The sequence below is a fragment of the Ambystoma mexicanum genome, chromosome 3q (assembly GCF_040938575.1).
Source record: "Ambystoma mexicanum isolate Mex_15411 chromosome 3q, UKY_AmexF1_1, whole genome shotgun sequence".
In the NCBI taxonomy this organism is placed as follows: domain Eukaryota; kingdom Metazoa; phylum Chordata; class Amphibia; order Caudata; family Ambystomatidae; genus Ambystoma; species Ambystoma mexicanum.
In genome coordinates this window covers 785,589,298-785,733,476 of record NC_090926.1, presented here as the reverse complement: position 1 = coordinate 785,733,476, position 144,179 = coordinate 785,589,298, and the positions used below count along the sequence as shown (strand labels likewise).

Here is a 144,179-nt window from a genome sequence, read left to right as displayed (position 1 = left end):
AAGCCGCAACTTCTTGGTGGGGAGATGTGGTCTAATAGGTAAGTTGGAGCCTGCGGTCTCTGGTGAACTGGATTTGAATCCAGACTCCCACACCTGTCCACATTATGTAATTTCCTGGACACATCTGTTTACGTTCCAGCACCTGAGTTCCCTTATCAGCCCCCAAAAAGTGCCAGTAACTGGCTAAATGTTGATATATGAGTATACAAAATATATTGACTAGAATGAATAAACAGCAGTTTCTTCATGTTGGGACCGAGGAGGTTTAATGGGCTATATTGTTGTGTACATTTGATACTTTATTTTGTGCTTTATTTAGCATTAATATTCAAGTGCATAGTTATTTGATCTGTTGCCAAATAAAACAAGTAATATGTGGTCTCAAATTGTGGTTCCGTCTTTTCTACTTCACCACAATGTTAGATTCTGTGTGAATGACTCACCTCTTTGTAGCACAGTTCACTTGCTATTCCAACATTCTAAAGCACTTGGGTGTGAGGTAAAGGCCAATAAAGCACTATTGAACAAAGTAGGCATTCAGGATGCAGTGCATTGCAGTTTGAGGGGCCAGTGGTTGCACAGGAAAAAAGTTGTCAAAATATAAGCCATCAAATTCCCATTTTCAGTAACTGCTGGACCCATATGCATGCAAGAACAATAAACCACCCCTACCCTCCCTGGATAGTAATGTGGACCACACAGGTTACAAGTGTTGGCAATAAAAGGCCATAGGATTTTATTGTTACAGATATGGTTATGGCAACAATAACAATAATCGCAAATCCTTGTGATATCCTACTTTTGGGCACCAGGTCCTGAGGTAAGCCCCTCTGGCCCGTGCCGCCTTCTTATCCCTTGACTTGTTGTGGTCACTGTAGGGTGTCCTGTTTTTCTCTTCCTTTGTTCTTCTCCCTTCTTTTCTAGGGTGGGAGGGTTTTGGGAAAAGAAGAAAGAGGTGGAAGACGCTGAGTTAGCAGTGAACTTCCTGACTGTTTGGGTCCCCGTTCAGGGTCGACAAACAGTTTGTATGTTGTGAGAGCTGTGCAGCTCTTTTTATAAGACCGAGGGGTAGCCCTGGGTCTTTGAAGTGTGGCTGTGGGGGCTGAAACCCAACCGCCAGGCTGGCAATAGCCAACTGTCTGGCCCCCGGGGGACAAGGACAGGCATTGTGTTCTCCCTGCCAGACTGCTGGTTTCCTATGGGTGCTTAGCACCCTGTTGCTTTGAGGAAGGGTGAGGTGATTATTCACACCTCACCCTTCCCTTGTTTTGTACTGAGAGAGACTGTGTGTCTCTGTGTGTGATGAGGAGAGGGGTCAGGCTTGGGGCAGGGAGCTGCCCCTCTCCTGGGCCTGCCGGATGGTACCAGCAGTTACCCTGCCTCGCTTTGGGACGCCCTGCAGCATTGCCCAGAAATTGGGGAACAGGGAGCCCTAAACTGATAAAAATAGAGTCAGGTGGCTCTCTGCATGCTAGTGCCTCATCATGGTGTTGTGATGTTGTTGGAGTAAATGATTGAAACTGATTAAATCCCTCTCGTACCCACTACATTGTACTTTGATGTTGCTGTAGTGAGCTTTTGACACTGGTACTGATTAAATCCCTCTCATACCCACAACATTGTTCTTTGATGTTGCTGTAGTGAGCTATTGACACTGGTACTGATTAAATCCCTCTCATATCCACTGCATTGTACTTTGATGTTGCTGTAGTGAGCTATTGACACTGGCATTGATTAAATCCCTTCTAAGGACAGGGGTGGGCACCACTATACAGTTAAGAAATGATTAATCAAATAATTAGAATCTGGTTATTTGCTGCAGACCATTTACACCAGACTCAGGGGGGTCCCCGGTAACAGTCACGCCCTAGTAGTGAAACACTACAGCAGTTTATGCATAGCATTGTAAAGATACATGTGGTATCCCATTGTTTTAACAAAGTATATTACTTCGAAGTACTCTACTTTGATGTAATTACTTCGGAATTACTTTGTGGGGAAATCATTGTGTAGAGGGAATGTAGGGTTATGAGATGTTAGGGGGTGAGAAGGGGTTGGGTGTAGGGGTGGAATTGAAAGGGGATGAGGAGGGAATGAGGGACCCCCTAAAAAGAGAATCGAAAACAATTTTGATGCAATTACAACAAAGTAATTTATTGTGTTGTAGTAACGTGGAACCGACAAATCCAGGTGCAAAACTCGTGGTTGAAGGCTTTTAATAAACATTCAGGCTCCTTCATTAGAGCGAAATCTGTCCGGAAGCCTAGTCAAGTGAACCACATGTGGCGGAATCAGTGTCTGAAAGGAATCTGGCATGAAGAACAGCCAAATAGGACATTGATAAAAAAGACTACTGTATATGCCATGGACTACTACATATGCCACGGACTACTCTATATGCTATGGATTGATAAACAATGGTAAATGCACACAATTGCTCAGGCAAACAAGACCAAGGTGAATGTTATGTTATGTTATGTTATGTTATTTTGATTTATACTGCACACCGATACCACCCAAGGGCAGTCTCGAAACACCTCAGAGGAACAACTTGTCCAAGAAACCTCCGTAACATGTGGTTGATGCGCCACCTTCACGGGTGGGGATTGCGGACCTCCCTCAGGCTCCCTATCCGTGAAAGAATTAAACTACGGGCGTTTGTCATTACTCACAAATGCCTATACCTGAAAGCCCCATGCTACCTCTTGCCAAATTCACTAGACAGAATACTATTCCTATTGGAACACTATTCCTCTGGACATCAAATCTACCCCTACATTTCAACCTTTCAGAACTAAGATCATCACCTGGTTACTCAACAAATAACTAACACTGCATGTATGCATGCATCCGCTATGATGTTACTAATTCCACTATAACTGCTCTCATAACTGCTTTTGTAACTATACTTATACTGCACAAATGTACAAATGTTCTTACCTATGCCTGTAACCTGATGCTTAAGCGCCCATATACCTCTGGGTCAGGAGCGCTATACAGATAAATAAACAAACAAACAAACAAACTACAAGACCAACCAGATTACCTTACCTTCAACAACTAAATATACCAAAGTTTAACCTGAAAACAGCTGGGGGAGCAAGTTTCCCTGTACTGGCAGCCAAATACTGGAATGCACTACCCATGAAAATAAGAGCCGACACCTCATTCTGGTCATTTAGAGCCAAAGTCAAGGAACTGCTCAGCACCCAACAATAGTCTGCCAAAGGCACTTAACTATACCCAACGGATCCACTACCCTACTTATGTCATTGTAATCTAATATATTATCTGCTTCTTCATTCAAATGTATGCTATACTTGCGGCGAACCAAACTGTAACCTGGTCCTTCCATAACCTACTATGCTTCTCTGCGGACCACTCTGTAACCAGGTTCTCGAACCACATTATAATGTATTATATTCACCTGCCTGTATGTGCAACAATCTGTAACCACTGTTGAACTTAAAGAATTAGCGCCTAGTTACCCTAGGGTTCGACAGCGCTTTACAAATAAACAAACTAAACTAAACTAAACTCAGTCTGATTGAATTCCTCTCATCCCCACACCATTGTGGTTTGATCATGCTGTAGTGACCCACTAGCCCTAGCATTGGTAAAATCCCGCTCTTTCTAGATGTCACTACAATTCTGCCACACTGTACTAAAACAGGCCAATTCTTCTCCAAGCACTGAACTTGCCAAGTTCTGATAAATTCCAGCCAGGGTGGCATAAATGAAAAGATAACCCTTAGCCATGCATCAAATATATTGCTTTTAGCCACCAGGCCAGTTGTTAATACACCAAATTGTTTTGTGCTCTAGTGCTTGGCAAGGTAAAGCAGTGGTAGTTAGTTGACGCCACCCCAAAAGAGAAGTATTAACACAACAGCCTTCCAATAGCATCAGTAGTGCCACTATATGCCCAAACTAGAAGCAGAGTCTCACAGAAAGGGTACAAGGAAACACATTTAAACTAATGCTGCACTTGACCTGCCCTTGTTTTCTTAAATTGCTTACAGTGGTAACCCGGGTCAAGAGCAGTTTAGCGCTTTAATATGAGAGCGTGCCAGCATTGAGCTGGGCATTTAATACACAAGCACAGCACTGGAGGGAAGGCAGTATTGTATTTGCCCCATAGACATAGCAGTACTGGCATCTCATCTACAGTATACTAATAGCCAGCAGAGCTATCGCCTACGATGATGCACTGCTATTGAAAGCATATGGCCATGCTGTACTTCATTCACTATAACATTTAGAGATATTAGGAGAGACGCTCCTGAAATATAAATACATTAAAAAGACAACGTAGCACAAACACATAGACAGGGACACAGACATCTGAAGAAGTGTGCTCATCTGCTATAAAACGTATGGATGATAAATGTTGCCATACAGAATAAAAGCGTGCATTATTTGCAAGTGGCATATTCTCGCAGGGCACAGTCAGTGAGAACTAGTAACATGCACTGAATTCCGCAGTATTTACTTGCAACTGTTTATAGTTCCACTACTTTGTAACGCCATTTTCACAGTTCAAGAACTGTTCTTTCTGCAGTTTGAGCATACCCCTTCCTTTGATTTGAAATGCTCTTTCAGGCTAATCTCTTCCCCAGTGCACTGGTAAGCAATGAAGTAATGGGCCTCATTCCAAGTATGGCGGTCCGGAAATAAGGGAGCTGCTTGCAACATATGGGCACCCTTTCCAGACGGCCATACTATGAGAATGCTGGTGGGGGCGTGGCTCCCCCGGATGGCCAGACCTGCCGCGAAATCTGACCCCTACCGGCATGTCTCTCACTGAGTACCGGCACTGTTGCCAACGGTGCCGGTGCGTCAGTGTCCCCATTCAGGTATAGTGGTGAGCACAGCTGCCTTCCAAGCAGTTGACCCAGGTTCGTTTCCCAACCAACGCACAAAATATGTTAGGGATTTTGTCAGCGGGCTATACCTAATTTTGTATTATTTTATTACCGTGGTAAAATGGTGGTATAGCGTTATTATGGTAATGCCCTTTATGGTGTGACACAACTCCCCTCCATTACCTGTATTCTATTTAGGATCAACTCTAAATACATATTATCAGGCCCATCACACTTGGAGTTTTGAAAGTGCTAACTGTCACTCCAGCCACTTATCTACGAGGCTGGACTAATGCCTTTGACAGATCTGTTCAACTGTAAGCATGCACAGCTGAACACCACACTCACACTCTGTCTATCTACAAGACTCACAGTAACTCAAATGACACAACCCGAGCACCATGAAGAATGTATCAAAACACATAGTGACTTTTAAAGTGTGTATTTATCTTGGCAAATAAACGTACCGATTATGATCAGCAACATTGAATAGCAATACAATTAATCATGTGAATGTGGGTAGCAAGACTAAGCAGCAAGAAAGACAATTTCAAAATGAACTCAGCTCAATAACAAAAACATATGTTTCACCCACTTCGACCTTGGTTGCGAAATTTGGCAGGAGCCACGCTTAGTACACAAAAGAAAAAACATGTAATTTCTCTGAATATCATTTGAAATGTGCTGAATTATTTTACATAAAAACGAAACCTCCCTAGCTGTCTGAGAATACATTCACATGCGTGTACGCCTCACGTATCACAAATATACTGACTTTCAGTATGGGCAAGATTTCTGCGCTGTTATCTCAGGCAGCCCCTCTTTGTTGTCATGAAAGCATGCAGCAGTATTGCGACTCCCACACACAGGCAATCCAGATAGAAGGACGCGTCCTCCCTGCCAGGGTGTCTGCTGAACTCCGGCTAAAGCCTGTCTTCTCAGTCTGCTGCCTGCCAGGAACCTTGCTAATCTGTCGGCAGAACTCCCCACACCACTTCTGTCTCCTCAATTTAAATGCTATACCTGTAAATCTCACTAAAAACCTGCCTCTTTCCTGACATGCATCATCACCCGATCTGCTTCCCCTGGAAGCATAGATTTGCAAATATTTTTGCAACAATCATTTCCTCAGCATACAATGGTGCTTTCTCAAAAGTGCATATTTTTGTGCAAGGAAATCACAGCCAGCAAACTGTGCCTGAAAGTTTTAATACCATTGCATATAGCATTTTACTTTTGAACTGTCATCTGAGTCTGCTTTATACTGCTTTGTTAAAGACAGGTTACTAATTAATAAGAAGGGGTGTTAATTGGTTAGTTTGGGTTAATATGTACATAGTGCCAACCGGACAGATGACCTGTTTACCCTGAAGTGGATCATTTTAACATGTGCTTTCTACAAAAATGTGCATTTCCATTTGCAATGTATGCCAGCTTTTTGATGCCTTTATTCTGTTTACTGCCTCCTCTGAATACAATTTCATGGCTCACTTATTGCCCCCATATGTAGTATACTCTACATATCCCAGTGGCACCGGGATATCAGGTGGCAGACTCAGTGTTACGGGGTTGGCAGCAACCCGCTGGCAGCACCGGTGGGTTACCACCAACCTCATAAGGAGGCCCATGATGTGTTGGCTGCACTTCATAGGCACATTCTGGGAAGCGCATATTCATCCCATTGCCCATCTGTGGTGCTCTTAAAAGCCAGGGCACGCCAGGACCTTGATCCAAGCAGCTGATTTCATGCATGCATATTTTTGGTATTCCAGGTTGGTTCCATTACTCCTTACACAGCACTGCATGCACTGTTATGGTTCATACGAACACACCTCTACAGCGTAAGGGAGAGATATCTACTGTAATGTAAAGTGGACATCGATTGGGCACCGCTGTCATTTAGGCAGACTCCTTGCTAGTGGCTCTGCAAGAAAAGAGGGTGCTTGTTGGGTGTTCAGGAGTAAGAGGTAGGAGTGCACCTGCGGTGTTGAAGAGTGCAGTCCAGACTTACCCACATTGTTCTCTGCTCTTTTGTGGGGACACTTTGGGATGTGTTTTATCAGCAGAGGAGTGCCCACAATCTAATGAATCACAGCTCTGCCAAGCCGAGTTAGCTGCTGGCTTGGTCGAGGTCACGGAGTTGTGATAGAGCCAAAGATGTGAACTTTGGCCAAGCTCAGTCAAGATTAATAGGGGCAATGGTAGATTTGGTGTTGCTGCATATGAGCTGCCCTGTGTGTGTACTGTGAGGTGATCTAGAGCTGAGTCGGTTATTTATTTATTGGATATTTGTATAAGATGCCTATACAACAAATTGTGTTTCAAGGAGCCACAAGAAAAAAAAGGGGGGAATAAGGGAGAAAGATAACAATAACGGTCCTACTAGGCCATGTGACATTCAGACCAGGCATGTGCAGTAACAATAAGTGCAAGGGGGGTTGGAGGGGGCCGGTTTGCATGAAATGCTAGGGTCAGAAGGGGAGAGCAGCGCAAAGAGGAGAGAGTGGGAGTGAAGGGGGATGGAGGAGGGGGGAGAGGGCCATAGGGGCTAGGCGAGTGCTAAGGGGAGGCCACGTGGGCAAGTGCCGGGAATTGCATGGGGTGCAGGGGATGAAGATCCACATGCTAAGTGCAAGGAAGGGGGTGGACTGGGTGGGGAAACCAGGCAGCCAGTCACTGCGGCAGATGGGGGCATTAGCAGGGGAGGGGGAGAGGGAAGGAAGAAGAGAAAAGAGGGTTTGGAGGAGCTTCTGGAACTTAAAGAGATCTGGCTCAAGCCTGTGAGGGGCAGGGAGAACATTTCAGAGGGAGGCTCCTGCGGAGGAGCGTGATCTATCCCCACTCTCTGCTTAGAGAAGCGTCTGATCTGCAGAGAGTTGGAGCTAGAAGACGGAAGGGCTCTTGCAGGGTGGTATTTAGGGAGAGAGAGTTTGATGTAGTAGGTTTTCAGGCCTTAGAAAGCCTTGTGGATGATGCAGAGGATCTTGAACTTGATCCTAGCAGCAACCTGGAGCCAGTGTGACATTTTAGGGCTGCATATATGCGGTCCCTGGGCTTGAGGCCAAAGATAAGTCTTGCAGTCCTATTCTGGATTAGTTGAAGAGGGCAAAGGGAGGATACAGGAAGACTGAGGAAGAGGCTGTTGCAATAGTCCAGCCTAGGGAGCACCAGAGCTCTGGGGACATTGAGTATCTGGGGAAGGTGAGGAAAGGGAGAATGCCTCTGAGGTGGTGCAGCTGATAGCGGACCTTCTTGGCAAAGTCTGTGATGTGAGGTGAGTAGGAGAGAGAGGAGTCACAGATGACACCAAGGTTTTTTTTGCTTCACAAGAGGGTGAGGGGAGGGGGCCCTTAGAGGGCAGCCAGAGGGTAGGAGGGAAGGAGGGAACTGTGGTCCCAATGACAAGGATCTCAGTCCTACTAGCATTAAGGCAGAGATCATTGGTTGCACACCATGCCTGAATAGCAGTCAGACAGTATGGGATGAGAAAGGAGGAAGAGGAGGCAGTGAAGGGAATCTTGAAGAAGAGTGTTGTCTGCATAACACTGGAAGTGAGGAGAGAAGGAGGAGATCAAGTGGGCCAGAGGGGCAATGTAGATGTTGAAGAGCCACAGCGAGAGGATAGAGCCTTGCAGGACTCTTCAGGTGGAGAGTGTGTTAGGGGAGATAAAAGGGCCCAATTGAACTTTGGAAGGTCAGTCGGAGAGGAATTAGGTCAACCAGTCCAGTGCCAGGCCCATGATGCCAAGGGTGTCATGGAGCTGATTTGTCAGGGTGGCATGATTAACTGTGTCGAAGGCAGAGGAAAGATCCAGAAGGATAAGAACGTATGGGGAGTTGGAATTGAGATTTGAGAGCAAGTTATCACGGGTGTTCAGGAAAGCAGTGTCCATGCCTCTGGCTGCTCTGATGCCAGACTGGTGGTCGTGGAGACAACCAACAGATTTAGTGTGTTGGACCAGTTGCGAGATGACCAGCCTCTCCAGGAGTTTGCCCAGGAAGGGGGTAATGGAGATAGGACAGTAATTAGCCGGGCAAGAGTGGTCGGCACTGGGCTTTTTGAGGAGAGGATGCACAAGGGAGTGCTTGAGTGGTAGCGGGAAGGAGCGAGTGGCAAAGGAGTGATTGCAGAAATTGGCCAAGGCTGGAGCAAGGGAGGCAATGTTGTGTTTGATAGTTCTGGAGGAGCAGGGGAGCACCTGTTTTGAGGAGACTTTCATAGAGAGGAATTGTCTAGAGACCTCATCCGGTGCTATGGGTGAGAAAGAGGAGAGTAGGACTGAGAGGGAGAGGGGGGCAAGGGAGGCCTAAGAGCTGGGGATGTAGGGGTGTAGAGGAGAGTGCGGACAGGATGTCCAGAGCTTTTCAGCACACTGGGTAATGAAACAGGGGTGAAAGAATCAAAAAACACAATGTTCAAAAAAGCATATGGCTTTTTACAATCAACAGGGATCAAACATGACCTCACCAGTTACTAGGGCCCAAAATTGGAGCAGGGACCAGTTGGAGACGATCCAACAGGGTAGAGACAGACTTCCTGGATAACAGACATTTGGAGGTGTATCTCTTTAGGGTGCAGCATTAATTATTTCCACTGGATCTGAATCCTGAAATTCCTGATGAGAATCAATGTTTGCAGGGTCTTCAAATTCTTCCTGTTCTGCGAACAGTTCAGACTGTGTTCACCCATGGGCATAACTTTGAGGGTGGTTCCCCAACTGATAAGAATCCATTTTATGTGCGATTCCTGCCTTTCAATGAAATCCGTAATTTTAGACAGTGTCCATGGAACACTCTTCTGTTTGCTTCTATGTTGTTGTCGGTGCAGAAATCTAGATCAGAGTCCTTCCGAAAATGGCAGCGTCAACACCTGCTCTATTTTCCCCTTCTCCCCACTCTTCCTCTCGTAGAGTGTTTTAACGTCTATACATGGGCCCAATCACACCCGGCATTGATTGGGCAGGTTCAACGGGTGCCTTCTGTTTTAATAAACTCTTGTGTACCAAACTCTTTTTGAAGCTGTTGGATTCCACCCTTTTCTTTAACAGTGTGTGTCGAATCCTTTGTTTCATTTGTCGATGTCAAAGACTGAATGCTTTTACTATACTTGTGTCTGGCTACACACCTTTGTGGTCTCTAGGTCATCAGGAGATTTCTCCGTAACTCTCTCTGAGGTCGAGCTGTCTTAGCTGGGGACATGCTATGATGCTTTCTTCGAAAGTGTTATATTTGGGTGTTGGGGGAGTTACAACTCCTGCATCTGAACACCCAACCTCTAGTTCAGTTGCATGATGGCTGGACTCTGCAGTGTCTGAAACAATGTGCATGGTGTCAAAAGCCCAGAAAATTGAACAGTGCTACCAAAGAGCTTTCAGTTTGAATGGTTGGCACGCCTGCAGCGGTCTGAGGCAAGGTCCCTTGGGAAACAGTTTTTACACACCATGTGTGTGTCTCCAGGGACATTTGGAACTACACCATGGGCAGAATTGAAATAGTGTGTTCTCCGTAAGAGCCTTGGGAAAGTATGCTGGCCTCTGTCGTGAGATTTAAGGGGGCTTCACCTTGTGTCACAATTGATGGTTCAAAGGAATCTCTCGTCGGTGGTCTCCACTGCAAATGTTGCTGCCAACAGATGGCTAAAAAAAATAAACAATTCGAGGAAGTCGACACGCAAGGGATCATGGGCATCTGTAATATTTCACAGGGATAGTGAGACAGCGGCTTTAGACACAGTTGGCCATTCTATTCTTTCCATGGCCGCTTCTGTCAGCTTATCTGGATCTGTTCAATGGTTTCACTCTTGATCTTTCAGACAGAACTTATTCTGTTTCCTGGTCCGGAAAAGTTTAGTCTTCCGCTTCAATTCGCTCCAATTCGCAGTTCCAAGATTGCCATAGACCCCCCTTTTCCTCCACTGCACTGTCCCACTTTACTCTTATCACCTCATTCAATCATTCAAATCATTTCTACGGAGATTATTCCCAGATCTTTTTCTCCTACTCTTCCTTTTCCTGCACAGATATTCCCAGGTTACTTGGGGAGTAAATATCATTTCAGTGAGGAGTAAATGCAGTGGGGCACAGTTTAGGAGCAAATAAATAGTGTGGGGCATAAACACCCCGGAGGACAGGCTTGCAGCAAAATCATAGCGGGGATCATACATGCACTGGGGCGCAAACTCAAGAGCAAACACACAGTGAGCAGTGGGGTGCACCCATAGGAGCTGAATCACACGGGGGAGCATGAGTGCAGCAGGACACAAACTCAGCGTGAAATCACAGTGGGGAGCATAAGGGCAGTGGGGCACAGACATAGGAGCACAATCACAGTGGGGAACAGAAAGGCAGCAGGACACAAAGATGAAACAAAATCACAACAGGGAGCACAAAGTCAACGAGGCACAGCCTCAGAGCAAAATCACAACAAGGTTCATAAATGCGGCCGGGCGCACACATAGGAGCAAAATAACAGTGCAGAGATCAAATCAGTGGGGAAAAGAGTAGTAGCAAAATCACAATGGGGCTCATACATGCAATGGCGCACCCCCATAGGAACAACATCACTGTGGGGAACATAAATGCAGCAGGACGCAACTATGGAACAAAATCACAATAGGGCGCACAAACTCAACGAGGCACAGCCTCAAAGCATAATCACAACAGGGCTCATAAATGCAGCCGGGCGCACACATAGGAGCAAAATAACAGTGCAGGGATCAAATCAGTGGGGAACAGAGTAGTAGCAAAATTACAATGCGGCTCATAAATGCAGTGGGGCACACATATAGGAACAGAATCACAGTGAGGAGCATAAGCGCAATGAGGAACAGCCTCAGAGCAAAATCACAGCGGGGAACATACGCGCAGTGGGGTGCAGCCTATGTGATAAAGATCACAATTACAATCCCTCAATGCCCCGGAGAAGACCAACAGGTGGGTAAAGCAAGGAGCAGGCATAGTATGGAGAAATAGCACCGGAGGGTACCAAGGCACAACATCACAGAGGCAATACCTTTAAGCACGATGACAGTGGCTGAAATGCACAGCAAGGCAAGTGGAGGGTGTATGTATTGTGCTGTATTAAAAGAGGCTGCTGTTCCCTCTTCCCACGTGGATTTTATTATTTTTAAAACATAAAAGTAACGGTAGCACTGTTATCACGATCATGGAAATGTTGCACAGTAGTACCCTATATCGTATCATGGTTGGCACCGAAAGAAAAATCTAAATGACCGCCTTCCCTGTGCTTTCCTAGAATGCATAGCTCCTCCAAAGCCCTTTCAGCAGTCATATCTAAACTGAAATATGTGTTAACCGAAATTAACAACATTGAAAGCAATCCAGGAGGACACCCTATCTTTGCCCTTCCCCCACCCTCTAGGCCATCAACCCTGCCCCTAACCCCATAAAATGTGTTGCCCAATTCTCACGCACTCCACCCACCCTGTAGGAGCCAAGGGCCACCCATTTTGTAGTGTTGGCTTTAAGGTGGTGCTGAAGTGTCCCCTACGAGAAAGCACTATTGAATTGGAGTACAGATAGGAGGGAGATGGGAGAAGGGAGACATCATGTGTGGGTGTTGTTTGGTTATTTGCCCACACATTGACTGCCCATGGCCATGCTAATCCCTACGGTCATTCCCAACCATTACCTGCCAGACTCACCCTCCTGGGTTCACTTTGAGCTACCTCCTTTAAGCAGTAATATCAAACTTTGTTCCGTTCAGGGCCTGTCAGTATTGTTTCAAAGCTGTCTTCTGAGTGGCAGAATTATTTCAAATCATCTTTCTGCGATCTGAGAATTCTGTAATAAAAATGTCTTAAGTAAATGCGTCTTCTGCCACTTTATAAGCAGTAAGTGTGTCATCTCGTCTGAGGTCATGTTAAAAACGTATTAGCATAATTGACCTAAAAACATTTGAACTAAAACATTTGATCACATTTTGTTTACCTTATTATCGGTAATTAAACATTATATATGGGGGTGAGTAAGGGTATAGATTAGGTTGAGGTGAAGTGGAGAGGTTGCAGGGGTCTCCCCTGCATTTTAGACCAAATAAAAGGTCAAATAAATTAGATCAAATGTGATTAGGTCAAATACTTTAGGTCAAATAGACCCAACCCGTTAGAAACAAGCAGTGGGGAAGCTTGGTATTGTGTATAGGTATTGCATAGGCATTTTTCAGGCACTGCTATCATATGCCCAGTTATTCACAAGATTTTTCAGCTGTTGCCATCTTATGGCCAGATGTTGCCATTAACCATCATGGGAGGGCCTGGCAAATCCCTATCCAAATACTACACAAAGGCCAAAACTGTTGGGTTTGCCAATGCTTGCTTGTGTTACACTTTTACCTATGAATGTTCTCATACATCTGTCACCATGAGCAGCTTGTTGACTACTGCCACCGCTCATTCGCGGGATCGCCTTGATGTGCTGTGACTGGGCTGGGTGCACCAAATACACCTCTGAACAAAATGTGAATACCATCTCCTCAGTAGCAACTTGTGGGCGAGCGAAAAGAGTCCAGCCCTTACAGGTGGAATTGGAAGGGGTGGTGGACACCAAAGAAGACATTTTCTAAGCTTGTATTTCTCATAGGACATAGGTTTCAGAAGCAATCCTTATAATATGTCATCATTATTCATCTGCAACAGCATATGCATGATATGATATGGCATTTATAACGCGCCTATACACAAGTGTTTCAAGGCGCGATATGTGCCTATCAGGTGTGGTGTTGAATAGGGGCGTTGCTAGGGTGGGGCTAAGGGGGCTATAGCCCCTGGTCTTTTGGTTGTAGCCCCAGATAGAATCTCAGGAGCTACAGCCAAAAGACTAGCTAGCCCCCAGTCCCAACAGTTCCGACATCAGCTTAGCCCCTGGTCTTTTCCAGACCTAGCAACTCCCCTGGCGTTGAAGACAGATAATATTTCACAATTCAAAAAGGTTTGTTATGAAATTCTGGTACAGGGTTTGCCAGATGTGAAAGCCTGGCACACAAGCTTGCAAATATTCCTGACGAGGGACTGGGCATAACGTACCTGGGGGGCGTGTGGGGCCGGGGTGGGGCAAACACTCATCTGAATCCCGGGCGGGGGAGGATGGCAGCCTCCAGCCCTGTGGAGGCTCGGAGCGTGGATTACCCTGTTCCGAGCCTCCTCATTGGCTAAGAGGCTGCCACACCACCCTGCCGGTGACGGGAACGAAGCTTCAGCTTCGAGGGATTCCGCATGGGGTATGGACCAGGCGAGGCCCAATCAGAATGCTTCTTACATTCTGATTGACCCTCGCCGGGTCCTCATGAACCTTACAGCTTTTTCCCACCATTGCTGTATATTGAAAACTCCAAACATTTTTTTATAGACAAATATCTGTAAATGTAATATTTATTGTTCGTCCAACACATACATATTTCTTTCTGTTTTAGTGCTTGCTATTGCAAGGCTCGAAAGGGAGTATGATATTTCAAAACTTGACTTTGAATAATTTCGTTGATATGAGGTGTAATTATTTATATCAATAGCTTGAGTTTCTGCAAGCCACTCGCTTTTTATAGTCATTTCCTATAACATCATATCTTTCGACTTCCCTTGAGATCACTCATTCCATCATATATATTTTTAAACATTTATAAACATTGATTGGATAAAAAGACAATGTCGACACTCATGGCGTTTCGGCCCTTCATGAAAGCACCTGTTCATTCACTACGGTTTTGTAGATAGATAAATGGGCTTTCGTCAGGACAACAGTTGATTCTATAAACATCATGAATGAATCATCAGCCCCTTGGCTACTTCATTTGGTCTCTAAAAAATATTGAAAAGTAAAAATCAGTAGGCGATTCACTATCGTGATATGACACAGTGCCAAATTGGTATTCACAAGTTTAACACTAACCTTGGTCTCTCATAAGGGGAGTATGGCTTGATCTTTGTTGCTGCAATGTATTCTTGAATCTCATTGCAGTCTCTATAAGAGAAAAACATGAATTTTCCTTTTTGCTTCTGATAAGCTACTAATTTTACATCAACTAAAAAACATTTTACGGAGCAATTTCCATTCCGTCTATAGGTATCTGTCTGCTCTCTATTCCTTCTGGAGCTTTTTCTGCAACATCTGATTATCACACTACTGCAGAAACTCACATGGAACCCATCTGTGTACTCCAACAGCTACATCAAATGAGTGCAACTCCGTTTTCAATGTCGAACTTTTCACTTCATTTTACTTTATTTCTTTTGTTTCACAACACGGTCTCAAACTATTTGGTGCCTACATACACCCATGTTATTGGCTCATTCCCTTTTAGTGCAGTGCGATAAGTTTAGTCTGGCTTCATACCTTGTCTGGTTCTTTAAATATTTGCATTTTAATAATGGTTTTAGCCACATGTTCACTCGAACTACAGACAGGGCACTGAGTCTGATGTGTGGTGTCCAGTTTCTACTATCCCGTTGGCTCCTCACATGAGACAGTGTCATCCTCATTGTCAAACTGACCACAAAAGTGATGGGTGGAAGGTTTCGAATTAATCTAAACCACTGGCAATTGCTCTGGGCAACCTTCCACACCACCGTTTTTTAGCCCGTCTGCGCCATTGCAAAAGGGGACCAGCCATGTGCAAATCAGTCAGCAGCTGCCGCCACCGAAGGTAGCAGCCCAGCCCGAACTGCTAGCCAGGTCCCCTCTGCACAGAAAACCAAGCAACCCCAGACATGTTTCAGCCTTGTTGGACCTCCTCAGTGAGGTGCAGCCTGGTTCCCTGTGGCTCAGCGAGCAAGGGATTCACGTCTGGGCATACCCTCTCTCACAAGGAGAAACAAACTGACCACAAAAGTGATGGGTGGAAGGTTTCGAATTAATCTAAACCACTGGCAATTGCTCTGGGCAACCTTCCACACCACCGTTTTTTAGCCCGTCTGCGCCATTGCAAAAGGGGACCAGCATTGTCAAATCAGTCAGCAGCTGCCGCCACCGAAGGTAGCAGCCCAGCCCGAACTGCTAGGCCAGGTCCCCTCTGCACAGAAAACCAAGCAACCCCAGACATGTTTCGCCCTTGTTGGACCTCCTCAGTGAGGTGCAGCCTGGTTCCCTGTGGCTCAGCGAGCAAGGGACTCACGTCTGGGCATACCCTCTCTCACAAGGAGAAACAAACTGACCACAAAAGTGATGGGTGGAAGGTTTCGAATTAATCTAAACCACTGGCAATTGCTCTGGGCAACCTTCCACACCACCGTTTTTTAGCCCGTCTGCGCCATTGCCAAAGGGGACCAGCCATGTGCAAATCAGCCTGCTTCTCTCGAGCCCTACACTCTGCGCTGTGCGAGGTGGACCATAGGATTGCAAACCTCATCAACCGCTTAGCAAAAACGCCAGTGCGCTTCGCCATTGTGTGTTCATTCTGATAAGCAGCACGTTAGTTGCCGGCCACATTCGTTAGCCCTACCTTTTGTGACAATGTGCGGAACACCAACGGGTTAGTTATACACGTGGCATGCGCTTATTCCAATCGCGCTGTTTGCTAATGTCGGTCGTTTCTCGGCTGGCATTTTATAGTGTGGCTGGAGCCTTCTTAGATTATATCTATAGGCAGCGCCTGTTTCATACGTGCTCATTTAATTGTATTGCAGTATGTCAAACGTACCAGGCACGGATGTCATTTGGGGGTCGCCAGCTGTCCCAACTGTGACCCCTTAGGTCTTCCATGCTACCCCTGGGGTCTCCCTTGCTACTCCTAAGCTCTGGGTCTGCGGCCAGTGCCATGTGGCTGTTTGTTTCTGAATTGGCTGGCTTCCTTGTTCAGGCCACTTAAAAAATATGAGGTTCAATAAGTGTAACACTTGAGCAGTGACCCTAAATAAGAAATAATAACAAATAATTTGTCTTTCTGGAACAATAATTGCTAACTTATTAAAAGTGTTCGTTAAATTGGTCCAATCTTGAACAATTTCTCCTTATTCGCAGAAACAAGCCATATGGAAGATTATTTTTAAGTTTTTTTTTTAATGAATGCTGTTGAAATGCATCAGGGAGTTCTTGTCAGTTGGCTTGCGGTTAAGTGTAGTACTTATACTTCCGTTCGCCTTTTTTATGATGGTTAGGTCAAGGAAAACTACTGATTCCCTGTCCCACGTCTTGTTGAACTTAATGTATGGCTCCCAGGCATTCAACCAGGTTTTAAACAGTTCAAGATCGGTTGCTGTGCCTTTCTATATTAGCAGGACATCATCTATGTACCTATGCTAGTTTTTGATGTTACTCAGATCCTGATTTTGATTACATTGAATGTGTTCTTGCTCAGAATTGTCGATGTATAAATTAGCAATGTCTGGTACAAAAGTTACACCAATGTTCGTTCCATGGACTTACTGGAATAACGTCTTTAAATAGAAAGACATTTTCCATTATTTCTATTTGAATTCACTCCAATATCAATACAGTGGGTATTCTGTTTTCCTCATCAGGTCTCTTATCTAGATATATCCTCATGACCTGAATGCTTTCCAGTTGAGGATTGCTTGTGTACAGTGCTTCCACATCAAGGCTGACCAGAATATGCCCTTTCTCTACATTGATACTGGTCAAGATATTGATTACCTCAGTGGTATCACGTATAACAACTCGACTGACATTTTCAAAATCTGCAAGGAGCTGGCCAATCCTGCTGCAGTCTCTACCTCTCCTATTCCCTCCCAGTCCCTCTGCATGGCCTTGGCCTCTCATTTCACCACCCACTAAAACTCAGGATATCCTGTCCACCCTCTCATCCTCTACCTCCACTTCTTCCTCCTCTACCACTCCTGGCATGTCTGAGGCTGCCTCTCCTCCTCCTTTCTCCTCCTTTCCCCTGTTGACCCCTCATGATGTTTCTTGACAAGTCCTATCTATGAAAGTCTCGTCAAAGCAGGTTCTCCCTGCTCATCGAGAACCATCAAGGATCACAATGACACCCTTGTTCTAACCTTGGCCGATTTCTGTAATCCCTCCTTTGCCACTGGAACATTACCTTCCCCCCTTGTGCACCGCCTTCTATAGAAACCCTGGGCCGATCCTTCCTCTCTGGCTAACTATCACCCGATCTCCATCACTCGTTTCCTGGGCAATCTCCCAGCTTAATCTGCATACTGAATCTGTTGGTTTTCTCCATGACCACCAGGCTGGCTTCCGAGCTGCCAGAAGCACATAAACTGCTCTCCTGAACACCCATGAAGACCTGCTTGCCAAACTTTACTCTAATCTCCCTTCAGTCCTCATTCTCCTCGATTTATCCTCTGCCTTTGATACATTCAACCATGACATCCTGCTTCTTGCCTCTATGACAACCTGGGTATCTCCGATCAGGCCCTGGCTTGGATGACCCCCTTTCTCACCAACCAACCCTCTCAGGTCCAACTGGGGTCTTTCCTCTCTTCTATCTCTCTCTCTACTTGTGGTGTTCCCCAAGGGTCTAACCTCTCTCCCTGGCTTTTCAACCACTACTTGGCACCTCCTGCCCACCACATCGCTACTTGCTGTTCCAATTTTCAGTGTTATGCAGATGACAACCAGCTCTCTTTCAGGCTCCCCTCAGCCACCTCTTCTTCTCTCATACCAAACTGTCTGGCCGCAATTCAAGAATGGTGTGCCGCCAACAATCTCTGCCTTAATGACAGTAAAACTGAGATCCTCCTCCTTGGGACACCTGCTCTCTCATTTCCTCTCTCTGTCTGGCCATCCACTCTGGTCCCTCTTCCTGCTCCTTCCTGTGACACTAAGAATCTTGGTGTCATCTTCGACTCCGCCCTCTCCTTCTCTTGTCACATCTGTGATGTCTCTAAGAAACTATCAGCTGCAACTCCTCAGAACTATTCTTCCTTTTCTCACTTTCCCCCAGAATCTCTGTCTCCAGAGATCTGGTCTTCTCTAGGCTAGACTACAGCAACAACCGCTTTCTAAATCTGCCTGCCTCTACTCTTCGACCTATACAGCTTATCCAGAACAGGACTGCAAGACTTTTGCTTGCCCTCAAGCCCACGGATCATATCTCTCCAGCCCTGAATTCTCTTCACTGGCTCACCGTTGCCAGAAGGATCAAGTTCAAGACCCTCTGCATCTTCCACAAGGCTTTCTGGGGCTTGCGACTGCTCTACCTCAAACTTTCTCTTCCTAAACATCTTCTTCGCTCATCCACCTCCAACTCTCTGAGGGTCAGACGCTTCTCCAAGCAGAGAGTTGGGGGCAGATCTCTCTCCTTGGCTGGGACCTCCCTCTGGAACAACCTCCCTGCCTCTCTCAAACTTGTGCAGAACCACCTACAGTTCCAGAAGCAACTCAACAACTTCCTTTTCACTTCTGCTTTCTCTCTTCCTCTCCCTGCTGGCATACCTGACTGCTCTGCGCACTAGTCACCTGGATACCCTCTGAACTCGGGCCCAGGCTCCTGCATGTCCAGCTGCCCTCACACTGCCTCTGGGCTCCCTCAGAACTTAAGGGTCTGTGCCTGCAACCCTACTGTCCCTTCTCCTTGCATTAATGAGCCATTAGCTGGCTGCACGTATTGCGTTACCTGCACTTCTCCCTTCCCCTGGCCCTTCTGCCCTTCTCTATTCCCTGCACTGTGTTAGGGATAATTCTCATTTATGGCTAATTTCACTCACCTAGTGAGTCCCCCAGCAGCTTTGCTGGCCTTCTGGAGTTTATTTTTTTCTACTTGGTAAGAGTGAGAGCTTTTCCCCCACTCTTACCTGTGTTTTGCTATGTGTTTCCATCTGTTTTTGTGAGTGTGGACTCTGAAGTACACCACTTCAGTAGCCCCTTCTTTGTGTGTCACACAGCACCTTCAGTGCCGTGGCACAGGGTTGTCTTTGAGACTTCCCTCGACTCCATTTCTGAGGCGGCTACTGTCCCCCAGAAAAGGGTAAAGTTACCATTAACTTTACTTAGTCAATCTACCACAGATCCAGTACACCCCATCTTCCATGGAGTACTGGAAAGGGTTAACTTGTATCCCTTTTTTATCTGTACCTCCTAGAGCATTGTTTCGCTCTTTTAACATTTAGACTTGGCTGGTGGCAGTGGTATCTACCCTAACTTTTCTACCGCAATTATATTAGATAAACGTGGTACTTTTCTTGGCTATTATATTAGCCTCGAACATAAACCCGCTTGACCAAATAGGATTTCTTTTGGCTCCGGTTGGTTTTATTCGCCATTTTTTTTTGTTAAAGTCCTTCTTGTGTTTTACTTTGCGCGGCAAACCAGGTTTGCCTTCTTTGTTCACTGTCTTTTGGCGGGTTTCTGCTCAGAAGCCCTCGTCAAGGCACCTGAGTGTCTAGGTGGGCTGAATGTGAGGGAGGGGTGTAGTCACCCCCTGCACAGGGTATCCTAGGAAACCCAAGTCGCACTTTGTCATGATTGGCCAGGGTAGTTGTCCGGGCTGGACAACCCCCCTGCTGGGTGATTGACAGCCAGGGTCCGTGAATGAGGGTTTTTCGCATGAAAGGCAAGTTTCTTGGGCTAGAAGTCAGAGAGTCGCCACTGGAACTACAAGGAATCAAAGAGAAGCATAGAGAACGACGGCTGCTGCAACTACCCCATCCCGGTGAAGCCCTGCTGCAGTCCTGAACTATCTGCCCTTCAACGACTCAGAGAAGATCCAGTCCGGAGTCTTCTTACCTTGAGCTTGGTGGGGATAACCAGCTTATCTTCTTCAGCCAGAGGATCCTCTTCCGTGGTCGAAATCGCTGCACACTGCTGTAGTGGTCCAGATAGCCACCTGAAGAGCCTCTCCTGTTTTTAAGGAGCGCACCTTTTATTCTGTGTCGCTGCTTCCGGCCTCATCCCTGTGTGGTGCAGACCCCCCTCAGATGTCCTTCCTTCTCGACGAAGCTCCAGGAATCGTGGGTCTGCGGGAAACCAACAGGAACAACTGCCAGGGCACCAGCTGCATCATTGGAACAAGGTACTGTGTTCTGTTGAGGAAACTGTTTGAATCCCTTTTCTTCATTTTCAAGGCTTCCCCTTGTCTTCCCTCCTTCTTATAACTTTTGCTTCCGAACATTGACAATATTGAAGTACTTTCGGCTGTGTTGAATCGTGAACTGTCTGACCGTGTGATCTTTGGCAACTGGCCCTGGTGTCTTTCGACCCTGGCTCTGGCCCTTTGACTTTTGAACTCCTGTCTCTGAGTGTTTCGTGATTCTACCTGCCTAACCAAAATATTGCCTGTGATTTTTGCCTCCAACTCCCTCTGGGTATCTCAGGTGCTAAGTGTGTTTTTGCCCCGGTAGCATTTCATGTCACGGATACGCGTTTGTTTAGTAGACCGAACTGTCAAAAAGTGATCGCAATCAAATTCGCGGTAACGTGTTTTGCGCCTAACACTGGTTCATTCAAACACAGTGTACTTACCTTGAGACTTATTGTACAAAGTGAATTGGTTAGGTGTAGTATATTTAATGTGTGGTTTTTATTGAAGTTTCATAGAAGTGTTGTGTTTATAACGAATGGTTTAAAAATAAATGTACTTATATTTTTCTACCTGAAACCTTGAGTCAGTGTTTGCTTGAGTCACAGTAATTGTGGTCCCTTTGTGTAATCTCTGCTACTGCTCATATACTCTTGAGATAAGCCTGACTGCTCCGCCACTGCTACCACTATGACATATTAGTACAGGCTTGTACCAAAGGTAAAACTTGTATCACCACCTGTAGTCTTAATTGTGTGTAGTGGTCCCTAAGGGCACTGCACAGGATTCTGCCTAACACTGGTGTACAGCGGTGAGGATTTGGAAGTAGAGTAATTACACTTAGAGTGCTGCTGTTGCTTGAGTTCAACTAACCACTAGGCTAACACCACTAATTCTATTTAACTAAGAAATCATTTCAAATATGGAAAACTACACTGAAGAGAGTCTTTTACTCTATACTGCTGAGGTTCTGAGAACCATGTGTAGGGATAAGAATATCTCTGGTAAAGGAAAGAAATCTGAACTTGTTGCAAGGTTAATGGGAAAAAGTCTGGAGAGTGGGTCAGAAGGACCTACCACTCCAGCAAATGTGGATTTTGATGTTTCTGATTCTGAGAGTGTTAATTGTGAAGAAGTAGATGAGTCCTTACTAGGAAACCCTGCAACTCCCTTGCCTGCTCAGAATGCACAACATCTGTCCACAGGGACCCCCACAGGTCCTACACGTACGCCTGAATTTATTGCACTTGAGAAAATTAGACTTGAATTAGAAGTGAAACGTATTGATGCACACACTGCCATGAAACATCACGAGTTAAGGCTCAGAGAAATGGAGCTGAACCATGAACTAGAAATGAAGAAACTGTCTCTAGAAAATGCTTCTCTCCCAGAGTCCTCTAGGTCTTCAAGTCCTAAGAGACCCCGTATTACAAAGGAAATGATTGGTATGTATGAGACTAAACTTGATATTTTGGATTGGTTAGCAATGTTTGAGTACAATCATGGGATTCAAGGTATCTCAGGGAATCAGTTGATTCCTTGGCTTTTCTCTAGGCTCCCCCCTGTTGCAAGTGATGCTGTAATGGAGTTGGGGGAGGAGGATAAACAGGATTATGAATGAGTGAAACTAGCATTAATAGCTAGGTTTGGGAAGACCCCTTCCCAGTATCTTAAGAGGTTTAGAACCCTCAAAAAGCATGATGGTACCCCTTGGGCTACCTGGGTGTGTGAATGTTTGAAAAACTTAGATGGTTGGGTTAAGGGTTACAAAGTGAACACTTATGAAGGTTTGAGGAATCTTGGAATGTTGGAGTCTATTTTTGATGTCTGCTCTCCTGAGCTTAGACAGCACTTGGCTGATTCAAAGGAGATAGATCCTAAGAAGCTAGCTAAGGCTGCTGACTTGTGGGTTGCCAACAGGGCTACTCACAAGGATTCTGGGGCTACTCAGAAGAAGGATGAGGGGAAGCAGCCAAAGAAAGACAACAAAGAGAATTCCAATAATTCCCATCCAGAAGAGGTCCCCAAACAAAACCAGGGTACGCCACAGGGGAAACCAAACAGGGCTAGTGTACCTCCTGGTGCCAAACCAGAGGTAAGTCAGGAAAGACCCCCATTCCAGAGAGCATTTGGTAAATGCTTTAGTTGTGGGTCAACTGACCATATGAGAGGAGATCCCAGATGCAAGGGTAACACTGCAGGGGTCAGCACTACCTCCTTAGCCTTCTTCCCAGAGGAAGAAGTACAGATGGCTAGTGCCTTCTTTCACTTGGTTGCTGAAGAACCGCTGGCTCTTCACGCAACTGTATCCTTACAGTCCAAGGGTCTGGGTAAGAAACCACATAGTGATGTGTATGACTCCATTCCTGAAAACTCTAGGGAGTATTATGTGGACAGTGTTCTTGTCAATGGTCAAGACACCCATGCCATGAGAGACACTAGGACCAGCAGAACAGTTGTGGACGAAAGATTTATCAAGCCTGAGGATGTTGCTAAGGCACCCACAGGCCCCACCAAACTTTCTGGGGGCCCTGTCCAAATGGTTCCTATTCTACCAGCTCTCATTCAGTATAACAACATGACAGTGAAGATCCCTGTCAGTATTCAGAGTGAGGTGCCTGGGAGAGTCCTGTTGGGGAATGATCTAAAAACTCTAGGAGTAGTATCCAGTACCCCCAGGACTCCCAGTGTCGAGAAGCAGAACCAAACCAAATTGGCTAGAGAGGCCACCTTAAGGGATCACTCGGAGCCTGTGGGAACCTCTACAGAGACCCCCACTAAAATCCCTGGTGTTAGTAAGTTGACCTCTAACCCAGGCAAATTTCAGGCTAGTATGTTAGGGAAATGGGAGCCCAAACCAAGCTCCATCATTGTTCCCCCAGTTTTTAAGTCTCTGACTCCCCCTGCTTCTGAGGAAGAGGTGGATAGACCAACTGGAGCCCTCTCTAGGCCTAAGAGAACTGGTAATTCTCAGTACTGGTGGAAAACCAGGAAAGAAAAGTCTAAGGCCAAAAACCTTCAGACTGTTGGGCCTTCTACAGAAAACCCCAACTCAAATCCTAATGTTAGGAGAGAAACTCCTAAAATAGGTAAGGTTAGATCTAAGAGGAAGGGGAAGCATGTACCTTGCCTGTCCCCAGCCCCTCCAACCAAGATGCCTGAGACCCAACCTGCTCCCCAAAGAAAGGTGGTGAGGAACCCTGGAGGCCACTCTAGATCTAAGGGAATCCTTTATAAGGACCCCTTGAAAAAGCCTATCACAGGTTCAGGAGTTGTACCAACTTCTGATGGACTGCTCCACGAGGTCCCCTATAGATTCAAAAAGAAAGATGTCTCTCCAAGGGTATGTAGGTCATATAGCTTACAAAGGAAAACCTTTGATTGTAACATTGAAAACAGAGTAGGAAGTCACCACCACAATGCTGATGGTCTCTCTAGGATGTTTGTAACCAACTAGAGGTTTGAGGTCCATCCAGGAGTGGATTAAATCCTCATGTCCCTTAGTCTGGGGGGGTGGGGGCGAGTGTTAGGGAGAATTCTTATTTATGGCTAATTTCCCTCACCTAGTGTGTCCCCCAGCAGCTTTGCTAGACTTCTGGAGTTCATTTTTTTCCACTTGGTTAGAGCAAGAGCTTTTCCCCCACTCTTACCTGTGTTTTGCTATGTGTTTCCATCTATTTTTGTGAGTGTGGACTCTGAAGTACACCACTTCAGTAGCCCCTTCTTTGTGTGTGTCACACAGCACCTTCAGTGCCGTGGCACAGGGTTGTCTTTGAGACTTCCCTCGACTCCATTTCTGAGGCGACTACTGTCCCCCAGAAAAGGGTAAAGTTACCATTAACTTTACTTAGTCAATGTACCACACATCCAGTACACCCCATCTTCCATGGAGTACTGGAAAGGGTTAACTCGTATCCCTTTTCTATCTGTACCTCCTAGAACATTGTTTCGCTCTTTTAACATTTAGACTTGGCTGGCGGCAGTGGTATCTACCCTAACTTTTCTACCGCAATTATATTAGATAAACGTGGAACTGTTTTTGGCTATTATATTAGCCTTGAACATAAACCCGCTTGACCAAATAGGATTTCTTTTGAATCCGGTTGGGTTTATTCGCCATTTCTTTTTTGTTAAAGTCCTTCTTGTGTTTTACTTTGCGCGGCAAACCAGGTTCGCCTTCTTTGTTCACTGTCTTTGGGCGGGCTTCTGTTCAGAAGCCCTGCTCCAGGCGCCTGGGTGTCTAGGTGGGCTGAATGTGAGGGAGGGGTATAGTCACCCCCTGCACAGGGTATCCTAGGAAACCCAAGTCGCACTTTGTCATGATTGGCCAGGGTAGTTGTCCGGGCTGGACAACCCCCCTGCTGGGTGATTGACAGCCAGGCTGCGTGAATGGGGTTTTTTCGCATAAAAGGCAAGTCTCTTGGGCTAGAAGTCAGAGAGTCACCACTGGAACTACAAGGAATCAAAGAGAAGCATAGAGATAGACGGCTGCTGCAACTACCCCGTCCCGGTGAAGCCCTGCTGCAGTCCTGAACTATCTGCCCTTCAACGACTCAGAAAAGATCCAGTCCGGAGTCTTCTTACCTTGAGCTTGGTGGGGATAACCAGCTTATCTTCTTCAGCCAGTGGATCCTCTTCCGTGGTCGAAATCGCTGCACACTGCTGTAGTGGTCCAGATAGCCACCTGAAGAGCCTCTCCTGTTTTTAAGGAGCGCACCTTTTATTCCGTGTCGCTGCTGCCGGCCTCATCCCTGTGTGGTGCAGACCCCCTTCAGACGTCCTTCCTTCTCAACGTACCTCCAGGAATCGTGGGTCTGCGGGAAACCAACAGGAACAACTGCCAGGGTACCAGCTGCACCATTGGAACAAGGTACTGTGCTCTGTTGAGGAAACTGGTTGAATCCATTTTCTTCATTTTCAAGGCTTGCCCTTGTCTTCCCTCCTTCTTATAACTTTTGCTTCCAAACATTGACAATATCGAAGTACTTTTGGCTGTGTTGAATCGTGAACTGTCTGACCGTGTGATCTTCGGCAACTGGCCCCGGTGTCTTTCGACCCTGGCTCCGGCCCTTTGACTTTTGAACTCCTGTCTCTGAGTGTTTCTTGATTCTGCCTGCCTAACCAAAATATTGCCTGTGATTTTTGCCTCCAACTCCCTCTAGGTATTTCAGGTGCTAAGTGTGTTTTTGCCCCGGTAGCATTTCATGTCACGGATACGCGTTTGTTTAGTAGACCGAACTGTCAAAAAGTGATCGCAATCGTATTCGCGGTAACGTGTTTTGTGCCTAACACCGGTTCATTCAAACACAGGGTACTTACCTTGAGACTTACTGTACAAAGTGAATTGGTTAGTTGTAGTATATTTAACGTGTGGTTTTTATTGAAGTTTCATAGAAGTGATGTGTTTTTAATGAATGGTTTAAAAATAAATGTACTTATATTTTTCTACCTGAAACCTTGAGTCAGTGTTTGCTTGAGTCACAGTAATTGTGGTCCCTTTGTGTAATCTCTGCTACTGCTCTTATGCTCTTGAGATAAGCCCGGCTGCTCCGCCACTGCTACCACTATGACATAGTAGTACAGGCTTCTACCAAAGGTAAAACTTGTATCACCACCTGTACTCTTAATTGTGTGTAGTGGTCCCTAAGGGCACTGCGCAGGAGTCTGCCTAACACACTGTGCTACTGAATGACACAGGGCCTAATAAGATTGTTGTTTTGTTCTCCCTTTATTTCCCCCTCCTTGTCTTGTCGCGCCTAGAAACACTTGTGAACAAGCGCGTTATAAATGTCATATCATTGTGACGAATCAACTTCCGGGGCATCAGTGGTCCAGGGATGAATATCGGATTCTAAACCATTAATCAACCCCACACCTCTAGTACACCAGAAAGGATCCGAACAGATTGCAAAACAAGTGAATTATAAAAACTCTTTGTCCAATTTTGGTAACGTGGACAGAACAGCAGGCTTATCTCTGCAAGGGTTACTTGCAACACAGCGAAAATACAATTATTACCCAGTGATAAAAGGAACTGTCCAGTCAAGTTTTTATAAAAATATCTACTTTATTATTACTACAACAAACAGTGCTAGCAGACTACAAAATACAACCCACCCTGTAAAGGAAAACAGAGGACAGACAGTTTCATGAAGGAAAGGGATGCAATCTGGATGCTGACAGGAGGTAGTCGGTAAAGTGATCAGTCTTACTGTTCAAGATTATTTGGTTTCTGCACCAAGGGAGAAAAGGGTCATAACTGCCTCTAGGGGCCTTCAGAGAAGGACCAGGTTGACAGAACCACAATGTATCTGGTGCTGAAGCTGTTCTTGCTGCTCGACCGCATTGAGGCGTTTCCAAGGCGCTTTGCAGCCCTTGAGACTGAGTTAGTGGTGGGAGACAGCTGTGGGTACCAGGCGGCAGGCAGTTCGACAAGTGAGGCTGGATGGACGTCTGCAGTCTGTCCGGCATGGCGGGTCGGGCCAAGAATCGTCGTCTCTGTGCTGGTTGGCGGATCTGGCTTGCTGGTTGAGGTGGCTCGGATGGCTCTTCTGACTGCGGCGTGATAACAGTGAGCAGTGCAGCTGGATGCAGTTTGAGGACTCGACTGTCTCGAAAATATCCTTAAAAGATGGACACTGGATGATGTTTATGTGGCACACCTCCTAGCTTCTTCGCAGGGTTCGTGTCCTTTCAAGGCAGATGGGCTAAAGCTCAGGAGAGTGTTTGCAGGCAACGGTCTTGTCCTTAGTTCAGATACTCTTTGGCACTTCTCACCTAGGAAGCTTGCTGGTAGAACCTAGCAGGGCATGCTGTGTACTGGCTGGGTACCGGTTCTGGAGGTACTGGACGGGTCCTCTGAGTCCAGTATCTCCCTCTGTTCCCTGGGAGATGTTTAGGCGAGCAATCCTGCTTTCCTCTTGGGCTTCCTCTTGACCTGGCCTTCCTTAACTGGCAGGAGATGTAAGGTAGACTGTACCTTCAGCTCGGTTCCAAATAATTCCTTATTCCTTTCAAAGTCTTCAGATGATCTGCTAGGTGAGGGGTTCAGCCAAATGGGCCCCAGTGATTGGTGCAGGCTAAGCCTACCTTAATGAACCAATCCTAGGTCCCCAACAACAATCTTCTGTTATGCATGAGGTCAGAACCAGAGTGCTCTGCAACAGGGCAGGCAAGGGGGTGACAACATATACCCAATTCCCACCCATCTCCCTGTCTGTTGTAGATCAAAGTGTCTCTCTGGTTAACTGAGCCCTCTGTGACTCTTGATTAAAGGGAGAGTTTGTGCTGAGAGCAGACTTCCTGTCTCCCCCAAACCACATACTTCTCCCCTCTGAAAGGGATCAGCTCTGCAGGGGTTTGCCTACGGTAAATAGAGGACCCAGACATGCATTTTACTGCCTTTCATACACATGGTTGGGAACAAGCTTCAAGTTGACACATTGCATACCAAAGGGGTGTTCGCCCCGCCTTTCCTATTGTCTATTCTGGCAACCAAGCCTCTTCAGGCTTGCTTCAATTATTTCTCATTAGTATGAACTGCCACCAGCCGGAGTACAAAGGAAAGCATTTCCATGGGGCCTTTGATATTTAAATTAGCCTGCCCATGCTGGAGGAAGATGTGCCTTCCCCCTCCTTGAGATGCTTTGATGTACCCGTTGCTGTCACATTCCAGCTGAATATGACAGGGGAAGACGGCGCCTGTAGGCAGTCTTACATGTGACTATGCAATCTGTACAGGAAGCAGATGGACTGTGTGTGGAATGGCCTCACACAGTGCCCGGAGCAGAGGCGTTACTAGGGGGGACTGAGGAGGGTATAGCCCCAGGTCTTTTGGTTGTAGCCCCGGATAGAAGCTCAGGGACTACAACCAAAATGCTATAGCTAGCCCCGAATCCCGCCAGTCCTGACATTAGCTTAGCCCCTGATCTTTTCCAGACCTAGCAACACCCCTGCCCCAGAGGTTGGTCTCCCATCATTCCATTTCATTATAAAAAAAATTAAAAAAGCCCAGGCGAATGCACTATCCCTGTGCGGATGGACGAATTCCTCTCAATCATGTCATATCATATATAGGAGTTCATTTTGGCCACAAATAGTCTTCAAAAGAAATCTGCATATTTTCAAAGGGGTTCCAGGACTGAACCAATTACCGAAATTATGGGTCTCCCTGGTGGTTTTTCTTTATTCTTATGCATTTTAGGCAAAATGTAAAAATCTGCCGTAATGGGATGTATTTTTATTAAGAAACCGTTTCTCATCTTCACTGATCCAACCTTCTCTACTGGCTTGTGTTGTCAAGCACGAAATCTTCCTTAACTCTCTGGTGTTCTCTGAGCACACGGTCATAATAGTGGTGCACTGTGTATGAAGAGGTGGGAGCAGATGTGTGCCATTGCTGCTGTGCACAATCAGGCACACAAGCAATTCCTGCCCAATTGACATGTATGAGGTCAACCTTGGGTACACCGTCATGACCAACCATTTTGCCCTGCACTGAATATACACTTTCAGTGCAGATGAATGAATTTGAATGGTTACAGTGTAGCCTGCACTGATGCAGTGCCACACTGGCACTAGAGCTTCTTGCCGACACCTGGTGCAACTGTACTGAAGGTTGATTGGCAATTCTATGTTCGCAAAAACATCTGTTGAAGCCTCAGAACCTTCTTGTTTATCTGCACTATTGTACCCCTATCAGACTCACTGACCCAAGAAAGTGAATGACATTATGTGTATTGCACACACTGAATCATAAAAGGACTTGAGAGAATTTAGAATGTGGATTTGGAGCGGATGTAAGGGGCCGGACTGTAAGCGATGGAATGCAAAGCCTTCCACAGCCTGCTTGTAGATATGTGTGTGTGTGTGTGTGTCTAAAATTCTATCGTAATTCATGTGCCTGTTGTTTGTACTTCAGGTGTGGGTCCCGAGTGACGAGGCAGCAGTAGGATCATGGCTGACGTGCTGACTGGTCAGAGCAGGCGTCTGAGTCTGAGCAGTGAGGTGTCTTCCCTGGCTGAGAAGATTCGCTATGAGAAGTCCTGGCTGCACCGACACTGTTCATCCCTGGCCATGAGAGACCGACAGGCGCAGAAGTCTGGGCAGCTCTTCTCGGGCCTACTGCTGATGAACGTGGCCTTCCTGGGCATTGCCCTGATCAGCAGCATGGTCTTCAACAAGGTGGCCATCACCAAGCGTGACGTCAAGATCTTCCTCTGCCTCCTGATGGTGCTGTCCAGCAGCTGGATGCTCTACTACATGCTGGCCACGGCCCGGAAGCCCCACGCGGTCCTCTACAAGGACCCCCATGCTGGAGCGTTCTGGCTGCGTGGTAAGTCTTCAGTTGTCATGCTGTTGTTTATTTGTTGTTTATTTATTTATTTCTATAGCACCTTCACCAAGGCGGTTTAAAAAAATGTATGAGTTGGTAGACTAAATGTGATATGATAGCCAAAAAACGAAAGGACAAAACGGGGAAAACAGAACGAGAAAGAATCACCGAACAAGGCAGAAACGGATTGTATAATCCATATTATCAGTGAAGTTGAGAGTCGAGCAACAAAATGAAGATTTGCAAGACAAAAAAGCCAACCATACCCCATCAAGAACCATAAAGGGGTGTTAGGGAGAATTCTCTTCTAAGGCTAATTTCCCTTACCTATAGAGTCCCCCAGCAGCTTTGCTGGATTTGAAGGCTTTATTTGTTTTCTCCTGCTAAGAGTGAGACCCTTTTTCTCCCACTCTTAGACTGATTGCAAGTGTGCGTTTTAGGCTATCTTGTGTGCATATGGTCTATGGGGTTTTTCTCACCCTCATAGGAATCATCTCTTCAACATGTGTGTTACACAGCACCCTCAGTGCAGTACCGCAGGGGTGTCGTAGCGACCCCCAAACATAGACTCCATACCCTGGGACTGACTACTGTCTCCCAGGGCATGTAAAGTCCCCATTGACTTTACTAGTCAATAATTATGAAATAAACCAGTACAACCCATCTTATTATGGAAGTACTGGAAATGGTTAATAGTTTTTCCCTAGTGTTCATTTTTGAGGGGGTACCGTACAGTCCTTCTCTCCAAAGTTTCTGGCTGGTGGCAGTGGTTACTACCGTAAATATTCGACCGCGAATATTTCCCTATGGGATTTTCCCATTGTTCGAGGCTACCACTTTTACTGACAGCCTCTAACATACCGCCGGTTTATTTTGATATTAACTTTACTCCGGTAGGTTTTTATTGCCAGAACTTTAATAATATTTCTTTCTTGTGTCTTTCTCTGAAATCCTAACCCAGGTCGGGGATCTTTTGTTCGTCCTTTTGGCGGGCTTCTGCACAGAAGCCCTCCTTTTGGTGCCACTGAGTCTGGGGTAGACAGGGTGTGTGGGAGGGGTGTTGAGTATTTTGTATAGATTTGGGGCCTAGCGGTATTTTCTTATCGCCAAAAATGAAAATAATTCAGTAATAATCACTCTTTGCATTCAGATTGGATTTGATATATAGTACTACAGTATACATACATTATTTCAGCACACAGATACATTTAGTGGTATACATTATGTTGGTATGCGTTATTGGTGGTATTTCTGGTGAGCATAATTCCTTTGTTTTATATGTGGCCACAATATCCAGAACCCCTTATTTTTGTTTAGTTTGTTCGTGTGATCACTAGAGAGGCCTCAGGCTTACATTTCAGGAAAACCACATTTTCATTTGGAGTGCACCATGGGCTGTTCTCACTGACTTATCTACGACAGCGAGCTAACATGTGGTATTCATCACCAACTTATCTACATCAGTGAACTATGTCCAGGGCCTCTCTTTCTGCTGACTCATGTACCTCCAACAGCAGGCTATTTCATTATGTTATTATTATGTTCCGTTCAAAAAACAAACACACTTATATACTGAATGGAATCGTGCACACAGCTACCGCCAAGTCTTATTTTTAGCTACCTTAAAAATGACAATTGCACTGTCTAAACATCTTCCCATATTATCAGTGCTATATTGGAAGATGCACAAAGAAAAGAGAAAAATAAAACACACTACCCGTCTGCTTTCAGATATTTGTGTGTATTATAAAAATTGCATTTCAACATGATCTTACTCTTTTTACAGAAATAAATGGAAATTGCACAGTAACAACATTATCTGTAACAAAATGAGAAGAGAGCGGCGAGAACATATTCAATTTGCAACATTAAACATGTTGATAAAACACTGGAATTCCCTCTTCAACTCTGACTGAATAGTTTCACACACATACACACTGCCCCCGCACTCTGCAATATAATTACCAATCCTGTCCAGCATGTGAAATTCTTCAGCTGGTTGCCTTCTGGAAGTGGCTCAATGCTCCCTCTTAATTCACCCCAGCAAGGACGAGCATCTGCCGTCACTCAAACCAGGGTTTATTGACTGGAATTCCCAGTCTCTGCAGCAGTGCACTGGGATCTGCTTTTTTTTTAAATCAGGAAACTCCCCAGCCACCAGCCAGGTCTTTCTCCGAGCTGTGTAAAATGTATTGTAACTCTTTTCTTCCCCGAGATTCTACAGGAAAACTCTTGTTACCTCCCTTAATGTGACGTGCATCCAATAAAACCCATCATGCCCTATACTCCTACTTTCAACAATGGCTTGGTTTATACAGTTGCAACTGTAACAAAACTGATTTCCTGCTTATTCAAGTCTTTGCTTCCTGCAAATACTGAGGACAGAGCACAGATAGAAGCAAAGAGAAAAAAAATCTGGATGCACGTTTAAAATGACTTTCAGAGCCTGTCTTTTCCATCTCATTTTGCACTGGAGAACACATTATATTATTAATGAGTTAGAATCATGTTAGTATTGTTAATGAGGTTAGTTCATTAATCCTCAAATGTGTCTCCTGCAACAGAGGAATTTCAGGTGAGAAAAAAAAATATATGCTTTTAACTGTGAAAAAAAAATATTTGCATTTTAAATGTAGAAATTGTTTTTGACTGAATAGCCTGTTTTCATTTACATGTCCATGTCACACTGGCAACACATGCCTTGCTGTACCGCATTATAGCAATGCACCAAACCCATGCAGTGGTGCTGCATGAAAAAAAATGCTAAATAATCTTACATATTCCTTCCTTTTTTTTAGAATTTGGCTACGATCCAAGCCAATTGGAAAAGAACAACTTGCCCCCGTTCTTCTTTTAAAATGTATGCGTATTCGGATATCTTTCTCTTCCTGACGTAGTTACTAAGATTAGCAACATTTTCATTTTTACTGATAGCACAATCAACCATCCACCCATGATTAGCACCAGGACAGCTAAACCCACTATTGAACGTTCCCCCCATGTTCCCCAATTAAATCTTTCCACCTCCATTATACCCAGGTTACTAACTGTAATATTGTTTTTTCTCAGATTCATTTTCATTACATGTTTGTCTTTATGATTCAATAAAAACTCCACATCCTGATCTATTGGAAATGTGTCCCTTTGAAAAAAATCGATATTTTCTACTTGGCTTTCCCAAAAATCATTTGTCACGTGAAACAATCTTAACCCTCCAATTGACACAATTGTATCCTTCGGAACCTGTAAGTAAAAAACATTATATTTCACCTGTTTAACCACATATGTTCCATGATTCAAATGTACTATTGTCATGTTCTTTAAATAGGTGCTGACCAACCATTTACCTCTGACCATCTTAGCCTGTGCCAGTTCTTCACTCCCCATATTGCTAATGATCACTTCACATCCTTCTGATATACTTGGGTCAGTTCAAACCACAAATAGCATATGTGGCATCAGGAACAAACGGTTTACCTGGAAACATATAATTTTGTTCTTTAAATTTGACACACGTTTACAAGTTTGGTATTAAGTAAACTTCAGGCTCCCATGACTGAAACGCCACCACTTCTGGAGTCTTAATCTTAATGAATTTGTCCTCTTGCCAAAACCCCACGTTGTGTACCCACCTGGTTTGATAAATAAGTTCAGGAGCTACATATGGGATGCATAGTAAAAACCCAATCTCCAACCTTTCCAGGTCCACATATAATGGCATTGCATTACCCATTTCAAATGCAATTTTTACCTGTACCACATCAATTTCCCTCCTGGTCAATCTTTCTATCATTTGATGAATAATATCCTGTGAAACAAAATACAAGGGAATATGTCCTTGAATCAATTGTGAAATTGCAGTTTGAACTTCTCTCATATAATTTGTTAATAGTCTATCAACAGGACTCATTATATTCAATATTTCATTTAAAGTTCTGTCATGCTTAATAATAAGCTTCGTTGCCCGTTGCATCACATCCGCATGTTCATTTAGAATGATTGCAGTTTCATTTATGAATCTTACTTGTTCATCCAATCCCCCTCTAATCCCATCTAATGTTTTTTGTATTATTTCTAGGTCAACATTCAGTTGTTGCGCTTTAGTACTCAGCGTTCCTACCGAAATGGCATTGGCTGTTGATATTGTGGTACCTATAATGGCTCCAACTATAGACATTACCAATGATATCGCGAGCATCACCGCTCCTCTTTTTCCTCTCCTCTTCTTAATGTTTGCTGAATTCACAAATGTTTTTTCCAATTGCATCAATATATCTCTTATTGACTGCTTAGAGTCCTCTTTTCTTGTTTCCAACCACTCTTTAGTCTGTTCAATCTTAATTCCGGTATGGTTCAAATGTTTTTCAATCAGAATCTCAGGATTCAATAGTATGAGATATTCTGGAAAATCATCCTTCTATCACTCATGATGAATCCTGGTGCCTCTTCTACCGCGATACCAGATGCTGGTCCAGGTTCAATGACAACCTGTGCTTCTGAATTTTTGAAGATCCCTCCGAATATCATCATCATTAACCATATTGTTGGTGTCATCTTCAATGCTGATCGCTTTGCAGCCTTGGTCTTCGCCCCCCTTCGGGGCTTTTCCGGAATCCGTCCACATGGGCTCCAGAACTCCATCGTCTCCCGTGACCTCCGGTACAAATATGTTAATATTTTAAATCAAATAGAAAAGAAACAGATTAAGTATATAGCACAATATTAACTTCACCCTTTTGCCAAAAATAAAACATGCTTTGTAAAACATTTCGCCCTTTTTCTTTCACCTTCTGAAATTAAGCACAGGTTATAGAGAACAAGCATACATAAAACAACATTCAATATTTAATGCATTTTCATTCTGCACACCAACTCCATAAACTTCAGCTTCTATTTTTTTTTATATTATATATATATATTTACATATATTACAGTGTTTGTGTGCCATTATAATCAACCATCTTTATTTAACTTCTCTGTCACTGCCTCCTGACTGTACCCATTTATTTTAACCTTTTTGTGATCAAGGGACTTTATCTGTTTCTACACGCTCCAGATTTTTTATCTCATGTCTTGGATGACATGGCTTGATTTGGTTTACATGGACAAACTGTTCTGCTGCTGCTTCACCTTCAGTCTTTAACATTTTATAAACTACAGGAGAGACGTTATCTATAATTCGGAATGGCCCCTGCCAGGCTGCTAGGAATTTGGAATTTTTCTGTTTACTTTTTCCAAAATGAAATTTATACACCTGATCCCCTACACAATATTCCTTTACTGTTGACTTTTTATCATAATATGTTTTAGCACCGTCAGCAGCCCTTTCCAGATTTCTCTGTACAAAAGCAAATGCATGTTGTAAATGCTTCCTCAGCTCATCAATGTATTCATGAACTGTAGATGCGCTTACAAGTGTTTGCTCATGTGTTCTGCATAGCAGGTGTTGCGGCAACGCCATTTTCCTACCTGTCAAGACCTCATGTGGGCTAATACCTCTTGCTTTGGCAGGAGTTGATCTGATTGCCATCAAAACCAACGGTAAACGTAAATCCCAGCTGGAACCTGCTTCAGCTACAAATTTCTTTAAAATGTCCACAACAGACCTATTACCCCGTTCAACTCCACCTGAAGAAGCCACCCGATATGCGATATGTAGTTTCCTTTTCACACCCAGTATTTGCCATACCTTGCTCATTAGAGCACTTGTGAAATGACTTCCTCTGTCTGACTCAATTCTTTGTGGCAACCCAAACCCTGAGAACACATGATTCACTAGCAATGTGGCTGCTGTTTGCGCACTACAATCTGGTGCAGGAATACATTCAATCCACTTCGACATCAAATATACCACACTCAAAATATAACGGTTTCCTCTGCCCGACCTTTTTAAAGGCCCTACATAGTCTATTTGCAAATCTGACCATGGAAGGGTTAGGCCTCTTTTCATTAGTGGTGCTCTGTGCATTGGTGAAGCAGGTTTAAATTGGGCACATACTAGACATCCTCTAGTATACAATTCCACATCGTGGGACATATGTGGCCAATAAGCATAATCTTTTAGTATTTCCAATGTTTTTTGTGAACCTCTGTGGCCTGCAGTTATGGCATCATGTGCATGGTGTAGCATTAGCCCTCTAAATGAAAGGGGTACCACCCATTGTATCTGTTCTATTATTGACTCTCTAACCATGAGTCCATCCTGTAGTCTAATTCGTTTTGTATTCTTTAATAGCACCCTCAATTCCTCTTTTCCCACACAATAATCTTCTGTTAAAGGGTTTTGTCCAGGATCTATCAAATGGTTATAATAGATTCCCAAAATTCGATCATTTTTTTGTGCCTCAATCAAATCTTGGTCTGGGGTGTTGTAACTCCATTGTACCACTGATTGTTCGGTCTCCTTTGGTGCTTTAGAACGTGTTACTGCATCAATCTGATTTTCACCCAGTAAATGTTCAATAGGTAGCAATTCTCCCATCGCAGCCCCAATTTTAGCCAGGTGGTCTGCCTTATCATTCCCCTCCTTATCCTCTCCTGGAGTTTTTAAATGCCCACACATTTTTCTCCAGTATATTGTCAAATTATTTTCTGACACCAATTTGTCTATGGCTTGTATCATTTATCCATGCTTAAGTAGCTTTTTGTTGTATGTAATCATGCCTCTCGCTTTCCAGCCAGGTAGATATTCCACAAAGCTATTTCGTGCATAGTCAGAATCAGTCACCAGGACAATTTCACTGAATTTATTATCAATTGCAGTAGCAATTGCTTTATAAATGGCTGCCAATTCCGCTACTTGACTGCTTATAGCTCCAATTCTCATCCCTATGCTGGGGATACCTTCACATTTCAACCAGACATTTCCTATTCCTGAAACTAATTGTTTATTACTGTCATTTTCAATGTGAAAAGCACAACCATCAACATATACAGTTGGCAAGTCCTTGCATGTCTTTTCATCAAAAGCTTTGTGTGGTGATTGTTCAAACTCCTGTAAATTAGGTTCTATTTCCATTTCGTTTGATGCGTGTTCAGCTGCACAGTCATGTAAATCTGCTAAACCTTGAGCAATTGGGCTCTTTTTATTTTGGCCATATCTCACTTCTACAGGAAAACTTTGTAATGCTAGCGTCCATGAAGGGATTCTGGACTGCGCTAGATTACCTGACCTAATTCTTTTACTCTCTAAGAATTGCAAAGGTTGATGATTTGTTTCAATAATCACCTTTTCTCCCTGAACAATGGGGCGGAAATGTTGTAGCACCCACACAGTGGTTAATAGGGCCTTTTCACATTCATTGAATTTAATTTCAACTTCGGAAAATGCTTACTTGCATCGGCAATGGTTTTGTGATTCACATCATGTTTTTGTGATAACACTGCTGACATACAATGTTCAGAGAAACCTATTTCTATAAAGAAATCCCTGTCCTTTATGGGATATGCTAAACATGGTGCCTTTACAAGACATTCTTTTAATTTAGCCACAGCTTCAGACTGCTCTTTTTCCCATTTCCAGGGTGTATTAATTTTTAGCAGTTTAGTTAATGGTTGAGTGATTTCAGCATAATTTTCAATGAACTTCCGTTATATCCTGTCATTCCTAATAAACATTTTACCCCTTTCACATTTTTAGGGTCTTTTAGTTTTTGTATCGCTTCTATTTTCTTCTTTTGTGGATTTAGCCCATATTCAGTTACTTCATGGCCTAGAAAATGCACTTTTTTCTTGCACCATTGTGCTTTTTGTAAAGACACTTTGGCGCCTGCTTTCTGCAATTGGACAAGCACATGTCTTATTTCATCAAAATGGTTTTTTAAACTTTCATTTTTTATCAGGACATCATCCACATAAACTATGGTTCCTATTTCTGTCACATCAGGCATGGCCTTCCTCAAAAATATTCCAAATTCACTCCCACTATTAACGTACCCGAACAGAGTTTTAACCCATGCGTATTGAGTTCTGTCAAATGTAAAGAAAAATAAATTCTGTCTCTCCTCTGCCAATGGGACGCACCAATATCCAGAGGTGAGATCTAATGTGGTAAACACGTTTGAACCATGTACCTGAGCTAAGCCCTGATCAATGAATGGCAGTGGCCATCTGGACACTGGTACTCTTTTATTTAACTCCCTCAAGTCTGCACATAGCCGCCATTGACCATTTGGCTTTAACACACCTAAAATGGGCGTGTTGGATGTGCTATGGATAGGCCTGATGATTCTCCGCGATTCTAAATTTTTAATAATCTCTGCCAATGATTTTAAACATTCCAGCGGTAGTCTATACTGGCGTACAAATACTGGACTTCTGCTGCACCCTTCCGGAAGTGTGGCCACATGTAAATTAGTTAGCCCGCAATCATAGGCATCTTTTGAAAATACATCTTTAAATTCCATAAATATCTTCCTCAATTCATTTCTATCCTCATCGTTGTCACACGCATCTGCTAATAAGATCTGCTCTTCTACCATTTTGGAAAATTCCAGAAAATGTTCCGGTAGTGGAATCTCTGTGCTTTCCTCTAGCTGTGTGGCTGTGTCTCTTTGTAAAGCTGCCACTTTTAAATGTTTTCGCATGTCAGCTTCCATTTCAGTGGGCTGATTTTCCATTTCATTTTCACTTAAATCAAATGTTATACAACTCTCTTGATAACAGCACACTGTCTCACATGAATCATAAGGGTACACCTTCCTTTGGGCTGAGAGTGCAGGTATTCTGGCAACTCACCCTTGGCATCTACATTCTTTTCAGGGATATTTCCAATCACCATGTTATTTAGATCTGCAGTATAATGTGATTTTTGTATGGCCATTCCTAATGGGGAGTTTTCCTCTAAATGAATATCTTGACAACCCTTATTATTTACCATAATTCTTACAGACCCTTCACCAATATCTACCAATGGAATGTATTCATAATCCAGGCCTTGCTGTTTTATGGATTCATTCAGGCACACAAATGCATCAGAGTCTTTCATCTGCTGTCCATTTTTGCATTTCAGTTTTATTGCAAACTGTTTTCTAAATGCAGGAATAATAGTATCTTTCCTCATTTGTAGTTCGATTGCACAAGGAACCAGTTGTGCACAATGATAAGCCCTTCTTTTGTCTTCAAATTCAGGTGCCGGCCCACCTAGGTGTGACCATATTTTTTGATTAAGGAAATCTAACACCATACATATTCTGTGCATGCTGTCATTGCCAATGTAAAAATCATTTTGTGCTCCACTCACTATCCATACATTATGGTAAATTGTTTTCTGCCCGATGCTAATTTTTAGCATGCATCTGCCTGCAATTCGGTTTTCAAAATCTGGACTGTCCAACCCAGAAACATATTGGTTTTTAATCCTAAACTTTGGGATTTCCTCCCTCCCCATTATTTTTTGCAACAATTTCTCATTAATGAAGCTCCTCTCCTGCTCAAGCGCTAAAGTGGCTTTTATTGTTTTAAAATAGTCATTTATACCAACATGAACCCATGGTTGCTCATCTTCCATGTGTATTTCAGCAAGAGTGGTAATGTGTTTTTCTGAATCTGCTTTAGAAGTCATATTTTGTTTGCATGTCTTTTCTTTTAAATAAAAACGTAATGTGTGCTCATCTATGGCGGTCTGCCAATTTTTCCTTGGGTCCAAGTATATTTGTACAGGTAGTTTTTCATTGTCGCTCTGCATTTTGTCTTGACACATTAATATAACAGTGACACTAGGTATGCAACTATTCTGGACATATACCTCCACAGCATCATTTGTTTTGGCAATGGTGTGACATTCATTTATGTTGCTGTTTTGTGATTTTAGTTTCTTAGGTCTCAATGGTTTTTTGGTTAAGGACCGCAGCACTCCATTCACCCCATCTATGAGAGGAGACAATCTTTTCAGGCAATCTGTCCCCATCAGAAATGGAATTTCACAAATAGATGTGATCAATACCTCTTGTTTCATTCTGTGTTTTCCTATTTTTATATCAACCTCAGTTATACCTATGATGGGCACCTCCTCCCCATTAAAGTTATGCACTGGACCTTGATTTTCCTTCACTGTGATTTGATTCTGTGGGGATCTCCCTTCATTGATACTCTTTACCAGCTCCTTGGACATAATTGTGGCCTGTGCACCAATGTCAATCATTGCAAATGTTTGGCCTTTTTCTTCTACAGTGATGGGAGCATAATACCTGTCCTCAACTTCCTCTAATACACATAAGAAGTGTGAATACTTAATGATTTCAGGACTCACCTTTCTCAGGCCTTTTTCACTTTTGGCTAAGCACATTGGTAAATGGAAAGACATTTTTCCCTCCTTTTTACCCATTTCTGCGCGAGAGACTTTATTCATTTCTCCATGTTCAAAGGTTTTTTGGAGTGTGGCGACTGTTCGCCTATCCATCCAGGTATCATCAGGGGCCACATTACAACCCTCCAACTGAACATGTGTAACAACATCATTCAGCAATCTGTCATTGTTTACTTCTGTGCATTTGTGACCATTTAGTGTGGTAGCCTCTTCAAAAATATGTGGCTCAAAGAATTCTTCAGGTGATTGGCATGTACCCTCCTTTGGAGTATTTCCTTTTTCTGCCTGTGTTTGGTCATTGTTTTGACTGCCCAGGGAAGGAATTATAGCATCCCCATGCATGAGTCATTTTTCTTAAATCTGTCTCTTTGTTCTTTTGGGTTTTCAGGTTTTCTTATTTCATTTGTACAAATCTCCAATGTTTGATTTTACTCTAGGTTAAACCGTACCTCTCTTTTAGAAGTATTTGCACTTTCTGTTACATGTTCATTTACTGGCATCTTTACTTTTAAATCATTAGACATCTCAGAGTCATTATGCGAAATTACATCAGAGCAATCTGTCTTTTTGGTACTGCAGGTATTATGAGCGGGGTGCACCCATCCTTTGGTTGTAGTCCCCTGGTGGGGAATCATTGTACTGACGTGGAGTATAATTCATGTTCTGTCTCATGTCCTGTCTCTCATGTTGTGGGTACTGGCCCCTATGTTGATTCCCATTATCAGCAAATCGATCCACATATCGGGGTCTATCGTGATTACCATATATCATGGTGTTGGGATCCAATTTGCTCTGTGTCCCCAATGTCTGGTAGGGACCATCATTTCTTTGATCTTAATTTTGTCTCTAATTATGGGTCATACCTGACATATCAGACCGATAGCCTGCCCGGGGCCTATCTCCTAAATACCTAGGACTGATGTAGCTCTCCCTATTACTAGGATCATGTGATTGAAACATTGGTGCAGAGTGTGATGACCTTTGTTGATTAACCCTTTGTTCAGGTGCCGAATTATTTTTACCTGGACTTTGAGCAGATTCAAGGGACATCTTGGCTGACCTGATTTCCATCAATGTTGCTGAGGGTTCTTTAGATTTAGGTCTAGTATCTTTCATTTTATCACTTTCTCTACCCTGACAATAGAGTACCTCATATAGTTTTGTGCTTTGATGCACAATCCACTCAAGAGACTTGTCACGATCAAATTCACGGACCAATTGGGATATGATGTCTTTCTTTAGCCCATAGAAGTAGGCGGTTTTAAATTCATTAGAATTGGGGTCAAAAGATACATCAAAGCGAGAAAATGCTCTTTTTAAGTCTTGTAAAAACTGGCGAGGGGATGTATTAGACCCAGAAGTAAGTGTGTAAGCAACTTTCTTTGCCTCCTGTAGTGACTGGAAAGGAGAAAAATGACGCCTAATTTCTTTTTCAAACTCCACCCAAGTCATATTGTGCTGTTCATTTAATCCTCTTATGATGCTGGCCGTCTGAGCATCTAAAGTTAAATGAAAATACTGCCTGTACTGTTCCTTAGGTATCTGGAGTGCTTTAAAAATGTCATGAACAGCTTCTAAGTGATCCTCAATGCAGCATTCCCCTCATTTTTTAAATGGTTTGATCAGAGCTTTAATAGATTTCATTATTTTTATGGGGCTACTTGTTGCAATGCATGGAATTGCACTATTTGGTGACTCAATCCTGGTTCCAGGTGTATGGGATTGGTGGCGGCCCCCAATGGGAGTATCAAATCCCCCAAGGGCGCTGCAACCAAGTTCAGTCACCGGCCCAGTCACTGGAGCACTAGCACTTTGGGTAGAAATAGAATTCACCTCCACTCCATTGAATGTAGTACCCTGCCGCCTCTCCTGGGACCTGGGAATGCACATTTTCTGTTCTAAGTCCTTGCACTTTTTAAGGAGCCTGTCTGCTTCATTTTGCAGATAGTTGTTTTCATCACTCATTTTATTTATTACCTCCTGCATGTCACACATTTGCATTTGGCATTCATTGAATTCTTTGTTTCTCTTGTCTCTTTCTTGAATCATTTTAACCATTTCTTGCTCTGCACCTTGGAGGTCACTTTCTTTTTCAAAATGTTCTTTTTGTAAAATCTGCATTTCTGAAACAATCTCATCTTTATCCTGTCAAATGTGGTCCACTAAGGCTTTTAAGTGTACCAATTCTTGCTCACTATCCTCAAATTGTTTCTTGCTTTTGGACAACTGAGCATCAAAATCTCTGCATTTTAATTGCATGTCTTTTTGGCATCTTTCTAATTCTGTTCTTAACATCTCCTCTTTTTTACTTGCCCCATCTAAGTCAGTCTTTAGCCTGTTAATTAGCTGGGTATCATTTTCTTGCATTCGCAGGGACATATTCAAAATAAACCATATTTTGGCACATAGCCGTATTAAACAGTCTTTCTCTGCACTTTTATCGACTGCATTCAATAACCTTGTAAGGCAGACCTGAATTATGCTGCCTTCTGTAAAAATATTGTCTAGTTTTTCTTTCTGCACCTCACCCTGAATGCGGTCATGCCATTCTGAGGTACTGTTTGATGACCACGTCCCATGTGCAAACAACTTTGCCTCTAAATATTGCACTAGGTCTGAGAATGTGGTTTCCCTTTGTGACATTCTGAAATTCGTTTTTGGTGACACACTGTTATTATGAAATGGGTTCCCTTTAATGTACAGATGGCAGTGTGAGACACACTTGCCACGCCCAGTAGGTGCTCTATGATCACTTTCCCAGCCAACGCACCATAAATATGTTGGGTATTTTCTATAGATTTGGGGCCTAGCGGTATATTCTTATCGCCAAAAATGAAAATAATTCAGTAATAATCACTCTTTGCATTCAGATTGGATTTGATATATAGTACTACAGTATACATACATTATTTCAGCACACAGATACATTTAGTGGTATACATTATGTTGGTATGCGTTATTGGTGGTATTTCTGGTGAGCATAATTCCTTTGTTTTATATGTGGCCACAATATCCAGAACCCCTTATTTTTGTTTAGTTTGTTCGTGTGATCACTAGAGAGGCCTCAGGCTTACATTTCAGGAAAACCACATTTTCATTTGGAGTGCACCATGGGCTGTTCTCACTGACTTATCTACGACAGCGAGCTAACATGTGGTATTCATCACCAACTTATCTACATCAGTGAACTATGTCCAGGGCCTCTCTTTCTGCTGACTCATGTACCTCCAGCAGCAGGCTATTTCATTATGTTATTATGATGTTCCGTTTAAAAAACACACGCACTTATATACTGAATCGTGCACACAGCTACCGCCAAGCCTTATTTATAGCTACCTTAAAAATGAAAATTGCACTGTCTAAACATCTTCCCATATTATCAATGCTATAATGGTAGATGCACAAAGAAAAGAGATAAATAAATCACACTACCCGTCTGCTTTCAGATATTTTTGTGTATTATAAAAATTGCATTCCAACACGATTGTACTCTTTTTACAGAAATAAATGGAAATTGCACAGTAACAACATTATCTGTAACAAAATGAGAAGAGAGCGGCGAGAACATATTCAATTTGCAACATTAAACATGTTGATAAAACACTGGAATTCCCTCTTCTACTCTGACTGAATAGTTTCGCACAAATACACACTGCCCCCGCACTCTGCAATATAATTACCAAGCCTGTCCAGCATGTGAAATTGTTCGGCTGGTCGCCTTCTGGAAGTGGCTCAATGCTCCCTCTTAATTCACCCCAGCAAGGACGAGCATCTGCCGTCACTCAAACCGGGTTTATTGACTGGAATTCCCTGTCTCTGCAGCAGTGCACTGGGATGTGCTTTTTTTAAATCAGGAAACTCCCCAGCCACCAGCCAGGTCTTTCTCCGAGCTGTGTAAAATGTCTTCTAACTCTTTTCTTCCCCGAGATTCTACAGGAAAACTCTTGTTACCTCCCTTAATGTGACGTGCATCCAATAAAATCCATCATATCCTATACTCCTACTTTTAACAATGGCTTGGCTTATACAGTTGCAACTGTAACAAAACTGATTTCCTGCTTATTCAAGTCTTTGCTTCCTGCAAATACTGTGGACAGAGCACAGATAGAAGCAAAGAGAAAAGAAATCTGGATGCACGTTTAAAATGACTTTCAGAGCCTGTCTTTTCCATCTCATTTTGCACTGGAGAACACATTATATTATTAATGAGTTAGAATCATGTTAGTATTGTTAATGAGGTTAGTTCATTAATCCTCAAATGTGTATCCTGCAACAGAGGAATTTCAGGTGAGAAAAAAAAATATATGCTTTTAACTGTGAAAAAAAATTATTTGCATTTTAAATGTAGAAATCGTTTTTGACTGAATAGCCTGTTTTCATTTACATGTCCATGTCACACTGGCAACACATGCCTTGCTGTACCGCATTATAGCAATGCACCAAACCCATGCAGTGGTGCTGCATGAAAAAAAATGCGAAATAATCTTACAGGGGGAATAGGCAACCCAAGTCGCACTCTGCCCTGATAGGTTGGGGGGTTATCCCGCCAAGATAGCCACCCCACTGTGTGAGTGACAGCTAGGCTGTATGAATGGGGGTCTTGCTGCATAAAAGCAGGGTCCTGAGGACTGGAGGACAAGATGTTGCAGCTGGAACTAAGAAGCCAAAGAGGAGAGAAGCCAAAGACATCTGCAACGACTGAACCACCGGTGAAGCCCTGCTGCAGATCCTCACCACTTTTCTCCAGCGACTCGAGAAGATCTTCGCCTGCAAGAGTCTTCTTCCCTTGAGCTGGTGGGGTCAACCAGTCAGCTGATGCGGATGTTCGGCGGCGGCTCCTAGGCGAGAAGTGAAGAGTCCGGGTCGTGCCACAATATAAAAAAGCATTAGGACATTGCGAATAAAATGTTTTGTGTGGAATCCTAACAGCATACTGCACCGTATCATAATAACTCCTGGCCAATCACCTTACAGGACCTGCCTTGGTCAAATCACCAGTGCCAAGCACTAGGAGACTGGAGAGCCAGGCACCCGTCCACCACGACCGCGATTTAAAGGAGCGTACCTTTTATTACACTTTGGCAGCACAGCGGCTGGTTTCATCCCTGGGCATTGCAGTAACTCGAACCTTCCTTCACGACGAGAGCCTCTCTTCCTCTGCTGGATCTCCCAAACTGCAGGAACTGCCAGAAACTACTGACACTGCAGGAGCCTCTTCCACTTTCAAGGTACATTGTTCCACCAGGCCTCCCGTATCGTGGGGTATTGCTAAAGGTGTTTTAAATCCTTTACTTACCTTCTGGGCTGGCTTCCTTTTCGTCTAACATTATCTTTCTACGTCCTGCAACCGCCTTTTCAATCATTTAACAAAGATTTAACTGCAGCTACTAGAACATTTTGAACCTAGGCACTTTGCCTTGTACCACTGACTCTGGCACAAGCCTCTTGACTCTGGCTAAATCTGTTACAACTGCCTTATCTAGATTGTTTCTCTTCAAGAAATGTGTTGGTGCACCTAAAACTCATATAACCACCTTTCCTTCCCCTTTATATATTGCTGGAGTGCCATTTTGCTCAGTTTTCACCAAAGTACTGTTGATGCTAAAGTGCTGCCTTGCTTAACTTGTTCACAATCCAATTGGGAAGTGTTGCTGGTGTATTTTCGGTGTCTAAACCTGTGTAACTTGTTCTTTTCGCCCCTCTGAAGAAATTGTTAGAGTGCCATTTCTTCTTAGTTAACACTGTGCAGTTTTGCTAAGTTTTCACTCTTGCTCAAACTTGTCTACAATTTAAATAGGGAGTTGTGTATACTTTTCCTGACTGTTTTAACTTACTTTAAACAATAGTGTTTTGTGTGTGAACATCAGAGTGTGTAAAATAAAAACAAAGCTTTGGTCAGTGTTTCCTTGTTCCATAGTATTGTAGCCCTATTGTGTAAACCCTGACTACTGCTCATCTCCCTCTTGAGATAAATCTGATTGCTTAGCCACAGCTACCAACTAAATCTTTGTGGTACAGACTGATACCAAAGGGGATTTTTTGCATATACCTGTAGTCTTAATCTTCTGTAGTGCTCCCTAAGGGAACTGCACAGGATCTGCCTAAAACTGGTGTACAGCGGTGAGGATAAAAGTATTGGATTTACATTTTAGAGTGCTACTAGTACCTTGGTTCAATTACCCACAAGGCTTAACAATCACTAAAAGTTCATTTTAAAAAGTAAATTATGGAAAGCTATAGCCAGGAGACCCTCCTTGTAAATACTGCTGATTATTTAACAGATCTGTGCAGACAGAAAAGTCTTCCTGTCAAAGGCAAGAAATCAGAAATTATTGAAAGATTGTTAGAACACCAGACTGGGGAGTGGGGCTGTAGTGCCCACTCCTCCAGCAGCTCACTGTCTCCCAAGCTCTGGTTCTCTCTAAGTTGGACTATTGCAACAGCCTCTTTCTTAATCTACCTGCCTCTACTATCCGCCCTTTACAACTTATCCAGAACAGGACTGCGAGACTTGTCCTTGGCCTCAAGCCCTGGGATCGTATCTCTCTAGCTCTGAAATCTCTCAATTGGCTTCCAGTGGATGCAAGGATTAAATTCAAAACCCTCTGCATTGTCCCCAAGGCTTTCTGGGGCCTGGGTCCAACATACCTTCAGCTATCCCTCCGCAAATACCTCCCATCTCGAGCTCTCCGCTCCTCTACCTCTAACTCCCTCAGGGTCAGTCGTTTCTCTAAGAAACGAGCTGGGGGTAGATCTCTGTCTTCGGCTGGGGCCTCCCTTTGGAACAGCCTCCCTGCCACTCTAAAACTAGAGGAGACCCATCTCCGGTTCCGGAAGCACCTCAAAACCTTCCTCTTTGCGTCTACCTTCTCCTCCCCTCTCCCCTGTTGATTCTACTCTCCCTCGGCACCATGCACCTGGCCACCCTCTGTCCTCCAGGCCCAGGTACCTGCTCATCTTGCCACCCTCACGCACTGCCTCTGGGCCACCCCCTGCACTGGGGTCTGTATCTGTACCCATACAGCCCTCCCCTTTTCTTCCTGCACTTTCAGACCTACATGGCCTGCTGCCATAAACCCAGCACTTGCCACTTGCTGGCTGTTAGGAAAGATTTCATAACGGTAGGTAATTTTCCTTCCATGTGGCAACCCCCAAACTTTTTGCTGTTGTTTTACACCCTGATCTAGACTTTGCCAGAGAAGCGCAGCCTTCCTCCGCACTCCTCTGGGCTTTCGCTCCATTCTCACGGGGGAACTGACATGCCCTTAAGACAGTCAGTACCGGGAGACTTGTTTCCCTAAGTCCTTTCCTCATGTTGCATCTTTTGAGCAACATGAAACAAGAGTGCACCGTAATTTACATACATTACCGCGCTCTTGGGTCTCTAGTCATTCCAATGGCCCTAGAAACTCTCGTTGGACTTATCATGAAATGTGCAAGTGTGTCAGGGACGGGACTGGTGGCAGCTATCGTTTCTTTGTGTTTTGAACCCCTTTTTGCCATGTTAACTGCGCTTCCCGCGTTTGGCCCAAATGGGTGGCCTGGCCTCCAAAATGTCCATGCCACAACGTTCTTTGTCCTGTCCGCTGACTGTCTTGCCCCTTCACCTTCCCCCAGGTCGAGCCGACCTGGGGCAGTCCTTATTTGGTCATGCACTTTCCCGCGAAACACAATGCTTTCACGGGCTTCTGCATGCCTTGTGTGTGCCTCCAGGATGTAGGCTGGGATGTCTGTTCCCAATACACATCCTGGGTGCCAGAGTGTCTTGAATGCCTGGGACCACCGTGGTCCATTATAGATCCACGTATGGTGTGAGTGTTTTGTGAGCGGATCTCCCATTGGGTCCTCTCCGTTTTTGGTGCGAAGGGAACTCTGGATAAGAGGAGGCTGGAAACACCACTACCATGTCGATCTCCTGAGTTCTCACGAACAAAGGATAAAGGAGCCAAGTATCCTGCAACTAAGAAGCTGAGTCGAGGAATCGCTGGTGACCCGCTGAAGGTTTGGCACCCTGCACTGCTGTCGTCCTGTGAGACCCCTCTGCCTCTGATCGAACGAGAAGGCCTGTACTGGCACTTTGACCCTTTAGAATAGTGGGAACAACTATTCTCGGCATCTTCACGAACTCCTGTACGTAAGCCTTCGGAAGCGTCCCTGGGCCATCCAGTGGACTGACCAGCCTACACAGGAACCTTGCTCTTTCACCGCCATCTGGCTACTGCTAAAATCTGAGCCCTCGACGCTCTCACACGATTCGTACACTTGGCGTTTCCAGGTCTGAAGTGAGACGTGTACATTGGGGCTGGAATACAAGCGGCTGCCGAGTTGCCCTGCTGAGGTAACCATCTGTGCGTGTTCGCTGCGTTTGGGACACCCTCGACCCTGACGTCTGCTGCCGCGGAATCTACATGGCGCTGAAACGAACCTCTGATCGCATCTGAACCTGCCAGTGAAGAAACTAACCCGGAGAAGCCTGGGTCTGCCTGCATCGGGGACCGGTGAGGAGTCAATACCCTGAACCAGTCACCCTCCTGCAGGAGCCTGTGGCTTTCCCCCGCTGTTGAAAACATCACCCCTTTCTCCGTACTCGCGCCCTGCTTCTGCCCACAAGTGGAGGCCGCGCATGAGTAGCGGAGGTCTGTTCGCCATCATTTGTTCACCTTTCTGAACTGCCTGATTTCCCCGAAGAGACACTCCTTGGCCCGTTGGCTCCCGTGTGTGTAGGTACTTTTGAGCACAAGGCTCCACTCTTCGTAGGGCTCGGACTTCCTTCTAGTTAGGTGGTCTCTGATGTCGAACTGGGCCTAACGATTACTTGCACTGCCTGCTTTCCTCCCCATATAGGTGGTCTGCATATTTCGTGCTTCTAACTCGTTAGACCCCTCGGTCTTGTATATATATTGTATTGATTGTGATGTATTGGTTTACTTGAGTTTTATCGTGATTCTTTACTATGGTTGATGTTACAAAGGCCTTGTAATAAATGTGTCTATATTTTTAATATAACACCTGCCTGGAGTAATTTGTAAGAGTCCTTGCTTTGTGTGCTCATTGTGGGCTTTCAGTCACCCTCACCCCTCTTGAGACCTAGTCTTGACCGCCGCCATTGCTACCCTGATTGGTCTGGCTTGTCCAGAGGTTACCCTGTTCTAAGAAACTAGGCTGGCCTTCTGAACCTCTGCCCCTCCAGGAGAGAGTTCAGAAATCCATCTTAACACTGGCTGCACTCCCATTGTTTGTTGCCTTTTTATTTATTATTTTATTATTATTTTTGTTTTTTCCTTTCTCGCTCCGCACACTCCTTTTGTTCCCCCTTCCATGCACTTCTCCCCCTTCTCCCTCTACCCTGCACTTGCACGTTCTCAATGTCACTGGGCCTAGTAAGATTGTTGTTTTTGTTCTCCCCTGTTCCCCTTCCCTTGCCTTGTCGCGCTCTGAAACACTTGGGTATGAGCGCGATAGAAATAAAATATCAATATCAATGTAGCAAACACTGAGGATGATAATATTGATGATGCTATTGTTGAAGTAGATGAGGAAGAAGGGGCTGTCAATGTAACTCCCTCTGGCCCTCTGCCTGCTCAAAGGCCTCAACCGGTGGCTACTGGATCATTGTCAGGTCCCACATTAGGTCCTGAATATATCACTCTAGAAAAAAATGAGGCTTGAACTTGAATTCAAAAGAATTAGTGCTCAAACTGAACAGAAATATCAAGGCTCAAAGATATGTAGCTCAACCATGAGCTAGAGATGAAGAAATTGTCAGTTGAAGAAATCAGTTGATCCCCTGGTTATTCTCTAGGCTCCCCCCTTTTGCATCTGATGTGGTAATGGAGTTGGGGGAGGTGGATAGGATGGATTGTACATGTGTGAAACTAGCTTTGATAGCTAGATTTGGGAAGACCCCTTACCAGTACCTTAAGAGGTTTAGGACCCTCAAAAAGCATGATAGTACCCCTTGGGCTACTTAGGTAAATGAATGTTTGAAAAATTTAGAGGGATGGATTAAGGGTTACAGAGTGAACACTTATGAAGGAATGTGAAATCTTGCCATGTTGGAGTCTATCTATGATGCCTGCTCTCCTGAGCTCAGCACTTGGCTCATTAAAAAAAACTAGATTGAAGAAGCTAGCTAAGGCTGCTGACATGTGGGTTGCCAACAGGGTCACTCACAAGGATTCAGGGGTCACTCAGAAAAAGGATGGGGTAAAGCAGCCTAAGAAAGACAACAAAGAGAATTCAAATAATTCCAATTCCAAAGAGGGCCACAAACCAAACTCTAAGGGTAAGCCACAAGGGAAACCAACTCAGGCTAGTGCACCTTCTGGTCCCACACCAGAAGGAGGTCAGAGCAAACCACCCTTCATAAAGACATTTGGAAAATGTTATGTTTGTGGTTCAACTGACCATGTGAAAGGGGATCACAGATGTAAGGGTAAACCTTCAGGGGTCTACGCTGTCTCCTTAGCCTTCTCTCCAGAGGACGAAGTACAAATGGTCAGCGGAAACTTTCAACTACTGGCTGAAGACCCCATCTGAGTCTCAGCTAGTGTATCTTTAGTATCCTTGGGGTTGTGGGAACAACAGAATTTAGATGTATATAATTCTATCCCAAATAATACTAAAGAATATTATAAGGACAGTGTCCTAGTGAATGGTCAGGAGACCCCTGCTATTAGAGACACTGGAGTCAGCATAACTGTGGTGGATGAATCTTTTTTCAAGGTGGAGGATGTTGCTAAGGCAGCCAAACGCCTCACCAAGTTAGCTGGAGGGCCTGTGCAGATGCTTCCCCAGTTACCAGCTCTCATCCAATGCAATGAAATGACTGTCAGAATACCTGTTAGTGTGCAATCTGAAGTACCTGGAAGGGTGTTGTTGGGCAATGATCTTAAAGATCTTGGCGTAGTGTCAAGTACTCAAGACCTCCTAGTAAGAGATTACAGGAGCTCACCAGACCTGCAACAGAGAGGACCTTGAAAGGCTCTCCTGAGGAGATGATAGAAAAATAAATCACTCCTACTCCACTGGAGTTACTAACTGCAATTTCGAAGCAACCAGAAGCAAAGGGGAAACCTAAGAATTCTAAGAAGAAACCAGCATAAAGCACTCCAGTGCTGCCAACCAGGAAATCTCCTAGGTTGTCAAAAATCACACCTGTGATTCCTCCTCCAGCTGAGGCTGTGAGATAGGTACAACCCTGTGTGGTTGAACTAGAGCCTGAGGATTCGGATCTAGTAGAAGACCAGGATCTTATTGGATATCTGGACCTTTTGGACCATCCTGAGCTGCAGTCTTTACTGGCAGAAGGTGGCCCCAACAGGGCAGACTTCAGTAAGGGGCAAAGGGAATGTCCAACCCTGGAAGGTCTTCGCCGCCAGGCAGCTTCTCAGCTTGAAGGGCAAGAGCCTGTGAAGTATAGGTTACACTGGGAAGATGGCCTCTTCTATAGTGAAACAACTGAGTCAATCCCTGGAGACTACAAAAGACTTGCATTGCCCCAAGAGAACAGACTCCAATTCTTGCAACTAGCCCATGAGATACCTTTGGCTGGTCACTTGAGTTTCAAGAAGACCAAGGAAAGGCTTGCTCTCTACTTTTATTGGCCTAAAATGGGGGCTGAGGTAGATAAGTATTGCAAGAGTTGCCACACCTGCCAAACCTCTGGTAAGAGTGGATCCAAGAACGTGGCACCTTTAGTGCCTCTCCCTGTGGTGGGAGTACCATTTCAGAGTGTGGGAATCGACATTGTCGGTCCTCTTGACCCCCCCAACCTCTTCAGGCAACAGGTTCATCCTTGTTGTAGTAGACCATGCTACTAGGTACCCTGAAACAATTCCTATGAGGACTGTTACAGCTCAGGCTGTGGCTAAGGCCCTCCTTGGTATTTTTACAAGGGTTGGGTTTGCTAAGGAGGTAATATCCGACAGGGGGTCAAATTCTATGTCCCACTACATGGAGGCCATGTGGAAAAACTGTGCCGTTACCTACAAGTTCTCAACAGCATACCACCCTCAGGCAAATGGATTGGTAGAAAGGTTCAATAGAACCATGAAGAGCATGATAGGAGCTTTAGAGGACCCCCTTAAGAAAAAGTGGGATTTTCTACTGCCATGCCTTCTCTTTGCATATAGAGAAGTCACTCAGGAGGGAGTGGGTTACAGTCCCTTTGAACTTCTCTATGGCCATCCGGTCAGAGGTCCATTGGCCCTGACCAAGGAGGGGTTGGAGAGTGCTCCTTCCCCAAGCCAGTCAGAGTGACTATGTGATAGGACTCTGGAGGAGAATGTCACACATGATGGCTGAGGCAAGTGATAACTTGAAAGCAGGTCAGGCTCTGGTTAAGCATTGGCATGACCAGAAGGCCAACATGGTTGAGTTTGCTCAAGACCAGCTAGTTCGTGTTATGGTGCCAACAAGGCAGAGGGCCTTGCAGGACAAGCGGATTGGAACCTTCAAGAATGTGGGAAAACTTGGAAAGGTGAACTATCTGGTGGACTTAGGCAATCCTAAGGAGGCTCCCAGAGTCTTTCACACCAACCATCTAAAAGCTTTTGTCTCAAGACCAGAACTGGGAGCTTTGCTTCTAGCTTCAGCTCAAGAGGAGGAGGAGAGTGAACCTCTGCCTCACATTCTCAGGGGCAAACCTTTAGATGAGCAAATAGAAGGAGTTAATCTCTCTTCTAATCTGACTTCTGAACAACAGGAGGAGTGCAAAGTTTTGTTAAATCAATTTGCCCCCTTGTTTTCACTTTCACCAGGCTTGACCCCTTGGGGCCAGCATGACATAAACACTGGTGACTGTTTGCCTGTCAAAAGCAGGGGTTACAGAATGTCAGAGAATGTAAGAACCCACATCAAAGGAGAGGTCAACAAGATGCTTGATCTCGGGGCAATAGAACCCTCTACTAATCCATGGTCTAGCCCAGTTGTGTTGGTACCGAAGGCAGGATCCAAGGAGTTGAGATTCTGTGTGGACTTAAGAGGCTAAATGCAGTCACTAAGACTGATGCCCATCCTTTGCCAAGGACAGATGAGCTGGTGGATAGACTTGGTTCAGCCAAGTTCCTCGGCACATTTGCACTCACGTCAGGCTATTGGCAAATAGCCCTGACAGACCATGCCAAGGGGAAAACTGCATTTTCCACCCCAGTTGGCTTATACCAGTTTAAGGTTATGCCTTTCGGCTTAAAGAATGCACCTGCTACATTCCAAAGGATGGTTAACCAGGTTCTTAATGGGATGGAGGACTTCTGCATGGCATACTTGGATGACATTGCAATGTTCAGCCCTACTTGGAAAGAACATGTTGACCACCTAGGATATGTTTTGCAGGCTCTTGAGCAGGCCCAACTGACCATAAAGGCAAGCAAATGTCAAATTGGTCAGATTAAAGTGGTCTACCTTGGTCATGAAGTAGGAGGTGGTGAAATAAGGCCTTTGCTCAGCAAGCTAGAAGCTGTGCAAAATTGGACAACACCTACTACTCAAACCCGGGTAAGAGCCTTCTTAGGTCTCACTGGGTATTACAGGAATTTAATTGAGAACTATGGGACCATAGCTTCTCCAATGAATGTGAACTCCTCTCCTAAGTTCCCTAAAAAGGTCAAATAGAATGAGGAGTGCAATCAGGCCTTTGAAAGCCTAAAAAGAGCCCTTTGTCAAGCTCCAGTTCTAGGAGCACCTGACAACCACCAACCCTTCATTGGGCAAACAGATTCTTCCAATACAGGTATAGGTCCTTAGTCAACTGGATGAGAAAGGTAGGGAACACCCCATTTGCTTCATCAGTAGGAGACTGAAGGAACCTGAGACAAGTGGGCAACTACCGAGAGAGAATATTTTGCCATTGTGTGGTCTCTGAAGACGTTTAGGCCACACTTGGATGGTTCTACTTTCAGAATTCAGACTGACCACCAACCCTTGAGATGGTTAATGCAAATGAAAGGGGAAAACCCCAAACTGTTAAGATGGTCAATCTGCCTCCAAGGGTTTGATTTTAAGAAACTGAAGGAACCTGAGACAAGGTTGGCAACTATTGAGAGAGAATGTTTCGCCATTGTGTGGTCTCTGAAGAAGTTTAGGCCATACTTGTATGGTTGTACTTTCACCATTCAGACTGACCACCAACCTTTGAGATGGTTAATGCAAATGTAAGGGGAAAACCCAAAACTGTTAAGATGGTCAATCTGCCTCCAAGGGTTTGATTTTACGATTCAGCAAAGGTCAGGATGTCACCACCAAAATGCTGATGGTCTCTCTAGGATGTTTTTAACCGACTAGAGGTAAGAGACTCATCCAGGAGTGGATTAGATGCTCCTGTCCCTTAGTCTGGGGGGGTAAGTGTTAGGGAGAATTCCCTTCTAAGGCTATTTTCCCGTACCAATAGAGTCCCCCAGCAGATGTGCTGGATTTGAAGGGTTTATTTTTTTTCTCCTGCTAAGAGTGAGACCCTTTTAATCCCACTCTTAGACAGATTGCTAGTGTGTTTTTTAGGCTATCTTGTGTGCTTATGGTCTACTCTGAACTCTCAATGTGGTTAACAACCACTGAACACGTTATCATGCCTTGTTCTTCCGAGAGAGGGGTGCTTGCTACCTTTGTTGAATTCTTTGAAGGAACTTGGGGTTGGTCATCCTAGGTAACCTGGGGGCAACCAGATGTGGACTCCCTGCTCACTGCGCTTAGAGAGGCTCAGCTTCACCTCCCTGATGATGCCCAACAAGGCTGAAACACGTGTATGGGGTTGCTGTAGGTACTCTTGTTCAGAGAGGAATTGCCATAGCATTTCGGTGTTGGACGGCCCATGTGGGCGGACAAAGACTGATATGCAAATGGATATTTCCCATCTGTGAAAGGTACAGTGAGCAAAAAGCAGATGGCTGCAAACTCTCAATGTGGTTAACAACCACTGAACAAGTTCCCATGCCTTGTTCTTCCGAGAGAGGGGCGCCTGCTACCTTTGTTGAATTCTTTGAAGGAACTTGGGGTTGGTCACCCTAGGTTACCTAGGGGCAACCAGACGTGGACTCCCTGCTCACTGTGCTTAGAGAGGCTCAGCTTCACCTCACTGATGATGCCCAACAAGGCTGAAACACGTGTATGGGGTTGCTGTAGGTACTCTTGTTCAGAGAGGAATTGCCATAGTATTTCGGTGCTGGACTGCCCATGTGGGCGGGACAAAGACTGATATGCAAATGGGTATTTACCATCTGTGAAAGGTACAGTGACAGTTATCATGCCTTGTTCTTCCGAGAGAGGGGCGCCTGCTACCTTTGTTGACATCTTTTAAACATGTGTGTTACACAGCACCCTCAGTGGCAGGGATGTCGTAGCGACCCCCAAACATAGACTCCATACCCTGGGACTGACTACTGTCTCCCAGGGCATGTAAAGTCTCCATTGACTTTACTAGTCAATAATTATGAACTAAACCAGTACAACCCATCTTACTATGGAAGTACTGGAAAGGGTTAATAGGTTTTCCCTAGCGTTCATTTTCGAGGGGGTACCGTACAGTCCCTCTCTCCAAAGTTTCTGGCTGGTGGCAGTAGTTACTACCATAAATATCCGACCGCGAATATTTCCCTATGGGAATTACCCATTGTTCGAGGCTACCACTTTTACTGATAGCCTCTAACATACTGCCGGTTTATTTTGATATTAACTTTACTCTGGTAGGTTTTTATTGCCAGAAGTTTAATAATATTTCTTTCTTGTGTCTTTCTCTGAAATCCTAACCCAGGTCAGGGATCTTTTGTTCGTCCTTTTGGCGGGCTTCTACACAGAGTCTGGAGTAGACAGGATGTGTTGTGTTGGAGGGGGAATAAGCACCCTGGACAGGGTTACGTAGGTAACCCAAGTCGCAATCTGCCCTGAATGGTTGGGGGGTTATCCCACCAGGGTAGCCACCCCACTGTGTGAGTAACAGCTAGGCTGTATGAATGGGGGTCTTGCTGCATAAAGGCAGGGTCCTGAGGACTGGAGGACTGGAGGACAAGATGTCGCCACTGGAACTAAGAAGCCGAAGAGGAGAAAAGCCAAAGACATCTGCAACGACTGAACCACCGGTGAAGCCCTGCTGCAGATCCTCACCACTTTTCTCCAATGACTCAAGAAGATCTTCGCCTGCAAGAGTCTTCTTCCCTTGAGCTGGTGGGGTCAACCAGTTCGCCAATCGCCTTCCAGGACCTGCCTTGGTCGAATCGCCAGTGCCAAGCACTAGGAGACCGGATAGCCAGGCACCCGTCCACCACAACCGCAATTTAAAGGAGTGTACCTTTTATTCTGTTTTGGTAGTCGCAGCTGGTTTCATCCCTGGGCAGTGCAGTAACTCAAACCTTTCTCCACGACGAGAGCCTCTCTTCCTCTGCTGGATTTCCTGAACTGCAGGAACTGCCAGGAACTACCACCACCGCAGGAGCCTCTTCCACTTTCAAGGTACATTGTTCCGCCAGGCCTCCCGTTTCGTGGGGTATTGCTAACGGTATTTTAAATCCTTTACTTACCTTCTGGGTTGGCCACCTTTTTGTCTAACATTATCTTTCTACGTCCTACAACTGCCTTTTCAATTGTTTAACAAAGACTTGACTGCAGCTACTAGAACATTTTGAACCTAGGCACTTTGCCTGTACCACTGACTCTGGCACAATCCTCTTGACTCTGGCTAAATCTGTTACAACTGCCTTCTCTAGATTGTTTCTCTTCAAGAAATGTGTTGGTGCACCTAAAACTCTTATAACCACCTTTCCTTCCCCGTTATATATTGCTGAAGTGTCATTTTGCTCGGTTTTAACCAAAGTACTGTTGATGCTAAAGTGCTGCCTTGCTTAACTTGTTCACAATCCAATTGGGAAGTGCTGCTGATGTGTTTTAGGAGTCTAAACCTGTATAACTTGTTCTTTCCCTCCCTCTGAAGAAATTGTTAGAGTGCCATTTCTGCGTAGTTGAAACTGTGCCGTTTTGCTCAGTTTTCACTCTTGCTCAAACTTGCCTACAATTTAAATAGGGAGATGTGTATACTTTTCCTGCCTGTTTCAACTTACTTTAAACAATAGTGATGTGTGTGTGTGAACATCAGAGTGTGTAAAATAAAAATATATATTCTTTTTGATACAAAGCTTTGGTCAGTGTTTCCTTGTTCCATCGTATTGTAGTCCTATTGTGTAAACCCTGAATTCTGCTCATCTCCCTCTTGAGATAAGTATGACTGCTTAGCCACAGCTACCAACTAAATCTTTGTGGTACAGACTGATACCAAAGGGGATTTATTGCATATACCTGTAGTCTTAATCTTCTGTAGTGCTCCCTAAGGGAACTGCACAGGATTCTGCCTAACAAGGGGGTAGGTCAAACTCTAAAAAATATGTTTAAAAAAAGTGGTCCAGTGCCAACCAAAGCATAAGGCGGCATACAACTCTGCGAAAAAAAACGTGGCAATCAATGAACGTCATAGCCCATAGATAACAATGTCCCAAAATAGACACAAATGGAGACGTAATAACAGACCACAAACTGAGTCCAAAGACCCCGTCCAAGACATTGAAGCCATGGGGTCCACCACACTCAGGACGAGTACTGGGAACGCTGAGTCCATCAATAATGGTCCCCATGAAGCCCACAAAGACCTACTCAAGAGTTCTGGAGCACCAGCCACCCCTCTGCACCTTCTCGGGGAGGCACCTCAGACAGCCATCACAGCCTGCGGCTCTAGCTCACTCCGTCTCGACCAGGCCCCTGGCCCATCCCTTCCTCCATACTGCTGTCATCCCATCCAGCGCCGCACACTGAGAAAACACGTCCTCGAAAACCTGCAACTAGAGCCTGGAGTGCAATGCTAGAATCTGGCAGCTCCACACACCACCACAACGACCTCCATGGCAGTAGCGCCGCCCTCTGGCACAGGAAACTGGGACAGCTGGTCCCACAAGGCACAATCAGGTCCTCTTGGCATCCCCTGTCCAAGATGTCATTTAAGTCGTCTTGCTCAAAGACTCGAGCTGGTCTCGACCAACCCATATACTCCATAACTCTTGACATCAATGGTCTGTATGTAACTTATCCATGGTCACTGGGGTCTGCCCGGCCGAACTCCACCTCTGGTGAGGTGTCGAACCCACTGGCATCATGCAGAAATTCTTGTAAGTTTTTAATTCTAGAATCCTCTGAAATGAATGCCCCAGGCACTGATGGTGTTCCATACTGTAGACCAAAAGGTCTAGATTCATCAGAAGATTCCTCTGCATCCTCATAAATAGAGGAGAGGGACATAAAATAGTCAGATCTGGATAAAGGAGCACATATCTTCTCCATTGTAGTAGATGTCATAATATTAGTGGTCAAAGGAGCCGAAATCGTTGAGACTGTCGACACTGATGTCAATGGTTTCGACGGCTTTGTAGATGGCTATGACACATGAGGCGTCGAGGAGCTCGACGCTCGAAGCGCAGATGGCTTTTCATAAGTTAGCAGCGCTGAGGGCATTGATGACGCACCTTTCGACGTTGATGTGTTGAGTCTTTCAGCATCGATGACATCGATGACTCAGTCCTCGAGGGGACTTTTCCTTGACTCGGGGGATCCATCAACCGCTCTCGATGAGTGTTACCCACTGGATCCAAAGACGCACAGCTTTTATGTTTGTGAGGTCTTTCGACCCGAGCATAGCTTTTGGGTGTAGTCGAGGGGGCTAAGGCCAAGTTCTCGAACACCAACACCTTTAACATTTTCAATCTAAACTCTTCCCACTGGGTCAGTGAGGCAGATTTAGTGGGACAAATGACCTATTCCAGTGAGGAACTGGAAGACGAGAAAGATAGTGATCTATGGTGCCGTTTCTTTCCATGTCTAGACGATGACGAGTGGTGTGAACCACTACCTGATCGGGATCGTTTGTTCTTCTTGCGGCGAGGAGAAACCGTTCTCGACTCCTCTGAAGTTTTTTGTTTTTTCAGCTCAGTAGAACAGGATTTTTGGGTCGTAACTGCTGCAAGCTTCCCTCTGCGCTCTCTCAGGGCTTTTGCTGTCATGACAGGCAGTCCTCACACTCCGATGATGGATGAGTCGATCCCAGACACCATAGACATATTGTCCCGGGAGGATAGCTCAGCGGCAACATGCTCGCCTTGGAAACAAGATGACACAAAGCATCACAGGTTCGATCCCAGGGTCCGCGCTTAGAAACCTATGGGTTTTAAGCACGTTATAAATACGCAACAAAGTAATTTTCCTGTAACAGCGCCTCGATGCCCCTGGGCCGTGCGCGCGCTTTAAAAATGCAAATAAATAAATAAATACATATCATATGTGGGTCTGTAATGGACATCTTTGCACCGCAGTCACAGCATTTCTTGAAACCCGATTTGGGAGTAGAAGACGCTGCTGACGAAGCCATTCTCTCAAATTCACTTGAGGATTTTGAGATTTTACTCAAAGAAATTATCGAAGATTTTCCTCTCAGGGAACGAAGTGTACCGTATCCGAAGCGTAAGCACGGAGAAACAGAACTGAAGCCAACAGGCACTGCACATGCTACATACACCTTCAGTGACATCGACATTGAGACGGAGGCCTACGAGGGACATCAAATCGACAGGCATCGACACACAGCACCTCCTGCTGAAAAAAGATTTCCAAAGCAGCAAAGCTGGATATCGGAAATATCAAAGATAAGGAATACGAGGCAGGACACAATCCATTCGAAATTACATTTATCAAAGTTGGATTGACTTACAGAAATTGTATGCATTTGTGTCCTCATTCTCAGCAACTAAGAGGTTAAAGTGAGAATGAAAACGGGCGCTTCTTGTATTTCATGAGATTGACTACAAGTGGCCCATAGGGTAAATTCGGCCTGTGTGCTCCATGGAGGAAAACGAGGGATCACCAACGGTAACCTCAACACAACACAACAATGTTACCTGTGTTGTGTGTGCCTCAGACTCAGGTTTAAAGGCTCCTCATGAAACCCTGCTAAACAAATAAATGATGGCATTTATTGTGCGCACTCAGAGTTATCGTGTAGACTGAGAAAAGAATGAGCAGCCAAGGAGTGATGTTAACGGTTTCTCTCACTTCATTTGCATTGTTATGTTCTGTTATGCAATGTTATCCATTTTGTACTGAGGTACAGCGCAACTAACACCAAAGGCAACCTGGCGTTACAAGGCACCTACGATGGCCCAGCAAGGGAAATCAGAAGAGCAGAGTTTTTAGAGCACGTCTAAATTGCATCTGAGCCACAGTGGACCGAAGTGCAATAGGCAGAGCATTCTACAGCTTGGCAGCCATCACAGAAAATGAACGGCCACCAATTCGGACGAACTGAAATCTAAGCACAGAAACAAGAAATCTGTCTCCACAACAGAGAGAGCGGTCGGGTACATAAGGCCGAAACATATGCTGCAGGTACTCAGATCACACAGCATGGAAGTCCATGTGTAGAAGACATAAAGGGGCTCATTACGGGTCTGGTGGTAACTGTGCCGGTGATACCTGCGGGTTGCAGCTGGACCCGTAAATATTTACCAGTGCCTGACTTCCCGGTACCACCGGGGGATTATGCCACCAGCAGCCCGGGAAGTCAGCCGCCGGTAAATTGTAAGTCCCCATTCTCGTAGAGTCTCATGGGACTCTATGGGAGTGGGGACCACGAAAGCACTGCCACCATTGCTAACGGTGCCAGTGCTTCCTTGACAGTCTGCATACTGTGGCCACTGTGCCTGGCAGGGTCAGACCTGTCAGGCACGGCGGCTCCGCCATTATGTATGTAGTATGCCGGTCCAGAAACAATGGTGCCGGTAAACTTACCGGCACCGTTGTTTCCAGATCGGCATACTTGTAATGAGCTCAAAAGACTTGAAATGCACACACTTGGCCACAGGGAGCCAGTGAAGATCACGAAAAATTGGGAGATATGATCCCTGAAAGGAGTGCAGGTGGCTAGCCGCGCAGTGGAATTCTAGATTTGCCAACGTTGTACCAGATAAGCAGGTTGGGCCAGGTCCAGGGAGTTGAAATAGTCTAAGAACTATGGCTGCAACCACCGGGGTTCAAAGATGTCGGTGAATAAACTGAAACACCTTTCTCAAAATCTTCAGTTGGAAATGGCCCGCCTGACACACTGAGCTGATCTGGGTGGACATGGAAAGGGAGGCAAAAAATGTAACACCAACCTAATGCTCCAGCATTATAAGAGCAAAGAGTACAGGATATAAACCAAATACCAGATTAAAAACCACAAATAGACGAAAATACTCCATCACTGCTAGCTCCCGCTTAAACCTGGGATCGGTTAGGTCCCTACTCCCTCATTGATTGCACCTTAAATGAAAGTCTAGAGATCAGACTGTCCCTGGGGTCATAAAACAAACAGTAGTGAAGATTAAGTCCAACTCTGCTTTAAAACATAATGTTCACACCTGCCAGCTGCAGACTACCCACAAACGACAGTTGAATGTTGAATGTTTCTATGTAGGTCTGGGAGAGGATAGGCCACCCATCTGAATCGCCCTGTGAGAAGTCAGAGGCCATCCAGGATGTGGAACCCTCGCCACCCTAAGATGTGCATCCGGCATTGCTGGATGCAGCGGTTTCATCAGGGCCATACCGTTTAGTTTGATGGCAAACCTCAACTCCCTCATAGTTGAAAGCAACACCTTTAGTGGGCAATGGGACCTTCAGGGAAAGGTAGGGCTACATTGCACAGTCACCTAGTGATAGAACCGGAAGGCCAGAAGCACTGCCCCATGCTGCCCACCCTTGGTCACAGCTCTGCATGGCTAAAGGACGTGCAGTAATCTCAGGAGGGTAAGAGCTGAGCCGCAGGACACTCTAATCCTTGTTTCTTCCATTGTCTGTAGTAGTGATGGGCCTGATGTTTGTGATTGTTGCCACTGCTGTGTGTTAAGTGCCTTGAGTCTTTTATGGACCTGCAGTGCCTCTGCCCTTGCTCACATATGCTGTGTCTCCCTGCTTGCCCCTCAGTATACTGATGCTCTCTGAGGCCTGTAGCTCTGGAATGTCCTTGCCTGTACCTGCTCTCTCTTATTGCTTTTTTCCAGGTTCCATGCACTTCACGGACAAGATATTTGCTGGCAATGCTTTCTTGTATCTTTCTCTGCTTGGATGTATATTCCCTTGTACCCTCTAAAGCCTTAGAACCTGCTGTCATTATGCTAATGCGTGCTCTCTCTCTATTTCTCTCTCCCTCTCTCTCTCTCTATCTCTCTCGTTGTCTCCAGTTTCCCTGTTTCTCTTCAAGATACCAGTCACTGCTTTCACTGCAGATGGGTGTGTGTGTGCGTCTCTCTCTCTCTCTCTCTCTCTCTCTCTCTCTCTCTCTCCCTCTCTCTTTCTCTCTCTGGCTCACTCTCCCTCCGTCCCAATGTCCCTCTTTCTTTCTCTCTCTGTCTCTCTCTTTCTCTCTCAGACTTCGTTCTAGCATATCTTAAAGGTCAAAATCAGTTGGTAATTCATAAGGTCATTTCTGTCCTCCATCTTAAATATCACAATTACCACCGATCACTTCCCAGAAAGGTGCGTATGTCTCTGTAACTTATTAGTGGTCATTGAAAAGGCTAAACATATAGGAAACTGTCTTCTTTTGAATTTGAAAGGCATATACATATCAGATGGAATGAGAGGTATGTGCGGTATTAGAGCAGTTTCTTAGTTTAATCCATTGATTACATGGGTCACTATGATGTGTCTTTGTAGATGCATAATTGTCAACATTGTTCCATTGCAGAGTCCCTGTGATGGCATAAGATTGTGTTGTGATATGATGTTGACCGGATTAGTATTGCCGGTCTGCTGGAAGGACCTATGTGGGAAACCCACTGCGTTATCTTCAAAAAGAATACCCGTGAGTTATCACAGTATGTTGAAAAAAGTTCTTGGATTCGATTAAGTAAAATATATATGCATTTATTGTTGCTACATCATCTTCGTAAGGCCGTTTGCAACTATTTTACTGTCCAATGCATTTCGGTCGATCCTAGACCTTCTTCAGGGACTTAATTTTGCTTAATGCGTGATTGAATATTGACCAATCTTTGTATACAATGGCACTGTGTGCTTCTAAGGTTCAAGGAACCAGCACAACGATCGCGCATGGGAGCGCTTGTTGGTCTAATAACTCTCAGTGCAGTCCATGCAATAATGCTTCAGCCGCAGCTACAGCTACGTGTGGACGCTGCTGGTGAACGTGCGCAGGTTGTGTTGTAGCATAAATTCAGCACCTACTTTCAGTTTTAGCTTGTGAGGAGGCATTCGCCTACAACAACTTTTTGCTCTTTAGAGACTGAAACATTGAGCTGGTAATTAACAGTTCATTGACACTAGAACTGCCTGGCCCTGTGTGAAGAGAAGTTGGGTTAGAAAGAAGTAACTTGAAATTATTCTAGATGTTGTGATAGGGGAAGGTGAAGGTGACCGGGCAAAACCGTGCTTATTCTTTTTGTTGAAATGATAGCTGTGGTTGAAGTGTAAGAACACACAGATGTACACTTTGCCATTTGGACAGCAGATGGCAACCTAACACTGATAAATTGAATCAGCTGAGCACCAAAGCATTCCTAAGCATTTTACATATATTGATTCTTTCTCTCTCTATTTCTTTCTCACTGCCACCATCATGGAAATCGAAAATGTGTTCCTCCTCCACGCACCGCACAGCAGTTACACCGCAATTTGGCACATTATGAAATTTCAAAATAAAATAAAATTGCTCTGATGCCTTGTCTAAGTCTTTTCTTCTCTCTAGGTTCTCAGATTGCCTTTGGCACCCATAGTCTGTGACATTCTCTGATGGCTTGCCTTTCTCTCTCTCTGTCTCTCTCACTAAACTCCCTGATTATCCTCAAGACCTGAGTTTCTTCCATTGTTCTGATGCCTTGTCTCTCTCAGTTTGTCTCCAGAGTTGCTAGTTCTCATGAAGTTCTCTGTCTCTGCTTTCATTGCTCTCATATCCCATCTTTTCTAGCCCCGCTCTCGGTTACATGGTCCTCTTCATGTCCTGCAGTCTCCCTCATTGATCTAAAGTATTGTCTCCCTCTCTGGCTTGTCTCCAGCTTTCCTTATTCTCGACGCCTGTGAACTCTCGCAGTGACCAGAAGTCTTGCCTCTCTCCCTTCTTCTTTTTGCCAAGTTCCCCAGTTGTCTTCAGGGCTTACATTCTCAGTCACTATCGACACTGCTTTGATATCCCATCTCTCCCATCTTCTCTAGGATCCCTGGTCCTCTTCGGGACCTGCAGTCTGCTGTTGGCCGTATTCAATATTGGTTTTGAAGTTGACCGCGCCGGATGTGAGTCATCAATAGAGATCATCTTCCCCTGTCTGGAAATCCTCACCATCAGCATTCAGGTAACAGAAGTAGAGGGTCTCAAGGCTGCTGCTCTACCAGTGAGTAACTGCACAGGGCAGTGTGGAGAGGGGCGTGTGAGGTTCCACTAAATAAGAGCTGTCACCTGTAAACAAGGCACCTCAAAATACTGTAATCATTACAACATTTCACTATTTAGGAACTTGTCTCATTAGCATGTGTCCGTTCTGAAGAGTTGATCCCTGTTATAACACCATTTAGCACAACAAAGGGAAAGCTAAAACATGGCAAAATGATTTCCCTTTCTTACAGAGAAATCTTTTAATTTGACATGACACCTAATGCATGCTCGTGTTAAATCTGCTCCAGTATAACCAAGTTGGCAATTTAAATGCTTCACTTATGAAGCCAATCTTAGTTAAATATTACAAAATAAAAACATATTTAATTTACTAATTCACTTTGTCCATTTACTGTACTTATTGTGTAAGAAAGTTTTTACTTCACCACAAAACTCCTAAGCTTCTTTTGCTGTTACCTCCATCGGGTAGTAGCCTTATAGACCTGGGGAGGGGGGTAATTATCGCTTGGAATAATTACCCTTCCCCAACTAATTGCCCTCAGATTCGCCTCCGGCCATAACTTGATAGCGGGTATTATCCTGAAATAATGAACTCGCCCTCGGTCTAAAAGGGTATATGAGAAACCCTCTCTGATAACATCCCCAGTGTGGGGTGCCTCCTCCCCATAAAGTAACTTCCAGTGGTAAGATAATTTCCTGATAGTCTCAACATGTGCATGCAGAGGTAGATGTGTGCAGAAACTAAAGGAAACTGAGGTTCACTACTTTCATTTTTTTTGTGCTAATCGTTCCACTACTTTTTACAACCCTGTTCGCAATACCAGAAATGCTCATTTTTGCAGTTAAAGCATGCCTCTTCATTTTAATTGATAGGCCCCTGGACGCTTAGATCTTCACTTCTGCTGAGCTGGTAAATGCAAAAGCCATATGCAATGTAGACGGTATCCAGTCAATATATCTAAAACATTGCAGAGTGGTACATTTCAGAGTGGAGCATAGTACCGAAATACACTGCAAACGTTTAGTGGGGTGAAGGGGTTAAAACGGGTCGGGATGGGGTTGGTGTGGCGCTACAAGTGTAACAAACAGGGTACTTGGAGGAGCGCTATGAAATGTACCACTCTGTAATTGTGGTTGGTGTTAGGGAGAATTCTCAAACAAGTGCTTAATCTCCTCTACCTTAGAGCCCTCCAGCTCTTTTGCTATATTTTGGGGCTTTGAACTTTTCAATTTGTGTGTGTTTTACTTTTGTGTTCTTTGGTTATGGAGTTTTAAAACAACTCCAGTGGCATCACCTTTTTCTGTGTGTCACACAGCACCTTCAGTGCAGTGGCACAGGGGTGTCTTTCAGACTCCCCAAGGTTTGAATACCTACTCTGGGAATGACTACCGTCTCCCAGAGCATGTACAGTCAAATTGGCTTTGCTGGTCTTTTTAAATATACTGATCCAGCACACAATATCTTCCAATAAAGTACTAGAGGGGTTGCCTAGCTTCCCCTGAGTCTAAACACTCATGTAACAGTAAAATGTTACCTTTTCCTATTTTAAATGGCTGGTGGCAGTGGTATAGATCAACCACCATGATTTTGCGTGACAGCTAACAACGGTAGCTCAAAATCAAGGGCAGCCAGGTTTTTCAATATGGCGCCCCAGACCTATCTGTAAAAACAGACTGCAGTCAACTTTTTTCACCATTTCTTTTAGGAAAAGTCCTTATTGTGTTTAACTCTGCACGCCAAACCAGGTTTGGTCCCTTTGTTCGTGCCCTTTGGCGGACGTCTGTGCTGAAGCCCTCCTCTGGTGCCAGAGTGTCTGGGGTGGACAGGATGTGAGGGAGGTGCCCGAAACTCCCTGTGCTTAGTCTCCTAGAAGACCTGAATGCACTCTGGTGTGATTGGCTGGCTGACTGTCCGGCAAGGACAGCCACCCTGCTGGGTGAGTGACAGCCAGGCCGAATAAATGGGAGAAAACTGTTTAAAAGCAGGTCTCTGGGACTTGGAAAGCAGAGTCGACCACTGGAACAAAAGAACCGAAGACGAGCTGAAGGAAGAGGACTGCTGCAACTCCTGGACGACCAGTGAAGCCTTGCTGCAGGTCCGAATGGCCTGAAACTCCAATAGACAGAGAAGCCCTTCAAGGTTAACTTCTTCCCTTGAGTTTGGTGGGAACAACCAACTCATAAACCACATGGACACCGTCCCTGACTGGTCGAATTTTCAGCAGAGTGCTGCTTGAAAACCGGATAGCCAGTGGGAAGGAAACCAGCTTGTGGTCTTTAAGGCACTCGGACCTTAAACCGACGTCTTGCTACAGCTTTTGGCCTCATCCCTGGGCAGTGCAGCAACCTCCCGACGTCCTCCTTCTTGTCCCTATGACTGAAGCTCAGGAACTGCGAGACCTGCTCGGTCCTGCCAGGAACAACTGCCTCAGCTACAGCTTTCTTCGTTAAAAAAGGTACTGTGCAAACGCAGTCCGGAGATATTTTCGGCCATCGAAAAAGTGCATGAAACTTTCCTCAACTTCGAAGCTTCGTCTTTCTCTAAATATTCGTCAAACTTTTCGCCTAGCCAAATCTGTGGCAAAGACTTAACCGTTACATACCAGAACTGTGCTATCCTATACAAAAGACTCTGAACCACTGACTTTGGCCCAGGCCTGTTGAGAGGAATTGCTGGTTGTATTTAACTGAAACCCTTTGCCCTGCCTATGAATGTACTTGGGCTGTCTATTCTTATAACCTTGTCTTTTCCTCTCTTTTCTAAGTATCTGAAGTGCCATTTTGCTCCCACTTCCTTTTGGAGCTAAACTTGTTCATTTACTTTCCGGTTGGATTTTTGTGGTTTATTAGTGTGTGATATTGAGCTAACTCCATGTGTAAATAAATGTATTTTCTTTTACCAAGAGACCTTGAGTAAGTGTATATTTGAATCACTGTATTATTGGTCCTTTGTGTAACTTGTTCTACTGCTCACTTAAACTCTTGAGATAAGTCTGGCTGCTCAGCCAACACTACCACTTTACTGTGTAGTACAGGCTAGTACCAAAGGTGAAATTGCGCTTACACGTGTAGTCCTAATTGCATGTAGTGGTCCCAAAGGGTACTGCATGTGATTCTGCCTAACAGTTGGTAAAATCACATAGACCTGGTTAGGGGTCGACTCTTACCTTCTGTGCGGATGTGGAGGGAGCTTGTGCTGCTAAAAGAGGTCCCTTTTGGGAAGCATGCTGCACAAGCGAAGAAACTCACATTCCTCTTTTTGCATGTTTTCTTCTTCTTAAAAGTCCCAGCAGCACTTGTATGGTTCAAACAACTGGCTTGTTTCTTGGCTTTGATATTCATGTCTTCCCCTTTTCCATTTTCTTGGTGACTCAACGGTGTCCACATTTATCTTTCCCATAAAGTCAACTGCTCCTCCACTACTTTGGGGTCATTACCAACATATGCAACGCATCTGCCAGAGCGCGAAAGAGGAAGAATGCAGAATTAACAAAATGATCCTCTTGCATCAAAATGTTAGGACTTCAGTTCCTCCCTACGAATTTGGGGTTTTGTATAAACCTTAGAGATCCCTGTACCAATAATGTCCTTAGGAGTTGAAATATTATGAATTGAAAGAGTGTGGAACTGATGCCCTACACTGTCACATTAGGGTTAACAACAAAAGATTAATCTAACGTTCCAGTTTGTCTGCACTTTTTCTAGAATTTCTACAATTTGCAGGTGGTAAACCTTTTGACCAAAGAGAACACAATGAAAACAATCCATGAGCAACCCCCTGCGCCCTTCAAACAAACACACGTGTCGCCTCATTCCTCCTTCTCCCTGTAGGTCTTATTTTCAGTACTAGGAGTCGCATATGCGCAACCTATAAACCAGAACTATGGCTAAAGCATGCCGGTCCCCAATTGGACAAAACTTGCATTAACACATTGGAGGGAGATGATGTATGAGGAGGGACACAGAGCTTGTGAGTGTCGTTTGGATATTTTCCCACACATTGATAGGCCGTGGCCATGCTAATCCCTCTGGTTATTCCCACGCTCTACCTGCCCCTCCCCGCACAAAACACATTTTCCTGGGACCTCATTCAGCTAAGTTTGTCAAGCAGTAAAATCAATCTTGGAAATGCCAGTGTTATTTATAAGCAGCCTTCTGAGAGTTAATGCCTTAATTACAGCGGTAAATGCGCTACTCTTGTAATAAAGATGCTTTAACCAAATGCCACTTCAGCCTCTTGATTTATATCTGTTCATTGCACAGAAGTCCTATTAAAAGAGCATGTTTTGACAAAGCCAACGTTTTTTTGACTTGTGTACAGGTTAGATACGCATTTGCCAGGCACTGCTAACATGTGCTCAGCTATCACACCATTTTTCAGCTGCCAATTTATGGCTAGGCAGTATTGTTATGGCATTGCCTGGCAAATGCCTACCCCATGCCTCCACAAACGACAAAACTGTCCGCTTTACCAATGCTTGTTTTGTATCTCTTCTACCTCTTTCCAGTTACCACCTGTAGCAGTGGAGTAGTTGGTAAGTGTTTGGCTTTGGTACTGGGTATGTATATGTTTATGTGCTTCCTGAAGACGGACTTGGTTTCTGAAATCCATTGGCCTTTTTTGGACACCTTTGGGTTTATACTGCCTTTTATGAAGGAATAAAGAGACTCTAGGTCACTTTACATGGACTTTTAATGTATGATTTAAGGATTACTCGGAAGAATAAGAAGCAATATCATTGAAATTTGTTTGTATGCACAGGGCCTCATTACAAGTCTGCCGGTCCGACTACAACTGTGCCTGCCGCGTGCCACTACACGCGGCATGTCTGACCTGCCGGGTGCAACGGCCTGGTTAGGCACAGTTGTCACGGACGCATTGGCACCGTTATTAACGGTGCCGGTGCTTCTGAGTTCCCATTGGGACTCCATGGGAATGGGGACTAATATTTTCCAGCGCCTGATATTCCAGCCCGCTGGGACATGTAATGTCCCGGTGGTACCAGGATATCAGGCACCGAAAACACTTTTACAGTCTGGCGGCCAATCGCCGGTAGCACCGACAGCCTACTGCCAGAGTTGTTATGAGGCCCATGATTGCAACTTGCCAATAGGGCAGAACGAGAGTGTATTGCAAGTTAAAGGGTGACCCTTAACTCTTTCTGTGTAGTGTACGTCCTTGTGCCTAAGGTTTTTGTTCCAATATGCTCCAATGAATTCAATAGACTATTTTATGGGATTATTAATACATGAATATAAAGAGCAAAGTAACATAGTGGTGCCAAGCCCCCACTCCATTTTGTATTTCCCACTAGTGGCACGCATAAGGGTGGAGGCACACAACAAATATTTCCCTCAAAGACATTAAAGCATTAACCAATAAAAGGGTTTATCTACAGAAGAGGCAGATGTGATTCTAGGCTTAATCAGTAACACAACACTTATCGCATCTAGATAGACGTTGGCCTGCGTCGCATCTGGATAGGATCGATTGAAAGAGAACATGCACGCGCCTAGAAAAAACGTGAATGCTAACAGGTGCCACACCTAGAGTTGTGAACACTGGCCTGCGTGGCACTCAGATGGTGTTGTGAATGTTAGCATGCCCACACCTGGACGGGTGTCTAGACACTAGCCTGTGCTGCATCTGGATGGGGGTGTGAATGTTGGCATGACCACACCTGGATGGAGTCCTAAACATTGGCCTACGCCGTGTCTAGATGGGAATGTGGGGGCCAGCAAGTGCCACACTCAGACAGAACTGTCAATGTTAGCATGGTAAAGGTCAGGTAACCCACTAACCAATATAAGCTCAAACTCTGCATACTTATCTCACTCAAAAAACTCACACAACCATCTCTCGCACAACAAGCCGCAGGCACTTCACAACACTGCAACAACACATAAGCCAGAACAACAGCACACGCGGACTGACTCTGATCCGATACCCGCCCCAAAGCTCAGCACCCCGTGTATATTGAGTTGAAGCTGCCAACAGAACACCACTCCTCTCACTATCCTACTGCCTTCTTCACCTTACTAACCCATCCCACCTTTATCGTTTACAGGTCCGCCTGTGCGCCTGGGGACCAATTCCGTTGGTGACGGTGCACGGTACAAATACCTTTAACATTTAACATTCAACATTTATCACCTCAGCAACAGCCACTGCAGATCTGTGCAGATGTATGAGTATTTAGGGATAAACAGAAAATCACATGCAATCCCACTGGGTAGATATTATAAGAATCCACATATACCCAGGGGACTAAGAATACAGCTCAGATCAACACTTTGTAAGGAAAGTGGGAGGCAAGACTTAAATGCTCAGTCAATTTGATTTTATTAACAATCCAAGAACTCTCAAAAAATCTAAGGATCATTACAGTTGAGATACAAGAACTAGAGAAAGAGTTTAAGGAGTTACAAGGTCAGGAAGAACTTGAACCCATCTTGTTAGATATCAATCAACAATTGTAAAACTACAAAGTGGAATTAGAGGCTAAAAAAGTCAGGAAATTCAGACACAACACTTACAATTATTTAAACTATGAGGTATATAACTGGATGGACAGGTTTGTACCACCACAGAGGAGACCACAACAGGGTAGTTCAGGGAACGTATCAAGATCTGAATCTGAACCACAAGTGAGCAAGTAATACTAACATGGGGAATTGGCAATTTAGTGGTGGCGGACGAAGGGAACGAAAGAGAGGCCACTGTAACTTTTTTAGGGCGCAGACAAGAAGAAAATAGACAAGGTGAGGAAAAGGAAATCAAAGAGGGAGAGGAAGGATAACAAGACAACAGAAGAAAACTTAGTAGTGAACCTATCTAGCAGATCCCTTAATGCTTCAGAAACTAACACCCTCCAAAACGGTCTCCATTTTGTAGCCACATATAGCACTAGATTTTTTGACACGAAGGTAGAACTTTTTCGAATTATCAGGGAGCTTAAACTTAAAGTGTTTTTTTAGGGAATGGATAATGCTAACCATAGAGAAACGAGGAGGAGTTACAAGAATTTAGAGGAAAGAGTGCATTCATGGCCCCCATTAATATACCCTCAGTTGAAATATTACATAAACAGGTCCTTAAAGACCGAGAATTCTGTAAAAGCACCACAATCACAATAACCTTAGACCACATGAAAACGACTTAAAAACCTATAATGGGATAAGGGTATCACAATCTGCCCTGCAGACTAAGGGTGACCCCTTGTCATAATGAATAGTGTGGACTATAATTATGAATGTGATAGTCAACTCAGCGTGGTTGGATGGTTGTCAGAATGGTTGTGCATGTGTGTGTGTGTTTTTTTTTTCTGGTCAAAGGTTCCATTTATGTCATTTGGGACCTTCAGTCTGGGTGATGGGACCAAGTGTTTCATTCCTCTAAAGCATAGCTTATGGAACTTGAATAAAGAAGTATCAAAGGATCCAGAAGGCGCAGATCTTTACTTCAATTTAGATACAACATTTCTATACACTTCCCATTAATCCACCAGGGAGAATAATTGTGACGGTGATGTACAGCCTACTCCAACCTCTTGGGAAATATTAAGACTTTTTTCTTCAACCTTTAGTCCAAAAGACTAGTACATACATTAGAGACACTAACCATTTCTTACAACAACTGAGCCAAACACAATATGTTCAGGGATCCGTCATGTTCACTATCGATGTAAAAAGTCTCTACACATCCAGCCCGCATGACTTATGTAAGAAGCCTTTGAATGGTTTCTACTTAATGAAGGAGGCATAAAGTATCAGGCCCTTCCATGGGGGCCATTATAGCGCCTACATATGCCAATTGCTTCATGTACAAATTCGAGAGAGAAGATATAATAGAACATGCAGTGTGGCGAAATAATGTATTTTTGTGGGAACGCTACATAAATGACATCTTTGGGGTGTGGAAAGGGACCCAGGAGAGTTTGGAAGCATTCCTCACTTGATATGATATGATATTCTATTTATATCGCGCTCATACACTAGTGTTTCAGAGCGCACAAGACAAGGGAGGGGAAACAGGGAAGAATAAAACATAGATCTTACTAGGCCCAGTGACATTGAGAACGCGCAGGTGCCTGGGAAGGGAAAAAGGGGAAAAGTGCATGGAAGGGGGGAGAAGTCGAAAGTGCAGAACAGAGGAGAAACATAAATGGTAATAAATCAAATAAATAAATAAATGCGGTGCTAAACAGTGTTAGTGCAGCCAGCAAGTGGCAAGTGCTGGGTTTAGCCGACAGGGTATGACTGATAAGTGCAGAGGAGAAACGGGGTGGGGAACTGTATGTTTACAGATACATACCCCAGTGCAATGGCAGGCCCGGAGGCAGTGCAGGAGGGTGGCAGGGTGAGCGGGACCTGGGCCTGGAGGACAGAGGGTGGCCAGGTGCACAGTGTCAGGGGAGGAGATGAGGAGACAGCCGAAGATGAAAGGAAGTTGATGAGGCAAGGGAACCGCCTGTCGAAGAGTAGGAGATTGGCCTACAGGCCTTGGACCATGACACTGCCGTTTAGCTAGACATTAATGATGGTTTTGGAGGAGTCCAAAGAATCCATGAGGACGTCCCAGCGGGTTCCAATGGGAGAGGAGGAGACAGGACAGAGCACAGATCATATGAAGGGTCCATAGTTCTGGTGAAAGAACGACAAAGAGCATGTCTGTGAGGGCCTGACTGGAAGAGGCACTGGAATATGTATCAGCAATGGGGAGACATGGGTTGGAGGCCAAGATATCCTTTTTAAACTTCTTCTTGCCAGACTTAGTGAGAAGGAAAGGATAGTTGATAGAGAAGCAGTTGGAATTGATAGGAGAGACAGATAGCGCCATGGGGGATTAGAGAGAGGAGGCAGTGGGAGGAGAATGTAAATACAGCGGTGTGGACCAGTCACTGGGCTAAAAGGTTATTAATTAATGACCAAAGTTAAATGCAAAACACACCCAAGTTTGACGTTCAAGTTACATGCAAAACACACCCACGTTTGACTTTCAAAGTTAAATGTAAAACACACCCAAGTTTGGGTTTCAAAGTTAAATGCAATAAATGCAAAACACACACAAGTTTGACTGTCAAGTTAAATGCAAAACACACTCAAGTTTGACTTTCAATAAATGCAAAACACAGCCAAGGTTGACTTTCAAGTTAAATGCAAAACACACACAAGTTTGACTTTCTAAGTTAAATGCAAAACACACCCAAGTTTGACTTTCAAGTTAAATGCAAACCACACCCAAGTTTGACTTTCAAGTTAAAAGCAACACACACTCAAGGTTGACTTTCAGGATAGATGCAAAGGCGTGTGGGTATAGAAATCGAAGTATGAATCAGGAGTTAGAGGTGAGAGCAAAAACAAGTGTGTTAGAGAACATAATAGGGAGAACTGTGAGAGTGAGCAGAGAAGAGAGTAAAGCTAACAAGACGAGGAGAAAATTAAAAAGAGCATTCGGGAAAGGAAGCAACCCATGTTGAGTGAAGTAAGTCTTGGTAGTTAGGATTCATAGCTGTGTGAGGTACAACCTCAAGGAGGGTCAGGGTGTGTCAATAGATCCATGCAGACAGGGAGCAGACAGGGGCCTTAGGAGTGGGCCTTTGGTGAGGGGGACCGGCTAAAGCATGCCGGTCCCCAATTGGACAAAACTTGCATTAACACAATTAATCGCCCCACCCAATTTACAAGTGAAGTTTCACAAGAATGCATACATTTCTTGGATGTTGAAATTAGAGCACAGGACGGCGGTTACACCATGAATATGTTTTGCAAACAGACACTCACAATCCACTCCACAGGATGAGTTTCCACCAACCAAGTCTCATTAGGCACTTGCTGTTTAATCAGATGTTACAGGTGAGGAGGATTGTTAGTGACACAGAAGAGTATGCTATTGAAATCAGTAAATCAGTAAAATGGGTGAGAAATTCTATGGCCGAGGTTAGAAAGCTGAAGAAATCAATGCAGCAACTGAACGTCTGGCCACTGTCAAACAGAAGAAGAAACGCCATCATGAGTGTATGTGTCTAAATATTCCACAAAGAGTGGGCATGTAAAATCTGTGACTATAAAGAACTGGAGAACCCTGACTTGTGGCTCTAGGGTAGAACACTTGTTTTGTGAACTACCCACATTTGCATATAAGAGAATTACCAATATTAGAGACCAACAAGACCAGAAAAAAAGAAACCAATAACCACATGGAAGGGCACCTTCCCATGCCTGTATTGTAGTAACTGTGCGTTTGTGACTAAGGGTAATACAATAAAACACTCACTTTCAGCCGAGAAAATTAAAATACTCATTTTTCTGACATGTGACACTGCCAATATCATCTATACTATCAAATGCCCTTGCAGGATTTACTACATTGGACAGTCTAAAAGACAAGGCAAACTAAGATGGAATGAGCGCTGATCATGCATCAGAAATAAGAACATGAACTCAGCAGTGGCCCGCCATTGGAGTGAAAAGAAACTTGATATCTCTCAAATCTGTTTCCAAGTGGTGGAAGTGCTTGTCAGATGTGACACATACAAGGATCTGGCCAAAAGGCTAGATCAAAGAGAAACGTTCTGGATCAAAAGACTCAAGGTCATGACCCCTGGTGGTATAAATGAGGAGATGAATCATATGTGCTTGATATGATGGACCTCTACAAGGCACCAAGAGATGATGTGACACTGTTTGTCTCCACCGGGAGACCCCAGCTGCTCGCTACAAAGGATGTACTTGTAATGACCTTTACAAAGAGCTGTAACTATGCTGGAAATCTTTGAGCCATTTTAGTGTGCACCTGTACCATTGTGACATGCATTTCGACATGCTGCATGTCTTTGGGCCCTTGCAGTGGGTACCTTTGCTTTGATATTTTCTGAATTATTTGCCATTGGGTTATAGAGAGATACCATTTATTATTGGGATATGTGTATCTTATCTAAAGTACACCACCTGTGTGTAATCTCTTTGAAAACAGACAGCCCCATATCATTGATTGATGTACACAATATGTGTTCGGACACATTCTTACGAACAGTAATGTTGGGCATGTTATTGTTTTGAACATTTGTGGTAATCACATCAGAGCATCCCTTCTTAGATGAGGGGTTCACCGCTTTAGTTGTGTTCCTATATGGCCACTGTGAAAGTTCTACACCATAACTGTTTTGGTGATAATGTGCTGCAGCATCTTGAAGCATCTTCTTTGTGCAAAAGGAAATTACCAGTAATTATCACAGACCAAATAATCGGACAGACCAAAGGAAGATGGTAAAATACTGCTTTAATCTCAATTAAGGAAAGCAGGGAGAAATACAGCTATCAAGTAGATGGTCAATATATTCAAAACTATGTTTGCTTGCACATTGTTCATATACTTTTACATACATCATTTATGATGTCATCCTATGTGGCATTTAATAAAAACCTAACGCCGGGGTGGGGGATTAGATTAGGGGATCATGTCTACATAAGTGTTAACATCTCATTGGCTACGTCTTGTCTGTAGGACACACCCTGAGCTACTTCTACATATGTCACATACTGATTATAGCAGAGAATATGGCAGTGGGCTAATAATAGCAACATTGTATGTTGAAAGTGCATGGCAGGCCTTTTGATTGGTTGGCAACCCTATTCAACCTTGGACTTTCTGCTCATCTTAGCAGCGCGTGAACAGAACGAAATGTAGGTGTTCAAGCTGCGTCAACTTGCTCTCGGTTTTCCCAATTACTCCATCATAAGTCATTGACCTGATCCTTAGCCAAGGCCTATCGTATGTTCTTGACCTCGTAGTCTGCTCACTGTTCTCGGACATTCGAGGGAGTATGAGCACACCACTAACTTAACTCGAAGCTTTAATGAATAGCCTTTGTTTTGAGTTCTTCATCACGTGTCAGGAGACCATGATTTTGTCCATTTCAGCCTCTCAATTTCTGCTATTTGATATAATTAAACAGGGTGCCTTTACCCTCTCCGGCCTTTAGAGACCTGCTCACTCCACCTCACATGGTCCTTTGCCTTTGTGGTTGTGCAATACTTGGCATCAGCAAATGTCCTAGCCCTCCTAATCTTAGCAAAAATATGTCTCAACCACATGGTCTGTTCACTCGACTCCCTTTGTGTCTTGCACCCATCTCTCGAAATAGCCTTCTTGTCTTCAGGCCAATGTACTCCCTTATTCTGCCGACGAAAACATTGTCTTCATCAATTCTTCAATTTGCAATCCTAGGCTCGTACTCTGAGGCTGCTGGGTTGATTCTTTAACACAGGCCGTCGTCCATTTTCTTTCAATGGCCGCCCTAAACTTTGTATATACACACCTCATTTTAGTAAGCTTCTATATGCTTTATCTGCCTTGCATTACAGCGTATCTACAGTTATTGGTCAACAAGTTACTTCATCTTCTTTTTTTCATGATAACTTCATCTTTTGGTACATTTTTCTCTTAGAGCGTCTGTTATATTGTGAATGTTAAGTATTTTCATATCTTTCCGGTTTAGGCTTATATATCTTCTTTATGATATCATGTTACTGTCGTCAAACTTTTGTTTAGAGTTTATCCAGGATTCCCTTAGCTGCTTCCTGGCACTTCGGCAATGGACATACTTCTTAGTAACTTCCTTCCATTGCCTCAATGTGAGGGTATCTTTTGAATGGTTGTCTCAGTGGATATCGTCTTTTGTACAATCGATGCAGTATGCACATGTCACATAAACCTGTGAATGAATTCCCAATTGTAACTCTTCGTCTGCTGCTCCAATAGGATGGTGATGAAGTGGCAGGGACTAGATAAGAGGCTTCTACCTGCTCCTATACAATAATATTCCATCCGCATCTATTAGACACTTGGTTACAGTAGGACCTACCTGTTTTGGGTGTTCCCTGTGCTGCCGGTGTTTACAGACCGTGCGGGACGTGGGATGCTCGTGACGTCATGGCGGTCTCGCATGCGTGACATCATGAGGCCTGCGACATCACCAGAAGCAGGTACGGTTGTGGCCGCGCTAGCTGCCTAGTTGCAAGGCTCTGAGGGTTCTACACTCTGGTGATGTCTACATTCTTAAGGTATGCCAGCACAGGCTGAGTGATTTCTCACTAAATAACGGAAAGGATAACATGGTTCTGACTGCAATTATTCATATATTTCTGTCCAGATTGATGTAAACCTCATAGACAGGACTTGCTCTCTTATCCACTACAGTTGACTGGATTGACTCAGGTAAAAAGCACAGCTTTATCTTATTAAATACATTATCAGATGTTTGTGAAAAAATCAGGTATAAGGAATGAATTATGCATATGCCATTTGGTTTTGTTTGTCTTTACAGATGCTCCCAATTTTTAAAGCAGGCAGGTAAATGGGTTATTTTCTGACATACTTGATATCAAGCATGGTTGAAATTTGGATTTAAGTATGCAAATTCTGATCTTATGTTGTTTTTGTCTTGTCTTTGGTACTGGTTATGTTTATTTGCTTACTGATTTCTCGTTGGTTTGTACGATGTAAATGTTCTTTGGCTATGGGTGGTGCATCTTGATATGGTACACAGTGTCCAGCCCTGAAGACGTACTTGGTTCTGAAATGCATTTGCCTTTTTTGGACACCTTTGGGTTTATACTGCCTTTTATGAAGGAAAAAAGAGACTCTCGGTCACTTTACATGGACTTTTAATGTATGAATTAAGGATTACTCGGAAGAATAAGAAGCAATATCATTGACATTTGTTTGTACACATGGTTGCAACTTGCCAATAGGGCAGAACGAGAGTGTATTGCAAATTAAGGGGTGACCCTGAACTCTTTCTGTGTAGTGTACGTCCTTGTGCCTAAGGATTTTTGTTCCAATGAATTCCATAGACTATTTTATGGATTATTAATACATGAATATAAATAGTAAAGTGACATAGTGGTACCCACCCCTCAGTTTTGATGGGGCGGTACTTGGTAGGAATGAGAGGGTCTAACGATTGTTTTTTCAGTAGTGGGAGCACCCATGATTGTTTGAGGTTGGATGGGACTGTGCCGGAGTCCATTTGGTAGTTGGTAAGTGCCCCATCTCACATACACTTGCTGCATATAACATTTTCCTTTACCCTTAGACCCCAAGATGTTCCCTTAGGCCTGGGAAGGTAGGCAACCTCTAACATCGCTCCCTCGGCCCTTCCTATTTCTCACTAGTGCACTTAGAAGAATTGTGCAGGTTAGCCCATGTATTGCACTTAAGTGCATTGAATCTAGGTGAATCTAGGTGAATGTAGGCTGAAGGCAGTGCACTGAATCTAGGTGATGAAGAAAGTAGCCAATGCACTGAGGCGTTTGTTAGAGTATAGCCAATGAATTTAAACCTTTTGCACTCCATGCTTATGGAAATTTAGCCGCAGGCACGACTCCCCTACAGCACTTATTCACCTCCATACACCATACTTAAACACAAAGCACAACATCTCTGCCAATAGAATGCAGCTACATCCTATGGCACAAAACCTGGTCTAGCGGGAAACAAAACGAGTCTATTGCTTGCGCAATCCTCTAACCACCTCTCAACAACCATCCACATGTCTGACCATCATGGGTAGGTTACTGGTGCTCAGATATCCCACCCAACTCCCTATTTTGGCCAAATGCACACACGCATTCTAATCCTGCTGACAATTTTCCCATACCATGGACTTTGGTCCTGTGAGTTTGTTCCCACCACAAGCACGTTGAGGCCATACTAATGGGATAAAGGCACTATATAAATGACAAACTACTAGTAGTGTTACAGTACATAGTGGTTTGTGGTAGAAGTGGTCACTAGATGTCTCTATGAAATCAAAACAACGAGACCTGGTGATCAAAAACATTTAAAAAATAAAAATCAATAAATCTGCACTTAGACCACTACTATACAAATGCAGGCAAATCGACTAAGACTTCAAATACTGATAGGTAGGATCTGTGTAGCAATGATAGTCATGAAAGACCATCCAAGGTGAAATCGTATTGATACTGAAGGGTGGGGTGGAGCTTACACATATCAGACCCCTGCCAGCCCCTCGATCCCCCTCAACTCGCCCACGCTATTTATCTTTTTGATGGTTGGGACTTCCCAAGATTATCCTTTTTGTTCACAATATACTGCTAGACATTATACGAGCTATATCATTCTTATACAATAGACTGATTTAACTTACATTTAATATATAAAGTCGCATTTCCAATGTCCAAGATACAAAACATGAATTGAGAAACAAAGAGCCCCCTTAAGAGTTTGGCGTTGCAGCAAAACGTGGCAGGAAAGCACCAGTAAATATTTTACTGCCACTTTTCTACACTGCCACATTATGAGTTCAGAGTGGAGAACTTACCTGGGTAGGATTTAATACCCGTGTTAATTCCTCCAAACCCCCCATAGATTTTACCATTTGGATTTGGCTGTAAATCCACCATAGTGAGTGGCAGTATTGGAAAATGAGTTTGGCTGTGTTTCCATACGATACCATACAACTGGTAATGAGACCCACAGTACATACATTTACCCAACTGGGAGGAGAATAGTGTACTGTGTGGGAGTGTGGAGAGGGGGTAACACAATAAGCAAGGGACAAAGGCATGGGGGAAGAAGTTTAGTTTTAGCAGATGTATTATGCATGACCACATACATTATAGATGACCACGAGACTGCTTAAGAGTAGGATGAGATAAAACACAAATGCAACTAGTGATGCAGTTGGATTCTGCTCAAGTAACCACCATGCACAGTGATGAACACAGTGGTGCACAGGCTCAGGGCTAAGATGGTGCAGCATGACCCATTTGTGGTCCTTGGTTGGCTAGATCCTTGGTCCAAAGCCCATGCTCCCGAAAGCTGACATTTAGCTACCAGGACCTTCAGGGGCAATTGCAGTGGCAAGAACGGGGTAAGAGGAGGGGCCAGTCGGCGGGCATCCTTGCCGCAGGCAGGGCAGGCCAGGACTGATTACAGGCTTCACTTTGGTGCTTTAGAAATAGTAATAAGAATGCAAGGTGGATGTAAAATGTAGCCGAGCAGTCGTCTAGGGATAGTGGGGAAGTAAGCGCAGGAGAGCAACGAGCACCAAGATGGTCTCAGAATGTAGTAGCTGATCACTCCTACTACACCGGCTAGTACCATCTGATCACAAAGTACTTGAAATATACCTAAGGCACGGCTCTCTTCCAGATGCTCCATAATATAACACAACATGCTGCTACATACCATCAATCATGTGAGCTGCAAAGTGTTTAAGGTGAGTAAGGAAAGCAAGTGGTACAACCAGATAACCACTGAGTGACTCCACCGGCAACGTTACCTAGTTACCAGAAAAGCAACACAGCCCAAACGGGACTATCACAGGCTACTGACATCAAGACAGGCAATCTGATTTTGGTCCCATTAGACTTCGAAATTACCATCCGGATCTCCAGGGCTACAACAAATATACACAGGCAGCATGAAAGCTTAGACATGTACTAGAATACTTCAATTCTTGAATAAGAATGTAGCGGATGACAAGGCTGCCTAGTATCCTGCTAGTGGAGGAGCGGTGCGCTGGTGTTATAATGCTGAACCGCTCAACTGTTCGATTCCTTAGAGCCACCCGAAGCACCGTCAGGTCAGGGTGAAGGTCACTGGTGGGCGGGGCTGTGCCTTGTTGTGGCTCTAGGGGAACAGTAAACATCACAGAAGGGTGTGCCATACCCTGGGTACCTTGCACTTTGGTGCCTGGGCTGGAGGCAGGTCTAACAAGCACTATACCAATGAACATATGTTAACAGGTTGTGCTTGTGCAGACTCCTATGAGATTATGGCTCTTTAGTAACGTGCTTGTAATGGATGGGTTCAAAGAATAACTGAACCAACCCAGGAAGATGGCAAAGTACTGTTTTATTATCAATTATCCAAAACAGGGAGTTAAAACGGACATCAATGGACGTTCGCTCAATTTCTTTCAGCAATCCTTTCACAAAACATAGACTTTATAATAATAATAATAATAATTTTTATACAAAAAATACGTCAGAGGTGGCATCATACTATGTGGCAAACAATGAAAAACCTACTAGGGATTGTGATAGGTTTAAGGTGAACATCTAACTATACATTACATAGGAACTAAGATTGTGATTGGCTGCCCACTGTCAGGCAGACAATTTAAGCCTACCTCTAAAACATGTCATCCTCAAAATCATTAAGTACACTGTTTTCAATTGGCCTCTAAACTATAAGGTCCATCATTATACGGACCTCTAAAATTGTTTGGCATGCATGTGCCATGTCTGGAACATTCAGTTCACTTAGCAGCACGTAAGCCCAGACCCAGGTTCAAGGAGGTGGGTCCGACTCTATCTCCCCACCCAATTAGCCCAACATCTCTCATCACCCTAGGCTTCTGCCGTGAAGATGGTCTTTGAACTTGGTCTTGCTAAGCATCCTTGCCTCTGGGAATACATGGGAGTGCAAGCACTTATAGGACTCCAAGTTCGACTCTATTTTCATCCTTGGCTCACGTGGCAGAAGACCACAATTTGGTCCATTTTGCAGGTTTTAAATGTCTTAGATGAATAAAACTTGACACGCTTGGTGTTCTTTCCTTGCCCCTTAACAAAAGATGATTGATTCTTCGCACGTTCACTCCTTTCAAGAACAGATAACCGACTTTGGCTGCTTCAGTTTTGATACCAGGCTAGATAGCCTCGCCATGCAGCTCCATGATTTCAGCTTATTTTTGCTGCAACACAATTCTTTCTTTCTTCTTCATGGGTCCAGGCTTACTAAAATTCATGATACTGATGATACAGTGGCAGCTTCGCCTTCATTCTATTCACTACATATAGCCAGCTTCTACAATGGCTTAGTCTACCTTGAGGTTCAGCATCTGTACAATTATTGAATAGTTGATTCTCTGCAGCACTTCATGCATGTCTAATCTTCTTCGTAATCAAAAGTTCACCTGTCTCTTTACTTGGTCATTAGTTTCTATAGAATCCAGGCATCCTTTTCAGCCAATATTTCAGGATGTCACACATGTCTCTTGTGACATCACTAGCTTCTCTCTTTGCTCTTTTTCAGGTTCCTTCAGGGGGTTCCTCCCTCAAATTGTCGTCTCTTCGGGGATACATTCGATAGGGTTGTCTCAATGGATATCTTCCTTCGAATATACGCTGCGGTATTGGCACAACTGTTGGCGTCAAACAATGCACGATCTCAGACTTCTAACATATAGGAGGTTGGGGCGGGATTTCCTGCAGAGGCATGTAACTGCTCCTCTACACCTACATGGTGAATACGGCTTTGGAGCAGCTCCTGCCAATGCTGTGAGCTCTGAACATCATTCCTTGCCATGCCTGGGGAAAATTGCTGTAGAGGCAGCCACCCCAGTTGGAGGTCCCAGATGAATGCTAGCCTGTGTTGTTGTGTATCAGAATATGACTGAGGAGCCACAAAAAGAACATGCTACACGGATTGCATTATACACTCTGGTCCCCACCATACATTGGCCTCCAGTCTTTATTGATCATAGGTGATGATGCTGCCTACACCATTCCAGGACATAGTGATTTCCCACGCTCAGAACATCATTGAGACACAGCAGATGCTCTCTGCTGGCTGGATGCTGGATGCAAAGTTTGTGTCATCTCATCTGTGATGAGTTGCATGCTGCCCAAGAAAACCAGCATCAAGAGGAACATTTACTTATATTTCTAGCCTTATCGGAAAGACTAGCATGAGGCACATCAATCAGTCAAAGCTGGGGATACGTGACAACAGAAGGACCACCCACTGCTCTCACCAAAGAGGAGCTTGATACTAGTCTGAGCACCCAACCTATCTTTCAGGACCTCAGGAGCTCCTAGCGCTGCATAAGGGGGTTGCAGAGAGAGAACACTGCTGAGACCACTGTTGCCTGGATCCTCGAACACCAATGAATTATGCTATGGTTGTTGTGTAACTGACTTGCAAATGCTGTTTAATTACTCTCAGGATAAGAGCTGAGACATCAATAACAGCTGGAGGGAAGAGAACATCAGGGTGAGAGATCTGGGAGAGGGTGCTGAAAAAAGGGCCTACTTTAGTACTTTAAGGGAATGCATATAGGCATCTTGGCTGAGTGAAACTAAGATAAAGTTTAGTTTAGTTTAGTTTATTCATTTGCAATGCGCACCAGACCCAGGGGTAGCAGGGCGCAGCATTTACAGAAAATGCGAAGCTTGTTTGACAGGTTACATATTTAGCATAACAGTATAAATGGCGATTACACAATGAAAGATATACAATATGTACAAGTTGGTTACAGTATCTTACATGGTTCCAGTAACAGCGAATAGGTGTGATACATGTCAGCATATATACAAGTGGAAGTGGAGGTAGGTGGTACTGGAGTAAGATCCAGACTAGGGATAGGTGGAGGGGGGTGGTTAGATATCATTTGACTTCAACCAGTTGATGTAGCTTTGTCGGAATTTAGGGTAAAATTGGTCTTCTCTAATGTGGCGTGGTAGGGAGTTCCTTAATTGGGCAGCTTTGACTTGGAAGCTATTTCCACCCACCTTGACGAGCCAAAATCTGGGGATGGTGATGCAGTTGGTATTGATAAGTCTTGAGGGTCTAGTGGAGGATCTTCTTTGGAATCTGTTGGTGAGATAGCTGGGGGCAGCATTGTTCAGAGCCTTGTGTGTAAGGGAGGCTGTCTTTAGTTGAATCTTGTTAAGGGTAGAGAGCCAATTGTTTTGACGCCTTAACGTGGAGATGTGTGACCTTTTGGGCACGCTAAGAACTGCTCATAGGGCGTTGTTTTGAAGGATTTGGATCTTTTGGATAGTAGCTTTGTTGGCCCCAATGTAGAGTGCATTGCAGAAGTCTAGACGAGATGGGATCAGGGCTCTTGCCAATGTAATACAATTGTTGCCCGAGAGAAAGGGTTTGGCCAATCTAATTAGCTTACATGTGTAGGCTGTGGCAGAAGCCAAAGCATTTACTTGTTTGGCTAGAGAAAGGGTGGAGTCAAGGTAAAAACCAAGTGTTTTTACCTCCTTGGCCACCTTGATGAGGTTACCGTCAATGATGAAGGATGAGTAATCCAGTCCTAGTTTTTTCAGGTTGGTGTGAGTTCCTAGGATGATAAGCTCTGTTTTGTCATCATTCAGGCATAGACCATGAGTAGCCATCCATGCATGGATGATGAGATACACCCTATTCACCAAGGCCAAATCCTCCTGATAATCCCCTGAAAGTGCGAGGAGAATCTGGGTATCATCTGCATTATCAGTGTAGGTGATACCAAGAAGGTCCAGATCATCAAAAAGGGGCTTAGTAAATATGTTGTATAGAGTGGGGGAGACACAGGAGCCGTGGGGGACACCGCATGTGATGGGGATCGGGTCAGCTGCAGCGGAGGGTGAAAAGAACCTCATGGTTCTTTCGTTTAAAAAGTACTCAATCCATAGTATGGCCTCACGTGAGAAGTTGGAAGCTGACTCCAGGTGTCTACATAGGGCCTTGTGATCCACAAGGTGGAATGCAGCTGAGAGGTCGAGAAGTAGGAGGAGGGCTATTTTCCCTTTGACTCTCAATTCATCGACATTAGCCTTTAAATCAATGAGGGCATTCTCAGTTCCGTGTTGGGGGCAGAAGCCCGATTGGCGAGCACCTAGTAGTCTGTGAGATTCCAGATATTTTTGGATCTTTTTGGCGATTTTATCAAGGATCTTGAGCAGGAAGGGCACAGTTGTGATGGGGCGGTAATTGGAAGGAATGAGAGGATCTAACGATTGTTTTTTCAGTAGTGGGAGCACCCATGATTGTTTGAGGTTGGATGGGACTGTGCCGGATGTGAATGAGTAAATCATGAAAAAAGGGGGGTGTCGCTGTGCCTTGGGTTTTCAGCAAAAAGCGGGGGTTAATTGATTCCTGAAACTCCCCTTGCTAACCCAATAGTGAAGCAATGAATGCTGCAATGTTGTATTTAGATCTAATCCTCTTGACAAAAAACAGGTAAAATACCAAAGAGAGGCAGGTAACATACAAAAATATTTTTAATGTATAAAAGGTAATGAAGGAACAGTCAACAAATGGAACAAAAAAAGGAAAAGAAGGAAAAAGCATAAGTCTGAAATCACATAAAGCAGATTGTGGTAATATGGCACACACCTGAAATTTGTCTGTTATCTAATCACAGAAAAAAATACGTTTGAATCTAGGCGGTGGTGTCAGAAAAGTGGACAGAAATGCAGAAAAGAGAGAGCAGGGAATGATAGGCTGAAATTACGAAAGGGAAATATATAAGGTGTGAGTAATAGCAGCAAAATGTAGGACAGGAGTGCATCTGCCTGTCATATCACAAATTCAAGAACAAATCAATACAGTCAGCATTGTATTGTGCTACTATGATTGGGAAGTAATCCCTTAATGTTCCCAATAAAAAGTCTGGAAAGATCAATGCAAACAGAAGGAATCCTGATATTGCTTCTCAGGTGTATCGTCTTTTTCCAAAGTTTGCCAACGCAGTGGGGGATCCTATTAGAGAAAAAATTGTCAGGATGTGTGGGTAGATGGAGTGACACCCACTCTCCCCTCACAGTTCTTGCGTTTCGGCGGTAGCTGATCCCATGTGGATTAGAGAACAGTAAAGTATTCCGCCTTCATCAGGGCTAGATTATTCTGATGGTAATTGGTGGTCTGTGTGGAACGGGGAGCAGCGTGGTTCTCAAACAAGCCTGCTGCTAATTGTTGTCAGCGTGCGTCTTACAACTCTTCCTGTGCCCCTATGCTATGCGTGCATCAGGCGTCGTCCGCTCAGTCTGTTGGAAACCAGCCGGATGTGAAGGAGGAATTAATATGTTTGGCTATGAAGGGGGCAAGATCTCTTGCAGCGTCTTTTATGAGCTGGGGAGGGCAGAGGTCTCCCTGGCAGTTCGACGGCTTGAGTGAGAGAATAACTTTCTCGGCCTCAAGAGTGGAAATTTTGGTGAAATTGAATCGGGGGGGGTTGAGTTTGCCGTTATTACCTTTGGGGGGCTATTTGAGGTACTGTGGTTAGGAAGGAGGTTAAGGCATTGTTTATTTAGAGCTATTTTATTTTGAAGGGTGGTCACTTGTTAGAGAGGGCCTCTTGTATGTCAGAGCACCATGATTTGGCCATAAAAGGGGGATTCAAGTTCCTTAAGGATGGAAAACAGTTCTTTAGTGCTAGAGTTGGCACTAGATATGCGTTTATTGTAGGAATTGTGTTTGGCAATGAAGATTTCTTTTTTGTATTGAGGGGAGATTTCGGCGAGTTTGGTTTTGTTGGTTGTGGAAGGGAGAAGTCTCCAGGTGTTTTCACAGCTCCTTTTTAGCAGTCTTAGGTCTTTGAGTTGGGGCGTGAACCATTTGTTCAGATGTGCTTTAGGTTTGCTCGGTCTGAGTTTGAGGGGTGCGATGGCATCTAGAGTGGTTAGAATAATATTGTTATACTCTTTGACAAGTGTTTTAGGGTCGAGGTTGTCTGCTAGCTTGTTGACGATAGGAAGGATGGCTGGGATAACTTTGTCCATTTCCATTGTTATGTTTTTTTTGTTTCTTGTTAGACACGGAGGAGCAATCGGTGTGGTTGACATGATTGGTCTGGTGGTGAGAAGGATAGGAGAAAGTGGTCTGTCCAGGAATAGGGAGTAATGGAGGTGATATTAGCCATGCAGTTATGTTCCGCCACCCAGTCGAGGGTTCTCCCTTTGGTGTGGGTGGGTTCGCAGATTTTTTGGGCTAGGCCTAGTTCAGATAAGGTATTAGCAATGGCAGTGGCATGCTTGTCTAATGGATCGTTGAATCCCAGATTGAAATCTCCCAGGACCAGCAGTTGAGATGTGGTTATAAGATTGTTAAAGGGTATGAATGTCCTCTTCAAATGTTCCAATAGAGCCGGGGGGCCTATAGATGAGGTGAATGGTTAGTGTCTGGGAGTTAGTGAGAGGTAGTTTTGCTGTGAGGGTTTCGCAGGAGAGTGTGATTTGGGTAGTGACTAGTCTCATTGAGAGGCTGGATTTAGAAATGATGCCAATTCCACCGCCTCGTGTATTTTCTCTATCTTGTCTGATTATGGTGTAGTTATCCGGGACAGCCAGGGAGAGCAGAGGTCCAGCTGCATCATGCAGCCAGGTCTCCGTAATGGCTAGGAAATCAAGGTTGTTAGCCAATATTAGGTCGGCGATGTCAGTGGCATGTGCCACAAGAGACCTAGCATTAAGTAATGTTGCATTAAGTGGAGTGGCAGGTGATGTCATAGTGGAGGGTGAGAGGGATATGTCTTGATTGTTGGAGGTATGTGTGATCTGAGTGATAAGGTTGTCATTATTAGTTGAGGTATTATTAGTCTTATGGATAGTGTAGTGGGTGGTTCTATTGTTGGTTGCCGGCATGGATCTGGCAAGAGGTTCATATAATTTACTGAGACGTGAGCGAAGTCTAACATTTCTAGCCTCTAGTTGGCAGGGTATTCTAGTGCCTGGGCTGGGTTTGAGGCCATCTGGGTGAACTGTATGATGGAACTCGTTATTTGTAGTGTGAGACATAGTCGGTGGGATTTGTGAAGTTAGGGCGGTGTATGCACCTAGGCAAATGATCAATGAGAGAAAGTTAGTGGAGCAGCTATTGGTTGTGAGTGAGTGCGTGTTGAAGGGGGACTCACTAGGTTTGCTATCTGGGAGTCAAGTTAAGTATACCTAGGTTGGAATGGGCGGTGAGGTGCGCAGAGGATACACAATGGATGGCTGCAACTCTCAATGTGTTTAAATAACATATGCTAAATGCGAGTTACAGATGTTCAGGCAGGCTTAAAGCAAGTCTCAATGTTGTGGCACAAATATGCTGTCATTCCAAAGTTATGGCACTGTTGGCTATGAAAGAATCGAGGTGTTAAGGCACATTGGGCAGGATATGAATCACAAGAGTTAGGTCACAGTTTTCTGTTTTAGGCTAGTTTCTGTTTCTGCCATAGTACAAAGTACAACCTGCCTGTGTACACAGAGTATGTATGCTCAGGGGTGACAAAGAGGCAGGGCCCAAGGACATCACCATTAAATTCCTGGTCTCTTCAGTTAAAGAACCAGTGTTACTAAATTCCAAGGAGCTCTGTTCAGTCTCTTCTCAAGGTTCAACTCTGTCATTTCTAAAAGATGCAGCACCATGGGACCAGTTAACAACTTTTAAAATGAAGACGCGTCTCCTTATCAATGGGCCTTCTCTGTTGGCATTCCACCCCTCTGGAAAGTGGTTCCCTACAGAACTGCAGAACTAACAGAGGCACCTTTTGGTCTTGTGCATGGAACTGCCTGATGTTGCTGCTACCGATTCTACAGGTGCAGTTAAGTTATAGGATTGTGTCAAATGAGTGAGGATGGACTGAGAAGACTGGAAGATATTTCTCCAAGGCAGAAGAGCCCCAAAATGTGGAGGGCAGCCTGAGTAGTGCGCCAGAAACGCTGCCCGACAAGGTCCATAAAATGCACAACGAATGCTTTAAATACTGACATTTAAGCAGTTCACAGGGACACTGCGAACCAGCGGCCGCAAGGTAATTAGGGGGGTGAGGGTGTGGTGGGGGTGTTGGTGGGGGCAGGGGCCAAGTTGGAAATATTCAGGGGAGAAAAGACCAAAGGTTATTTCAGAAAAATAAACTTCGGTCTTTTCTCCCTCCAACGTTTGGATCTCAGACTTTTAACCCTGATCCACGACAGAGATCACACCATGGGGTCCTATGACACACCGTGGTACTTGTATGGCCATAGTGAGCAGTAGGGAAAGACGGGGAGAGCCGCAGCAAAGGCGAGTGTGACTCTGTTTCTGTTGCTCCAGAAGGGTCAGGGAAAGGCGTATTATGATATGATATGATATGACATTTATAACGCGCCTATACACAAGTGTTTCAAGGCGCGATGAGGCAAGGGAGGGGGAACAGAGGGGAGACAGACAGCGATCTTACTAGGCCAGGTGTCATTCAGATCGTGCAAGTGCAAGTGAAGGGGGAAAATAAAAGTGCGGTGGGAGGGGAAGTGCAGTACATGGGATAATAATCGTAATAACATAAAATAAATAAAGAATGGCCAGCAGGTGGCAAGTGCAGGGTGAGTGCAGACATAAGTGCTGGTTAGGGGACTGTAGGGATACAGAACCAGTCCCCAGGTGCAGGCGTTGCCAGGAAGGCAGTACAAGCGTGCAGCTGGCAGGGCTGGGGCCAGAGAACTGATGGGTGGGCAGGTAACCGGTGCAGTCTCAACATCAGCCAGGACTTCAGCAGGGGAGAGTGGGAGAGAAAGTTGTTCCAAAGGGAGGCCCTAGCCGAAGAGAGAGATCTACCACCAACTTGTTGCTTGGAGAAGCAACTGACCTTGAGAGAGTTGGAGAGGGAATATATTCAGGAAGAGAGAGTTGAAGGTATTGAGGCCCCAGGCCCGGAAGGCCTTGTGGAAGATGCAGAGGTTTTTAACTTAATCCTCGCAGCCACTGGTAGCCAGTGCAGAGATTTCAGTCCTGGAGAGATATGATCCCTGGTCTTGTGGCCAAGGACAAGTCTCACAGTCCTGTTCTGGATGAGTTTAAGAGGACATAGAGTAGAAGCAGGCAGATTTAGAAAGAGGCTGTTGCAATAGTCCAGCCTGGAAAGAACCAGAGTTCTGGAGACAGTGAGCTTCTGGGGGAAGGAGAGAAAAGGAAGAATACCTCTAAAGATTATGTCCTGTGGTCACACATGACACACTACAAAAACAGAAAGAAGCAGGAAGACTCTGTACACTGGATCAGAGTATTATTATAATGCACAAGTCTGAAATATGTCCAGAGAGCAAAACTGTATTACTTACAAAAGTGTATCAAATTTTATTCACCACGATACAGAAAATATTCAAAAAAGCAAATTAATGACACATTACTTTAGATAACATCATTATATCACATAACACAACAACATGGGTAGACATAAAACATGGCTAAAATTAGTCCATCACAACAACCATTCATAGTGCAGCATTCAGACCATACATCACACACAGTGGCATTCAACCAAACAACAATAGCTAAAAATGACAACATTGATTAACAATCGGGGGTGGGATAAACATTCCTCACGTCCCATATGGTTATTTTAATATTTGAAAATTAGTTAACAAACAACAATAGAGCCAAATAAACACAATCTATCGCAAGGGTGGATCTCTGTAGATCACATCCCTGAGGAGTAAGCTTACTTCTCAGGGATGTGATCTACACAACATTATTTTTCTTAGATCCACCCTTGCGATAGAAGAGAGGCCTGAATGAGGCCATGCAGTGGCAGGAGCTCATGGTCTTGTATAACTAAAGACAACCCTGCCCCTAAGTCCCTTGCACCTTTTTCCATGTATTTGTTATGCATACTCCCAGCCCATCCGGCAGTTGACGCCACACGCCAGTCCCTACGCCTTGGATCACTATATGCCAGCACGTGCAGGGCTTCACACCATTGCATCTGATATACCACACAATCCTTTGCCCACCACTACATAACTATTGAGCCTTGAGCTTTTCCGCCTGTCTTACTGAAGGGCTGTATAGCCTCATTCAACTATGCAGTAGCTGTAATGCTCACCTTGTATCCACAGGGACGCCACCCGACTGGTCTGGAATGCTTCTGGGAACTGTGCACCTTCTCCGGGGCTCACGCTGCTGAGGGCCAGTTCTGGAAAACAGGAGTTTGGTTTAGCTACAACCCTCTCTCTCTCTCAGAGCCCACCTTCCCCGTGCTCCCCTGGTGATGCCTCCCTGGGAGCCCTTCTCATCTTGGTTTTCGTTAAGGTGCGCTCTCCATCCTGCCGTGTAGAGCAGGGGCGCGTCGTTGCTGGGCACCGATCTGCCGAGTTACTTCACTGCCGTGGCCCTGGAGTCCAGAACGGCTGTGACACCACTCTTTAGGTAAATCCCTCGTATGATGATTAAGATTGAATGTCCGTAATGGTGGTTGTCCTGAATAACCTTTGCCTTCTTTCTTGCAGATCCAGAAGGGATGATGGAGACGTCGAGCTGATGTGGAGGGCTAAGCTCGAGGAGGTAAGTAAGCGCAAGTCCAGCGCTATGAGCGTCCTTTGAAGTGGGCTCACCTGTGCTGTTGTTCCTTGCAGGTCGCCGAAGACTCCTAGAAGATGGAACAAGATGCCAGATGGACAGTATCCGTACTGCGGTAGACTTCCAGGAGAGTTTGGTAAGTAAGTGAAGCCTGGCGATGGTGGAGCGGATGAATAGTCACTTAATACTTGTCTTCTTCTCATCTCTTTTCCCTAAGATGTTGCTGGATGAAGATAACGAATTCCAGGGAAGACTGTGGATTATTAGAGGAGCTGGATGCTGAGCAGGTAAGGATAAAAAACATGGTTCTTCTTCTCTCGCCCATGCAGGCCAAATATGCTGAGCAGGACCCGGTAAACGTCACGCTGCAAGAGCAGAATAACGTGAAGTGCGTGCCTCCAATCGGGCATGGTTTAAATAGCCAGCAGGAATCCGAGGTGCCTTCGGGGTGGGCCACGCCTTGGATGCTAGACTGCATGCTGCAGTTCCACGTTGATCCTTGTGGGGGCAGCCATGTTGGTCCACTGCCCAATGGAAACTACACCTACCATATGAGCTTGGCGCCAGCGGCGCCAGGACTGGCTCCAGGGCACCCGAGAGGGGCATGATTGGGCCCTTTGGGCTTTGGTGAAACACTGTGGCGAGGGCCAGAGGCCCCGATTGTCCTGGCCAGGGGTTAATGTTGTGACAGTAGCATTGGCCTTTTTTGCTTTCTTTGCTTTCTTGCTATTTTGTTTTTCTCCTTCTTTGCGGATTTCTCGCATTTCTTTGCTTTTTTCACAGCCACCGGCCATTGCATCATCACAGATCCTTTTTACCGTGCCCACATCAGCCCGATGCGTGCAGATGAGCACTGACAGCTTCACATTCATTAATCTCTGAATGCTTGATCAGGGCTCCCCTCCTCCCTGCAGGCATCACCACGCCCTCCCCTTCCGGGGAACGCACACCCGTGATTCAGCGCGCCTGGATAGGTGAGGTGCCCGTCACACCTCCAACCTGGCACCACCTGATTGGCTGCGCTCTCGTTGAGCCAGCAGGCCACGCCCCCTCTCCCACGTCACACGCGGAAGATAGCAACCGCTGCAGCCGCTCACAATGCTATCAGCATCTTTCCAGTGAGCTGGCTGCAGTGTTTTTCTCAAGAACCCAGTCAGGTACGTTCTCCCGTCCTCGCGGTTTAACCATCCAGCCACAGCTTTGTCCATAAGGCATACAGGCAGCCCTATCTCAAGCTGCCCTCTCTATTGCAGGCTCCGATCCGCATGCAATTTGTTTTTCCTGCATCCCACTCGCCTCCTGGACCACAAAAATACGTCCAGGTAGGCCACCACCTCTTTGCTTCATTTTTGTAATCAGCTATGTCACAAAACATGACCATCTCTGTCTGCATCACCTAGCATGAGAGAGTTCTCGCATGACACAGGCATACCTGTTTTTAATAAGACTTGCAACTCTCCTTTAGTGTTGCTTCCCCGTACCCCTATCCCTCCCAGGGACAAGTTGTCTAGCTTTTTTAGCCACACCAAACAGTGACAATGCCCCTAACAGAGTGAGCAACCCAGTATTACACAGCAATCTCTAGCCATGAAAGTAGATTCTGAGTAGGTTTTAATTGCTCTAAATCCCGATGTTTCCAGTCCCCACATGGTAACTGAAGCAGTTTGGCTTATGACTACGAGATCTAATTCCCCTCTCATACTCGCCTCTAACACCGTTGGTTGCTCTCCCCCCCCCTCTTGTTAGGCTGTTGGTTACAGAATTGAGTGTGTTGTATAGATAAACACATTCTTTGTAGAGAGTCAGGGACAGTCTCTCCTCCTATCTGTCTTAGATAAGCGTTGCAGCATCCGCTGTCTACGGACAAGCACCCTCCTTGCAGGGATAGGGTGTCCTTCCTGAGGGCCAGAAAAGCTCACCATCTTGTGTCTCACGTTTGGGACTACTTTTCAGTCGCCACAACCACTCACTTTTGCATTCAATTGCAGTTAGACCTTTGTTCTCCGAAGGAACCATTTTTTGTGTACCAGTACGTTTGTTCTACGGTTTGGGAAGGCAGTAGCATTCCTGGCTTTTCTTGCCTAATTGACCCTGTTGTCCTTTCTTGATAATATGCTCCACTCCAGGTTTGTAACCAGTAAGAGAAGCAGCGCTTTTGCATGCATACTGTAGTGACAGCGCGATAAGGGCGGTACCTGTACACTCAGATTTATTCCTTTATGGAGTAATCATTGTGTTGAGTTGGATCCCGGGAATGTTAAGGATTTCAATCAGGCAATACACCAGGTCTCGGCTAGCATGTAGTGGGCAAATTAAATACTTCTTTATTGTGTCTATAGGTTCTATAGGTTCGGAGTGTTATACCACTCATATTACACCCTCCTCAAAATACCCCTCAGGCCACACTGGACCAGGAATCAGGCTGGTTGGTAAAGGTATTATGTATTTATTATTTAAAATTCAAATCACACATAAGTTTTAATACATGGGGCAGCAATCACCAATGTGGTGACAATACAAATCAGAAAGTAGTTAAGGCAATTGAATTCACTTATACCAATACAGAATAGAAAACACAGGAACACGAACAGTTTTGGCTTGTGAAAAGATAGCGCTTAGGTTAAGATTTCCCCCTGCAAAGTTCTTAATTCACAAATGAGCAGTTCTACACAGATGTAAGTAAGCAGCAGGTATTCAGGAATAAAAGAACAGTACATTGAGTTTGAATGCAATCTTCCCTCCCCAAACAAGAGAGAAAACGGTTTTGGAAATGGACATTTTTAAAATTGACTGTTGAAAATGGCTTTGTGAAACAATAAAAAGTGTGCACAAATCCTTAAATTGATATAAAATCCTATGAGAGCAACACTGAACAGGTCCTAACAAACATAAGCTACAATATGAGAAATAATACACACTTAGAAAGAATCCGAATGGAAGTTTGGAAATACTTTGAATGGGAAAAGACACGTGTAAAACTTTTGCAAAAATGTGAATTCCCGCCTAAATGTCACTATGCGATTTTTGGGATGATTTTAAGGGTTGGGATTTCAACAAGACAAAAGGATTTTAAAGAAATTATTACTAGCACAAGAAATCAAAGCATGGTTTCAAAACTGGTGTGACACTATTACAAGTTCTTAAGTTAAAGAGAGGATGGGTTATAGATTGGGATAGGACAAGGCAAATATACTATGGGTGACTATGATTCCTGTTTATACTCACAGTCCACTGTAATTGAAGATTGGACCATCAGGTTCTAGTCATCACGGATTGGGTCTACAGGCAGCAGGGCACTTCTGGTGGGATGGTCAGCTGGGCGGTTCTGGTCAATTGGACTGCACCTCAGATTGGATTGGATTGGCTCTTCTGGTCACTGGACAATGTAGATAAGTGGGATGGCGAGTTTCACCAGGCAAGGATTAATGATAGCAAGCAAGACTGGATCAGAATTATTTCCCTGAAGTTTCTTTGGGATGGTTTCAGGATTTGGGCCTAGCTGAAAAGAGTTCAGCAAATGCTGAGGCCTGGGTTTTGCAAAGTAGTCTGGAATCAGGACAGGAAGAAAAGTTCTGGAACAGGATGAAGAAGTCAGGAGCAGGGCGTCACGCGGAAATCAGGATGTATTCAGGAATCAGTGTGTCTGAGTGTTGTGAGGTTCCCATATTTATCATGCAAAGTGACATCACTAAATGTATGGTAAGGGCAGAATTACAATCTACGCCCCCAAGGCTGTGAGTGGTCAAATGCACTTGCCTTTTTCTGGTTGGAAGCCAGAAAGAGCTGTCATATTTTATGATGTGACTTGGGAACTCCCATAATTATTTAAACCACAATTTAACTTTCCAACAAATGCACATTTCTATAATTATGCCCTCTAATAAAATCAGACAATTCATTGCTTAAGTTGTGGGTTACCCTTACGTCAAATTGCCATCTCAGTGAGAGCTGGCTTTGTCGTTCTGAAGGAATTTTGTCAATTTTAATCATAAAGGTTTGGCCTAATAATTCCTAATTCAGTACATATCTGTGCAATCACCCCTAGAACACGGGCATACAATATTATATTTGCAGCATCAATAGTTTTGGCACAATTATTCTTTTTGTGTAAATTCTGTTCCTCCTTCATGTGGCAAAGTTAAAGGTTTTTAAAGCTTAATTACAAATAGGCATTTAAACACCAAAAGTCCTTTAGCAGTTTTTTTTTTACTTTTCTTTCACTGGAAATAGCTCTCAAATTCTTTTGATCAGAGTGGGGTGTCCTCTTCCTGGAGAGGAAAGCTCCCGGCCCCTCCCCTGTAGGGATGAGTGTTTGAGTGTTCAGCCTGCCATTGTCTTTGGCTGGGCCACAGACAAATGTCTATTGAGTTCTTTGTTCTGAGTATGCGAGAACCTTCCAGCAGCAATTAGTCTTTTCCTGTCAGTGGTGAGGTGTCCATTCCCAGGCTGAGCCTGTCAGCCCAGAAATAAATATTTTATTTAACTCAAGACTGGGTTTTGACTTTAAGTTACCTACATCTTTCATTAAACATATATAAAATGCACACAGTTGTTAGTGTATTTTGACATTAGCAATCCTTTGACTTTTCTTCAAGAATTAAACCTTTAAACCAAAACATGCTTTTAAACAGGTGATTTAGCACTTTCTTCATGGAAAAAGCACATTTAAACTGAGTCTTTTACATCAGATTTTCCACTGCAGCACACACATTTTATTCAGCATTATTTCTGTCCTTGAGTGCTGGAATTTGTCTGCAGTCTGGATGTATATATCCAGCAAATGGTTACATGTTGCCATTTTAGCCACATTTGTTCCTGTGGAACTGAACAAAATGTTGCTGGGCTGCCTTCATGAAATACATTTCTTACCTGCTGTCAGTCAGTGAGGCCCGGCTCTTCAGAGCCCCTCAATCCAACACTGGATGATAGGTAACCCTTTTACTCTCAAGGATTCACTGGAAATAATGGATCTAGCACCAAAACAGCATTTTGAAGGTTGCAAAGCTGCATTTAAAGTTTTCAGTTTTTAGCCCCATTCTGCTTCCTTGCTTCATGTTGAATGGAACAGAGCCCACTGGCATGCTCCTGCATTGAGAATTCTGTTCCCCCCCCCACTTTGACTGTGTGTGGCAGGGTGTGCAGCCTTTTGTGATTGTCACCCACACGCAGTTTTGATCAAATATCCCACAGGAATCAGAAATCAGACATGATGTACACTGATTGAATTTATGTTTCGGCCTGCTGAGTCACGGGAAATAATACCAGGCCCATTTTCACAGTTCTCCTAGAAGCAGTAGTTATCAAGAAGGACAGGGTGGTTCTCTCAGGTCTTGATGCGGAAAGCAGAGAGTGGTGTACTGTCTTGTGCATCAATCTGAATGTATCGCTAAGTGACGTGTCCAAAAACAATTTTTCGGAGACACAGGAGAGATCATTTTTTTGAGATTGGGTTGCCTTGCCACATAACGATGGAGCAAAGGGAAGTACCACAGACCATGCTCATCAATAGAAATATTGGAAGGAGGATTTGTAAAAGATGCCAGGCCATTTATGGACCAGCAATCCTCACAATGTGGGGCTGTTAAAGAGTAGTGCGGATAAAATTTAAACCTGCTGCGATACTACCATGGGTTTAGCAGTACCCCATGTCTAGAGAGGCTGCCAAAGGGATTTACGAGACCATTATGGTGTTGTTGAAGCAAGGCATAATACAACTTTCTGTGTCCCCATGCAACACAGCCATCTACACTATGAAGAAAGCAAAATGGTCCGTTGGAGGATGGTCCAGGATTTGCGCCCTCTGAATAACATTGTTGAGGCAGAATTCCCAGTGGCACCGAATCCTGCTACCATTCTCTGTAATGTCCCTACTGGGTTGACCCACTTCACGGTCATTGATGTAAAGAATGCATTTTTCTCGGCCCTCTTAAATCCCAATGCTCAGTACCTCACAGTGTTTACGTATCATGGTCAAAGTTTTAAGCAGAGGATGATGCCCCAGGGGTACTGTGAATCTCCAAGTGTTTTCAACACAGTAGTTCAGATGGATTTGGTGAGTTTACATGGATCCAGTACATGGACGATTTACTAGTCTGTATCGCTTCAGAAGAGCAGTGTTGAGGAGATCCAATAACACTCTTCACCCTGCTTGCGGAGTAGGGGTACAAAGTGGACAAAGAAAAATTGCAATAATGCCAGACAGAAGTATATTTGGCACAAGTGATATCACCCACAGGAAGGAAGGTAATGCCAAAGAGAGCTGCTGCAGTTCAGAATATGCCACAGCCAGTCACAGTGAAACAAATGCAGCAGTTCTTGGGACTCTGTAACTATCATGGATAGTGATCATGATAGTAGATCATGGATTTTTGACTACTGTAGTTACATGAGGCCCTTACTGCAGGGACTTAAGGGAGCACAGAAGGTGAAGGGTCTGATACAATGGTCCAAAGAGATGGTGACCTGCATTTGGGAACTCAAGGCTGCAATCAGTAATGCTCCAGTGTTGGTGACCCCAAATTACAAGGAACCATCTTGTCTATTTTCTAGTCAAATGGTGGTCCTGGCCAAGCAAACACCACTAGGCCATAAACATTTAACAAAATGCAGCAGTCTCCTAGACCCCAGTGATGAACAGGCTTTAGTGATAGAAGCTTTTGTGATTCAAATGTCTTCAACCATTACCATAGTTTTCCGGCGACATTGTATGTGGAGCATGTTGTCTTTGTGAACTTGGAAAAGTCAGAGTCGACTTTGACGACCCAGAGAGTCTTGGGACATGAGGTTATTCTATCAACTGCTTCCATACATCCAGTACGATGTCACATAGTCAATCCTGCAACATTTTTAGCCGAGCCAGTGAAACCAGATGAGCTTGTATTTGACTTATGAGGGAGAAGAGGAAGAGATGAGGAAGGTTAAGGAGGATTACTTGGAGAGAGGTGAGGTACTCTTTGTTGTTGGGTCCTCGACAATTAATCAGGACACTGGTGAGAGCAATATGGTGCAGACATTGTGGGCCTTGTGGATGGGGAATACCAGGTCAGGATGAAGAAATGGTTGCCTTCACGTTACTGCGTGCAAGCGATAGAACTAGTAGCACTTATAGAGGAGCAGGAAATGAGTAAGGAGAAGGCAGTCACTATTTATTCTCACTCTTTATATGTAACCTGCACTGTACATTCAGGCTTGCCAAGATGGCAAAGAAGAAGGTTTAGGAGATCTGACGGGACCCCTGTCCAGCATGCTGCACTGTTACCCAGATTAATCGAAGTGCTAAAACTCTCTACAGAGGTAGGAATATTTAAATGTGCTCTCCACACTAACCATACTAACCCAATAGTGCTTGAAAATGATGCTGCGGACAGTGTGGCAAAAAAGGTGCATATTTGCCATTTACAGATTCCCAGAAGAAGGAAACGTGTCCGAGCAGCTACAGTTGCCAGCCCTGTAAACTGCGGTCCCTCAACTTCAGATTGTGGAAATATAGGAGAGAGCACCTAGAGATGAAAAGGAGCTCTGGGCAAAGAGTGGATGTGCCCTTTTACCCACAGAATTGCTCTGGACACAGGAGCTTACAGGAAACATAGTAATGCCTGTAGAGCTGCTTCTTGTGGCTTCAGAGCAACTACACTACCCGTTGCATACATCACAGCAACAAACTGCAGCAAAGGTCCAGGAGGAATGGTTCATACAAAACCTCCAAGAACAGGTAAGTAGATTTGTAGGGAATTTTATAGTTTGAAGAGAATTTAATCCTGAAATACAATTAGGGTGGTAAGAGGAATTTTGGCCATGCCCTCTGGGGCATTTCCGGAGCTTCAAATAGATTTTATAGGTATGATTCAAAGATATAACAATTTTCACTACTCGTTGTTGTATCTCCATTTTCCTGATGGCGCGAGGTTGGTCCCTGCATATGATATGATATGATATGGCATCTATAACACGCCTATATACAAGTGTTTCAAGGTGCGATGAGGCAAGGGAGGGGAACAGGGGGAAGACAGACAACAATCTTACTAGGTCAGGTGACACAGAGATCGCGCAAGTGCAGAGGAAGGGGAAGCGGAAAAGTGCAAGGGGAAAGGGGGAGGGGAAGTGCAGTACATAGGATAAACAGTAAATAAATAAGAAAAATAAATAAGAACAATAAATAGAAGTGAGGCCAGCTGGTGGCAGGTGCATGGTTAAGTGCAGACATCAGGTGTCAAGTGCTGCCAGGGAAGCAGTGCAGGTGTGCATCTGGCGGGGAGGGGACGTGGGCCCACAAACAAAGGGTATCCAGGTGACCAGTTAAGTTTCAGTTTCAGCCAGGAGTTCAGCAGGGGAGAGGAGGAGAGAAAGCAGAAGCAAAGAGAAAGGTCTTGAGGTGCTTCCGGAACCGGAGATGGTTCTTCTCACTTTTCAGAGAGGCAGGGAGGCTGTTCCAGAGGGAGGCCACAGCTGAAGGCAGAGATCAACCACCAACTTGTTGCTGGGAGTAGCGGTTGACCCTGAGATAGTTGGAGGAGGATGAGCGAAGGGTTCAAGAAGGAAGATATTTAGGAAGAGAGAGTTGAAGGTATTGAGGACCCATACCCCAAAAGGCCTTGTGGACAATGCAGAGGGTTTTTAACTTAATCCTCACAGCCACTGAGAGCCAGTGTAAAGATTTCAGTCCTGGAGAGATACGATCCCTGGGCTTGAGGCCAAGGACAAGTCTTGCAGTCCTGTTTTGGATGAGTTGCAGAGGTCGTAGAGTAGAGGCAGGCAGATTTAGAAAGAGGCTGTTGCAGTAGTCCAGCCTAGAGAGAACCAGAACCGGAGACAGTGAGCTTCTGGGGGAAGGAGAGGAAAGGAAGAATACCTCTGAGGAGGTGCAGCTGATAATGTGACTTCTCTGAGACATCAGAGATGTGAGGAGAGAAGGAGGGTGTGGAGTCAAAGATGGCCCAGAGGTTTTTGGCCACACAGGTGGGAGCAGGAAGCGGGCCAAGAGCATCTGGCCAGAGAGTGACAGGAAAGGAGGAACAGGTGTGCCGATGAGGAGAATCTCAGGCGTTAAGGCAGAGATCATTGATGGCATACCACTCCTGGATAGCAGACCGACAGTCCGAGATGAGAAAATGAGAAGAGGTGGCTGAAGGGAGCCTGAAAATTAGCTGAGTATCATCCGCATAGCAATGAAAATTGGGGCAGAGAGCAGCAATGCAGTGAGCAAGAAGTGCCCGGTATTGGTTGAACAGCCAGGGAGAGAGGTTAGACCCCTGGGGAAGACCACAGGTAGAGATAGAGCTAGAGGAGAGGAAGGAACCAAGTTGGACCTGGGAGGGTAGATCGGAGAGGAAAGAAGTCAGCCAAGCCAGGGCCTGATTGGTGATACCCAGGTTATCACAGAGACGGTTGAGCAGGATGGCATGGTTGACTGTGTCAAAGGCAGAAGAGAGATCAAGTAACATGGCGACACAGGGGTTGTTGGAATCAAGGTTAGAGAGCAGGTCTTCATGGATGTTCAGGAGAGCAGTTCCGTTCAGTCCAACGGAACCGTGGAGTGGTTGGACTGAATTCTTTAGGTCCATCTATCTAAATTGTGTAGTGATTTGCATAAGAACTGGTACTATTGTTTGCCACTTGTTCTTTTTTACTTGAGGAATCAGCCAGGGAAGGATCACCACCAGTCCACTCGAGATTGTGACTGGGCTTAGTTTACATACACCACTCTTACCTCCATGCACAACATCAGATGCACAGAAGTCAGCAGAGATTCTTTATGAGGAGTTTAGGGAATACCCTAGGGCTTTAACCAAGAGTGTCAGACATATATCTTCACAGGTTGTGTCTTCTCAACAACATTCTACAGGAGAAACAGCAAAGAATCTGACGATCTACAACAGCTTCAGTTGCTCCTAGTGGACCTAGTGTTTGCCCATATTTTTGTCAGAAAATGGAACGAGTGGTGTTTCCATGGGCCATACCAAGTGATTCTCATGGCTCTGACTGCTGTGAAGGTGGAGGGCAACAAGAGCTGAATACACATCAGTGACATACAAAGGGATACAGGGACCCCTCCACCGGCACAGAAGCAGGCTCAAAGTTAATTATGCCCTAGGGATTTGCAGTTCGTTCCAGTAGAAAAGGGGGCAGGGAAGGAAAACCAGAGACTGTTAGTCTAAAAATATAAAGGAACATTTGGATTTAAGATGAATATTAGGATGATTGATCATCGTTTTTCTCATGTTTCTTGTTATTATGTTCCGGCATGACGGGCAATATGAATGTGAATATTTTCAACTTGTCTAGTATTGTAGAATTTGATGAAGGATTATTAAGGTCACAAAGAAGTGTTGATTCTGACTTCATGAGCAATAATGATGTAAATTCAGATCCGATAGGAGATGCACATGGGTTTGTAGCTGATAGCGTCTGGTACAATCATATGAGGAGAGTGGGGAGAAAGAGATCTGTAGGCTTTTGCTACATCTGTTCTCTTACCCACGCGCTTCTGGTATCCCTAGGATATTTATTCCAGATGAGATAGAGTTAGCAGAGGCACTGCGTCTGGTGCATCTGGCCTTGTGCAGGGTCCGAGGGAAGTTTCAAGGGCAATCAGTCACAGCATCTATCCTACCTATTGATGAGGAATGTTCGACCACAGACTATAAAGAGCAGAAGAATGTACATTGTACGCAAAGAGTCCATTTGAATTTACAAAGGTCCATCATAATGAACAACTGATGGGAGCAAGGGGTGAAGAGTTGCAGAGCTGGAGGAATGAGGGGATTGGCATCATTTAACCCAGAGTGTGGAAATGTTTGGAGAAGTATCTGAAATATCCATTTCTATTTTGATGTGGACCTCTACATGCTACGCTAGGAGCTACAGAGGCCTGACAACCAGGCCAGGGCAGATGGAGCATAGGAGGGGGAGCAGTAGGACACTAGGCCCAGCAAGGTGGCCAGCCATCCCCAGGGTCAGGCTAATCACCCAGGCCTGTGGCTGATGGTCAGTTGGTATCTGAGTACAGGCTGGACAGGGCAACCATTACCCAGTTGCTGGACACAATACAAGTTGACATAGCTAGCAGAATTTCCATCAGCACCACTGTGCCCTCACTCATCAAGCTTGTGTCAGTCATACAATACTGTGGAACTGGCACCTTCCAGCACACAGTTGCCATGATGCATGGTATGGCCCAGTCCACGTTCAGTGCCGTCATGGACCAGGTGCTGGATGCATTGCTGCGCCATGTGAATGAACACATTGCATTGCCTACCACCCAGGCACAGGTTATCCAACTCAAGGCACAGTTCTATGCCATTGTCCAAGTCCCGAACGTTATTACAGCCGTAGACTGCACACAGTAGACCATAAGGCAGCCTTCAGGAATCAGAAGAATTCCTACTCTCTCAATGTGCACATGACCTGCAGCCCAGACCTGACTATCAACCACTGCTGTGCTCGCTACACAGGATCCACCCATGACTCTGTGGTGCTGCGCAACAGCACACTGCCAGCCTACATGGAGAGGCACCGAGCCCAATGCACATGGATAGTGGTTGAGTACAAATCCTTCCTGAAATGCATGCCAAAGTACACAAAATGTAGGCGGGGCAGACCCACAGGAAGCCTCACATGCCACCATGAGCCACAGCCATCACAGCACCAGTTCCATGTGGCACACAAAGACCCCTGCACACAGCCACCACAGCTGACTTAATGGATGCAGCACTGTGCCAATCAAAACCAGGGGGTGGTGCATGCAGAAAGTGGGCTACAATGGACATAACAAACATTGCGGAGCAAACCCGGGGCACATGCCTATACCATTATTAAAGGACAAGTGAGAACATGATGGTACTTCTTGAGCATGAGTGTCCCACACAATTCCATACACATAGGTCATCATCCACTGCTGCAAGTTCATTAACAAGTGTATGCAAATGTAACCTGCCACAGAACACCTCACTCAATGACACAGGCTGCATCTACAGTTCCGATTAGATGATGGATGTATAGCAATCAGGCAATCACATTGCATATACCCCTTACACACATACATGACCACGGTGCATAGTCTATTGATGCACACGCCTTGCACACCCAGTGAAGAAACCTATGCCTCTTGTACACATTTCATCCCATGCAGGTGATTCAGGATACCCGCAGCTCACATGGCTGATGACCCCTGTGCGCAAACCACAAACTCCAGCAGAGCTGGCATATAACAACGCCCTCAGTCGAACCCGCATATGTGTGGAAAGGACATTTGGTTTGTTGAAGGCACGTTTCCGGTGCCTAGACCGTACTGGAGGGGCACAGATGTATGTGCCAGATAAAGTCAGAAAGATTGTACTCAACTGTTCCATGCTGCACAACATCTGATGTTGTAGGCAGGTGCCACTATCCCCTGATGCTGATGCGCAACATCCAGGGAATGGGAGTGAAGATGGCCATGTGCCCGTTGCCGGGAAAAGACACACAGGAATGGGGCGAGGGAGGGGAGGTTGCCCAGACAGGTGTTGATTGACACAATTGAAAAACAAAATTGAGGTGTGCCGGTGTGGTGAGGCGCTGGGTTAGAACTAAATTTGAGAAGACAAACTAAAGTCAATGAGACCCTTACAAACCAAATAAGATTGGGTTGCTGCACGAAAGAGGGACCAGCAGTCACCTCATAAACTGCTAATAGATACAAACACTTGAAATTGTCACCTCTAAATGATTGCACAGCCCTGAGCAAATGGTAAATGTCCTATTCAAATTGAGTGTGTAACTGGACAACAGATACGGTGAAACAAAGAGTCCAAAGCAAGTAGATTCTTCAGTCAAAATACGCTGTTGAAACAGATTTTATGAAATGATGCAAAAACAAGACTGTCGACACGTGTTTCGACCCAGAACAACGGGTCCTTTTCAAGGCAAGACTGTGGTGTTAGTATGATTCATATGCATTCAAATACAGCAATATATTATGTAATCATGCCATAAAGATAAGAACATTTGAAATTTAAACAAAATTAACCAGCAGAGGAAGAAGAGGAGACCAGGGTTAAAGAAGAGAAATGCAAACAAGAAAGAAAAAAGCCCATATGTACATTACATCATGTCAAAGAGCAAAGCAACCATTTCAATGTGAAACATATTCCAAGTAAATAAGAAGTAAATGAAAAACATTTTCCATTACCATATATTGTCGAACCAAAAATCGCGGTCGAAGTGCCAATATGTGAATGTCCATATGATAAAAACAAAATAATATGTAAAAAAGAGAGAGAAGAAAAAAAAAACACCATAAGCCTGAATCCTAAATGAATAAACAACTGGCACATTTTTACAATTGGTTAATCCCATGTACACGCATAGTGCAAAGGTAACAAACTATTGTGCCAAGGATCAAAATGCTCATCCCTCATGCGCCTCATGGTGGTAAAATGTATTGTTACATTGTCACCCGTGTGTGATATAAATGTTAGAATGAATAAATGTTTTACCGTATGTTATTCAAACTGCGTTGGAAAACCCAAAGCCCTCCTGGGGGGGCAGATATATGGGCCAATTTTAAAGTAGTTGATTCTCCTCAAGAAGAGGAAGGCAAATAACTGAAAAATACATAAACAAAGAAGCCTAAGGCATGACTTGCCTTGACAAGAGATCGACTTATGACTTGCATGGGTTGTCAAATAAATCCAAATGCGTAAAAATAATGGACAGCAATACCTGAAGCAGTCTCTGTTACTGATACAGTGTGGTACATTCCCAGAACATGGGAGTTTGTTCAAACGTTGCAACTGCCAAGGAAAGACAATGCATCAAAACCCAATTCCGCAGATGGGTCAAATAACATGAATATTTGTGAAAATCATTCTAACAGTGAGATACTCTGAAGGTACTGTCAAGCCCATACCTGTGAGTTCAGGGGCTGGTTCCCCACTGTGGCCAAAGTCCAAACGCTTCACGAAATCAGTGTTGTGCAGTTCATTCCTTCCATGTGTTTAGAGAAAAGAACCTAAAAATGTGTCACATGACTCAGTCATGTGGTTAAATTTAGTGCATGGAATTGTGGTAATGGTAGTCCTTGTATTAAATAAGGCAAGCGCTTGCATTTTATATGTGCCCTAGAGAATGTCTACATCCGTTAGCACAACTAATAAATATTAAATACAAATCTAATGCATAATAAGCTGTAATGGCAGTGTGCATGCAAATAGAAATAATAAAAATATTTTAATTGGAATTAAAAAAAAAAAATAAAAAAAAAATTTGAAAAAATCAAAAATCTCTGGAATGTTCAATGACAGCAGTGGACGGATGAGCAATTAGAAACTGGCAGCGATTCCTGACGATCTGGGTTCTTTAAATTTGACTAAAAGTGAATACATAAAAACAAACAGGGAATAATGAAAATGCAGTTACTGCAAGTATAGGACATGTGCACCAGCATTTATGTAAAGCATTACAAAAATACATTTAGTTCCGTGTCCGTGTTGAGACCAAGACTGGTACAACGAAGTTTGGCGATGGTGCGTGCCTCAAGCTGGCGTAAAAGTAATTGACAGTCCCGGCCTCTTGGGTGGGAATGCGCTTGAATGAGCCCAATGAACTTAAGATCTTTTACTGAATCCATTTGATGATTCTGTTGCAAGAGGCAGCTTCGGATCTTGACTCTTCAGGTGTGCAAAATGTTCTCGAATGTGAACTCGCAGTTCTCTTATAGTAGAACCAACATATACTTTGCGGCATACGCATAAAATAGCATACACCACAAATTTCGATTTACAATTAATAAAATCAGAAATGTGAATTGACAAACCATGGTGGCAACTAAAGGTATTTTGAATAAGAGCATATTGCCAAAAATTACATAGACCACATTTGAAAAAACCAACAGGTTTGGGTGGAAGCCAAGTCAGAGGCTGTGCATGAGTAGGCTTTGGTTGTAAAAACGAAGGGCAGAGTTTGTTGCGCAATGTTTTATTACGAGTAAAGATGAGTTTGGGTGTAGCCGAGACATAAGGCAGAAGCTCTGGGCCAAGTCTCAACAAATGCCAATGTTTGCTTAACAGGCGATAAAGCATACAATGGTCTTCTGAATATTTCGTTATGAACTGTACATACTCCAGACTTGGTCTGGTAGATTCTGTATTCGTAACCAACGTCTGATCCTGAGTGAATGTGTTGATACGATTAAACCCTTGCTTAATGCATTGACTACTATATCCACGTTCATAGAACCTCCGCCTAATCATGCGACACTCATGTTGAAAAGCCATGTCAGTACTGCAATTACGTCTCGCACGATAAAATTCTCCAAATGGGATGTTAGAAATGACAGATTTTTTATGGCAGCTGGAGGCATGCAACATAGCATTAACTGCGGTGGGTTTCCGAAAGGTTTGAGTTTGTAGTTCACCATTCACAATGTTTATCTGAAGATCAAGGAATTCCATAGACTGAGAGCTCACATGTCCAGAAAATTCTATGCCAAAATTATTACGATTAAGATATTCAGAAAAACCAACAAAGGACGAAGACGTCCCATTCCAAATGACCAGGACGTCATCTATGTAGCGTCTCCATACTATGAGATTCTGTTTATATGGGTGGTCTGTGTATATGTGTTTGTCCTCAAAAAAACCCATGAATAAGTTAGCCAAAGAAGGGGCATATTTCGCACCCATGGCTACTCCTTTCATCTGTAAATAATATTGATTGTTAAACAAAAACTGGTTATGTGCTAACGTGAAATGCAAGAAATCTTTGATCATGTAAACATGTTGACTGTGTGATGCTGAGTGGTTGCGAAAAGTGTAATCAATGGTTTGAAGAGCTAATTGATGCTGTATCGATGTGTACAATGTTTTAACATCAAACGTGGCTAGAAGATAATTGGGGCACCATTTTAACTGATGTAAAATCTCCAGTGTTTGAGTGGAATCTCGTAGGTAGGCTGGTAATGCTGGTACCATATCCTTGATTGCAGAATCAATGTACTGGGAAAGTCCCTCAGTGGCCCATCCTAAGCCACTCATAATAGGTCGTACCTGGGGTAATGTTGTGTATGCCTTATGAATTTTGGGCAGAAAATACATTGTAGGAATGACCGGATTAGGTCTGTAAAGGAAAGCCTTTTCCTCATCTGTCAATGTCCCACGTGAGTGCCAGTCATATAACAAAACTTTCAATTCAGATACCGTCTCTTTGGTAGGGTTGCCAGGTAACAATTGATAACATCCAGGAGTACTCAGATGTTCATTAGCCATAGTAATATAATCTGCAGTATTTAAAATGACAACATTACCACCTTTATCGGCTTCTTTAATGACAATGCTCGTATCCTCAGCAAGATTTTTGAGAGCAGTTTTTTCGGAAAGAGTGAGATTGCTCTTGGTTGACTGAAACTGGGAACGATCTATTTGTTTGTGTATATCTTGCATGACTGCCTGATAAAAGGTGTCTATAACAGTAGCATCAGTAATAGCTGGAACAAATTTGGATCTGGGTTTGTGCTCCATCATTTCAAAATTATGTTGGTGAATGCCTAATTCCTGTTGTAAGCCATTGGAGGTGCTAGCAGTATCAACGTTAAGTGACATAAGAAGTCGTGTGTCTTCTATATCGGAAATGGTTAAGCTACTCAGTGATGGAGAGGCAATATGTGGCCTGTAGATTGCAACTTGTTGATGGAAATACTTTTTAAGTCTAAGCTTGCGAATAAATTTGAATAAATCAATTTGGAAATCAATAAGATCAGAATAACAACTGGGTACAAAAGAAAGACCTTTATTCAGAAGGGACAGTTCAGCGGAGGACAAGACCTTACTTGATAAGTTACAAACTAAGTGCAGAGTATCGATTTGGTTGGCAAGTTTTTGGAGCTGGAACGAGTGTGCCTCTTGTTTGCGTTTCTCCCTTTGTCTGGCCCTTGCTCCTCTTCCTCTTCCTCCTCGGAAGATGTGGCGGGAGTTATAGTAGGTCGCCCTAAAGGGACAGTGAAGCGAACTGTTTTATTTGATAGAGCAGTTTGGCTAGGGATGTTGCCTTTTTTGTATCATTTGATTTCAGCTAGAAAGCCTCTGCGTTGGTGCGTAAGAGCAGGAGTAAAGCTTTCCTCCCCTTTATCGGTAGCACTGACAACCCATTCAAGTCATAAGTCGATCTCTTGTCAAGGCAACTCATGCCTTGGGCTTCTTTGTTTATGTATTTTTCAGTTATTTGCCGCTTATTTTCTTGAGGAGAATCAACTACTTTAGAATTGGCCCATATATCTGCCCCCCCAGGAGGGCTTTGGGTTTTCCAACGCAGTTTGAATAACATACGGTAAAACATTTATTCATTCTAACATTTATATCACACACGGGTGACAATGTAACAATACATTTTACCACCATGAGGCGCATGAGGGATGAGCATTTTGATCCTTGGCACAATAGTTTGTTACCTTTGCACTATGCGTGTACATGGGATTAACCAATTGTAAAAATGTACCAGTTGTTTATTCATTTAGGATTCAGGCTTATGGTGTTTTTTTTTTTTTTTCTTCTCTCTCTTTTTTACATATTATTTTGTTTTCATCATATGGACATTCACATATTGGCACTTCGACCGCGATTTTTGGTTCGACAATATATGGTAATGGAAAATGTTTTTCATTTACTTCTTATTTACTTGGAATATGTTTCACATTGAAATGGTTGCTTTGCTCTTTGACATGATGTAATGTACATATGGGCTTTTTTCTTTCTTGTTTGCATTTCTCTTCTTTAACCCTGGTCTCCTCTTCTTCCTCTGCTGGTTAATTTTGTTTAAATTGCAAATGTTCTTATCTTTATGGCATGATTACATAATATATTGCTGTATTTGAATGCATATGAATCATACTAACACCACAGTCTTGCCTTGAAAAGGACCCGTTGTTCTGGGTCGAAACACGTGTCGGCAGTCTTGTTTTTGCATCATTTCATAAAATCTGTTTCAACAGCGTATTTTGACTGAAGAATCTACTTGCTTTGGACTCTTTGTTTCACCGTATCTGTTGTCCAGTTACACACTCAATTTGAATAGGACATTTACCATTTGCTCAGGGCTGCGCAATCATTTAGAGGTGACAATTTCAAGTGTTTGATTGACACAATGTTTTCTGATTTGGTGGATGGGCACATGTCACAAAGAACACTTGTAAAATAAACAACACTTGACCCCAATCATGAATGCCTGAGCTTTCTGTCATGTTTCAATCAGCTTTAAATAGCGTGGAACTAACCTCCCTCCCCCCACCAACTGCCCAGCACAAATCCTCCCTCCCCCACTACCTCCCCAGCACACACACCCCAACAACTCCACAGCACACATCCTCCCTCCCCCCACCAACTCCCCAGCACACATGCCCCGCTCCGCAACAAAGTGAATATGGGTCCATGTGCACAGCCCTCGGGCCAACAGTGCATTTTCCATCCAAGAAGGATGTTGTTGCTTTCCACCTCCTCTGCCTTCAGGTGAGCATTGTTGCGAATGCCGCAGTGAACGACACCTGGGTGACCCCTGTAGGGAGCCCTCTGTGGGGGTTGTTGAGGTGGATGGCAGCGATGCAGACAACTGCGGCTGCTGGCGGAGGAGGGTATTTGACTCACTCAGCTGTTCTGCATGCGCAGATTGCACCTCGCATAGTTCAGATACTCTCTGGCCAAACCCTGTGAGCGCCGCAGTACATCCCTTCACAACTTTACGAGTGCGGGCATTATCGTGCGCCAATCTTTTTGCAGCTCCCCGAATTTCATTGCTAATGGCTTTGATGTGGCGGTTGTGTTTGATGGCCATGCCCTCTATCCTCCTTTGGTATGCTTCAATAACATCCAGCCATGTCATGACTGTAGCGCCCGTACTGGATCCTGTGTTACATGTGGGTCTGCTGTGCCTGGCAGGTCTACGCAGAGTTGTGGGGGCGCTGTTGCTTGTCATGGTGGCCTGTCTGGTGGGGCTGCGGTGGATGGAGGGGCTGCCAGCAGCTGACCCATATGAGGGTGTGTCCACACCCGCCACAGGTGTGTGTGCGCAACGGTGGCATGCACAGACATGTAGACTGTGACTTGGATCAGAACATGCTCTGGTATACCTTTGGGTGTGTCCATTTGCTGCTCAGGACTGTGGATTGGTGTGAAGACAGGCACATTATGCTGCTCTTCACAGGATGAGTCGCCATCCTCTGGGGTGGTTGCAATCATGGCTAATTCTATATCCTGTGAGCCCTTGGTAGCTTGGGGGCATTGATGCGGGGACCCCCTGGTGGCTTGGGGGCATTTAGGTGGTGAGTCCCTGGTGGCTTGGGGGAGTTGAGGTGGTGAGTCCCTGGTGCAGTGGGGTGGGTGGGGTGTGTTATCCGCCTTGGTGTATCCTGCTGGGCGCTACGTGGGGTGGTGCCGGTGGATGCACATCTGGGAAGACATCGGAATGGGCCTGCCTCCTCGTCATCCATGTATCCCTCCGATGATGCACACATGCTTGTTGGCATGAGGACAGGGCACCTCAGATTATTTTTATGCATTTCATGTTTTACAGCGGGAGGAGGGGGGACAAGACAGTTTCATTCATGCTTGGCCCTGACCTGTTTAGTGTTCACATTGTTGGTATTACTGGGGCATACTACGTGGGTGGGGGACACAGTTCGGACTTGTTGGGATAGCATTTACATGTATCTGTTGCAAATGCAAAGCTGACATGCCGCTGTTAGTGAGAGGTGGTTGGTAATGCACACACCCACCTGACATTGCTGTGCCCACGCCATGGATGTGTGTTCCATGGTGCAGTGTAGATATTTTGGGAACATCCATCCTAGGGTGTCGAGACACTTAAAAATGAGCTTTGTCTGGTCCTCGTACAACCACATTGGTGATTTGCCGATTTTGTGACATGCGGTACAAATATCTTGAGAAGTACAAATATCTTGGAAACTGTGGGTCCCAGGTCCTTGAAACGAGGTTTTCAAGGGGAACTTTGAATTTTGTTTCTGGCGTCCAGCAGACATGATGACCTTCTCATCAAGTGTTGAAAATCAATGATCCTGTAGGAACCGGTTGTGAGTCGCTTATGAAAATCGATGGTCTTGCAGATCCCTGTTCCAAGTCACTTATCATTTGATGCGCTTTTCAATCTGAAGTTAACTGCACTGAAAAAGGGCACGTGTGGCTGGCTTACATACTCCAGAACAGACGTGGAGGGGCTATGATGTCATATAATAGTTTATTTATTTAGCGCCTATACACAATGTGTTTCAAAGCGCTTCATGGCAAGGGAGGGAACAATGTAAAATACAATGACATTCTTACAGGTCATGAACAGTAAAGATGTAAAGTTTACTATCATACTCGGCCTGACGACATTTCACATAGTGAAAGAGCTAAGACATAGATAAGGAAGGGAGGGGGGAGAGTGGGAAGGAAATGGAAACAGACAGGCGACTACTGTACTACGCCTGACGGCTTTCCTGGTAGAGCCGGAGAAAAACAAAAGGTGAGGGAAGAGGGGTGCAGAAAAGGAGAGGAGGAACAAAACAAGCTAATATCGTACTAGGCCTGATGACCTTTCAGATAGTGCTGAGGGTGGGGGGAACAAGTAAGGGGTTTGGAGAGACGACAGACGAGGTTGCTATCATACTAGGTCTAGGGACAATTCTGATAGAGTAAGTTCATAGAAGAATGTAAGGGAAGGAGGGGAGGAAATAGGAAAGGGAGAAAGGGAGAGGATGAGAGAACAGAGAGTAAGCAGTCAAAAAGAGTGGAGAAGCAAGAGGAAGAGTGAATACAATTGCAGAAGTCAGCACTAACACATAACGTTGCAAGCCAGGAAACAAGATGAAGATGGGAACAGCATGATTCAGGGCCATCACGAGTACACGATGAAAAGGAAGTGCAGCATGAGAGTTGAGAAAGGGTGACGCACCGTGAATCAATGAAGTCCACAAAAGTCATATCCATCATTGGCCACAAGGCGGTGATGGTGAAACCCGAATGTATCAGGACAGACTCCTGCAGAAGGAGGCCTGAGGTGGGGAGGGGGAACAGTGTAGAAGAATCAAGCAAAACAGGCAACACCTGTGTGCGAGAAGGGGGGGCACAAGGGAACATCAGGGGGGTACCAGAGAGGGTGGGGTTGGCCCTTGGGGACAGAGGGAGTAAACACAAGTAGGTACATGCTTACCTGCTGTCTGAGCAGGGGGGTCAGGCCGTGGTTCCTCCTGGTCCGAACAGGTCCAAACAGTTCTTGCCCTTTTCTTTGTCTGCCCATAGCTTTGGATGCCCAGGCGAGAGACGCCCTTGATCTAAGAGTTAAGAGCAAGAAGGCAGAGGCAGGGCTAAGAAGGTGGGTGGTGCATAGGCCAGGTGACCTAGATCCACATACACCTGCTCCCTGTCTGCAAAGGAAAAGAGGATGGAGGGATCCTTAAGTAGGGAAAAAGAGCAGCAACCAGGAAGGCACCAAGGGAGGTGAGGGAGCCACCAGGGGCGGTGAGAGTTGGCGTGCTATGGAATGATGGGATCTTCTGTACGCTGTCCCCACCTGTCACCTCACCCTGGAGCAGTGCAGTGTATTGCGGTGCGTTACAGATATCTCAGAAATGGTGCAGCGTGGTTTTTGAGGTCCTATAGGGACCTTCAAGTTTTGTTTCTGGTGTCGAAACGCTCTTTGTCCGGTACTTCTACAGCCACATTGATGTGTTGTGCGTTGCAGTGCAAATAGCTTGGAAGCGGTGCCTCCTAGGGCCTTGAAACGTGGTCTTCAAGGCTTTGCAGTTTTGGTCCTCATGTCCAGACACTGTCCAGTCCTTCTACGACCACCTTTATATTTTGCTGCTTCCAGGCAAGCATCTCATGTGTGCAGGGTTGAAATCTGGGGAGCTGAGTGGGCCTTCCCCTTGCAGTGTAACCAGTGACGTTCAGAGGGTTCTACCAGGTATCTATGCAAATGGTGCAGATTGGTGGAACGGTGTGGAATTGGATGAGGCACAAACAAACAGATTTTCTGTTTGATTTTTATAGATTTTCCCCTCTCAACGTTGGTTCACATCACTTTATCATTTCATCTTTTATCTCATCATTTTTTCCACAATCGCCAGAGCCATATTATTGTGCTCTAGACTAGGCAGCTGAAGCCCATTGAATCCAATTTGAAGCTAGGGATGCCGGTTTCCTTTGAAAGTTTTTCTGGTGGTCAGGCTATCTCATGATAGAGCATGCATCAGTCCGAAAAGAAAAAAACGGATATTTTACACACACTCAAGTTCAGAAGCAACGCTCAACTGACGCGCTTTCTGCTTTTGTATGTGTCTCTAGGCATCACCAGGCTCAGACTGGCATATAGGACAATGGGGCAATGCCTAAAGCGCAGGCCCAGTGTGCTAGTGTGAGCCAGTTTTATCTGGCCAAAGTGCCCCTTTTTTTTAGCTAAATTAGGCCAGTATGAAGAGCTACTTCACTGTGCAGTTATTAGTTTTGACCAGTGGTTCTGAGCAAATATTCTTTGAAATGCACATTTTGAACATATTTTACCAAAAATCCCCCCACCCCCCGTTGAGGACTACTCAGTTTGTCAAATAAAGTAATGAAATTGCCATTTGTGATTGTAGACCACTTTTTGATTGGTGTCCACAAACATTGTATGCTGCAGTCCAACCATGGGCGGGACAGTCTCTGGTGATTCAACACAAGAGCCTCTCACCTCAATTTATTCATTGCTTTAGTTAACTTTGCCCCACCCACTTGGGTTTCTCTATAGACTAACTAATAATCCTTCTCTCCAGTGGAAGGACCATCTAACACTGGGGTTGAACCGACGTCCTCCTGGGGCAAATACTTAGACAGTGGGAAAGCCCCATTGGTCAACACCCTTCATTTAACTGCTTTAACCGGCTGAAAAAAAGATCAGATCTTCTTTCTAGTTAACTTCTGCATAGTTATAGTGGCTTTAGAAAAGGCTTGGAAAACGTGAACGTAGCTTGGCATTTCAGCTGATTTGCATACCCACAATGCATTGCCTATCTGGCTATAAACTATAGGTGAACCTCTAGTGATGGCTACTGGTTGGTGCTGTGCTGTATATGACTTGGCTCAAATGTCTTCTTCTAGTTAATGTTTATAATTCCTGCAGAAATAATGACAGCCGATCCTAGGATATTCTTAAGCATCGTATGCCTAAAGCGCAGGCTCAATGTGCTACTGTGTGCCTGTTATAGAGTAATTAAATGAAGAGCTATAATCTCCTTATAGGAAATCACGTTGATTGGTTTTCTTTGAGACTTTGATTTAGAGGGTGATTCAGTGTCGGATATCTCAGCCCCCCTATTTGTAGACTTAGAAAGGATCCGTTGCTTTCACCTCTTTTGGTTGTTTTGTGTGGCTTGGTTCTGAGGAATGTTAATGGCCGTATCAGTCCAAATTCCTCAGGGCAAGTGACTTATAAAGGTGGTGCAATGAAAGGTCGTGCTATTGACTACCTTTTGGCTTCTGTTGAGAGTTGGCATTGTGTGAAGTATGTGAAAGTAGTAGTTAGAAGTGAAAGCGATCATAATATTTCCTTCCTCCCACTCCGCGTTCTTTTCCTTCTCCAACATACACCTCTCACTCACAGGTCTTCTTCCTCCTTTTCCCAACTTCCTCTGGCACAGCTCTGCAGAGCACATCTGCACTCCAACTCCCCCTCACACCTGACTGTGGAATCAAGTCCTAATGTATACTCTGGGTAATAGGCTAATTGGGTTATAAAGCGCTGTGATTGGCTAGCCTATTACACCCTGGTTGTTACTTCCAATTGGCCCAGGGCCCATAAGTTCAGCTCCTTTCTTTGTGGCTAAGCCCTTTCTCTCCTTCACTCCAGGTGAGGGAAGATTTCTACAAATTTTTTCTAGTGGGCCCGCCATTTGAAGTGTCTCCATCTGGTGTGTGTATGTGTCTACCAGTGTATATGTTATTTTAAGTTAGAAAGCTTTTATACTACCACAGTGGACCTATGGCACTGGTACATCGGTCCGAGAAAATGGCCCAGGGTACCCAGGCCTGCGGAAGTCGATGAAACGTAAACAATTCAAAAAGGTGTGGGGGGTAGAAATTGGATACATACGCACAGAGCTCGCAAAATGGGACCATGCAATGGGATTGTGTGAGAGAGAATATGATTGTGCGTGTGTTATGGTAGGCAGTGGATCAGACTGAATGTTGATCTAGAAAGAGGGAAAATAAGAAGACTGGAGAGGAATATGGCCTTGATAGGGGGGTTGCAGTGGTCCTTAACTATCTTCTGTGTCTTCCCCTATTTTCATTAACCTTGTTCTTCACCAAAGGGCTGTATGTTTTGGTGAGGTCGTGTCTTGGACATAGCAGCTACAGAATGTGGTGAGACTTTGGAAGTTCACCATATACGGTCTTTGGTGCCAGCATCAAGAGCATATGGTCTCCCCTAGCTCCCAGAGTCTCAGGCACCCCTTCCGCAGATGCCCATAAGTGGCTTAGACACAGCAAACAATGGGAAGCCAACCATGTCTTCTGGAAGCTGAAAGGGTGGTCCGTTTTCTTTTTTAAACGAGACATATTTGACTCCCTTTGAAGGATCCATTGGCCTCGTCTACTGAGCACTGCTATTAGTGTTTACTTGGAGGGGGGGGTCACCGTTCAAAATACATACCTGTCCCCTCTGGGAGGGGTCGGAAATGTGAGGCAGACCACTTTTAGGTGTTTTATCAACCAATGCCATTTTATTAACTTAAGAATGTCAACCAAACGCCTTACTTGCCCTACTCCAACAGGAACGTCACTGCCTAAATAAAGTAAGGGAAATATTCTAACATAACCTTACACTTGTACATACACATAAAGAAGAACATATATGGCAGTTCACAATGTCAGTATTTAAATTCACAGTCTATAACTGTAACCTGAGCGAGTTCCCTTGCCTGAGGTTTTAAGGTAAAGTCAATTCTTTGGATGAACACAAATCAGCAAGGAAATCCAAGGTTCAAACAGAGTTCCAAAACAGTTCTTGATAACGTCAGGATGTTAAAGAAAAAAAAAACTCAATACTCCACAGGAGTTCTTGGTCAGGATGATCTTTGTTGAAACTTAAATACATATAGGTCGAAATCAGCTCCTCTTCACAGTGCTTCTCTCTCAGCACCATGAAACAAGAACAAGAAATTCCACAGTGGCTCCCTTCACAGTATTTCCCTGTCAGCATAATGAAACAAAGAAACTTCGCAGTATGTTCAACTTCACAGTTCTGCAGCAAAGAGAAGATTTATACCAATGCCCTTTTATTCTGTCAGTCAATGTCTCTTCCTCTTCTCAGCCCCAGTCTAGGGCTGTTCTTCAACCACTCTTGTCTTTTGTTAAGCCATCAACCAAGTACTTTCAATTCGAGAACTTCTACTGGCTTCTGCAATATGAATGAATGACTAACTGTTGGTTCTTTCATATCACAGTCAATCAATTACAAGCTTTACCTTCAGAGATTTTATATTCACCCCTTTTCTTCTAATAGCAACAGTCAATTCGACAAAACCCCTTCGGTTAACCTTCTTTGGCGATGCTTGTTCAGTTCTGGGCTTAAGCTGATGATTGTTCGCTCTCTTAGATTAACAATATTGAAGGTTAACACTTGGTTTCACAGGATACAATGTTATTGCAGGTTTATTTAGGCTTGGTCTTCGTGCTAGATTCACTTTAATGTACACGAACCATTATTAACGTTGTTAAAGCTTTTTATAATATTCGAAAACTTTCTTCTAAAGCGTATTCCTTTATACACAAGTGCTACAAATGTTACGCTCCATTGTCTGACAAGCTCCAGTTAGCTTCAGTCAGTTTCACTCCTTTCCGAGCAAAAAGCAACTGGTTACAGTTGCCCGTCTGCGATGCCTGGGGTCTTGGGAAGGCACAGAAACACTCACTGTCTTCTCAGCCTCTGTCATAGGATTCAGGACGCCTACTATGACGGAGTTCTCAACCAGGCCCTCCTCTTACTTTAAGCTGCCTTTCGTCCCACCTCACAGGCATAGAGTGGGCTCAACACGACCCCCTGGAGTTTGCCTTTCCCTGGCAACATGGGAAGGGTCACAGGCCAGGTTTGTGGGGCGAACCAAGGTCGATTCGTCACACCACAAGGAGTGAGGTGCAGACAAGTGCAGACACAAGTGCAGCAGAGTGTCTGTGTTTTTGGTGTTTGAGCGCTGCAGCACTGCCATCAGTGTTTACTTGTAAGAGGGGCTCACCGTTTAAAATACCCGTCCCCGTGCAGAACACGGTGCAGAGCGCAGTGCTGACAAGTGCAGACACAATTGCAGTGGGCTGCAAGTTAGAGGAGGGTGTCCCCTTCTGAGGGAAAACATCTCAGAGATTGGTTGAGCAAAAAGGTCTATACTGCTTGCAGGCTTTCACAGAGGCCCTGAATAAGAGGGATGCAGAGATCTAGAAGGAGACGCTCTGGATCTTGGGAGGTGTTGGTGGTGATAAGACTGGATCAGGCGTTTAAGCTGACGTCAGGCTGAGAAGAATATCCGTCCCAAGCCCCGCCTCACACTGTTTGTGCCTGGATTGCCTGCAGGGGGGACCCATAGAAAGAGGCGGATGAAACGGAGCTGCAAGGCACTTGAGATGGCCTCTCACAAGAGACAGTGGCCAATTAGTTCTAATGCAGTCCCAGTGGTGCATGTCTGGCTGGGGTCACGGCAGTTCTTTCCCCACTGGAACTAATCCGCTCTGCAGCTTCTTGACCCAATCACTGGAGAGTGGCTGAGTTTCCATTTGTGCACGTAAATCCCATAGAAAGGGTAGCAAGTGGCAAATAGTGTCAGGCCTTATCGCGATTGAGGGCTTAGGTCTGTCATGAGATGGGCAATCCTCTTCGTATTTTAACTTAGGTGACTGGCTGGAGTATTCGTTTTTAATAGATACGTGTATATTTAATATGACACACTGTAACAGTGATGGTCTGTGATATTCTTATTTTGTGGTGGCGATGCCAAACATGCATGTATTGACTGAGTTGTGATTGAGACAGGGGTGAGCACTTAACTCAACGAGCGACCTTGCTGGAAACTCTTGGTGCCTTCACTGACCTCTTTTATGCACAGTCCAAATATCTGCAAAAATCATGCAAAGGGAGATGCCCCAGGGCAGCAGTGCAGCTGCAAATACTGTGCACATGGTTGGGCCTCTTGCTATGGAGAGGTACTGTTGGATCCTGGCCATGGGGCTGGGGAAACACAGCAACAGTCCTTTAAAGCCAAAGGAAAGGAAGCGTTGCTCTTCCAAGGAAAATAAAATGATACCAGTGTTGGGCCTGGTGGATCGCTCAGGGGCAACGCGTGTCTCGGAAGCCAGAGCACGCACAGCAACACAGTCCCGCGCTTAGAGACTGGTCGCGTTATAAACAATTCATTCATTCATATTTCATTTCCTGCAGGAAATCCCTTTCAGATTTACCATGTGAACAAATTCTTCCTCAACAAGCTACCGGGGCCTTTGTTGAACCAGATCAATTAACACTTTGTTTCTTTTTGTGGTTTGTTTTATTATGAGAAGTAGCTGACACATAGCTTTTCACACAGGGAATTATCCACTAAATGAATGATAAAAGAGTTACAATTAAAATACAGAAACAGATAATAAAATACCTTGGTATACTCTTCAAGACAATTTAAAGGCGTGTGAACATTGTTGGGGAACGAGTTCGATACAGATTCCGAAAATCTCAATAATTGCTTGTTTAGCAGCATCCACTGGGAAGATCACCCCCTCACCTCCCCCCCCCCTCTCGCCACAGCCCCACCTTGATATTTCCTAACAGCAGGTTATTGTTTAGCCCTAGAATATATTGCAGTGCTAAAGATGGGTAATGGACCTTCATTGTGATATCTGCATGCCACCACTACACTACCCATCACCTGTACCAGGGAGGATACAGCTGCATTATATTACCCTACCTGACCGATGTAAGGTTCCCAACCCAATTACTATGGATACAATTCGCTTTTTAAATCATTTCCCGGTAACTGCAGCAGTTCAACATAGTCTTACAATGGAAGATTCCAGGGCTAAACGCCCCAGAATGCAATAAATAAACCGTGGCAGCAGTACATGCATTTCCCAAAGGGAATGTGGCATATTGGCATGTGTGTTATTTGCACACTGTACTTTGAGGTATTGCACACATGGTTTGTTGTCAGCATGCATGGTCATAATTGTAGCCATGTAATGGGTTGAGTCCTGATCAATGTGCAAATGTCTGTCTTTGTTATCGCTCAGGGCAGGGCAGATAACCTATCCAGATGCTTTCCTCTTCTGATAGCCACCATGTGGATCTATCTTTACATGTTCTTTTCCAAAAAAAGCGTATGCTTTCCAGAGCCAGGGATAGATGGACTGCCGCACGAAGCATTCGCGGTCATGCACACCACTACTTCAATCTGCATAACCTATGCTTTGTGCGGAGTGAGGATATCTGTATGCTCCCTAATCCACAACCACTACCAACCATGCCACAGTCACAAACCATAGCACCTTCCACAGGCGTTGCTAGATAGGCCCTGGGGGCTATAGTCCAGGGTCTTTGGGCTGTAGCCCTGGATAGAAGCTCAGGGGCTACAACCCAAAAGGCTGGCTAGCCCTGAGTCCTGACAGTCCCGGCATTAGCATAGCCCCGGATCTTTTACAGTCCTAGCAACTCCTGTGCCAACTTCTTTGCTGACAATGTAGAACAATCAGGACTGAAATAGCACTAAATAGCACAGCCAGAGGACCCCAAAACTTACCCAGCACAAGCTCACCTTCCAAACCCAGAGAGAACCTTCTCCTTTCTATGATTGGAACAGGAGGTGATTCCGCTCCTCAAGAGCAGATAATCACTTAGAGGACATCTGCCTAGAAGCCGTGGTGGCAGCACCTGCAGAGATCAAGCCTCTCCCTCTCTTCCCCCAGGCCAAGCCAACCCCAACACTGCCACCTACATTCTCGGACATCCGGCCCATGAAGCGTGTGTCAGTTGAGGCTTTCGCCACCACCTTCTCTCCCCCCCCCCGTCTGCCTCCGGCAGACTCACATCCTGACACAGCCCTGTCTATGCTCTACTCTTCTACCTCCGATACTCTTGATGGACTTGCCCCTGTCATGAGGATCTGTTTGAAGCCCAAAGCCAAGTGCAATTCTTGATACTACTCTGACCTAGCTACACTTAAACGTAAGTTGAGAGTTGCTGAGAGGAAATTGAGGGCTTCTTGTCCATCCTCTGACAAACTGTCCTGTCGCCTGCAACAAAGGCAATACTGACTCTCTGTCTGAAAAGAGAGCCCACATCCAAGCCTGTGCCTCTGCAGCATCTAACAACTTGGCCAAACTCTTTAAAATCAGCAAGGAGCTGGACAACCCTGCTGCAGTCTCTACCTCTCCTGTCGCCTCCCAGGCCCTTTTCACAGCCCTTGCCTCTCACTTCATCTAAAAAACCCAGGATATCCTGTCCACCCACTTGTCCCCTCCCCCTACGCTCCCCACTCCTTCTGTGAACTCTGGCACTCCTACAGCAACCCCCACCCTCTTTCTCGTCATTTCCTCTTTTCTCCCCTGACAAGGTCTCTAGACAAATCCAATCTATGAAAGTCTTGTCAAAACAGGTTGCTCCCTGTTCTTCCAAAACCATCAAGGGCCACATTGACACCCTCACTCCTGCCCTGCCTGATTTCTGCAACCTCTCCGCCTCTGGAGCCTTCCCTCCCTTCTGAAGCACTATCTTGTTCACCCTCTTCTCAAGAAACCGACAGCTGACCCTTCTTGCCCAGCTAAATATCGCCCAATCTCCATCACTCCTTTTCTGGCCAAACTTCTGGAAAGGCTGGCCGTCTTGCAGCTTAACCTTCACTCTGATTCTGTTAGTTGTCTCCACCACCATCAGTCTGGCTTTAGAGCTGCCAGAAGCATGGAAACTGCTCTCCTGAACATCCGTGAAGATCTGCTCTCTAACCTCGACTCTAACATCCCCTCTGTCCTCATCCTACTCAATCTCACCTCTGCCTTTAACACGGTCAATCATGCCATCCTGCTCAACCGTCTCTGTGACAACCTGGGTATCACTGATCAGGCTCTGGCTTGGCTGACTTCTTTCCTCTCTGATCAGCCCTCCCAGGTCCACCTTGGGTACTTCCTTTCCTTTATCTCCCTTTCTACCTATGGTGTTCCCCAGGGGTCTAACCATTCACCCTGGCTTTTCAACCAATACCTGGCAACGCTCGCCCACCGCATTGCCAATTTTCAGTGCTATGCTGATGACACACAACTCATCTTCAGGCTTCCCTCAGCCACCGCCGCCAACAAGCTCTGTCTGAATGCCAGCAAAATGGAGACCCTCCTCATCAGCGCACCTTCACACTAATTTCCTGTCACTCTCTGGCCGGCCTCCCTTGGCCCTCCTCCTACCCCCACCTGCGAGGTCAAGAACCTCGGGGTCATCTTTGACTCCACGCTTTCCTTCTCTGCCCACATCTCTGATGTCTCTAAAAAGTCAAACTTCTTACTGCACCTCCTCAGAGGTATTCTGCCTTTCCTCTCCTTCCCCCAGAAGGTCACTGTCTCTCGAGCCCTGGTTCACTCTAAATTGGAATACTACAACAGCCTCCTTCTAAATCTACCTGCCTCTACTCTCTGCCCTTTGCAACTTATCCAGAACAGGACTGCAAGACTTGCCCTTGGCCTCAAGCCTAGGAATCGTATCTGTCCAGGCCTCAAATCTCTCCATTGGCTCCCAGTGGCTGCAAGGATAAAGACCCTTTGCATTGTGTCCACAAGGCTTTCTTGGACCTGGGTCCAAAATACCTTCAGTTGTCCCTCCGTAAATACCTCCCCTCTCAAGCCCTTTGCTCCTTCACCTTCAACTCCCTCAGGGTCAATCGGTTTTCTAAGAAAAGAGCTGGGGGGAAGATCTCTTTCTTCGGCTGGGGCCTCCCTCTGGAACAGCCTCCCTGCCACTCTGAAACTTGAGGATAACCATCTCCGGTTCCGAAAGCACCTCTCCTCTTTGCTTCTGCCTTCTCCTCCCCTTTCCCCTGCTGATCTGCGCTGCCTCGGCATTGTGCACCAGGTTACTCACTGACCTTCTGTTCAAGGTACCTGCTCACCCTGCCACCCACATGCACTGCCTCCTGGCAATCCCTTGCACTGAAGTCTGTATCTGTAACCCTACAGTCCAACCCCTCATCCCCTTTTCTGCACTTATCAGACTCATCCTGTTAGTTGCCTTAAATCTAGCACTTGCCACTTGCTGGCTGAAATACCACTGTTTGTTGTCATTTATTTATTTATTTATTTATTCCGCTATGTATTCCTTTGCTCAGCACTTTCCACTTCTCCCCCGATCCCATGCACTTTCCCCTTTCCACTACACTTGCACGTTCTCAATGTCACTGGGCCTATTAAGATCGTTGTTTTTGTTTCTCCCTTGTTGCCCTCTCTTGCCTCGTTGCGCTCTGAAACACTTGTGTACGAGTGTGATACAACTAAAATATCAATATCAATATCAACCTGCTGCTACAGCTCAAAGCAAGTGCCCCATGCTCGTCCCACTCAGAAAAACATCCTCATTTTACCAACCGGGGCCGGCAGTCCTCCCTGGAACCTCAAAAATCATTGAGAACGTGATCACAGCCTAGTTCCAGAATTATATTGAGCACTGCCAGTCTAACACCATCACGACACCAATATAGTGCTGCAATCGTCTGGGACAATATTCTCACCAGAGTTGACAAGGGGCCCAACAGCTTGCTCATATACCCGGACCTGCTGATACAGTTATTCGCACTACCCTAGTACACTGCCTCCAAATGGTAGCTATCATTTCTATCACAGCGTGGGAGAATTCATAGGGCCTCATTATAAGTCAGCTGGTCCAGTAATAAAGTGCCGTATTGATCTATACTGGCACTTTAACAGACCGGCTGACGATAGGTTTGCTGGTGAGGCACCTGCCTTACCGTAAGGCAGGTGCCCTATGGGTATAAAAAGCCATCATAACGGTACCAGTATTGCTGGTGCTGGTAATGACGTCAAATCCTCTCATGGAGTCTTATGGGATACCATGAATGGGGAATACACCGTCACTCCGGCACTCATAATCCAGCAGCAACGTCACCGGACAGAGTGCCGGAAACGGTACTAACATTTGCCTGTATCCCGGCGGATCTACCGCCAGCATACCGGCAGCCTTATAATGAGGCCCATAGTCCTTATTAATGTGGTCGCATAACAAGCTTCAGACTCAGAGGCCTCTTCTCTCATGCAGCCTGGTGGCTTGTGTCGTCCCACCTGGCCCTCACCTAACCCCCCTGATCTTTAACGTATATGATAAACCATTAATGGACCTACTAAGATTCTGGCATATTCAAGTCCACTCCAACATCCTCAAGCACAATAAGTTCAATTGGGAAATCCTGTTATGAGACCTGCAAATATGTTGAAAAAAGGGGTATATTCTGCCCAACCCCAACATTCTGTGGGGAAGTTATCCCCAGTAAGACCGAGGTGATAAACTCGAGCATGATTTCAGATATGAACTTTAGCCACACACTTAATGGCCCATAGTGATCCAGACTCCCAATGAATGTCCTACCCTTTTCCTCCAACACAAGCTTGTCTATGATGATTAGAGCGCTACTCAACTCCTTTCCAGCAATGGCATCTATGCAGGCCAGTGGTCGAAGTGAGCGGGAGCGGTGGTCCTCTACTTTTTTAAATTAAGTTTTACTGTTCCCATACTTTTATTTTAAAAAGAAACCGTTCCGGAATGGTTTGATTTTTGAATAAAAGTGTATGCACTGCACTGAACGTTCCCTTAAAAAGCAGGTGCATGTGTTTGGGTTTTGGATTGTGTTTGGGAGGGGTATGGTGATGGGGTTCGTGGGGAGTGGGTGCAGGCCAGCAGGAAACATAGTTCCACTACTTCTTTTCGTACACTTGGACCACTGATGCAGGCATGCTGCCATCCCTGGTAAAAAGACTGCACACTCGAGTGACCGCTGCAGGTAGGCTACTTGGGTGCCTCAAGAAAGGACAGCCAGTCTGTGGCTTCCATAGGAGACACCTCTGGATGCCGTGCACGTCAGAATCACGCCTAAGATCACGTGCCTTGCATACAAACACCCCCAAGATTCCATGAGTTTAGCAATATGCCCCTAACGCAGGCACTGCCCCCGCGAGTATCCTTGTATGCATACAGAATAATGTTGATTTAATCGGTGTTCTCTTTTTCTCCCCAGATGTGTCTGCTGTGGTTTTATAGCAAGGACTGCATCCAAGTACAGCACAATCTCACCAGGTAGGAGAGAAGAAACATTTTGGATGATGGGAAGTGGTCCCAATAGGGTCATGGTCTCGAGGGTGGGTTTGGCATAGATTGGATTTCCTTAGGCACACTGTTAAAGTAGACCCGGGATCAGAAATTGTGCCGATTTTGACAGAATCAAAATGAAATAGAGAGGTTGAGGCAAATTGTTGTATCTTGCCCAAAGCTTTAAGACCAGAAGAAATTGTTTTTCGATTACTATTTTTAGCAGAGGATCAATTATGGATGTAGGGTGAGGATTTTTAACGGTCATGACATTTCCTTGTTTTTAACAGTTGTAAAGTTTCTTTTTCCCATAAAGATTTTATTTTATTAACTTAGGTGGAATGATCAGAAGGGTTATCGGACTGGGTTTTAGAACTTCGAAATGCTAGTGTGTAATTGATGAATTTGCAATTGATGAATTTGGTAAAAGGTGTTTACATTTTTATTATTCTTTTTTTGTAAACGGTCTGGAATGTAAGTTGGTATTTGAATTTAAAAAGGCGATGGGCCTCATTATAACTATTGCAGAATGGGTTTAACGGCGCCGCTAATGGTGCCTCTGCCGTTAAACCCATTCCGCAGTATTAGGAGGTTCCCTCGCGGGACCCGCTCTGGACGTCTGGTAAAACCAGACGTCGTTTGCGGGTCCCGCGAGGGAACCAGGGAGCTAACAACGGGCCCACTTGTAATGGGCCCGTTGTTAGCTCCCTCCCCATTCCCATTGAGCCTTATGGGGGCTCGAATGGTGAAGGACCGGGCCCAGGTTCCCTGAAGGAGGAAATACCGGGCCCTCCATACTCCGAATGGCCCGGTATTTCCCCATTCAGGGAACCGGACCTGATTTTGGAGGCAGCCATGCCCTTATTAAAGGCATGGCTGCCTCCAAAGTCGTAATGAGGCCCCATGTGTTTTATATGTATGGAAAGGTTACTGTCTAGAATCCCTCATGTTGCCATGGACGTTTTTTCATTCGAGCGTGGCTATTGTTACTGCATCACTGCCCAGAGCCCACATGCGTGCTCCTGGCACCCTCATTTGCAAACCAACACGTCCAAGGTCCTCCTGGAATGCACTGCAGGGATCTCCTTCTCAAAGGGCACTGCCCATAAGGTTCCACTGAGCAGCCCAGGGCCCACGCGGGTTCCCTTCACTGTAGACATAAAGGTGCTCTTCCAAGTACAGTACCTGTTGGGTCTTGCTTCACAGCAAGGCACGTGTAGGCTTGATATCAATAAATATCACCCTTCTTCCCAGTGTAGTGCCCATATGGTTCCATCTCACACTCACACCTATAGGGATGCCACATAGTGCAATACACATACGTTTTCCCTTCACAGAAGAGCACCCATCTGTACAGTACTTATACTGTTCTCCTTTACAGTACAGTACGCAAAGGGATCTCCTTTACGGCTCCATGTCTAAAGAATGCGCCTTCACATTAGGAAGCATTCATAGCATTTATACAGAAGGAATCTAGAAAGAAAGACAATGTGCGCTGCAGAAAATAAGCATTGGCAAGACTACCTTGGCATAAGATGGCAACCGGTGGCAAATGGTGCTGCTACTACTTGGGAATAGTTTGCAGGGCCAGGCAAATGCCCATCTAATTCCTACACAACAGCTAAAACTGCCGGCTTTGCCTATGCTCTTTTTTTAGAAGGAATTCAGTCAAAGGAACAGAGGCAAGGACTCACATACTGTTTATAAATCTGTACACTGGGGGCTTCCAGCCCTTTAAGATGAGTAGCAATACCCTGGAGATGGATGGGGATGCATATTTTAATCAAACATTAATAATTCAGAAACACAAATAGCTTGGCAAAAGTTTGTCTGTTTTAATGTAAGTAATTAAAATGGGGTGTACATCGAACATAAGCAATCGTTCGATACTCAACTCTCCTCTACATTTCATAAAAAGCTGGGTTCTTAAACCCAAAATTGGTCATAGCTGACGTGCTGCCCTGCATCATTACCAACATCATCCTACGTGGCAAACTACTCAAATCAATCGGGCAGCGGAATTGGTTCTAAGTAAATAACTAAGCATAGGTGTTATATCTGTATAGAGTAACGGAGATAAATAATTGGATACTTAACATCAGGTGGGGCAACTAAGCCCTCCTTTTTAAAATGGCCACCATGAACGCCACTAAATGTACGAGGTCCCATTGGCTACACAAACTATAGGACCCCCAACTACAGGGTCCCCTACAATTGGTTGGCTTCTAACCTCTGTCAGTAATTTTCCACCTAAGTGAGCAGCACGCAGACTGAACAACCAGGTGTGGGTAAGCTTGTCTTGATAACATCTTCCCACCAATTAAACTCTAATCCATCATCACCTAAATGGTTCAGTGTCAATTAGCATTTTGAAGTTGGCCTTGAGTGTGTACTGTTCTATGAGACTTTCTAAGGAGTATGGGTACCGTCTGGTTTCCGTGCATAGGTGTGATCTTCTCATGCGTCCAACTTCCTTCCATCACGTGACTGGACACCACGATTTGAGCCTTTTTGTGTATTTGATTTTATTCTCCAATAGTCCTCTGACGTCTTTTGTTTTCACTTGAACTTCTTGAACAGGAGCTTCTGTTCTTTCACGTTAATTGTATCCAATGTCAGCCAATTCTAGTTCTGATAAGACTTTGGCTTTCTTGGCTCAGCCAACTTCTTAGCTGAAATATATTCTGTTTAATTCAATTGCTTTTGTAACTGCGACACTGAATTGAGGCCTTCCTCGTTGCTCAAGACTGCTATATACGTAGTGGAACATTCATTCTTCATTTAATCCATATGCATCTATGAGGTATATATGTATATGTTGGCGCTTGCCGCAATCTATTCACTATAAGCATGTGGCTAGCTTCATGATTGCTTTGCTGCTTGCGTTTCATTGCATCTGTACACGTTTAAACTAAGTATCTTCATCATGCTTATGCATAAGTCTCTTCATCTTGATACCAAGATGTCACTTATCCTTAGTACTTCTTCGTTCTTTATAAATCGTCTGCCTCTCTGGTCTGTTTATCTTCTATATGGAGTTGATTCAGTTTGTATGACGTAACCATTCATCCTGGTCATTCAGTTTCTTTGTTTCATCAGTAATCACGTTCAAGTGGCCATCATATTGTCTTGGATGTAGGTATGGTGTCCTCAATGGGTACTTCACTTACCATATTCTCTTAGGTATAGGTATTCTTACAGGTATTGCACAGAGTCGTTGCTCTTCTTCTACAAATCCAGGAAATCCCACCAGTCCTTGGGAACAATGAGTAGACAACTTTCAGGTGTACCTGAGAGCGATTGGGGCACAAAGTTTAATGATGACTTGAAGGAGGTTCCGCTATTGAATTGCATTGGGGCTGAAGCACTTAATATTTTTTGTACGTTGCCTGACCAGTACAATGCCGATGAAGGGTCAGGTGATTCAGCTAGCACAAGTTGAACATGTGGTATGAGAGCGCCCTTAATAAATTATCCAGACATTTTGGGAATAAGACAAATGTTGTTGTAGAAAGATATCATTTTTTCTCACAACGTCAAAACAAGGGAGAATCACTTGACACGTCCATGGCAGTGCTAAGAGGTTTAATATCAACGTGTAAATTTACAGGTGTGGCGGAAATAATATTTGAGAGATCAACTAGTGTTGCATACTGCAGATCCCCATATATAACAAAGACTATAGCAAGCGAAGGATCTAACATTAGAACAGGCAATGGAGATAGCGAGAAGCATGGAGTTAGGAGAAAAATGCACAGGTGTAGTACAAAATAAACAAGAGAGTATGGAGATCAAAAGCATTCAAGAGGAGAAAGAAGAAAGTAGTGAAGAAGCAATAGTAGCTCTGGTAAGGAAAATGTCGATGAGTAATCCAAGGATGAAACCCAGAAAAGAAAGACTCATTCAATAGAATGCAAGGACGTTGTTATAAATGTGGATGAGGCAAACATGTATGTAGATAGGGAGTGTCCAACATACTCTGCAGAATATTTTAGATGTGGCAACATTAGTCATTTCGGAAAAGTGTGTAGAAACAACAGGGGAAGAGGAAGATATGGTTCATATTCTAATAACAGAATGCACAAAGAAATCCATTGTTTTGCAGGTACAAGCATCAAGGCTCTTGAAGAGATTGGAGGTCCAAGTTATCCATAGTGAATGACAGAGAAGAGGACGTTCTAATTCTAACCATTACACCAGATGGGAAAAAAAGGACCATGGGTATACATGAACATAAATTTCCGATGCAAGTAATGGTAGACACAGGTTCACCGTATACCATAGAAGATGTGGCAACTTATATCGAGGAACTAAAAGGCATGTGTGAAGAACTAGAAAACACGAAAGTGAGGGACACAGGATATGATAAAAGCTCCATCAATATTATTGGATACAAATGGATTCATTTAAGTTTCAAAGGAGATAGACATGTTGTAAATTATACGGCGCAGAGAATGCTTCATTGGTAGTAGGATGGTGAGAACAAGCAGCACTACAAATAATAAATACATCCTGGGGAGAGGGTTCCCATATTAAGTATATCAACTGAGAGCTGCGACACGAATGAAAGTTTAGCTAAGAGTTTTCCCCAAATATTTAATGACAATATAGGAATGCTAAAGGGTTTCAAGCACCGGATTGTGTTAAAAAAAGGAGCCAAGCCAGTTGCACATAAAGTTAGGAACATTCCAATAGGTACGAGAGATGCTTTGCAAAAGGAGCTGATGAAATTGTGCGAGCAAAATATTATTGAGCCAATTGAATGTTCTAAATGGCTTTCTCCTATAGTAATTGTGCGAAAACCTCACAATTCAATAAGGATGTGCGTAGATTTACGAGACTTAAATGCAAGTATATGGGTTGACAGACATCCGCTACCCAACATTGGAGAAATGTTGACAACCATGAAGTAGTCCTAGATGAAGAATCAAAACCTCTTACATCATTTGTTTCACCATTGGGAGCCTTTAGATATAAGAGAATGCCTTTTGGTTTGGCATCATCCGCGGCAGTGTTCCAAAGATTGATGCAACATCTATTCAAGGGTCTAGAGGAAGTGTATTATTTTCAGGATGACATTCTAATTGCAGCTCTGTCAGAGGAAGAACACAACGCAAACTTTTAGGGGTATTACAGGTCATACAGGAACGAAGCCTCACTTTGAAGATTGATAAGTGCAAAATCAAGATGATAGAAGTAACATACTTAGGTCACTTCATAAATGCAGAGGGTATCAAGCCAAAGGAAAGTTTGGTGGACACCATATCGAATATGCCTGCCCCGTCAAACAAAGATCATCTATGCAGTTTCCTTGATCTCTCTGAATATTATTCGAAGTTTATACTGCATTTCACAGACAAAATGATGCACATGAGAGAATTAATGAAGTCAGTAAGATTTGTATGGTCAGAAGACTGCCAAAATAAACTTGAATGTATAAAGGAAAGTATGAACAGCGCACTGACACTGAAATTGTTCAATTTGCACAGCTCGCAACATAATTTCCATCGATTCCAGCAATGTGGGTCTAGGCGGAGTGTTAGAACAAATTCAAGAAGGAAATACTGTACCAATCGCCTTTGCTTCAAGAGTTTTGAAGGGTGCAGAATTACATTATTCCACTATAGAAAAGGAGGCACTTAGAGTAAGGTGGATTCTTGAGCATTTGAGAGGTTTCATTTGGGGTCTTCCAATAGAATTAACGACAGACCCTAAACCTTTGATGCACGTATTGAATTCAAAGAGTCCACATTTGGTATCACCCAGGATTAGGAGATGGATTTTGGATGTGATGCAATTTAATGTTAAAGTAGTGTATACCCCAGGCAGATATAATGTGGTAGCAGATTGCTTATCAAGATTGGCCTGGGAGGATAGTGGACAAGAGGAAACAAAAACTGATGAAATGGACACAGCATGCATTATTGCACATATTGAGTCTATCATATCAAAGGAAAGGATCAATGCATCTGCAGAAGACATGCAACAAGGCTTATTACCACAGGCGATATAAGATGGATGGAAAAAAATGGACCATAATTTGAAAGATAATGTGCAGATTAAAAAAGGGGATGTCAGAAGATGCCACGTGTATTTAGCGGTGACCGTATTATTCAACCTGTGTAATTAAGGAAGAAGATTACTGAGTTGGCACACAAAGGCCATTCAGGTGGAAACCTCACGAAGAGGAGAGTGAGGGAAAACTACTGGTGGCCAGGGATGTGGAGAGAAATGGAGGAGGTGGTAAACAACTGTACAGCATGTGCGGTAAGTGACAAAGGTAAGAGAACGAGTCTCACACCACTACAGCCAATTGTGATTCCACAAATGGTATGGAATAAATTGGCTATTGATATCACAGGGCCTTTTAAAACTCTAGATGCCCAGAAAATAAACATAGTGGTATTATTGGAGTATACATCGAAATGGGTTCAATGGGGTATTATGGAAGGTACGGTTACCACAAAGTAGAGATTCTTGGAGGATGTGTTTAATAGAGAAGGATATCCGCAAGAAATTATATCTGACAATGGAGTTCAGTTTATGGCTGAAGAGATGCAAGCCTTTATGAAAGATAGAGCAATTAAGCATAAGGTTATCTCATTGTACCACCCAATGGCCAATGGACTAGTGGAGAGAATGAACAGCTTCATAAAAAGCATTATACAATTGGCCATAACAAATTCATTACCTTGGAAAGATACCTTAAAAAAGGTGTTAAACGCATACAGAATGACCCCACATTCGAATACAGAGGAAGAGCCTTTCACTATGATGAGAGGGAGAACAGCATCAAATAGGCTGAGACCAGCGTGGTTAACATCAAAGAGTCAAAAGAGAATAGATATGGAGGATATTGTAAGGAAAGTAAAAGAGAGACAGATGAAGTATAAAGAATACTATGGCAATAAACATGTGAGGAAAAGCAATATTAAGGAAGATGATTAGATTTGTGTGATAGAAACCAGGAGAGTATTGAAAGTATTATCCAGATTCAGAGAAGAAGGTGGTGAGTGTGTCAGAAAAATCGGTCGTATTAGAAGACGGAAAGAGATGGTCATGTGATGAGATGGTATTGTTGGAGAAGAGTAGGGAAATGAAGATGCTGCAAACACCATTGCGTGATGATCAAGATCAAGTAAGAAATTAAAATCAAAGACCGAGTATACACATGGACACAGACACGATTAAAGATGTCAACTGTGGAAGAGAGATGTCATCCAGGAATAGAACAATTTTACAAAACTTTAAGAAAGATTATATGTATTATTGAAAACCTGCAATTTTACCTGCTAACAGTGCCAATCATAAAAGGACCAGAAACAGAAGTTGAAGACAGCGGTTGATACAGAGTGTATCTTTTATGTTTTCAATATGAATTTAAATATATATGTTCTGTTTTCCCCTCCCCTTGCTCTCCCTGTTATCTTTTAGTTAAACTAAGTTTATTTTGCATATTTTGTATTTCTATGGAAGGGAGATGTTATGATGTAATCCATGTGTACTATGTAACTTTCTTTTAGTACAGCTCTGATGTCGTTCTCGAACTCCGTGGAGTTTGAACATGACATGAGAGAGTATTGATGTCCGTTGATGAGCATGCACCCACCTAGGGGCTCTCTACAATAAAGCTATAAACTTACCATATAGCCATTGGTATTATTTAGTAGAAGAAATCTACAACAGTTACTCTTCAAGGAGAATCAAGGAATTTAACTCTTTTGCAAATCGGTGGAAATAAAGGGAAGTTTATCTTTTAATGTACTTGTGTGATAATCAACTGACTCTTGTTTTTGGCAGATGAAGGATGGTGAATAGATTCCTGCCATAAAAAAAAAGTATTCGGGTGGTATTGTACATTTAGTATTTATAGTGTGTCGGTCTTGACCACACCAGCACACAGTGAGATTGAATGTTTCAGTATGCAAAGGTTTTATCAATTAAGTGGAAAAATTTGAATTTTGACAACATTTTGCAATGATGCTTTTGGGGAAGAGCTTAGGCAAGCACAACAACACAATATGTTTGTGGTTAACATATCTATAATGGGATAGAGGTGCAGCCTTGTGCTGTTAAAAAAAAATAACGATATTTCATTTTCGATTCAAAATAAAAAAAAACGAATTTTAAGGATTTTTCTGTTACAATGTTTTGCGATGCTCCATCTTCAATGCAGATAGGGCAGCACAAGAACATGTGTTAAACATTTTTAAAAAAGGAACGACCAAGCAAGAATTTGGAGAAGAAAGTCTTTACCTAGCTAAGATCATGTTTGTATGTTGCACTAGTTAAAGTCATCTTGAATTTGCGATTAAAAGTGTTGTATTTTATTTACATTTTGGGGAATTACAAAACAGCGTACAAAATGAACTTGCAAAAGAATGTACATAATATTTACTAAGGCACAAGAGCTTAGTGAGGTTGTATTTGAAACATTAGGGGAATGCTCATGCTAGTTAAGGCCCACGCCATTCATTTGAGAAGCAAATGTTATACTGTTGAACATGCATTATTTCATCTTGCAATCCTACCTCTGCCATGGGGGTTGTGCGGGGTAGGAGCTTGTGTCCTTACAGTGATTTGAGATTGAAATTGTTTCTTTGTGCAGTGTGGGCCATTGTCATGTCAACGTTGTGTTAAATGTTGTGGCCTACATTGGTTGTACCAATTCATGTCATCTCATACCTAGTGCCCTCATGCTTTTGTTTTGTGCAAGGCCTGCTCGAGGAGATTCAGGTGGAAAAGAATTTGGGAATTTTGTTGAATTGTTCTGGATTATTTATTACCATTGCAAGATATGCGCCTGTGTTTAGGTTATCAGCAGGAGATGGGATGAGGGTGCTTCCTGCTACTAGCACAAGGACATATTTGATTAGTTGCACTGCCTCTTCAAAGGGAAATGTGAGCAGTTGCAATGGAGAAGTAGAAACGTCTACAGCCCTTTCTAAGGAGCGGATTCAGCACATTAAGTAAGGTTTTGGACTGCCCCGTCAAAGGAGTTCATGTGGGCAATTAAAAAGAAGGGCTTGAATTTTGATGCATTTTGGGATATGAATATATGTTGCCCAACTGATACTTTAGTTTCGGTATATAGAGCTTTAGTTAATATCAATAGAATGTTTTAAAATGTTTGATATTGTTAGCTTGATTATATGGTGCTGCCAGGAGCACCCTAAATTGTTGAATTTGTCATGTTTTGCGGTCTCCTGTTTTGTGTGTGTGTGGCATGTGAAGCTGTATATATGCTGTGGTGCAGTGGGATGTATGCTATTTTATTCTGGAATGGCTGTTGTACAGTGTAGATTTGGTGCAGTGTTGTGAGGAACGAGTGTGTGGAGCGTTCTTCTGTGGTTGACATTTTGGATGGGAATTGCTGACTTGGGTGATGAGAGAGTTGATTGTGTGGTTTGAGTCTTTGCGTGTGAGGGTGAAAGTTGACGGATTGCGCACCCCTTCTTGTGTTGCTACTCTAGGATATGGGTTGCACCACTCTTCCTGTGTGTTAGTGTGTGGATGTTGGCTGCTTGGTTGGTCTACCCAGGTGCTGAATCGGCGAGTGGTGATGTACCTGGTCCGGTGGTTTGGCAATCTGTAGTTCCTCTCCTGTCATGTTTTCACCACCTTTTGGCGTGTTGTATGGTTTCCTGGCCGTTTTCCTCTGTGGATAGGTTTGTGCCAGGGTGTGGCAGGCCCTGTATCTGTGGATGGCAGTGCCGGCTGAAAGGTGTTTGGTTGTGTTGGAGCAAGACTGTGACTGTGCATCTGAGAGAGTGTTGCAGAGAGACTGAGGCATGAATGTTGCTCTTTGTGGTGTTTGACATCGTGTATGGAGGGAGATGGTGTAATATGTCCAGACTTGTCCTGTCCTGCTGGCCATTGATGTATGCTTGTAGAATGTTGTGAGTGTTATGATTGGCAGCTCAGGAGAATGTTGAGCGAGTGCTGTATCTGAGTGCTCCACGTGTGTCAGTTGGGGGCCTGAGCTGGTGATGTGAGTCTACATACCTGTAACATAACTAAAAGAAACTGGACTGTAGGCATGTAAACATGTACAATAAAGACTCCTGGAACTATAACTGAGGCTCCGCAGCTGGTCTGTGAGTGAACCCTTGAGCCCCCTACTTCAATGCTTCCCCTTGCTCCCCATGTGTCTGGTGTTTTGTTTCTCTTAACATTATGTGCGGTGGGTGTTCTAATAATGAAAATTGTCCTGCAGTCTCAGTTTACAAATGGCATGTCGGGATCAGGCAACAGTGTCATGGCAGCCTCGCTGTCAGTGTCCTTGTGTTGAGCGTGGGTGCTATCATCTCTTTGTATTTTCTATTTGTCATAAGATTCTTACTTGACAGATGTGTGTGTCCAAGTGATGTGAACCAATCGGATATGCACTGTGTTTCACAGTGCATTTTTTTGCTGTGGAGAAGTAGTTATCCATAAACATCTCAATAGACCCTCTGCTTCATACCTCATAATGCGCATTTACACTGGGATGATATGAGGGATTTTCAATAACCTGGCCAAGTTTTGTGCACTTTGGGCATCTGAGGGAGGATTGGGAGAGCTCTAGAGGATCCTCATTAAACCGCCGCTAGGGCGGTCACATCACTTAGCCGGTTGCTTGCCCTGGTCCCAGAAATCTCCAGTCTCCCTAAAAAGGTGATGGACCAATTAGGTCATCATATATGCATAACTGGCCAGGTCTCCAGAATGCAGGCAAACAGCATCTAAGAAATCAAGAGGCAGTTTAGGCCTGCAATGTTCCACAATAGCCGCTTCCACAATTCACCACTTCATGGATAGGCTAGACCTACTGAATAGACGCAGGACCAGTCCCCACCTCACCGATTGCTGTGCCATGATTTCCTCAATTCCTCACAGTAGTCTTGACAACGGATCCAGCTTCTCCCTCATATACTAAAATGTGCTACTCCCACAGTGGATGGCTGTACACTAGACAATGAGGCGTTCAGGCTTGGATGAACGCGTGGGTGTAGATAAGTGGCTAGCCATGGATGAGTGGGTGGGCCTAGGTGAGTGGATGGCTGTGCACAAGACAACGAGGCGTTCAGGTGTGGATGGATGAACGCGTAGGTATGGATAAGTGGCTAGCCATGGATGAGTGGGTGGACATAAGTGAGTGGATGGTTGTACAATAGATAATGAGGCGTTCAGGCTTGGATGAATGTGTGGGCGTAGATAATTGGCTAACCATGAATGGGTGGGTGGGCACAGGTGAGTGGTTCAGGCTTGGATGAATGGGTGGGTGTAGATAATTGGCTAACCATGAACGGGTGGGTGGGCATAGGTGAGTGGTTGGTGGATTGGGCTTAGGTAAAGGGGGTGTATGTCTTACTCTCCTGCATTCACTTTGCCATGCCTTCACTTTCACACTTTTTCTTCACCGTAGCTTTGCTTCTCTCTTCGTTCACTTCAAGCACTCACTTTGTCATTACAGGGGAGAACCCCTGCACCCTCCTTATTTTCTACCCTTCTGCTATCCCTTGCCACCAACCCTAAACTTAAGCTAACCTTAGCCACATCCATGTCCACCTTCACAGTGTGAAGGTGCAGACTATCTAAAGGCATGAAGAAGAACATGCATGACCAAGTACATTTTTGGTGAAGTGAATATAGGCAAGGTCCAGACAGAGTTTCCCGGGCAAAGTAAAGAGGGTATAGCGCTAAAAGAATTGGTGTGGTGGAGTGACTAGGCGCTGATGTGTTTACCCCCTGGGGAGTATGAATGGATGTATGAGTTTATGCATTTTTCTCTGTAGCTTACATTATGTGAATAGGTTGCTTTTGCCCTACAAGTCACCTTGGTGGGTCCTACTATCGGAACACAACAATGCCATACACTAACACGCTAATGACACTAAACAATATCGCATACTGTTTTGTTGGAATATACATTCAAAGCTTAATATTTTGCAATGTCATCAGCGACATGAAATGGAACCCCTTGGCAGCAACGTTCTAGCTCCCTGGCTGCCTACATTTCATGCCCCCTTCAACTCCAGCCTTGTGAGACCAGAGATCTTTAAAGACACAGAAAAGACAAAAATGCAGCCCTTCTTTGGAATGAACTACTCTTCTCCGTCAAACACTTCATAGCTCTTCAGATTTCAGAGGAGCTAACCATTTCACCTGGTACCTCCTTCCGCCCACTGTGGCCCTGCAGCCCCACCGCTTCCTCTACACCCCCCTTGATCTGTATTGCTTTGTGGGTCTGCTGCATTAAATTGAGGTTCTGTAACCTGCCATTATTTCCTCCATAGTAACAGGCTTTCACCATGTCTGGTAACTCCGCTTGTGTCTGTTTTGCAGGTACGGCCTGATGCTCACTCTCACCACCGATCTCCTCCTCTGGATCCTGGCTGTGATGAACGACTCAGTACAGGAGGAAATAGAAAATTCTCCCAAAGCATCCAATAACATGACGCCTTCCCAAGGCAAGTGGTTCAAATGAGCAGCTCCCTGGAATAGAGATGTGCAGATAGATGAAGGATTGGCCAGTTGGATAGCCCAGTGCCATGATTCATATCCTCCAAGGATTCCATGCACAACCTAGAGGGGAAAGGTTTGTATCCCATTGCGTCCAGTTTAGGAGTACGACGGACCACAATTAAGGGAAAGCTTGTTTTCTGAATCTCTGCAAAGATGCATGACATTATCAGCAAGCACTATATAAACAACAAGCTATCGTATTAGGCTAGAAGGTGAGCACTTTACAGCCAGTCCATCTATCCCACGATCATGTCTCGCTTTCTGCCCTCGAAACGAAGGAAGATCTGGGTCAGGTGAATAGATGTATTAAAATGTGCATTATTCAAAGTTTCCATAGCACTACTATCTGGGCTTGGAGCCCCTGTGGCAAAGCATTCCCAGATCACAGCTGAGTAACTGAGGCTAATATATATGACCAAGTTACTTGTTTGTGTTAAGGTGAAGACGGGAACAGCCATAGGTGATATTTTTAGCAGGGATAATATCAGGGTTTTATGGGAGCAGGGTTTGTGAGGGTGCCCCCCGCTCCTTTTAAAATAATACAGGGGTTTTGGGGGTGTCCCCCGCAGGTTCCATGCCTTAATATCAATGCAAAAATATGGTGATATTTTTGTATAGCGATATTTTTGCGGGGACACATAAAACCGTACGGGGTAGTTAAGGTCACTTCCATGTGGTCTATCACTGCAAGCTTCCTGTCTTCTAGAATGGTTGGATGAAAACTGACAAGTTTCACGGATGAGGGAAAGGGGACTCTAGGAACCATAGACTCCCTACCTTCGTCAGGTGGTGTGATCATCCATACTTGCGCACAGATTCACAAAGGTTTGCTCTGGAGCAAATGAGGAGATGCTCATAAGAATCACTGATGTGCACCGTCTACATTATTACTGACTTTCAAAGCCTAATTTCGAGGAAATCTGCATGTGGCTTAATCATCTCTGAGATTCCACTGAACAAGCCTTTGTGAACCAGATTTGCAACTCAGCCTCTCAAAGGTGCTCCAGGCATCTCTTGATTTGCTCGTATGCTCGTATGTGGTAAGGCAGCAGGTGGAGGCTACAGCTCGGCGTGGGAAGCTTCTCCTTTTCTGCAGTGCAAATCTTTGTGAATCACTGAGCCCTTGGGAGAGGTTCAACTAGTTACACTTTATTTAAGTGACTGTAGGTGATACAATAAAAACTGAAACATCCGCTAATGAAATCTGCCTGAAATTGAGTGTAGTTTCTTCTGGGATATCTAACATGGCAAACACACCTCACACTTGCTGGATACCATACTGTGTCCGCAACACAGAGAGTATCGCCTGACATTTTCCTTTTCCCTCTGCAGATGGGAACACAAGTCACTGCAGCTGCATCGAAAAGGACTACTGCCGCGTCTTCTACCAGGGCTATCGCACGCTCTACCCATTCAACCTGGAGTACAATCTTATTGGCTGCTCCATGCTCTACATCATGTGGAAGAATGTGGGCAGGAAGGTGATAGGTCATGCAACTCATACCTTGCCCCATTTCCGGCTGCACGGTGTACTCTTTGGGCCCCTCTTGGGCATGATAGCTCTTCTGGTAGGTGCATGCATATTTGTCATGTACCAGGTCCGGGCTACCTCCTCCACACTTACACAGCAGGAATTTGTCTTCTACTATGGCTACCACATTGCCCTGCTGCCGGTGATGACCTTGTGCTCCCTAGCAGGGACTATCATCCACACACTAGAAGAGAGGCAGCTGGACACCCACAAGAACCCCACGCGAAGCTTGGACACAGTTTTGCTCCTTGGAGCGGCCCTGGGCCAGTTCGCCATCTCCTACTACTCTATTGTGGCTGTAGTGGCCACCAACACACAGGAGGTGGTCAACTGCCTGAACCTAACCTACTCAGTGGTCATTATCATCCAGCACATTGGGCAGAACATATTCATCATTGAGGGGCTTCGCAAGCAACCACCAGTGGAGAGTGTTGGTCACCTCCAACCCCAAAGGAGGAGTTCCACTCCAGCGTTAGACTGCATCACGGAGGACATAGACCCGCCACTCACACAGCAGAGCACTGCTGAGGAGAATTCAAAGGAGCTGGCAATGAATGGGGGTGAGCAACCAGCGGGAAGGGCCACAACTAGGAGAGCCTCCATCCAGAATCTTAGGAGGGCCTCTCATCTCTACCTGCAGACCTATAGCCAGCTGAACTGGAAGCGCAGAGCTGTGAAGGAGATTGCCCTCTTTCTCATCCTCTGCAACATCATAGTAAGTATGAACCGTGGAGATTCGCCCCGATATCCCTGCATCACCCATATGAGGAAAGGCTCAGTTAATAATATGGTGATGAGTGTACAGAGCCATTACATTTTATGTAGTCTGGTGAGTTTAGCGAATAGGTGATTTACGCTCATGTTTCTTCTGATGAGTGGTGCTGGAATGAAGGGGCTAGACACCGAGTTCTTTCATAGGGGTACAACTTTAAATCACTGTCCAGGGGAGTGATTATGGAAACCAAAATCCTTCATTCAAAGGCTTGAAGCAAACCTGGTAGGGAGCAAGAACTAAGCCACACCTCAGATGGGGAAGAGTGAAGACAAAGGGAGCATGGGTGCTTGGGTAATAGGCACAATTCTCTGCACAGATTAGTTCAATGGCTTCATATGCCACTATATGTTATATTAATATGCTTTTATCCTGCACCAATTGACTACCGTAGTGAGTTATAGAAGTGTACCATAAAAAGTAGTGGAACTGTGACCCTGGCAGAGGACAGTGTAGGCAGGGAGGGGGGGGGGGGAGTAATGTGCAACACATTTTTACAAGGGTTGCAGCCATGCTGGTTGACAGCCAATTCAGTTGAAACAGATTTCAGTTTAGCTGTAAATACTAACTACTATTGGATTGTAAAGTGGAGAAGTGTGCTTTAACTTCACAAAGAACAGTTACGGAATGGTGGACATATTTCCAAATGTCGTGGAACGGTTAAAAGTAAATAATAAAAGTAGTGGCACTCTGCTCCCGACCGTTCCCGCTCAGTTCGACCACTGACCATAGTAGTATCATAGCACCTGGGTTTGTCCGTGAAATGATGTACAGTTCCCCTGTCGGAGGTATCCAGGCCTTTGTCTGCTGGAGGGAAGAAAATAAGTGAAGGGAAGATAAGAGGGTGGTAATTCATCAAATAAATACTACAAACAAAGGGCAGGAGGGAATGAAGCAGGGGAAGAACGTTTTTGACAGCACGCATATGTCAGTCCATAGTTCTACCAAAGGGAGGAGGCGGATATGTCAAAGTGTTGTGATAATTCGGTTGTGTTTCCAAGGCTCATTTGGAGAATTGTAAGTTGGTGCACAATGTATTGTTGGATGCTTGAGTGCGATCGGGCAATCCTGGAAATGTGTGGGCTTATTTGCTTGGGTATCTCTATAAATTTAAAACCAGGTCAATCTCCTGAATATTAATTCTCTGACTGCCAAACCTGAGCCAAGAGTAGCATCAAGAAACACTGTCTATGCAGGTGAATGTTGATGGGAACAGAAGGTAATGGAACGGAGTAAACAAACAAACACAGTAAAGTTGAGAAAAGCCTGGCACCTTGATGAGAAAAGGGTTATTAAGAGTTTGTTCTGTCCAGTCATGTTAGGCTTCATTTTAGTTGACTGTGCGATAGGGGGTGCCTTACTTGAAAGTAGGGTACCAAAGCATAGTCCTATGTAGCTATCCATAGAGAGAAAATATAGCCAGAGGTTGCTATGCAGGCTTTGTTAATTACACTGTGTGAAAGTCAGAGGTGGATGTGCAACAAGCACTGCAGGTATGAAGAGAAAGCCCAGCTGTCTGTCCTTCTGCATGCAGCGGGTGTCTGGCACTCTTCTCCTAAGTTATGTTACTATGCTTAGACAGTTGCCACGAGGCTCGGAACACTCCCTCCTGCTTGTGAAACACTTTATGCCACAGTAAGGCCAGCTCACAGAACTGAGGAGCAGTGAGGTAAGCCTTCAGTTTAAAAAACAACAACTTGAACACCAGTGCACCCAAAGATCAGCACTGAGGGGTCTCTCAGCCAACCAGACAGCCAGCCAAAGTGAAAGGAATGGGCAAAACATCAAAGGAAATTGTGAACTGGGCAAATTACACACATGGAACCATTTTATTTTTATTAAAAACATTTGTGAGGGGATGTATGCCAGAAATGTAAATTTGCCATATTTGCAGCTCCCTGAAAAATGTGCAACATCTCCTTCCCCCATTTCTCTTCATGTGATGTTACGAAGTTTTTAAACTGCAGCAAATCACCACCGCATTAGCCGCAGAGCACCCATGATTGTCCTTTTGTGACAAGCGTTTAGAAACGTGTACTGTTGTTGGTTCAGCGGTGGTCAGGCTTTTAAGCTTGCCACAGGGCTAGAGTGTCATTGCGAGCCCTGTGGTCCCTCTGCGAGAAAAGCCCTATACGGGACTTGCAGAAAGTTCTTAAGAACATCCTAGGAACTTTACTGCTTATTCTTTACAAATAAACAATTAAAATTCTAGTGGTGTGAGAGGTAGCAATGCTCTTCGGCGGAGGCTGGCCTCTTCTGAGATTGAATCCGCATAATCCAGGTTTACCTAGGCTTCTTGTCCTGGGCTGCAGTTATCTTATCCTGATAACAGTGTGTTAAAATTCCTGCAGAAATATCACCATACAAGAATGGTGGCTTTTTTACTGCAATATTAACCCATGGAACCTGCTGAGGACACCCCCTGCAACACCCACATTTTTTTTAAAGGGAGCAGGTGACACCCCCGCAACCCCTGCTCCCATTTAGCCATTAAATTATCCCCATAAATGTTATCGCCTTTGGCCTTTCCCGGCGACCATCTATATGGCAATATTATTTATGGGGATAATATTATCTGATACCCACTGGGAAAGGTGAATAGAAAAAGGAAATACAAAGAGTGGTGCAGGGTTCGGTTAAGATGCAGTGAGCTGGGACGTGGAACACAAAACAATGGTTTTCAGGGGCTTGGTGTAAATCAAAGACATACATTAAAGTTAATGGGCCTCATTATAAGTTTGCGGTTACGACCAGACCGGAAAACTACGTGTTCTGCTGGCGGGTGCCTTTTCGCCCGTCAGGTCAGACCTGGTGGGCGGACCGTCACCCGCAAGCAGAGCATGTCGGATGCACCAGCACCATTCACGAATGGTGCCGGTGCATCTGGTTTCCCCATTCCCATTTGAGCCCTAAAGGCTTGAAGCAAGCCTGGTAGGGAGCAAGAACTAAGCCACACCTCAGATGGGGAAGAGTGAAGACGAAGGGAGCACAGGTGCTTGGGTAATAGGTACAATTCTAAAGGGCTCAAATGGGAATGGGGAAACCAGATGCACCGGCACCATTCGTGAATATTTTCTGGCGCCGCAAATGGGAAATTACCGGGTCCAGCAAGGCCGTAATGACCTGGTAATTGCCCATTTGCGGTTGCCGGAAAAAAATGATACCGGCATGGCTACCGCCAGTATCATAATGAGGCCCAATGTGTTTTTAGATTTGGGAGCAAAACACACAAATCCTCCCAACAGACAAACATCGCACGATGCATAACATAACACAGCATCTCAAAACCTAAGAAAGCATTGCTTTTCAAAGAAGGGTACAGCAAAGATAGCATAGCACGGCCACATAGGAAAAGTCTGTTATAGCTAAGCAAAAAAAAAAAAACATTGTAACCCAGAAGCACGGCAAAGGTAGGATGTCCCAAATAAGGTATTCGACTGGGGGACACGGACACACACAGCCACGGACACACACAGCCACGGACAAACACAGACACATACACAGACACACACCCCTAGTTTTAAAGTCTGCTGTTCCAGGGCTTGACTTGCATCTCTTCATGTCTCCTAACTCTTGTTTTTTACATCACTTCCTATCTACTTATCAATGTGCATTTCTTCTGTCCCCCAGCTATGGATCATGCCGGCATTTGGTCTTCATCCACAGTTTGAAAATGGACTTGAAAAGAACTTTTATGGAGCTACTGCTTGGTTTGTGATCTTAAACTTTGGTCTACCACTGGCTATCTTCTACCGCATGCACTCTGTCGGGGGGCTTCTTGAAGTCTACCTTATAGCTTGAATCACTGCTTTTCAAACACCAGGCAGCCTAAACCTCCTCTGTGCCTACTGAACAAGCAGCATGCACAGTCCGCTGTGCCCGATTACGAGTGGGATCCTCCTGTGACTGCAGAAGGCAATGTTTACTCCATTCCGAGCCAGCTGACAAAACAGCTGATCACTCCTTTGGCTTCTGGACAAGCCATCTGCGATATCTCTTGGGCCTTCCCATTTGGGATCTCCCGTGTGACTGCTGGATAAACCATCTGAGATATCTCCTGTGCCTTCCCATTTGAGATATCCCCTGTGGTTGCAGGACAAACCATCT

The 144,179-nt window shown here is 44.5% G+C and overlaps 1 protein-coding gene across 1 annotated transcript; it reads left to right on the top strand.

Annotated features, from left to right (window-relative positions):
- The first annotated feature begins 29,801 nt into the window (after window positions 1-29,801).
- Window positions 29,802-143,873, top strand: OTOP3 (otopetrin 3). The gene is made up of 7 exons (XM_069654846.1): window positions 29,802-30,150; window positions 64,685-64,821; window positions 125,192-125,250; window positions 137,590-137,721; window positions 139,115-139,730; window positions 139,818-140,015; window positions 143,703-143,873. The coding sequence occupies exons 1-7, from the start codon at window positions 29,892-29,894 to the stop codon at window positions 143,871-143,873; spliced, it is 1,572 nt and encodes a 523-aa protein (XP_069510947.1). The 5' UTR covers window positions 29,802-29,891.
- The last annotated feature ends 306 nt before the right edge of the window (window positions 143,874-144,179 follow it).

Coding starts and splice junctions, on each gene's coding strand:
- OTOP3 (XM_069654846.1), top strand. CDS start 29,892: ATGAGAGACCGACAGGCGCAGAAGTCTGGGCAGCTCTTCTCGGGCCTA. Junction 139,731..139,817: donor AGCAACCACCAGTGGAGAGT/GTTGGTCACCTC, acceptor CTCACACAGCAG/AGCACTGCTGAGGAGAATTC. Junction 140,016..143,702: donor TCATCCTCTGCAACATCATA/GTAAGTATGAAC, acceptor TCTGTCCCCCAG/CTATGGATCATGCCGGCATT.